General features: G+C 40.1%; 2 protein-coding genes across 4 annotated transcripts; both read right to left on the bottom strand.

The window, feature by feature from the left end:
• Window positions 1-2,101: 2,101 nt before the first annotated feature.
• TFAP2B (transcription factor AP-2 beta) lies at window positions 2,102-28,017 on the bottom strand. 2 transcript variants are annotated; one of them, XM_081039003.1, is made up of 8 exons: window positions 27,672-27,858; window positions 24,522-24,548; window positions 22,828-23,286; window positions 18,015-18,075; window positions 10,262-10,481; window positions 8,486-8,604; window positions 6,188-6,329; window positions 2,102-3,308 (listed from the first exon to the last, which is right to left on the bottom strand). In XM_081039003.1, the coding sequence occupies exons 1-8, from the start codon at window positions 27,750-27,752 to the stop codon at window positions 3,008-3,010; spliced, it is 1,410 nt and encodes a 469-aa protein (XP_080895129.1). In that variant the 5' UTR covers window positions 27,753-27,858; the 3' UTR covers window positions 2,102-3,007. The 2 variants fall into 2 exon arrangements, with proteins under 2 accessions (XP_080895129.1, XP_080895130.1); XM_081039004.1 differs by lacking the exon at window positions 24,522-24,548 and having other exon boundaries at window positions 27,672-28,017.
• Window positions 28,018-68,880: 40,863 nt separating this feature from the next.
• TFAP2D (transcription factor AP-2 delta) lies at window positions 68,881-121,651 on the bottom strand (the record flags this gene model as incomplete). 2 transcript variants are annotated; one of them, XM_081043145.1, is made up of 8 exons in its annotated part: window positions 68,881-69,240; window positions 87,505-87,618; window positions 93,340-93,481; window positions 105,602-105,720; window positions 105,898-106,063; window positions 116,202-116,262; window positions 119,881-120,378; window positions 121,361-121,651. In XM_081043145.1, the coding sequence occupies 8 exons, from the start codon at window positions 121,397-121,399 to the stop codon at window positions 69,021-69,023; spliced, it is 1,359 nt and encodes a 452-aa protein (XP_080899271.1). In that variant the 3' UTR covers window positions 68,881-69,020. The 2 variants fall into 2 exon arrangements, with proteins under 2 accessions (XP_080899271.1, XP_080899270.1); XM_081043144.1 differs by lacking the exon at window positions 121,361-121,651 and having other exon boundaries at window positions 68,890-69,240; window positions 119,881-120,429.
• Between the last annotated feature and the right edge of the window lie 14,595 nt (window positions 121,652-136,246).

The following is a 136,246-nucleotide window of genomic DNA, read 5'->3' on the forward strand; positions in this document are numbered from 1 at the left end:
CTCCAAAAGGCTTGCTTTAAACGTTTCCCTTGACTTAAAAGGCAAACTCTTGCGTTAATCCTACTGTTTATTGATTTATGGGTCCAAGGAAACCAAATCTTTTAATAACTCAATTATCAGGTAAATGTAGCGGGCCTGGCTAACGAAAGCAAGAGGGCGGGGGGTCGTACATTAAAGGAGAAGTGAGGGAGGGAGGGAGGGGACAGCGGGTCTCTCCACACGGGGAGGGTGGTGGGAGGGAGGAGACGCGCGCCAGGGCTCTACTTAGCTGGGGCGTGGGAGGGAGGCACGAATGAGGGCGAAGGGCCACAGAGGTAACCTGCTTAGCCAAGTAGGAATTCCTATCCCATCACCCGTCTTTAGGAGCCTGAGGATGGAGAAAGTTTTCGTCTTGGCAAAGGCGGGCAAAGCTGCCGATTCCCCGGATATTTCTAGGCCACTCGCCCTCCGGGAGCAGGCCCGGGAGTGGCCGCTGGTAGCAAAGGGCCTAGGCAGGGCTGAGACCCCTCCCCGCCTGCAGCCCTCCGGGCGCCGCCCCATTACCTACTGGAGAATGGGGCTTTCTCGGTCCCTTTAGCCCTTAAGATGAGACCGAGAGCGGGAAGGGCCCACGCGGCCCGCGGCCCCTCCAGCGGCTGATTCTATGTCCTCAACACGACTGGGCGCGATTGGCCCACACGCTCTCAGGCCCTGCACAGTAAGAGCAAGGCGCGTCCATCGCGTCTCTCGCACGTCACACGCGTGGGGCGCGTTGCCCTGCAAGGAAAGGAGACGACGGTGTTCAGTGTGGTTTCTCCCGGTCTTTTGCAATCAGAACAGATCTAATGCAAGCGGCCAAGCGCTTGGACAAAGGCGCAGGCTTCTGAGCCGGGGAGAGGTGGAGTGTCTACACTCTTCATAAGGTTTAATTCCCGGCCTTGGTACTCCTTCAACTGGTCTAGGGCTGAGCCCCACACACCCAGAGGCCCCCAGAGGCACTGGCGGTAGATGGGCTGGGTGTGACTTGAACCGTTGCTTTGGCCCTGCTAGTGATGAAACCAGCACTCTAACTCCCTCCCGCATAAGAATGTCAGCGCAAACCTCACAGCAGGTTCCTAAATCCTTCCCTCCAAACTTCCCCCAAGACCAAGACCCATCCAGGCGGCAGAACTGAGAGTCCTAGGGGGTCTTAACTGTCAATCCTGCAAAGACATCTGGATCTTTATCTCCAAGGGATGTTGCAAAGGGTCCTAACGTCTACTTTGTATAAAGAGGTGCTGGGTATCGATACTAAATTTAGAGACCTAGCTCACCACCCCCCCAGGGGATTTCCCACTGCTTTTGAGAGGGTGGAGACAATGGGTTCCAGATCTTATTTCCTGATAATGCTCAGATGAAGCCCGAGGAAGGAGCGGGGCTGCCAGAAGTGAGAGATAGTAAACGCATAAAACTTTATCCACTGGGAAGAGTCCCAATGTATCCAGACAGTAAAATTCAAAGCTGAAATACATCTCCTTTCACTTTGCATTATTTTACCATTATATGCCCAAACAAGTGCACGTCTGGGAGGGGAAAACAATGCCTCATTCATAAAGCATCTTGTAAGCAAGCAAATTGTTGCTGAAACATGGGCGCTTGCACCACACTCCTTCCCACGACCACTCCCAAAGCTGCTTCTTTCCCCGCTAAAACAGCTGTCACCAGGGCCCAAGAAATCCATTTTAAAGGCAGGGCAATGCTGTTATAATACTGGGCTCCAAGAACCCTTACTCTTCTCCCCTAAAATTCAGTTTGCAGCTCCACCGTCCCCCAGAATTCCGTGTTATTTGTTAGCAACTAGACTCAAAGCTGCTTCAGTCTCTTATTGGCCACTTTCTAAACCATTCCCTTTGAGCTTCTTTAAAGAAGTGCACCTGCAGAATTCTGACACACAGGCTTTGATTAAAAAGGGATCGGATTTTTTTTTTCTCTGTACCTTATAGATTGTGTAGGAAGCCCCAGTCCTCTTTGAAGAAGCTCATAAACCATGCGGGCAAAGCTTTGGAAAACAGAAGAGAATGAAATGGTACATACCCCTCCGAAGGAATTACATACTAATCAACGTATTCATATTTTTTTTTTTACTATTCTTAAAATTGGTAGATGACACAATTATAACAAATGCAAGATTTTCTGTATGCAGATGCTGGCAAGGCTGAGCACTAGTAACATTTCTTAAAGGAACTGATGATGAGTCTGAATCAACGTATTGGTCCGGATTTTCCTCTGCTCGGCCGGCCCACGCCAAAAGCTGCAAGTTGCAGCCACCGCCCGCACCTCCGCGGCCCTCCCGCCCCGCCCGCCCTCGCCCTCCCTAAGTACGCAAACCGCCCGGGAGCTGGCCACCGGTGAGTCTAAAACGCAGGGCCGGACTGGGCGGGGCGGGGGGGGGCGGTGACTGAGGGGATCGAAACACAACGCAAAAGGGCTAACCACACTCGTGTTCATCCCGGATGATTCCCGTGACAGCTGGAGGAAGGGAGGGCAACGTAGAAAAGGGTGGTTGGGAGAGAGATGAGTTGAGGGGGAAGGGCGGGGACTGCGAGGCAGTTTCCTAAAAAAATATTAAAAATTAAGAAGTTCGTGCGTCTCAGTCAACCAGCTGTCAAAGCACTGACAGCAACAGTTTCTCCGATTTTCTTCCAATAAGTTAGCGTTTTTTCATGTTTAGTCTTATGTTTTATTTTCCAAATGAGGGGGGAAAACAATGGTTTTCTTTTATTATCAGTATTACTAAGCTCGAAAGAACCGAAGTGGAAAATCCGGACGGTTGTCTCCAAGTGTATCTTGAAATAGACACTGAGAACCGATATTGTTGCTCCGTTGTATGCCTCAGTTTTTAAGTTACTTAGCTTTTTTTGTTTTAATTTTGATTGTATGTGTATTCTACCTAATATAATTCTTCCAAAGCCAATCCAATATTTTAAAGCTAAAATTATTTTTTTTCTGTTTTCCTTTTGTATTTAAAACTTTTTTTTGTTTTAATTTTTCATTTCCTGTGTTTCTCCTCCTTGTCGCCAGTTTTACTACCTGGGCCTTCCCCAGACGTGTGCCTGTTAGTGGTGGTGTTGTTCAAGAACATCTTGTCCATGCCTTTGAGCGCTTCGGTGAGATAGTTCTGCAGGGCCGTGAGCGCGGCGCAAATGGCCGGGGCGCCGAAGCCGTGCGTGATGAGGCTGAAGTGCGTGAGGCAGCTCTGGATTCCGGGCTCCAGGATGGGGCTGGGCCGGCTGTTCCCGATCGGCGTCCTGTCCTGGGCCAACAGATCCGTAAATTCTTTACAGAGTTGCCTGCAAAGGGGTGTGAGAGGAACAATAAAATCATCCTTAGTGGCATTGGCATTGGCATTAGAAAGAAGACGCTCACACAAGCCCAGAGGCACCCAGTCGCCGTAGAGCCGGAGAGCCAGGATAATGTGAGCGATTCCGCTCTGTTTCCTTTCTCAGCGCTCGCCCTTCTAGAGCAGCTGGGACTGGAAAAAAAGCAGGGGTGGGGAGGTTATGCATCCCTTTCATCCCAAAGCCTGGCTTTTTCCCCCCCTTCCAGTCTTTCCTCCTTCATTCTGACCGCTTAAAATCTGCTTTGGGAAATCCACTAGGCTTTAACGTTTGATTTTTGAATATTCAGTAATGTTTAGCTCTCACCTGGCAGTTCTTTTAAAAGCCCTTTTCCCCTCCTCCCTCCTGCCTCTCCAACCTCTTGGTGATCAAGCTCAAAAAGCCCTGAAAGATTTAGGCCCCTCGGCCACAAGCCTGTCCCTGGTACAGGAGCAGATTGCTGGAGCCTTGCATGGCCCAGGGCAAGCAACTGTTTATTACAGAAGAGAATGCTGATTTCATTCAAGGCAAAAATCTGTTTACCTGCAGTATTTCGGAAGGGAGGTTTTTCTCCACCCCACCCCACCCCTTATTTTTTTCTTTCCATTGTAGGCGACTGAAAAATCTTTGTACAACAGGATTTTGTCAATATAAAAGGATTCCTACATTGTTTAAATAAAATCTAAGGTAGATGGTTAAGACACTGGGGAGGGTAGATTTTTATTTGTTGAAGGTTTTTTTATTATTATTATTTCCTCAAGGCACCTACAATTTAGAGAAATCTCCCAGCCTTAGGAATCCTGTGGGCCTAACTATGGATTGAGCTTATTTGAGAAATTTTTAATATAGAGGTGGACAGGAGGGTTTTAGCCCGGAAGGGCCAATGGCTTGGCTCTGCAGGCAGTCAGAGGCCATCCCAGACTTTCAGACTAGCAGACTTACCCACTCAACCTGCCTCTACTCTGTCTGTGGTGGGTGGTGAGAAATGAAAACTATGAAATTCCAGTCCCGGGCCATTTGGGGATGGTCTGACATTTGTAGACATCTGGTCTGGCCAACAGGTAAACAGGGCAGGTATCTGGAGGCCAATGTGTGTGACCCTCGGGCATCCTTTCCCAGGGGATTACTCCCAGGAGTAATGGCTAACCTAGATAGTAAATACCTCCTCCCCCCACATGCAGCAGCTAACAGGTTTTTGTTTTTAAGGCTGGTGGGTAGAGAACACAAACAGGCATCCTCTCTCTACCTACTCTACTGGTTTCTCCATTCGAAATGCATACATATCTCCTCACACCCACGAAGAAACAGGTAACAGTTATGACTTCAATAGGCAGTTCTTAAGCCAAAGGTTCCTCAGAATCATCTGTGGGGTTCAAATGCACACATCCTGGCCTCCACCCTCACTGATTCCAATTCCTTGAGGATAGGTCCAGGAATAAATATCTGTAAAGCTCCCCATATGATTCTGATACTCACAACCAAGTTAAGAAGTGCTGGCCTAAGAGAAATCACAAGGCTTCAAGGGGGGAAGTTACAAGCATTCCTTTGGGAAATGCCAGAGTCCTTTGCGGAGTCCTGTTATCTAATTTACAGAGTTTGGTTTTATTTTTTTCCCCAAAGTACCTTTATTCTTTTATAAAGCACCAACTGATCTCCTGCCACCAGACACCAGGGCAAGGAGAAGGAGGGCAATTTACTGACAAAGATCTATTATATTGTTAGTTGTTAAGAAAACCTTCTAAAAAGAGGGTAGGTGCCAGGATTTGATTGTTGGAAGAGATGGTTAAAGTCTTTCCTTAAGTTTGTACTCATTACCGAAGTGCCAAAAAGGAAATTCTGAACTAAAGAGAACAAATGCTTAAAAGTCAAACATTTTAAATCTTCAAAGCCCAAACCAAGGTCTGTAAGCAATTAAAGTTCTGGGACATTAATATTTTTTGACCCTGCGGAAAGGGGCAATCAAATTCCAATCACGTCTCAAAAACATCTGGACAAATTTGAGCAAATGATTTTTCAGCCTTCCATATATTTCTTTAAATTACGCTGTCAACGGAACAAACCGCGTCCTCGAGCACTAAATAAATGAGCGCCGCTGTTTGGGCCGCGCCTGCGAGAGAAACGAGCGGGCGCACGCAGCGCCGCCCACTGCAGGCCTGAGACGGCCATAAAACACCAACAATATGACACGGAAGCCAAAGACAGGAGTAAATCAAATAAATAGAAAACCCACTGTAAAAGTTCAAATGAGCTCTAGACCTAAATTTAGCCAGAGATTTACTATTTTCCCCTCTGGAGTTGTAGTAAATTTTACGTCTGTGGACGATGCCAAACAGCAACGTTGGAAAGAAAGTAATTAGGGCTGCGGGTAGAGATGGGCACACGTGGGTGACATACAGACACCCGAAGCAGCACACGTGGCTGTGTGGCTATGACAGGGAGAGGTGACAGTCTGGCAGAAACAGACATTTAGGGATCCAGGGAAGAACTGGAACAAGGAGCCAGCCACCTGGAAAAGATATGCCTGGCATCCCCAGGTTTGGGGAAGAGAACTGTAAAAAGCCTGGATTCAAATTCATAAAGCCATTTTCCACCCCACCCCAGCCCCCCCACGTTCGAAATAGAGAAGAGACAGAGACAAACCCACAACCTATAATCTATTCTGGGGGTAGGTGGGGCGGGTGGGGAGAAGAGGGACAGCTGGCAGAGCAGGGAAGGCTTTCTAGCCAGCAATGAACAGGTTGCAAATGCTACTTCTGCCACGGAAGAAATCTGCATTTTGCTCCGCACCATCTCCTCCCAAGCCAGGTGGGTAGGAGGAATCAGGGATGAAACCCAGGGTTTGGGACACTCACTTGGTGGCCAGCAGCATATTCTTTCGGGAGTGCAGGTCACTGGGGTCCGTGTGCTGCCGGTTCAAATACTCAGAAACAGCTTTGGCAGGAAACTCTGTTTCGCAGATGTATCCAAAGTCCCGAGCTAAGTGAACAGCTTCTCCTGAAAAGACAGCAGCAGAGGTTAATAATCAGCACCGAGTCCCTAATCATCCCAGAGCAGGAGATACACCCTGGTCAACTCTTGTCATTTACAGAAGAGGCCAGCTGTTCAGAGGCAAAAGCAAAGGTGAGACAGATGCCCTAAGTAAAAATGATTTTCAGGCTGTAATTAAAATCGACAAAACAAACTTTGCTCCCGCAGCTCTTTCCAGCCTCTCCCGGATCATTCTTCCAGTCAAATCCTCCTAGACATTCCCTGGATAGCTTCAGGTCTCCCCGAACTCCATGCTTTGTCTTAAAGGAAAACTGGGCCGACATATTCTGGAGACACCTTACAAATGCATCTAGACAGTAGGCTGGATATTCAAGCCAGATTCCCCTCTTCTTAGTAGCATCTGCTGTACTCGCTTTAAATTTAAAAGTTTTCCTGTCTTTTCTGTTATCTTTTGTAATCTTCCTCTAATTAGGAAAAATCTCTTATTAATAACTAATATTTACAAATATAAATAAATCAATATGGGCATATGTCCACATATATTAAAGAATGTGTGTAAAATATGCATGGAATGAATATTTCTATCCAGCAAGGAAATATTTATTCTCCTTGTCAGTTTCCAGCTAGTTAGGTTTCAGGTTTCTCCTCTTCAGAGGTTCCAGTCATCATCCTACCGAAGGACTTTCTGCCGCACAAAGATGACACAGGAGCTGGACATCTGAGAAAGTCCTCAGCGTATGTGGAAGCCTCTCTTGAATAAAGCATTATTACCCTTTAAAGCACAGCCTTAGGGGTTTGAGGGAAGATCCTGAACATGAAGAAGAAATACGGTGAATTATCTCAGAGCTACATTATTTTTTAAGGACCATGTCTTACTTTCGATCAGCATTATTATAGTAACAACAAAAAATTTCAGACACGATGCTTACAACGATTCATAAAACTGGAAAACTGCCAACCAAATATTGGAATTTCAGTGAGTTTTCCAGTTTCCTCCCTTCTCCACCCAAATCCCTGTCTTGGGCTGAGATTACCTTGCCTGCTTTTCAAAATGAGGATTGTGATATTAGCAATTCCCTGAAGGGCAAAAAGTAAAAGCCCCAGGCTAAGAGTCAACCAGTAATAAGTGTGGTCTGGATATTCGGTGACTGCTGCCCCTGGAGGGTAAGTTTGGCCAGGTAACTTGCATTAAAGCTGCAAAAGTGCAATCCCTCTAAATGTGATGACTTTATGGTTGCTGCTTAAATATTCTAAGGTCCCCTCCTCCAAAAACCAACTCCCCACAGGACTGTCATAATATCACACCCATGAAAAACAGAAGAAAAAAGCTACCTGTTAGAATCTAGAGAAAATTCTACACCTTCCTCCATGAGGACCATCTGGCTGTATTTCTTATCCTTTCCCCATCCCACAAATTCAACTGAGATCCTCTTCTTCTAGACTGTAGAAGACCCTCTTTATTACATATCATAAATATCATCCCCAAATGATGAGCAAGTTATAATGTGCATGTTGTAATTATGTCCCTGTAATTCACAACTGATGAATCTTACGTTGAAGATTATACCTGACTCCCCTCCATGTTTCCTCACCCCCACTCCAACCCATTTTCTCTTACGCATCCTTGACCTTACCAAGCTACAGTTCAGTAACAATAAGTCCCATGTAAACAACAGGAGATGGGGCCTTGGGAGGGACATGAGTTTTAAAATAACCGTTAGGGATTTTTAATGTAATAATAGTTTCATAAATAGACAATGTGTTTTCTACTACTGATTCAGAGGTAAAATCTGGGAAGGAGAAAGGATACAGAATGGATTGCTGCTTACAATTACTCTTGCAAGAGTTCATACAGAGGGTGTTTAAGATCCTGTGTCCTACACCTGCTGGCAGAGGTGACCCTTGCACTGACTTGGAGGCTGGATCTGAGCACTTTTCACAGCATAGGGACCCTCATACAGGTCCCCTGGCCTCTCCACAATTGCTAGCTCCCTCTAAGTAAAAAGACCTTTGAACTTCTCTCAGGCAGTCGCTTGACATCCACTCATAAGGGCACAACAATTGCAATGATTTCCAGTTAATCATGAAATGTGTAAAATGTCAGCCTTCAGCCGATAGTTAAGCTCAGCCACTTCGTGAAATGGCCACACCATCTTGCTTACCTTCCACCAGGGAGGTGAGTAACGTGACATTTGCTGCTTTGCGCCTGCCCGCGGGTAAATTCAAACCGATTTTTTCTAGCCTTTCTCGCAAAGATCTCCCCCCATTTTTCGATTTGGCTCTGAAATTGCAAGAATTAACATTCTGATTAACCTCAGAGTGTTCCTGAAACAAAGTTTAGACTTAGCAATCTAAAGCCCAGTGGAGCTTGAAGAAGTTTTAACTTGAGGTTACCACATTCCCGCCCCCCCCCCTTCCTTTTGGTTATTTGCTGATAGTTTGCTGAGGTTTGCTTAATTTCTGCAATACAGAGCATTAAAAAAAGAGTCTTTTTTTTTTAATCTCCTGAGAAAAGAAATCATACCAGATGGGAATAATTAGGGTGTAGGTTGTTTGTCTAGGGAAGGTAGAAGTTGCGTGTACACACACACAAACACACACACACACACACACACACAAGCTCTTTCCTTGTCATGGAGCCAGTTAGATGAGCAGAAACTGGGCAAGCACAACCCTGCAGAAAAGAGGAAAGAACTGCGTGGTTCAGAGAGGAGAAGGCACTAGCTGAAACAGGTGGGCTTTGCAAGGAAGGGGTCAAGAGTCCTTGTAATATGGAGTTGGGTTAAAGGGGAAGGAAGGCTGAAACATGAAACTAATGATGATGGTAATCATAATTACAGTAAAACTAACACTTTAGGGAGTTTAGTTATGTGATAAGCACTTTATATTGATTATCTCACTAAATCTCATAGCAAGTTTTAAACACACTCACACACGCTCAATGCCTGGGGGTGGCTGAAACGTCCACAGGCTGGGGTTCACAGAACTCACTTGAAAACTGAACCAAAGTAGAGCTAAGAGGATTCAAAGGGAGAAAAGTCCCTGGGTTACACCCTCCCAAGGTGCTCCCTGTATGTGCTAAGGTCTGGGCAAAAATACAAGAAAAAACCCAGTTACTCTGACCTCTCTTGCTGTACTTGTTCACACAGACACTTTTAGGAAAGAAGGGGATTTTTCAACCCCCTAAATAGGCTAACTTGGAAAGTTCATTTCATGCAATGTCACCTTCATATCAGGGACACTACCAAAGGGTTCAGGCATTGGCAGGGACTTTGGGGGAGACTTTAAATCTTAAGATAAAAGCCATCCGTACCCCATTTTTCACAAGGAGTCTGTGGATTATCTTTCTCCAATTCTGGGGAGCGTCTGAATGGCTCCGAAAAACTATTAATAATTCTAAAGTGGTATCGTTGTTATTATTGGAGATGGTGTTACTTGAAGAAAAGAGGTCACAGTCTAGAACAGAGTTTTTCAATCTGTGAGGATCAATGCATTAGTGGGTCGTGAACAACTCAGCCGCCAACTGCATTTTCAAACAAAACAGGTATCGGAGTACAGGTCAGGTACGAAGGGAGTTACTTGGTGAAACTTCTGTTTTAGACAAGTGTGTATAGATAGCTTCCAGGTCTCACTCAAGCTACTGAGTACCCTATAACTGTGCTGGGGGTAGGAGGGAGCGGGACGCTGGGCACCGGGAAGGAAAAAGGTAAGGTTCCCAGGATCGAAGCACCGGTGCGAGAGGAGGTGCCAGCCTGCTGCGCGTGGGTCCCACGGGGCGGTGTTTGCACGCGGGCCTGAGCACGTGGCGGCCCCGGCTCCCCGCACGCTCTGCGGGCCAGCCGCCCGGTTGCTAGGCAACCGCGTCAGCTTCCCTTTCGTTTCCACGCGAACCCCTCCCCCACCCCATAAATACTGCTTGGGTGGGGGTAGCGGTTTACCTTCTGAGGACGCCGCCGAGGAGAGACGCGTTGAGGCATTCAGGGGGTGAAAGCCGTCTCTGAACTTCCCCCACAGTTACTTTGTACTTTGAAGTTGAACTGAGCAGAGACAAACGGCCCGGGACCGAGCAAAACACCTCGCCAGTGTTGACGGACATGCCTCCGAGGAAGCCATCTTTATTCATCATCAGAGAAGTTACAGATTTGGGAGGAACCGGAACTAGAGAGAAAAAAATAAATATGCCATAAAGGTGACCGGGTTTCGATCCTGGTGACCGGCTGATAGAATGTGTCGGTGCGTGCGCAGGGGCCAGGCCACAGGACAGGCGCCAAGTGGAAAGCTGGAGGAGGAAGTGTTTGTTCCAGTGGGGCTGCGGTGCGTTCAGAGCACTGTGTACAAACAAATGGAAAAGGCATCACTTCTCTGGAAATTTACCCCATGTGTGTAGACATATGAATGTCGCTGGCCACAGGCCTGCTCACTACAACGAATCAATAAACATGCAACCAAGATTTGGATTGTGTTATATATGAAACCCTGCAACTCCCATTCCATCACATTCTGGCTGTGTAACCTTAGACATTTCATTGAACCTCTCTGAATCTTAGTTTCCTCATGTGTTTCCTGAAGATAATAATCACATTTGGTGCTGAAGTCTGTAGGTGATTATCGCTATGGATGATATAAAATGGAAACATCAATGGTCTTTATGGGAACTCCACCCTCCTCTTGGACTCAGATCATGGTCATCACTGGAGAGGATCAGGAGTGTGGGCCCCATCAGATGCTGTACTCAAAAACAGCCAAGTAATTCTATTAAGCTGGGGAGTTGGACCCAAAAGAGCTGCTCGTTTCTCTAAAGTGGATCCCATTCTTTCTTATATCATAAGGGATTCACTTAGAAATGAACCCAAATGCTCCTTTCCAGTTAAAGCAATTTCTCAGTGACATGAATTTTGTTTACAAATTAACGTAAAGCACCGGCTGGTGATTGTTTGCAGCAGTTATGATTTACAACAGGTGCCCTGATCAATCAACCAATCACTCTAATTCATATGAGCTGCGGTCTTGCCTTGCCCCAGTTGTTTCATTTTGGCAAGTAATTGATAACAAACCGCACTCAAGGTATGTTTTATGCAGAAGTTAATAAGAGCTGACAGCTGGTTGCCACTGCTACCAAGGCGCACTCCTTCTCTCCAGCCTGTATTTTTGTTTAATTGTGTTTCAGTGTCATCTGCACCTCAGGAAGAGGCAGGTCTCAGTAGAACCAGAAGGATGGGAATGAGTAACAGTGAATAGTCAACCTCCCAGTTCCTTGGCAGTCTTGCTTCCTTGGATGTCTACGCTGCTAAAGCCCCCCCCCCCTTTTTTTCCTGCAGGCTCTAAAAGGCACTGGGCAGGCAACTTCTCCTGACTTTCCCTACACCTTAGCATCTTCCATTGGGAAATGAAGCCCCTAAATCTTCAAACAGTATTTGTTGAACACCAGTGCAGGGGATTTATTGAAACGTGTATCTGGCATGAAGAAGGAGGCTTCCATTTCCCCACATTAATAAGGACTCTGTCTCACCTGTAATCCTGGTAGCAGAAAGATATGCTCTTTCTACCATCTGGAGCATAGAACCCTATATTGTCAAACAAGTTGCATAATCTCCCTTGTATAGGACAGGCTAACCAACACTGAGTATTTTTGTAACAGCTTATTCTCTGTACCACAGATTCTAGCATGCAGAGCTCCATGATTCTTCAGAGACTCCTAAAAGCCAGTTAGGTCCCACATCTTTTATTTACTATGAATTGCATTCAGCCCTTTACAAACACCTTGCAGAAAAGGGCTTTCCTAGGGGAGTGGATAGGGAGACTGAAGCATTCCCTTTTGCTACTGCTTAGTAGACATTTTAGGACTTCAGGCTCTGTCCACAGAGTCCAAGACCTTATTCCAGGCAGAGATGAATGATATTAGGTAACAGAGTGGATCTTCTGCACTGACATGGTGGTGGTGAGTTACAGAGGGGACTGCTTCTTTCTTTCTCATTCTCCTCATCATATTCTCATCAGTGAAGCTGCTTCCCATTGGAGAGTGAACCAATAAAAAGTTAGAATGTGGGTATTAATTAAATTTGAGTAAAAGATGAAGTTAAATTCACTCTATAGACAGTAATTGGAGTGGGAACACCTATCATTTAATTCTTATACAATATCCACATCTGTTTTCAACTATCTTATTCCTCACAGCAGTCCTAATTTCCATATTTCAGATTCATATTCAAGCACTATAAACAAATAATTGATGATCATAGAATAGACATTAGATGACCTTGGAAAGTTTTTCCCCAAAATATAAATGGCCCTTTGTAATTTTAACATGGCAGGAACCATAGAAATAAATTGTATAAAAATTTCATCTTTGATACTCAACAACATTTATATATATAAATACTACTTAGGAAATATATTTTAAAAGAAAAAAACCCACTAAGCTGTAAATAGTAAGTTCAGTTCCTATTTCCCATGCTGGATAACTGAGCATGTCCTGAGGACTGGAATTTTACCTGCTTCTCTCAGTCCCAGAGGCCAAATCTCTTAAAAAGCCAGGCCTTTAGAGACACTTTATAACCTGCCCTCTAATTTCACTATTGTTAATTGCCTGATTTACCTGACAAGAGCTATTTCCTTTGGGGAATGTATATTGCTCCCTCCCACGGGCTGTACCTTCCTTTCTGCATACACATTATCACCTAAATATCACCAATCCAGTCAGCTTCTGTCAGCACACTGCTGTGGTGTGTGTGGGGTGGGGGGGGGGCGGGTGTTGTTGTGTGTTTTTTTTCCTCCATAGATGAAGACTATTTGAACAGGCATGCTTCAGATTATATTTTCTTTTCTAAATGTAAGTATCATACTCCTACCCTCTAGTCTTTCATCCTCAGGTTATAAAGCTCTCTTCCATTCTGATCTTAGCATCGGCCCCCTAGACTAGAGCCTACACATTTCTTGTCCCAACTTTCCTTTAAGTCCATAGTATTGGTATAATCTACCTTCTCCATTCTCACACCTGCTTAGCTCAGCTGATTAACCCCATATTTTATTTTTTCGGTCTTTTCCCTTCTGCTTTCCTCCAGTTTATCAATAAACTCAGAGAGCAACAGGGCCTCGGTTGATTTGTTAGTAATTATGAGCACACTGTTCCTGCTCAAGGAAGCCAGAGATGACTAAGATAGGTTTAAAGCGACAGCAGGAAATGGTAAGGAAATGGAGCATAGCAAAACTCAGCGTGAAGCTTTCAGTTCTTTACATGTTTACAATTTTCTGTGCATATATTAAAACTGGATGGTTTTTTTCCTTCAGATCTCAGTTGGATAGCATGGCCAACCTCTGGATATAACACCCACAATACTTGCTTCCCACCTCTCTTTTTCCTTGCATTATTTTAGAGAGAAGAATAAAAGGTTTAAACTCCCCGATCAATATTTCAGTACAGTGACTGGAGTTTTGTTTCAGAAAGAGAAAAGAAAACTGATTACAGAAACTATGATTCATTAGTGAACAATATAGAGCCAAAGTGTCAATAGGCTAGCTCTTAATCTGTATTCTTTAAAGTTAAGTGTGAAATTGTAGCTTTGAGATCTTTGTGTTTGACTGGAAACAGTCCCTCTGTGAATCTGAGCTCCTGGTGGGGGAGAAAGGAAGAAATAGGTTCAAGGGTAAATCCCTCTGAAAGGTACTCGGACTTAAATATGTAAACTATACCGGGAAGCCTCCAGGAAGCTGATCATTGCTTGAAATAATTACTTCTTACCAGTAGAGCACCCTTTTCCTCATACTTGCATTGTTTCTAATCTATCTGAGGGCTAAATTTTATTCCACATGTATATATAACAAGTGCATGAATGTGGGTACTGAAATCCTGGAAAGAAAAATAAAAGTATTCCCACAAAGAAAGCTGGAACATTAAAAAAAACCCTACAAACATCCAGTGTTGGCATCCTTTAGGGTCAAAATCTAAGAGGCTGGAAACTGAGTTGGTCCCACCACTTGACGTGTGGGACCTTGAAAAAGTCATTTATCTTTTGTCTGTCTGAATTTCCATACTGGAGGTAGGGGTGGTGGGGGTGTTGAAAAAGAGTGTCTAACCTTTCCAGCTTTGAAATTCTATGAACTCTGATTACTCCCTGGGTGGCTGGAATGTATGTCAGGATTCCTAGTTGAATAAATACTTATTGGGATCCAAGTCAGCTCTGGAAAGGCGAACCTTTTTGTTTGAGAGGAAACTCATACTGTTTTAGAGGCTCCGACAGACTCTCAGAGCTTTTCACTTCTTAAGTCAGAAGGAAAACTCCCAACAGAACCCATTGTAATTGAAATTGGCAAATTCTTTATTCTCCTCCACCCCAAAGAAAATCCACACCAATCAAAGTGTTTATGTGGGGAAGGGGCCAGAACTAACGGAAAAAAAAGTGAGAGAGAACGGTGGTTGAACTGAAACTAACCAAATAGGATATCCCTAAGACCAATAAAAACGCCCCACAGTCACAACATTTGAACCTTGGACTCCAGCCACGCTAGTCTTTCCAAGAAATCCCAGCATTTTTTTCCTGCTGCCTAAGGTGTCAAACCAATTGCATATTGGCCTCTGATTGCACCAAAAACTTTTTCTTAAAGCCTAGGTGAGCCTTTCTAAAGTTTGGCTGTAGGATGTTGGCAGTGATCCTTTATATTAGCTGGGTACCACCTTGCCCCCTCCCCCAACCCAGATTCCCAATCTTAATGGAACTGAGAGTTAAGAATGATTTTTTAATGTCTCGTTGGATTTTTAGACTGTTAATGTACCGAATCCTTCTCATTATTACTTTATTGATTGCTCATTGACCAGCCCCCTTCAAATCGTATTAACCACCCTCTGCCAGTTTAGATTAGGAGGGTTTAAAAAGCACCTTTCATTACTCCCCCCACTCCTGCCATGGAGTTGAGACTCCGCAGCTTAATGGGAGCTCTAATGGGGCAGCTAAGAGGAGAGGGGCCACGGTCCCTGCCGATTGCATTAATAGCTCAAAGGGGGCCAATACAGAAAATTAGCCGTAAACGAGCTCTGGAGATCTTCAAATGAAAGAGCCATTTATCACGCTGGCTACCTTCACTCCACTCGTTTGCTCTCTCTACTGGGAACAACTCATTTCCTCTTAACTAAATTACTTCAGATATGTCAGCTAAGCCCAGATAGCAAACATAACAAGAGAGTTATCCTATAATCTATGGGGTGATATCAACACGAATGAAAAATTGGACTGGTTAAATTTTAGAAGGGGGTCTTTTCATAATGAGAGAGAGAGAGAGAGAGAGAGAGAAAGAGAGAGAGAGAGAGATCCTCTATGCTTAAATCTTCTAGCTTCATAAACACAGAGTCAGAGACTCCCAAACTTGGGCCAGTTGGGGCACTTTTATTAAGGAGGTAGAATTTTAAATTTTAAAAAATATCTTTAAAAGCCCATTAGAAAATAAATTAAGCAACTGAGTCCCCTGCCAGTTGTTGAAATTTACAATATTTAGTTCAGAAAACTTTCTCACCTCTTTTATGAAATTAATCTCTTGGAGACATGCCTCAGAAAGGTGGGATAAGGGAAAAAGATGGGAGACCAGAGAACAGGGAAGGAGCTAATGAATCCATAACCATATTTTAAGTGGTTCACAACAATTTAGAAAAATAAATCAACCACTTATTCCTATTTTGCCTATGGCTCTCTAAAGATAAAACGATGATATTAGGATCTTTCCTTCATGTAATAAAACAAATACCTGAAATATTAAATAATGGAGTTGACCTAACACATCACATTCATAACACACCCCCTAAAACAAAGTGACTGTGGTACCACTTAGATGTTTTAAGCTGCTCATTAAAGAAAAAAAAAAAAAAAAAGCTTTTGGGGCATAAAAAGTACTCTGTTTCCAAAACGAAACCTGCAACTTTAGTCAAGATTCTCCTATTCCTGGAGAAGAAATAAGATATCCTTATAGATAAATATTCCCATTCTGCTGATAAACCTATACAAGCCCTGAAATGAATGTATCCCACATCTAAGAATATTTTCAGCTCTGTTTTGTTAGGCAAGCTAAGTTTCAAATATTTTTATTGGCCTGGCCATTAATAACATTTCTGATTGGTCCTCTGTTGGGCATGCCCCACTGCCAGCCCAAATACTGTTTCTAGGATATGAAACCCTGAGCTAAGGAGCTCTAGCTTCCCATGAAAAGGGAAGAGGAACTAAAACAAAAAACAAACAAACAAACAAAAAGTCAATGGAGAAGTGCCTCTTGTCCCTCACCCCCCATCAACCAGCAATCAACCAAAATAGAAGACACAAAAGGAAATGGTACAAGTGAGCTGTCAGCACAGTTGAAAATTTAAGCACGGAAGATACTCCAGTAGACCCAAAAGTTAGCATTAAAAACCAAAAGGATTAAAGACCACAAACCTAAAGAGAGGGAAAGACGTTTGAAGCAACACTTAAATAGTTTTGCCCCAAACCTTACTATTCTTCTTCAGGATATTACATCCCAAAGCCAAATGGCATCATTTCAAGTACAGTTTCCCCATCCCACCTCTCAAAGCCACTTTTTCTGCCTTTGTAAAAGAAGAAAATTGAGAATACCTCACCCGTTTTGGAATCCTTACTTCACAACCCTCCTACTATACCAACTTGAATCTGGATTACTTTCCAAGGCATCTTTTCATTGTTTTTGTGAATGTTATGTGGCTCTAATGAATCATAAATGACTGTAGCTAGGGATTGTTGACACCGAATATGAGGACAGGTCTTCTCCAGCATCGATAAGAAAGGGTTACTGTAGTTAAAATTGTATCTCCAAACACCAGTTCTTGCGATAATTACAGATTGTACTGTTTACACATTCAAGCTCCTAAATTTGTAGCATGTGAGTGGCATTTGGGCCTTTCGACAGCCACACTAATCGCCAAGCATTCTCTCAGTGACTGTCAGAGAAGAGGGGGAAAAATTAAGCAGCTGCAATACGCCCGAAATGAGTTATTGTAATTACATTTAATTAGTTTAATTAGTTAATTATTTTGCTTACAGCTGTACAAGAGACTGCAAACATTTGTTAATATCACATGCCCTTTAACAGTATGGGGTGATTCCACAGTCACACTAAATCATGAACGCATGTGTAGGAAGATTTAGTAATGTGCATAGGCTGTCTCAGCTTCTCAGGATGCGCATATTTAGTAACACATTTGGCACAATTAAAAGAAATAAGAAACAACTCATAAAACACACAGACCTGGGAACAAAATTACCACCAAAAAAATCAAATACAATAACAAGGAAAGAAGGAACTGTCTCAATGACATAGGGTCTAGTTAGCAAACTCCAGTTATCAATGAAATAATTATGGCACATTTTTGAAAGCAGTGTTTCCCCGCTAATTCCGTACATGATAGTAGTTAAATTATTTAAGATTGCACCCAGAATTGCTGCCAAATGTACCATGAGAAAAATGGCAATAGTCTCTATCCCTCTCTCTCTCTCTCATCCGGGTTTCTGTCTAGTTTTTCCTTCCCCCTTTTCCTTCTTCCCTATACATGTGCTTTCACCCAGACAGCCGCTGTCCTATAATTGTGAACAAACATTTGTGTCTTATAAAATAATGAATTCCCCCAAAGTGAAAACTCATCATAAGGACATGAATGCACAGGAAAACTTTGTTTACTTTTTTCGGGGGAATAATCCATACCTTTTTTTATGACAGACTGGTCCAATAGATTCATGCCGCTGTTATTGGCATCTTCAACTGACTGTGAATATAAAAACATCACTATTCAAATTGACTGGATATTAAAGAATCGCACACATAAATCATGTCATTCCAAACTGGAGTTTCTGTTATTTCCATTTATATTAATTCACAAAGGGAGGTTTTATTATTATCATTATTACCTCCAAATCGACACAGAGATGAAATTTACCCAAATTATAAATTCTTCCAATGGAAGAAGAGGAAAAAGGAAACTCCGAAAGACATCTGGGATGCAGGATTGGTTTAGTTATTATATTAAACACAGATATTACATAGACATATAAACTTTTATATTATTTGCTTTTATGAATTGTGAAAATTTGGCAACAGCTGAAAGATTTTCACCAATATTAGTAAGAGCAATTTCAGTTTTCTAGTCTGTCCCAGTGCATCTTAACCCCAGAGTCATTGTACAAATACATACGAGTTTACATCATGGGATTTTAATTAAAGTCTGCGCAATTTGGAATGGAATGCACACGTAACCCATAGGAACACGTTTGCAAAGCCAGGCCCGCACAGCCACTGCAGTCCGTACATATCCCAGTGCGCTGTGAACTTCCTGCTGTACCACAATCCCTGCGAGGAACCTGCACGATGTGCTCCCCCTCCCAACCCTGCTGCTGCTGCTGCTTCCCAGCAAGGAGCACACCTGTTAGGAAGGCTGTAACTACAGACACACAGACACACACAGGCCCGGAAGTTCCCAGTCAGAACCTAGGTAATGGCAAAGACCATTCATGTCCTGTGCCCCAGTTTCATCTCTGAGGAGTTTCCACTCTGGGTGTTGGCAACACTTCTGAGGAACTAGCTGTGGGAATGAGTTTCTAACTGTCAGGACGCACGAGCAGAGTTCTGGCTGTGCATCCCAGGGGCTCCAAAAGCCATGGAGTCCTTCCCTTACCCGCCAATGAAAATAAATGCTAGGTCTTTCGAAAACGTACAGACAGCTGTTTCCCTTGATCCACAGAAACCTAAGTTTCGACCAATTTTGTCACTCACTTTACCAAGAAGTAAAAAGCAAAGGGCTCGAGAGGTGGTGTTTCCACAGCACCTTACCACCCACTCATGGCTGCGTCCCCAGACAGGGTGTGTTCATCGCCAGGAAGAGACTCTGTACCCCAAACAAGCAACAGAGTAGAAACGAAATGATCTAATCACGGAGAGGGCCTGTCAATTTGTTTCTTTTCGTGTGTAATAGTCGCTCTTTTGTTCTCAGAAAGGTGACGAAAATTGCGATTCTCAAATAAGAGCCATGTACCAGGTTGCAACATTCTACGCACATCTTCAGAAATCCCAAAACTCTTTTAAAAAATACTTCATTGCACGTATTCGAAACTCCTCAGGAGACCCACCACGCACACGCGCGCGCGCACACTGGGCTCACGCCTTTCTGTGCTCATGTGTCTACCTACAGTGGCAACGGGTCCACACAGCACAGAAATACTCGCGTGCGTCTGTGGGCGGGCCGCCCCGCGCCCTCACCCGCGAGGACCAGGGCGCCCCCCACGCCTCACCCTCACGTCTGTGCGTAAATATGTATAGATGCCTCATCAGCGACGTGGTGTAGTTGTGGTAGTTAATGAGAAGGCTCTTGTCTGATTTTCTATCTAATTACGGCCGCCTGCTGGGTTTTTGTACAGGATATTCACGCAGCATGCTGGCGCTTAATCGTCACAGGGAGGATCGTAAAGATTTAATTAGGACTGCATGCGGAAGCGCAGAAAAACAACTCAGACTCGTAATTACTAGACTTCTTTAGTTAAAAGTGATACCAGGGGTTGCTTTAAGACACTGGGGTGTGTTTGAGTGTGTGTGTGTGTGTGTGTGTGTGCGCACACGCGCGCGCACGCACACGCGCGCGCCGGGGCTTTGGAGTTAACATCCTTAAACGTTTATACTCATGGGTGGTAGAGGTGATGAGAGGTTAGAGAGCAAAGGCTGGAAGAAGAAAAGAGGTGTTCCTGGCAGCTAAGCCAACTCCAAACTAGGTGTCATCTCACTCTTTTTTTCTCGTGCGGTTTTTGAGTTTCTAACACACTGTCCCTCCCCCTGCCCACCCCCCCCCACACACACACAATGGGTGAAATGTAGCATACCCAGAACCCAAACAGCGATTTGCTCGTTTAATAGCTCCTGTGAGTAAATTGAAATAGAAATTGACAGGGTTTTATAGTTTCATTTAAAAAATATTAGAAGCATTTGGTTAATTAGCTCTCCTCTTCTCTCACGGGTGGGGCAGTGGCCGTGTGTGTGTGTGTGTGTGTGTGTGTGTGTGTGTCTGGGTCACATAGCTACCCACAACCCTCGACCAGGTGACTACCCCTCGTTGTGAGGTCCACCGGTCTGGCAGCACCCTTGGGCTCTGTCTGGTCCACGGCTGGGGTGGGGTACAGAAGATCTGGAACACACACTAGGCCCTTGAGCTCCAACAAGTGACTGAGGTCCAGGTCCAGGCATTTTCTGGTCCCTTTTAAAGACCTGGAGCATCCAGCCCATTCCATAACTGCAGGAAACGTTGAAACTCCTATTCCTGTAACTTTAGGCCCCGTGCTACAGATCACGAAGTCGGAAGTGGAACCTCTGGATTCGGGGGGTGTCTGGTCCTAGGTACATCTCCTTCCCTTTCTTTGTCACCTGCCTTGTGTCACGTCAAGCATACCTCGGCCTCAGGATGCCTGTCATCTTGGCGAGAACTGAGCTCATCCTTGTCTGGGACCGGTATGGGGTGTATCCCCCATGACCCTTTGCACTGGGGGTCGCCCAGAGAAAGTCCCGTGGGCCTCCCCACCTCACCAGACTACCGGTTCCTTCCGGGGGAGGAACGGGGAAAAAGATGGGGTGAGGTGGGGAACACATGACGGCCGGCCTGGGCCTGCACCTTCTCTCCACCTCTGCCATCTGTGTTCCCAACCACAACAAGGACGCTTGACAAGGGTGTTCTCCCAAATGCACGCTGACCTGGCCCTGTTTTTCTCTTGTCCTTTGCATTTGGCCAAACACTCAAAACTCCTCACAATTCTGTATTTTTGAAAAACAAAACAAAACCAAAATCTAAAACACACACGCGCGCTGGGGTCCCTCTTTGGGGAGATTTCCTGGGTTCAGTCACCTGAGCCACTTGGCCTGCAGGGTGGGGGTAACACAGCCAGTGTTAGCATTGCCCACAGCAATGGTGATGAGCTGATCCACTTTCATTATCTAGCATGTTGAACAGTACTCAGAAAGGTTAATTTAAAAACTTTTCCCCCAGACACATTATCTCAATGCATTAAAAAAAAAGCAACTATTAAATATTTCCTTTTTCATATGATATTCTGAAATGAGCCATATCTCCAGACAGGGAAAGTCAAGCTCAGTTAAATTAACAAAACTGTCGTTCTTATTACTATGGGTAAATCCAGCCACAGATCAGGTGATGCCGTCATTTTTGGAAATAATAACTGCATTTCCTTTAAAACAATAAACCATCATAGGCCACGCAAGGCACCATTTGATGCTGTTACCACATTTTAACTGTTCAAAATACATTTTTTTCCAAAAAGGTAAAGAAGAAGGAATTGTACACCTTCTTCCTTTTCCCACTTCATTTTCCTTCGCTTCAGAGGTTATGTCTAAAATGAAGCATAATATATACAACTATGCCAATGAGACTGAAGTGTCAATTAAATACCTTTCAACCATATTTATCTTTTCGGGAGACTATTTAAACTAAGGAGCAAAAGGAGACCTGCTCAGAATCACCCAGACAGTTTTTAGAAATCATTTCTTTGATGTTTCATTGTTTAGTTTAACCAAGTATTCTCAACCAAATCAGGCTCCATTGTGTAGGCTGCAGATGGGATAGTGGGTGGATAGGGGGAGTGTTTTGAGCCTTTTGTTTTAAGAAATAAACACGTGATGCCTCTTTCATTGGGATGGTAGCACTGGGGAGAAGAGAGTATTAATGGAGGACTGAAGAGGGATGTAGAGAATATGGCTCCACAGTCATTTAATGGACCAAAAGGTGAAAAGAATCTCTAAAATGGTATGTGTCCTCATGGACTCCCAAATAGACGTATGGCTTGCTAGGTATCTGCCCACACGTATTCCTTTTCTCAGGTGATGAGTCTGGAACTCAATTATCTTGGAAAAGGGCTCTGCAGCTTATGGGACATTCAAAGTAATACCTGGCTTGGACAAACATAGCGGCGTGTTTTTCTTCCAATGTGCACTGTCATGCTTAACCAAGTCTTTTCAAATCCAGCAGGAACCTCTGGAACTTACAGAGGACACTGTGCCTCTAGGCTGCAGTCCCAGCCCTTAGGCTTCTGGGGCTTCACCTGCCCTGTCATCCTGCCAGGCCCACTAAGGGACGTGCATGGGGGGAGTGCATTGGGGAGGGTACCCAGCTTGCCCACACAAAGCGCAAGAGAATAGGAAGGCGTGGGTAGCTGAAGCAAGACAAACACAGCTAGCCTTGATTCTGATGATCTTAAATTATCAAACTACACTACATTTTTCTCCTTCACGATTTCATTTCTAGTGGTTCTACCGTTTATAATTGCACCTCTAGAAACCGCCACTTAGAGCCATACACGTACACGCATAAACAGTTATATAGTACCATGTCGTGTCCCGCTGGTCCTGTCCTACGGATGGATGGAAACTACCGCCCCCAAAGGAGACAGCTGCCCCACCCCCCCAGCTCGCCCCCAGCATTCGTTATGTATTTATGTATTGTCTTTTTCGTTTGTTTGTTTGTGGTTACCTGGACGTCTTCCATTCCGGGATGGCCCAGGCCGTGCAGCGAGAGACTGTCACCCATGCCTGCATCCAGGCCGTGATGTGCTGAATGCAGCAGCACGTCGGGCCGTCGGACCGAATGGTAGTCCCTCCGGGGGTCGAGGCCCGAGAGCTGGGGCAAGGCGGCCCGGGGCTGGGGCAGGAGAGAGCCGGCTTCGGAACCCACTTCTTGCCGCTGACGTTGCCCCCAGGGGTGCTGCTGGGGCTGGTGCAGTGGGTTCAGGGAGTAGGGGTCGTTGACGTGGGAGTAGGGGTCCTGGCTCTGGTGGTAGGGGAGCGGCTGGTAGGGGGGCGGGAAGTAGGGCGGCTGGAAGTCTGACGACGGAGTGTGGGACAGCGGCGGGGCGCTTGAGTAAGGTCCTTGGGACACCGAGCCCAGCTGGGAGAGCCGCGAGCTATGGCTCGGGACGCCATCGTGCCGGTCCTGGGAGCAGAGAGAGGGAGAGCGAGAGAGAACGAGAGCAAAAGAGAACGAGAGAGAGAGAGAGAGAGAGAGAGAGAGAGAGAGAGAGAGAGAGAGAGAGAGAGAGAGAGAAGAAAAAAATACAAACGACAAATGGAGAAGCCTGGCTTCCGTATGTTCTTCCCGGGACAGGGGAAGCAAGAATCCGAAACTTATACTGCCAAGTTGACTCAGAGGGCACGGGGATTCAGCAATTCCACACGCAAGGCTTTGGGGGGGGGGGGGAATCACCCACTTAACCAACATCTGAGATGCCTTCAGTTGGGAGTGCAAAGCCAGCAAAAGGAGTGAAGGTAAAATAACTGCGTGTGGAGGGAGATTCTAAATTCTTTAATTAAAAATACAGGAAGGAGTCTTACATATAATTTTTGCTCTCCTGGGTATTTTAAACTATTTTTTTGTGTAACTCTTCCAGAGGTCCAAAGCATAACAAATAAAACTTCATACTACTTGCTATTCTGCTCCTCCAGTTGAAAACCAACTTCTGCCTTGACTGGCAACCCAGCCAGCTGCCCAGGAGCGCCCCACACAACCTGATAATTCCAGGAGCTCTGAAGAGTCTGCCTGATCTGAGTTCCTAGTCACCACTCCCTCCCCAAGAGGAATTAATTTAAATAGTGTTTGATTGAAATGGATCTCATTGGAAATCATATCCTGAGCCCCTGTAAAATTGAGTTGTGGTTCACAGGAGTTATTTCTAAGGTTGCTTTTCTATATCTAAGGCTGTTCTACTCCAGGGTGTGAAAATGAAGGACCTGGGGTTGGAAGGGAGAGGAAAAAAAAAGCCCAAACAACTTATTTTTGGTCCTATCTGGAGTGGTACACTAAGTTGAAGAAGGAGGCATGTGTGAGAGGGGTGTTTAAGTTTCTCCCTCTCCTCTGTGGAAGTGCTAGGGAAAATCACCATGGTTTTTTTGAGAAATAGTCACCTAAATTTCTAAACTGCAAAGGCGAATAAAAAGTTTTTCTTTTCGGTCTCCCCCCTCCCGAGCTGACTCTTGGAGCTCAGACAGAGAACACACAATGCAGAGAGAAGCAGCTGCAGCCTCGTCCAATTATGGTGCTAAATTACCAAGCCAAAGGCGCTCAAAGGAAGACAGAGACAGAGAGAGTGAGACACGCACACAGACGGAGAGACAGAGAGACAGTGAGAGGAGGGAGCATGCAATTCTGGTACAACGTGAATCCAAACTCACCATGGATGAATAGGTGTGGACTAACATCTGGAAAAAAAAGCCTGGTTACTGCTCAAAATCAAACAATGATTTCAAAAAAAAAAAAAATCAAGGAGTCCAGCAGAGAAACGAGCTGGACACAGGAGCTGAGCTTGAGGTGTTTCCAGGACAAGCCATCAAAAAAACAACAACAAAAAAATACCCCCCCCCACCCCCAAACAAGATTGGTGCTGCCTGTCACACACAGACAGAGCTGTTCCTCGGTCTGTTGCTGTCTTTTGGGCCTTTTTTCTTCTGCCGGTCCTCGGGGCTCCAGATGCAGTCCTCTTCCACCCGAAGCTGGGCTCAGACTGCTCCGGCGCCCCTTCCTCCCTCCGCTTGCCTACACCGCCTCATAATAATTGATATTCATGACTATTAATATTACACGAGTACTTTAAAGGGAGAATGGAGGACAAATGGAGCGTGAAGCAGCAGCGAGCGCAGAGCTCCCCTACTATTGTAAATGACGTTCATTCAGTGGAGAATTACTAGATGTAATCAGACGAGGGGGCTGGCAAAGGCAGACTGGGGAAAAAGTTTAGCAGGAAAGAGGCAGAACTTCAATTAACTGAGCCGGGGACACGCGTAAAGCAGCCTCTGCTCTCTTGGACAAGGTGGTGAGGGAGAGCATCGCTGGGGGGCTGGTACAGAAAGTAGGTGTCCTTGTTCCTGGAGAGGGGCTTTCCTAATGGGAAGAATTAATCACCTTAGGTGCTTTGTGTGCAGATTTAAAAACAAAATAAAAAGGCGTTGCCTTACTTCTTGGAGGGGAGAGAAGTAAACCGGTGTGCCTGGTTGTTTACAGTGACGTTTGCAGATCTTCACTGAATATTGGAGATTATGATTATTTGTTAAAAGACATAGGTAGATGGGGGGCTTTTCGTCCCTTATGCAGCCTTCCCCTCTTTCATGCTCATAGTCTGTGATTTTTTTTTAACCACAATTTAAAATATATGCAATCAATCCTCAAGTACACTAAACTTATCCTTTCCAGGCAAAGCCAGGGGCAACAGAAAACCTTTTCGGATGTTTCAGGAACCCGTTCAACTGGCTTGACTGCCATTTCTGTTAAAGTTCAACCTTCCTCCCGACTTAAATAGGCTTCTTCTACCAGGCTGTGGGTTCTCCTATATTGTTGAGCAGAAAATTTAGGCACCTAGGAATACTTGCAATATTCTGTCTCTGTCTCTCTGTCTCTCTCCTCTCTCCCTCCCACTTTATTCTCTCCCCCTCTTCCACTCCACCCCTTCCTCTTCCTGCCTCCCTTCTTCCTTCTCTCCCTCCCTCCATTCTCATTCAGCCACTTTACTTTTCTTAATCAAAGAACGAGTTGTAGCCTGCTTACTATTTAGAACCCACTGAAACCCTCCCTGTGTATACCCCGACTTATTTACACCCTGGCCCCATCCCCTCCAGTGTCATGCCCACTTCGGCCGCTCACATTCTTTAAGGTAGTTCTAGCGCCTTCCACTTTACCATGATCCTGCTTGTTAAAGAAAGAAAGGAAGCCGAATCGAAACAAACCCCAGAAGGCGGAGTCGCGGCTCTCGGTTACAGTCAATACACAACCACAAAGAGGAAAGGAAAACCCCAGTCATTTGCAGAAAGACAAATCTATTCTCTCTCTCTCTCTCTCTCTCTCTCTCTCTCTCTCTCTCTCTCTCTCTCTCTCTCTCTCTCACACACACACACACACACACACACAACACCCCCCCCCCAAAAAAAAAAACTTAGGATTCAGGGCTGGCCAGAGCTGGGGGGCACTGGGTGCGGGCGAGCGCTGCCTGCGGGACGCAGCGGGCGAGCCCCTCCGCCCGGTAGGTCTGGGCTGGCGGCCTCGGTTGGAGCTCGCAGCCGCTCCTGTGAGCGGCTGGTTCCTAGTATCTGCAGGGCGGCTCGGGGCCGAGCTTTCCGGAGTCTTTCCGGCGCGGCAGGGTAGCGTTTACCCCACTGGCTGGGGAGCCTCTGTGCGTCCCACTGCGAGCGCTTCGTCCCACCGAGCACTGCCCGCGCTTGCCGCTCGGGACTTGGTTTCCCTTCCTCTGTCCTCTCTCCAACTTTTCCTCTTTGCCAATCTCCACTGCCCCGTCTCCAACTTCAACTTTCCCCTTCCCTAAATCCCCTTCGCCTTTCCTTTCCACTTTTCCCAAGCTTTTCTTTCTTCCCTCCCTCGACGTCTCCTCGGAGTCTTCGCTTTCCCCTCTTCCCTTTGAACCCAAGTCCGGGTCTCCGAGACCATCCCGCTCGAGGGCTGGGATCCGCGGGCCGCTGCCGGCCGTCCCTCGCTGCCCCGCCGCACACCCCTCGCCCCGCCCGGCCGCCGCTTCGCTCCGCGCCGGAGCTCAAGAGGGCATCGCGGGCGCGGCCCAGCTCCGCCGGCTGCGGGCGCCGGGGCTGCGGGCAACTTCGCCAGCGGAGGGAGACTTGCGCTAGCTCGTCTCTAGAGAACCGTGCGCAGTGAACACTGGCCGAACCTTTCGTTAAAGATGCCCAAACGTTGGGGTGTCGGAGGGTAGGTTTGGGCGCACTGACCCTCAAAAAAGCAAACCGCAAGAAAAGAGAAAATTAAAAAAAAACTTGTCTGCTACGGCTCTTTGGCTTATGCTCTGTCGACATCCATCTATCCATTTATCTACCTCCTTCTTTCTAATTTACCGTCCTCTACTTGGATCCGTTTGTTACCGATTTCAGAAATTTTACTGAAAACAAAAAAAAAATTTAAAGCCCGAATCTGTTACGAATGAGGCTTGAAAACCTAATTCTGTCCCACACTCAAAACGAGGGGAGTCTCTGCCTTTATAGCAGTCTGTTTTCTTTGCTCCCATTCAGTAGCTCTGCATTCCCCATCAGAGTCTAACGGGAGGGGGGGGGGTGTGGGGAGAAAGAGAGAAAGAAAATAAAAGAAAAAGAGAAATCTTCTAAGTTAAAGTAGTCAGATTTCAACCTTAAAGTCCTTTTTCAGAATAGCGAAGTCTCCCCAAGCCAGCTTTTCTAAAAGTTAGAGAAAGCTGAGAAAACCGACCGGAAATCTACGAGTAAATAGCTTAAAAATATATATCAGTTGGGGTGTCAAGAAGTTCAAATTCTCTATCTGCAAAGCTCTAAGATGCATCTGGGGGTGTCGCTCACCTCATAGATATCTTCGTACTTGACATTCTCCACGAGCTTCCAGAGCATGATGGCAGCCTGGTCTCTAGGAGGTGAGTGCATTCATGTGAGGAGCAGATGTCTGGCTTCTCAGGACTCCGCTGTCTGTAATGATCCATCTATAATTGGAAATGGGGGATACACACCAAATCCGACGCTCCTCTCCCATCGCAACTTATATCTGTTGTCTCAAACAATAGGCTGGAGAAGTAAGCCTCAGCAGAGAGAAAAACATTACACAGACAGGAGTTAGATGCAATCCACAGACATATATATTATAAAAATCATAAACACGTATTTACACCCAGACACCCACATTTAGTTATATAAGCACCCCTGGGTCACTGCAGAGTCTACAGACTGTAAACACGCATTTAAAGGAAAGATGGTTGTTCGGTGTGATTAATATAAATATACATTTTAAAAACCTCTATATTGAAAAGGATGAATCATTGTAGCCACTAACTAAAGTCTTTAAAATTCATAATGAGAAACCAGGGGGCCAACAGCCTCCCCCCCCCCGTTTCTATTTGGATTTTAAAAGGGGGACTATTACTGAGATTTTTCAATACAAAAACTCCTGTTCATGTTTATTCTGCAGGAGGGTATTTTGAAGCTGGATTTGGGGATTTTAAGGGTGATCTCTCTGTGTTGATGACTACACAACTTTTTTTTTTTTTTTTAAACTGTACCTCTGTCACTGTAGAACAAATAAACCAGTACACCACCGGCACCATTCTAATATTTTCTGGTCATTTTGCCCAATAGATTTGGTAACTTAAATACTGTATGAACACCTCATTCTGTACCGTTTGTCGTTTTAGGGGTTGTTTGTATGTATTTTCAACAGATTCCATGTGCCATTCTTTTCTTGGCTGGAGTCTCCATTTTATGAAGTTTTTTTTTGTTTTTCAGATGTTGGGAGCAACATACACACGCACACAATTACACCATGAGTGGATTTAGAGCCTTCTTTGCAAAGACACAGGACATTTTATATTTGCCTCTGTTGTCTATAACGTTTAAGTAGTTTTAATCATGGAGAGCCAAGAAGTGGTCCCCTAAACCTTTGGAAGGTTTAAGCAGAATGTTCTTCAAAGACAGAGTGAAAAATATTTTGGGATTGGTGGGGTTTTGTTTGTTTTGAGTGCATTTTTTCGTAGTAAGGTGATTTGTATAGTGTTTTTTTTCTTTTAAAGGACAACATAAACAACAACAAGAACAAAGTTAACCAAACCTCGAAAATGAGCGCCTTTTAAGGCACAGGGTTTTCGAATTTTATCACGAAGTGAACATTCGCCTCGTTCCTTTTTTTTTCACCCCTTGTATTTTTCTACTCTTTTTCAGGGTGCGGAAGGATCCCCACAGCCATAAGGGAAGTCCTGTGGGCGATCTCTACCCCTGGGGCAGAAAATAAATGACGGGAGGGAATGAGGAGGGACCAGGGCAATTTGGGTGGAAGTTATAAAACCTGATAAGAGTGAATCTGCAAACGGCGATTGTCTATAAATCTGAGGACTGCTTGGCGCTGCCGAGTGCGAGCAGGGACAGATACTCTTTGAGGAGAGGGCACCGGACAACGGCGGTGGACATCGACTCTACAAAAACCAAGGAGACACTTCATACGATGCAGAATGTACAATTCGTCAGATTTCTAATTTATTTATTTATTTATTTCACGATAGGTGAAATGAAAGGAACACAAAGAAGGTGCTTCAGAAGGAACTTCAGAAATAAAGGCTGTCTTCATTGCCAGTTCTAATTTTCATGTTTTGCCTTTCCCTTCATCCCTCCCTTCTTTCTTCTCTCCATCCTGTTTCCCTGCCTCCCTCTCTCTCTCTCCTTCCCTCCCTTCCTCCCTCTCTCTCTCCCTCCCTCCTTTCTTTCCTTCCTCCTTTCCTTCTCTTTAAATATTGACACCTTAAATTATACAAAATCTACACAGATTTTCCATTGGGAGCCTGAGCAAAGATTTTCTTCTTTACCCCTAGAGCTGGTTTGTACATGGGAAGGCATTCTTTCTAATTTTATTGTGTGTGGGACTTGAAACGGCTTTTACCCTCTCTTTTCTCCCTTTCCAGAACTAAAATCAGTCCAAATCAATATTTTGCAAGAGAAATACTACAGACTTGAAATTCAGATTCTCTAGACACAAATTTATTAATGGGAATAATTGTCTTCTCCCTTTTCAAATCAATAACTCTATTATCTTTTTTTATCTAAAGATCATTCCAACCAAATAAAAAGCATTTGTAAAAATCTTAATGTTTTTTTCTAAATGCTTTTAACAGATTTTCCATCTCTGTTTGGTATATCATTGATTAGTCTAAAATAAATAAACTAAAGCTTAAACAAAAAACCCTGAGAGTTTTATATAGAAAACGATTTTAAAACTACATTGTTAGTTTAACTACTTTATAGCTTTATATATGTATAATTTCAAACTTTGCACATGTAATTTTATTTGATGCTAATGTGAGGTATTGTTCAAATTAGAAACGTTTTGAAATATTTGGTTAAAATATATATAAATTCTGTAGGAAAACTGAAAAATAACCAGTCTGGTTTTATTAAGAATCAAACATAAATTTAAAAATATATACAAATATATAAAGAGATACCCAAGGAAATACATAACGATAATTAAAACCCGAGTCAATTTTTCAACATGGGCATTATTCAAAAAATCCTAGAAATTGCAAAGGAAGTATTTCTTAGCGAGCCTTCCCAGTCATTGGACAGGCAACAGCGCCCTCTGTCGGGCTTTTGTATAAGCAAATCATGCAAAGCCGCTCGATTCCTTTTTCAGCGAATTCTTTTGGTTCTTAAAAACGTGTCATTGCTAAGAGCATTTTAAAAGTTCAATTCCTATTAGATCTACTAAGTTTAGAAACGATTGTTTCAGCATCTAAAAAGTTCAAACGCCTGAAAAACTGTACAAATAAAAGCTCAATCTCTACTGAGAAAATTTTCCCAAACCGGCTTTTTCTTGCCCTTAACTTTCCATTATTTGGCTTTACCGTAATTCCAATAACGTTAAGAAAAGATTCCAGCAAGGACTCAATAAATGCAAACGCATAGCCAAAACAAACTCTGGTTTCGAAGAGAAGTAAAGCGAGTAAAATGTGCATTTTCACCATCATTTCGTTTTTCATTTCGTCTTTTAATCTTTTTCAGGGCACACATAAGCTCAGCTAGGTAGAAGCGCACTGGAGACATCCCAGATAGTTATATTCGTATTCTCCCCCTTTCACTTACATTTATTTCCGTTTATAACAGCAGAGAGGAGAGTTAATGATACCCTCCTTTTCTCAGCCTCATTCAGAGCGATTATTTCCCAGTAAATGGAGCCACTAATGGAAAGAGAATGTACCTAGCATGGAGCCCTCTGCTGGCAATTTTTGGCGTAGGTTTATAACTTTTTTTTTTTAATGTTACTGAAAAATATTACATCCAACCAAAGTCAACTATTAGGACCGTCATGTCTCATTTCTTCTTTTTTCTAAAGATCTAATTATGAATTATCTAAATTTCTCAGACTTCCTCTATTCCTCACCTTGGCAACTAATGATTTAAGGCTTCATAAACTGTCTTCCTTTAGGGCCGCCTAATGCACTCACTTTTTATTTTACACATTACATGCCTGGGTCTCTCTTTTTCACCATCCCCAAATACAAAAATAATAAACTGGGAAAAGGCAAGACTTCGAATTAGGATTATTGTGTCAAGTCAGGACCCTGACCCTTCTCATTCTGAGGGAGGGGGCAAGCTATTTAATAGCCTGAACTTCAGTGCATCTAACTGTGAAGTGGGAAGGATTGTGCCAATTCAGTAAAATAACACTGTGAAGGAATATATTTGATACTGTCACTTTGTAAAGCAATGTAATTTCTCAACGTTGACTCAAGACGCGGAACTGGGTGCCAGCAAAGTGAAGGTTTCCATCAGCCATGGACTTGCTAAGCTCCTGGTTAGAAAGTGGAGGTGGGAATCCCAGTGTAGTTTTTCCCACTATGTGCTCAGCAATTACCCCCAGCACAACGATGCCGATGCCGTCTGCCTTCCTTCCTTCCTTCCTTCTGAAATTAAGAAGTATTTAGGGTGGCAGATTAGCTCAGTTGATTAGGGCGCGGTGCTGGTAGCACCAAGGCTGCCGGTTTGATCCCCGTATGGGCCACTGTGAGCTGCGCCCTCCTTAAGAAAAAAACACACATATATTTGGAAATAATTTTTTACAGAGTGATTTTTGTCTTGGATTTACAAACAGGCAAAGAAAGAGAGAAAAGGGAGCACTGACTTTCTTTGACATACCCAGATACTTCCCCCACCTCTTATTCATCAGAAGCATTATTGTCCACTGAATTATTTAATATGTCACGACAGCTGCACTTTTTATTGTGGCCAGTCTAACTCAATTTTTTCTACCACGTTTCAATCTTCAAGCTTACTCATGATCATATTTTGGAGGAATCTTGATGATGTATTTTTAACATCCATTTGGAAAATTTACTGTTCAGTTTGTGAAATTACAATTCAAGTACCTGCCCTTGGATTTATAGGGTTTTGCTACCACATGGGTATCAGTGATCTGAGTACGAGGAAACATAATACCAGGGACTGATGCTTACATGAGAGTGTTTTAAAAAATTAAACTAGGGTGAAGTTATCACTAGATTGACTCTTCATGGTTATACAGACTGAAGCAAACATTGCAAAGGAAATAGCATTTCTTACATTAACAATAGTAAGTAAGCAATGGTACGTTTTCGACTCTGTAAAGTAAAATTTAGTTGAAATGGCCTGTGAGAATGAAAATCGTTATGACTGTGGAAACACCTATAGTCTCTTGGAGTTGTGAGGAGTGGCAGTAATTTTATTACATATTTTAGATGTTCTGAAGTCCTAGCATTTTCTAATTGTGGGAGTAAAAGTTGCCAAGAGGACAGTTTTCAAATTTCTGTCTTCTGGAGATAAAGTGGTTAAGAAATGGAATACAGAGGGTTTGGAGTAAATGATGCAAACAGCCATAGAACAGTTGCTTCCAATACCAATGGATATTTCACATACAAAATGTGAAAGGTGCACCTCTTCCCTGGCGTGACTAATGCGGGAAGACAGGTATTTCCATCACTGTGTACATTTTCCATGTTATTGCTTTAAGAAGGAGCAATCTCAAGGGGTGAAAACACTAAACAATCTGGTTTCAAAATGCAACCAATAGACCAATACATTTCTGTGAGGAAAAATTTGCAAATAAAGACGTGGAAAGATGTAGAGCAGAAATATAACCTTTAAAGCATGAATAAACACACACAATGTACATCAGAGATGAAGAGTCTCTTAAGTACAGGGGACATTTGGTAGAAATTAGCATTACATTGGAACTATTTCCTAAAACTCACATTTACGCATTTTATTGATAAAAATAGAGAATGCCATTCATTTTATGACCCTTTTTATTTCTTTAACATAAGATGATTCTTTCACTTACCAGCCATGTTATCTTCGGCAAGTCCTTTGACCTTTCTAGGCCTCAGCTTTTTCATCTATAAAAATAAGGCTAATTTACTGGGTGATATCCAAGTTTTTCCCTTAGAAATGGACTTTATGAGATTTATGAGAGCATCAAATAGTAATTAATGAAAAATTTAAAATGAAAGTGTTCCTTCCTGAACATGTTGCTGCAAAATCTCAGCTCTCTGGGACCCTCTGGGAGACAGTTTATGAAAACTGACCCCAATCTTTTCATAAATGCTCATCACACACACACACACACACACACACACACACACACACACACACACACACTTTTTAGGAATACCATCTTAGAAGAAAGCAAACAAAGAAAGGACAAGAATACAGCTTGAGGGAAGAGGATATCATTTTTTTAATTTTTAGAAATTTATTTTTCAATCGTCGACACACAATATTATATTAATTTCAGGTGTCCAAAACAACATAGTGATTAGACATGTACATAAATCACAAAGTGATAACCCCAGTAAGTCTAGAATTCATCGGACACTGTACATAGTTATTGCAATATCATTGGCTATATTCCCGATGCTGTACTTTACAGAGGATATCATTTTAATAGTACCTAACAGGCATTTTGAAAGAGGTCAAGCATCTAAATCTAGAAGAATGACATCTGAATGTAGTGAAAGAGTTTGCAGCTTTGATCTTGACATTATGGTCAGTAACCTTTGATAAACTATGCAAAAGGGAAGCAATGTGTAATATCAGAGGTTGGAAAATACTTCAAAAATGGGTATTAGAAACAATAAGTGAGAAATCATGCTAGTGTTTCACTTGTCAAAGTGGTTGGTCATGCACACTGAAGGGGAAAGAGATCCCTAGGAACAAGTATGGATTCAGAAAGAATAGGTCATTCCATGTTCTCATTTCCTTTTGTTATGGATTTACTAGACTGGGGATGTAATATATCAGCAGGCCCTGGAGACATTTCAAAATTTCTTGTTGGCTCCACAGTCTGAGTTGAGTGACACCTTGGTATTTGAAGGCAGTCTGCCTTTTGACTAAGGAGATGAGCTTTGGAGTGGGACACATGTGAGTGAGTTCCATGTCTGCCACTTACTTACTCCCTTGGATATTAGACTTTCTTAACCTCCCCGAAGCTCAGTTTCCTTATATGAAACATTTGAAACATATTTCCATATGAGACATACTCATGAAATGAAACATGTACGATGAGGTATGATAAAAAAAAATACAGTGAACGTTTAAATAAAAAAAAGTTTTGCCACGTCTTTTGTTGTGCTGGCTTGATGTCCTGAATAGATTCAAAATGTTTACCTTTCATGGTCATTTTGACTTTGGGGAAGAGCCAGAAGTTGCACGGTACTAGATCCAGTGAATAAGGTGGATGAGGACACACTGTAATGTTTTTATTTGACAGAAATTGCCATACCAGAAGTGATGTGTGACATGGAGTGTGGTAACGATGGAGGATGAAGTGAAGACACTCACGAAAGAGGATTTCTAGAACTGCTTCAGAAAGTAGCAAGAACAATGGGGTACGTGTGTTTGAAATGAGGGGGAATATTCTGAGGGGGATTAATGCAATGTGTCTTTTTTTTTAATAAAGGGAAAGAGGAATGAGACTTTATTAGGGAACAGTGTGTATCTCCAGGACTTTATTGGGGAACAGTGTGTTTTTTCCCAGGACCTATCAGCTCCAACTCAAGTTGTTGCCCTTTCAATCTTAGTTGCGGAGGGCACAGCTCAGCTCCAAGTCCAGTTGCCATTTTGGTTTTTTTTCAATCTAGTTGGGGAGGGGGACTAGGGCGTGGTGCAGCCCACCATCTCATGTGGGAGTCAAACGGGCACCCTTGTTGTTGAGAGCACGCGCTCCAACCAACTGAGCCAGTTGGCCGCCCAGGAGATCAGTGGCAGCTCAACCGCAGCTCTGTGGCAGGTTGTTGTCTTCACTCTAGTTGTGGAGAGCGCAGCTCACTGGCCCATGTGGGAATCAAACCGACAACCCTGTTGCTCAGAGCTGACACTCTAACCAACTGAGCCATCCGGCTGCCCCTGGCAATGTGTCTTTTATTGTAATAATGTTTTTTATTTAAACATTCACTGTATCTTTTGATCACACCTCTTACATAGCAATAACCATTGCACGGGGGCGGTCATTATAATGAGATAATACATACAAAATGCTTATCATTGCCTCCAGCATAAGAACACCACTCAGTATGTTGAATCTATTGTTACCGTCACAGATTTGCACCTATTTGAATAATTCTCTCCCAAAGAAGATGACTGATTAATAAGAACACATTTGAGGAAAGTGCTTCAATAGTCTGCCATGGGACTTTGTTCTTAATCTCATTTTTTTCTAATATAAAAAAAAAAAAATTGGTGATGCAGGAGAAGAATTAGAAGACTCCCTATTAAAACAAAAGGTCTCTAGAAGAAAGCAATCAGAATACAGAAAGTCCTGGAAGCCATGTCAGGGGAGAAAGAGTTGAGAAAACTGGGATAATCATCCTAATACAGAGAAAGCTTGGGGATGTAAACTCTGTCTTCCAGTATTTGTGGATGGTCTTGGGAAAGAAGGAGCAGAAGGAAAAAACTGGCATTTATCTTGTTCACTGCTATATTGCCAGTATATAGCAAAGTGACTAGCCCAAAATGGCTCAAAATATTTTGGTGAAATAATTATTTTCCCCTCTAAAGATACAGCATAAAGATCAACAGAAAGAAGCTACTAGGAGGCCAACTTAACTCAGTGTGAGAACAAGTTTTTCTAAAAACCTGAAGTACTGGAAAAGGTGGCCTTGATTGTGGTGAACTGCCAGTCTCTGCAAGCGGCAAGCAGAGCCCGAAAGGCCTCTGTCAGGAGTAGGGTAACCCTGGGCAGGAGGTCCTTTGCAACCCCAAGATACTGTGATTCTACTCCACAGGCTTAGCTTGATATTGCATTGTAGTTTAGCAGATTAATAATTGTAAATGACTGACATTGAGAGATGCATGTGGACGATCCCATTATTTCTGCCTCTGTATAAGTATTATCTGATTGGGGACTTGTTCGTTTACTGAGCCCATGTTTCCATGTACTGCATATGTTATCTGATTTCTATTAGTAGAAATAACATCACACAGTAATTATACTCAATAGCCTTATTGGTCTTTCAGTCTCTGATTGTTTTGCTTCTGTCATTATCACTTCTTTCCCCATATTTAATAGGATTTCTGTGGGTGGCTTTATAGAATAAAAAAAGGACATTTATTTATTTAGGGTAGGGATGAAGGGCCTTTTAGGCTTTCATTTGCAATCATTTTTGAGGGGCATTTGTTTGATCCCTAAAAGAAATAAATCCTTTGCAAAAGATGTATCTAGTGATTACACTTAAAGTTGGACTCCCTCTGAGCAAGTTTCAAAAATCTTTAAGCTATCAGAGTGTTGTTGCTCTAAACAATGAACAGTTACTTTAATTTCTGGATTCCTGTGTATAAACAAATCTTTTTGCTCTTTATACTACAGTAATACTGTGTCAGTGTAACTCACAGAAAGGTACAGTAAATAAATAAATAATTTTAAAACAACAATAACCAAATCTTTAGGCGATTTAATAAACACAACTAACAGAAAAGCCATTCTTTCTAAATCTTTCCTTAATTTCAGAGGAATGTAAAGATGATTTATAAAACCTTCACTATTATTCATAAAGAAATTATGAAGTATGTTCTTTTCCTGCTATAGTGTAAAATATTTTTTATTAACTCCACCATACAACCTAAACCAAGTAAAAAAAATCTTTAAGACCCAACTAAGCATGAGTAGTCAGTTTTTAATCCTCTTTCTTTCCCTAATTTCCTTCAGAATTTTGATCAATACATAAAATGTAGAGTTTTCGCCATGAAAACTATGTAAAAGCTTCCAGTGAATTGAAATGGGAACTTGAGTTAGGTCATATTTGCAGCTTCTGAAGCCATCTGATGCTTTTGTGGGCTTCATTCTTTCAATAAATATTTATTAAGGGTCTAGTTTTTTGTAATGCATTATGCAGATACAAAGATAAATCAGAGAAGAAAATTACTTTGAAGGATTTTACTGTCTTAGTAGAGGAAATGAAATAAAGGATAAGTTTGTGATCTTGATTATGAAACTACGTTAAGTGGTATTTTAGTTTCTAAGTTATCACATCCTATCTATGTTCAGATACCCTAGTCTGACAAATTTTACTTTGTTGCTTAGAAATATTGTTTCCTTTTAAATAAAAGTCATGAATTGTGATTAGCAAATGAAATGCCTAAGTGTGTGTTTGTGTGTGGGGGAGGGTCTATTTGTTCCCTATCAGGCTCTAAATCCCAGACTGTCCATTTATTATTAGGAGAAGCCATTCCATATTCTGCCAGTGGTGACTTTGTCCCATAGTCTCACTCCGAGTGTTCCCAGGTCTTGATCCCAAGTCACCAGTGAAAGCCTATCTTTAGGGCCATATTTCTTATCACCTCCGCAGCTTTTGGCTTTTGGCGCAAGGAAAGTAAAAAACATTCAGCTGTGAACGGTTGAGGAGACCAGTCTTGGCCTGGACATCAGTGTACTCTCTCGCTTTGGCTGGTCTTTTTACTTCCCTGGGTCTCAGAATCCAGGATTGGGATTCTGTGACTGAGCATGCCTGCATGTAGAATGACAGCTTGTGGAGAGAGCTGAATAAAACAGCAAGTGGTCAGTTACTTGGCAATGCTAAAAAGGATCTGTTCCAGGGCTTACAGCTTTACCTGGCAGAAACTTTTCTGATTTTTACAAATCTGCAATGCAAGCCTGACCATGGTTTATTCTTAACCTGGTATCTTGGGGGAATGACTCTTTTTGAAAAATCAGTGACCTTGATGTTAATTTTGCAAATACTTTTTATTTCAGTTCTCGTGATGGGGACAGTACTAAAAAATAAGGAACATAATTTTAGGCTATGTGATGATGTCAGCTGCAAAATGAACTTTTGTCCAAGTGACGCCAAAGGAAAAAACGACGTTCGCTACAAAGAGAGACCAGAGATCTAAGGTCTTCCAAGTCATATTAGATTTAAAGGGAAGCAGCATATCAACTCTAGCCTTTTGAAATCAGGGTGTTTCAAAAATTTTCTCCAAATATTATTTGGTGAGCTAAACTATTATTTCCAGCTAGCTCTTTTTTCTTAAATAAAAGAAGGGAGCCATTATTTTTGTAATGATTATTATATTAACATATTCTAGTACCACTGACTTACAATTGAGAAAAATGCAGTTATTCCTATGTAAAAGGTCGTATTATAGACACTTTGATTAAATTAGCAATTTTTGGTTTTATCTGGGCAGAAAGGCTCAAAGGATAACCATAATCAATGTTGCCATTTATTCAACATTTATTTTCTTTAGACTGATTAGAGTCTACTTGTTTTGACAACTAACAATAGTAATGCTTTAATTTCTTTTTTTTATTTAAAGTTTTTGGGGTGACAATTGTTAGTAAAGTTACATAGATTTTAGGTGTACAATTCTGTATTACATCATCTATAAATCCCATTGGGTGTTCACCACCCAGAGTCAGTTCTCTTTCCATCACCATGTGTTTGATCCCCTTTACTCTCATCTCCCACCCCCTCACCCCCTTACCCTCTGGTAACCACTAAACTATTGTCTGTGTCTATGAGTTTTTGTTTTAATTTCTATTATGAGCTCTTTTACTCTTAAAATCTTTTCACTGTGATTAAAGTATAGCTTTCTCTTTTTTAGTAACCTAGTGTTATTAAATACTAGCTTCCACCTATTGAGACCTTACCATGTCCCATGCCCTAAGCTAAGCATACTAAATATTTTAGCTTACTTAGTCTTTACAAGGTCTATGAAGACGGCATCATTCCTCCAGATTTTTCAGATGAGAAAAACCAAGGCCCAAGGAGATTAAGCAACTTTTCCGATTTGTCATAGGACCAATAAATGACACAAATAGGATTTGAGCCTGACTTCAATTTCACAGCTGTCCCCTTAGCCTTATAGCCATTCTATGGGTGTTCATCAGGGCCCACAGTCAGCTGTTCTCTGACTTCCAGGGGGCTATGGTTTGGATGATAGTGAAACTAAATCACATGTGGTAGAGACAGAAAGAAGAAACAAAGAATAATAGGATGAAAAAGAAATCAAATAGAGGAAGGAAAGATGAATGGGGAAGGAAAATAAGAAAATGGGCAAAAAGGAAAGAAAACAGCTATAGCATGTGGTGAGCTATTGACTTTCTATCTAGGCAGTGGTCCTAAACATGGGGGTGATCTTCATCCCCAAAGGACATTTGGAAATTTCTGGAGACATTTTTTAATTGTCACAATTTGGGGTATGGGGTGATACTGGTATCTAAGTGGGTAGAGACTAGGAATGCTACTAAACATTAAACAATGTGTGGGACAGCTTCCACAACAAAGAATAATCAAAATATCCTGAGGTTGAGAAACCCTTATCTAGGATTTGCTGGTCCATGAAGATGGGACATTTTAGAGTTCTGGTCAAGATGTCAAAGTAGGTAAATGCTGTGCTTACCTTCTCTCATGACCGCATCAAAATTACAACTGAACTACAAAACAACCATCGTTGAGAATCGCCTGAAATTTTGCTGAACTGAAGCTCTACACTAAGTACATACAGAAGAAGCCATCTCAAGACTGGTAGGAGGGACAGAGACACATGTGATCATTAAAAATTGGGAGGGATACCTCAGCTGTGGATGTCTCCAGCAAAGGAACAAGGGGTCTCAATGCCACACCAGGCTCCCCAGCCCAGGGTTCCAGTGCCACAAAGAAAAATACCCATAATTTCTGATTTTGAAAACTGGCGGAGATTGTGGCTGAGTAAGATGAGGGTGGCTGGAGTCCCAGGTACTTCCCTTATAAGGGTTCACACACAGACTTCCTTACCAACAGATCACTGGTTCTCAGCTCCAGTGCTGGGGCAGCAGCTGGTGAGGCAACAGGGACATACGGGGAGGAGCTGAGTTTTCTGGCTTTAGGACAAGGGCTGGAGGGACAGCTTTCTCCTGGAAAAAGGAGCTGATGGAAGCCATCGTTTCTTTATTGAGCCCTCGCCCTTCCTGAAGTGCAGATGCAGGCAACCGCCATATCTGAGTCTCCAACAAGTGAGAAAACACCATTCGTTCACCATGCCCTGGTGATTCTAAGACCATGCCCCATCCAATTTTCAGGCCACTTCCAGTGGCTTTTTCATACAAACTGCCTGCCTTGGCTCATGCTGTAGTTTTCTAGGTGATCTCAAAGGTTTGTGGAACACAGACAAGCAGCATCTGGCTTCAGCATGCCTCATACCACTGGCTGAGCAGCCCTAAGCCTGGCAGTAGTGGCAGCTGGCCTTGGTTCGCAGCTTGGCCTCTCAACACACTTCCAAACATGGTGCAGGAAGCAGCCACCACAAAGCAGTCACAGCTTTGTGACTCCTGCTGGGTGACCCTAGGTGGGGCATGGGCTGCAGCTTGGCTGTGGATGTCCCCAGCAAAGGAACAAGCAACTTGTCCTGCTATGGGTCCCCTCCCAGGTGGTCCTGGGGTTGATGTGCCCAGTGGCTGACTTCGAAATGAGCGGAAGCATCACCAGCTGCCTCCAAGTACGACACACCCAAGGGGTGGATTGGGCGTGAACCAGAGCCTTGCTGAGGCAGATCCTGCTCTGTAGGGTCAGCTCCTGCACCACAACTCCTCCACTGTAGTCACAGCCAGTTCTCATAGAAGTGAGCCTGAGGATCAATCCCTCCCACTGATGTGCAAAGAACAACCAAGGCTCAACTACAAGAGGAGAGCACACACAACCCATGTAGGGACACTCCTGAAGTGCATGGCCCAGGTGACCAGGAAGGGTGTGCCACTGAGCCCCACAGCACATCTGTAAGGCCACCCTATTAAGACCAGGAGACATAGCAGCCCTACTTAATACATAGACACAAACACAGGGAGGCAGCCAAAATGGGAAGACAAAAAAAACATGTTCCAAATGAAAGAACAGAACAAAGCTTCAGCAAAAGAACTTAAATAAAATGGAGACAAGCAATCTACCAGATGCAGAGTTCCAAACACTGGTTATAAGCATGCTCAATGATCTCAAGGAGAACTTCAACAAAGAGATAGGAAGCATAAAAATGGAGATAGAAAACATAAAAAAGAACCAGTCAGAAATAAAGAATACAATAAAGGAAATGAAGAATATAGTACCGGGAATCAACAGTAGATTACATGAAGCAGAGGACTGAACCAGCAATTTAGAAGATAAGGTAGCAGAATACACCCAATCAGAACAACAAAAGAAAAAAGAATCCAAAAAAAGAGGAAAGGTTAAGGGTCTTCTGGGATAACATCAAGCATACCAACATTCACATTTTAGGGGTACCAGAAGGAGAAGAGGGAGAGCAGGGAACTGAAAACCAATTTGAAGAAATAATGAAAGAAAACTTTCCTAACCTGTTGAAGCAAACAGACATACAAGCCCAGGAAGCACAGAGTCCCAAACAAGATGAACCCAAAGAGTTCAACACCAAGACACATCATATTTAAAATGCCAAAGCTTAAAGACAAGAGAGAATCTTAAAAGTAGCAAGAGAAAATCAGTTAGTTACCTTAGGAGGGAGCTCCCATAATACCGTCAGCTGATTTCTTAACAGAAACTTTGCATGCCAGAAGGGAATGGCAGGAAATACTCAAAGTGATGAAAAGCAAGAACCTACAATGAAGATTACTCCCAGCAAATTTATCACTTAGATTTGAAGTACAGATAAAAAGCTTTCCAAACAAGAAAAAGCTAAAGGAGTTCATCACCACAAAACTAGTATTATAAGGAATCTTAGATGGATTTCTTTAAGATGAATATATATATATATATATATATATATATATATATATATATATATATGTATATATATATATATATATGAATAATAATATGGCAATAACTACATTTCTATCAACAATGCCTTTAAATGTAAATGGATTAAATGCTCCTATCAAAAGATAGGGGAGCTGAATGGATAAGAAAACAAAATCCTTACATATCATGTCTAAAAGAGACTCACTTTGGATCGAAAGACACACACAGACTGAAAGCAAAAAGATGGAAAAAGACATCTCATGAAAACAAACAAAGAAGCAAAAAAGCTGTGGTAGCAATACTTATACCAGACAAAATAGATTTTAAAACAAAGAGTATAACAAGAGACAGAGAAGGACCTAGTAATCCCACCTCTGGGTATTTATCTGAAGAAACCTAAAATGCTACTTTGAGGGGACATGCTCATCCATATGTTCACTGAAGCATTATTTCATAATAGCCAAGACATGAAGGCAACCTGGGTGTCCCCAAATAGATAAATGAATAAAGATGAAGTGGTACAATTAAGTTCGCGAACTCATCCTAGAAAAAGTGCTACAATACCTCATTGCTGAATATCATTATGGTCACCTTCAATGTACTCCCCTTGGCAAGCTATGCACCGATGCCAATGTCTAGTCCAGCCTTCAATGCAATATTGGAACTCTCTTTCTAGAATGGTCATCAGAGCTGTCGTCGTATACCCTTGATTTCATGAATGTTATCAAAATGTCTTCCTTTCAATATTTCCTTATGTTTAGGTAAAGAAAGAAGTCATTGGCGGCCAGATCAGGTGAGTAGGGAGGGTGTTCCAATGCAGTTATTTATTTACTGGCTAAAAACTCCCTCACAGACAGTGCCTTGTGAGCTGATGCACTGTCGTGATGCAAGAGCCATGAATTGGCGAAAAATTCAGGTCGTTTTTGTCTAACTTTTTCACATAGCCTTTTTAGCACTTCCAAATAGTAAACTTGGTTAACTGTTTGTCCAGTTGGTAAAAATTAATAATGAATAATCCCTCTGATATCAAAAAAGGTTAGCACCATCATTGCAACAAGTTGACAAACTTAATTGGCAGACCTCCTATACAATGCCATACTATTCAGCCATAAAAATGAATGAAATCTTGCCATCTGCGACAATATGGGTGGACCTAGAGGGTACTGTGCTGAGTGGAGAATGTCAGACAGCAAAAGACAAATGTCATATGATTTCACTTATATACGGAATCTAAAGAACAAAATAAACAAACAAATAACACAGAAATAAACTCATAGATATAGAGAACATTTTGATAGTTGTCAAATGGGAGGGGGATTGGGGGTGAGTGAATAAGGATAAGGGATTAAGAAGTGCAAGTTGGTTGTTACACAGTAGTCATGGGCATATAGGGTATAGCATAAGGAATATAATCAATAATATTATAATAACTATGTATGGTGTCAGATGGGTACTAGATCTATCAGAGTGATAGATGGGAGGGGGGCTGGGGCAGGGTGAAAAGGGTGAAGGGATTAAGAAATACAAATTGATAGTTATAAAATAGTCATGGGCATGTAAAGTATATGGAATATAATCTATAATATGGTAATAACTATGTATAGTGCCAGGTGGGTACTAGACTAGTCAGGGAGATCACTTCGTAAATTATATAGATGTCTAACCACTATGCTGTACACCTGAAATTAATATCAACTGTAATTGAAAAATTAAAAAGGGGGTAAGATAAAGTGGAATAAGAGATCCTAAAGTCCAGGTATAAAACAAATAAGTCTTGAGAATGTAGTATACAGCATAAGAAATATAGTCAATAATATTGTGATAGCGTGGTATGGTGTCAGACAGTTGCTGGACTTAGCATGGTGATCACTTCTTTAGCAGAAGAAATAGAATCAATAATATGGTAATAACTATGTATAGTGCCAGGTAGGTACTGTTGAATAATTATGATGTACACCTGAAACTAATATAATATTGTATATTAGCTACATTTTAATAAAAATATTTTAAAAAAGGATGGGACATTTTAGAATCTAATTTTCTAAGTGATTTTAAATCATAATCTCAAACACGTCTAGGGTACACAAAAGAGAGAACCCTTAGTTCTAGTAATCTCGTTTTTCAAGCAATATTTGGGAGATAAAATTTATAATGTAGTTTTAGGGTTATACATTTTATATTTTTAATACAAATTTCAAAAATATATTATTCCATATAAATTTCAATTCAACTAAATTCAGTCAACAATAAGGAAGCAGAACTGGGTTGAACAATCACTTCTAACTGTTCTGTGTGAGGACATTAGAAAGCCAGTGTTAGAAGTGGGAGGAACATAAGGAACCATTTTACCTGGCCCATGATTTTACAGAGGAAGTTAGGGCTCAGAAAAGTGAAGTCACTTGCCTAAGGTCATACATAGCTGGGTCAAGACATAACTCCAGTTCTTCTATCTTCTAATTCTTTTTTTTTTCCTCCACAAAGTTTGCTTCTGCAATTCACTGCTACCTCTCACTATGGAAATGACGTAGGCATCTTTCTCCTTAATTCCTGAGGCCTGTTGGTTAAAAGCACCCAGGAACATAAGCACATACCCTAATACACACACATTAACATTTGCAGTCTCTCTTAAGAGTTTTGTGATGAATGATAAAATATTTACTCTTTCCTCTGAGAAGAGAAATGGAATAATAATGACAGACTGAATTTGGTTGATCCAGATTATAGTTGTGCTATGTCGGTAGTTTGTGAACTTTTATATCTTATAGTAACTGAGGAGAACACTACTAATTCACTGTTTCTCTTCCTTTAATGTAGTTTTCAAATGTGCCGAACTTCTTTATCAGCATAACTTAACCGTGAGAGAGTGGAGCTCAGCAATTAAAATCAAATACATGAATGATCTATGTATTAACGTACAAAAGTTTGTTAGAGGCCTATTACTCGTCTTCAGCGCCTTCGGTAGTGACAATGATGACTGACACTTATTAGGTGCTTCTCTGAGCCAGGCAAAGTTCTAAATATATTTGTTGGATGTGTTATCTCATGTAATGCACTAGCTACTGTATGATCTGGAGATGAGAAGAAAGCGAAATAAGATTCCTTTGTCCTGTGGGGCTATGTATTATTTAATTAAGGAAGCAATGCATATAAAGCTAAAATCCACTTACATATAAAAATGCCTGACCTAGTCTAAAGGAGAAACAGTTAAGAGGGAAAGCCAATACTAGTCAGAACATGATTCTAATCAGAGAGGGTTTCTGGAAGAAGGTGAGTGTACAGCTAAAACTTAAGAAAGTAGAAGAGAAGGAAAAACACAAAGAGATACACAGTTGGAAAGAGTGCCATTAAAATCAGACATTCCAGATTAATTCCTGATACAAAATAAAACAAATAAAATGAATGAAATATGGTGACAGAAGATAAATAACAAATACTGAAAAAGAAAACATGTTTTTTTTTTCATTACCATGGAGCTTGGATTTAATGATAAATGAAACTTCATACGGCTCTCAAAATGTGAATTTTGTCATTGTTTGCTTAGACAATGGGAAAAACACAGCTTTCATTCTCTATGCAAATAATAGCAACATTATACCTTGGGTATTCATGGGAAAAGAGACAGAACATTCATTTTAACAAATACTTTAAAATTCTTTTTTAGTATGTTGATCAGAATGAAGAAGCTTAAACCAACTTTAGGAATCAGTTGAAAAAATAACACAATGAGCAATATTTTCCTCTCTTTCAAATTCTGGAACATGAGATGGGAACTAAATTTTCCCTTTAATTTTCCAAATATTAGGTCTACATATTTATATACAAAGAAATAGTGAGAATATAATCAGTTAGATACAAAAGGTGGAGGAAATTATGGAAGCCTAGAAATCCAGATGTGATCATGAGTGAAGAAAATATGCTTGGCATTCTCTTTATGTAGCACTTATGCTTCCCTTTGGAAACTATCTAGATCTTGAAGGAAATAAGACAGTTGACCTTAGTACTTGTGATATAAATGCACATGGTTCATCATGCAATTAGATGAGGAAAGCATGGAAGTCATTTTTCTCGAATGGTTTTATCATATTGCAAGAAATAAAATACTTAAATTAGACTCGTGAAGTTTTGGTGGGAATAGCACAGAAATTATGTTTTCTCATTTTATTATGTCAGAAGGCAAATGATATCTATCATGGCTGTGATATTAATATTGATTGCTTGGCTCACATGGTGTCTGCCAGGTGTCTCCATCGTAGTCACTCTTTTCCCCTTATGAGGAGGAAACACTGGAGAAATACAATTTGGGATATACTACAAAATAACTGCTAATATCATGAAAGAAAGACTGAGAAACTGTTTTATATTAAAGGAGATTAAAGAGATATGCCAACTGAATGCAATGAATGATCTGATATTTTCTTTTGCTATAAAAGACATTAATAGTAAAATTGTGAAATCTATATAAGGTTGTAGGTTATAAATAGTATTCTATCAATACTAAGTTCCTGATTTTTAAATTTTTATTGTGGCTATATGAGAGAATGTCTTTGCATTTAAAACACACGCATTGAAGTATTTCAGGATAAAGCAGTATTATGCCCGCAATTTATTCCCAAATGGGTGTATATAATGCAAATGAGGTAAAATATTAATATTTGGAGAATCTGAGTGAAATGTATATTAACACACACTTTGGCAATCTATAAGGCAGAAGAAAAGGCTCAGGTCTGGCAGCTGGTCCTTGTTTTGACTTCTTGTCTAATCCTGGGAAAAATACTTAGACATTTTGCTCTTTACCTACCTCAACTATCACTGTCACTGTTTTTCAGTTTGTTCTGTTCCCATTTGTAAAGAATTTATATTCAGACTTTGAAATGCGGTTATTTTATAGCCTTAGCGAGTTCAGTTTTACTAAGAATAAACCTTGCCGAAAGGCTGTCTTTCCCAGCCTCTGATGGTCATATAGTCATACGGCCAGTGAACTGTAAGTTCAGGGTGCTGTGAGACTTCAGGAAGGTGCTCAAAGAGAGCAAACTCAGATGGCAAGGGTGTATTTAGACGTTGCTAATGTCTGTTCCCCATTCTTCTTGCCTTCACTGTGGGTATGATGGCAGTCACCGTGGACCGTGAATTAAGTCTTAAAGATGGCAGCCAAGGCTTGGATAATGGAGCTGAGGGAAAGAAAGAGCCTGGGCCACTGACAACTGGAGTCGCTACATCAAGCCTGAGATGCCTACCTCTGGGTTTCTTTTAGATAAGAGAGAAATAAACTTTTATCTCATTTAAGCCATCAATACTTTGGATTGTCTGTTTCTTTGGATTTTCTTTTCCTAACTGTCCACATTACTTTGAGAGGCTCACCAAGACAGTTTCTCTAGGCACTTACTATAATAAGGAATCAAACCTATATTAATCATATTTTCCCTAGTCTTTCAAGTTTGGCATGCCTTATGGAATGAGGATATGATTGAAGACTCAGGTATTCTTCTTTACCTTAATAGAGGACAGGTGAGTCAAAACTTTCACTTCATCATTTGGCTCTTCCCAAACAGGTACAGGTGGAGGACTAGAGGTGTAGTGATGACAGTTTTCTTCCAGGATACAGGGGGTACATATATTTCTCCCCTTCCTCCAATACTTCAGAAGTTCACTAGGTCTGGAAAGTGAAGGATTCCAATCATTGGGAGAGGCTGACAACGTCAGGGCATGACTTTTCTTAGGAGAAACTTACAGTAGAATCAGCATCCAGCACAGACCCTCCCACGGCAGCATCTATCCTTCATGTTTGAGGATTCTACTGACCTTCTATTGCAGCACACCATCTTCTGGATTCAGAGACCTCCAAAATGTTTTCCACTCCCTTTATTTGTCTGATTATTTGTCTCAATCCTATCAAGCAATTTTCATCACTGTACATCAGTTTCATCATTCCAATGTCCATCTCTGGACTTTTCTTACTTTCTGCCTAATTTTAATATTATCTAGGAACCAGTCCAAGTTCCGCCTCCTCCTGGAATCATGCCCCAGTTAGTTGAGTGCTCACTGATTTATCCAATTGCAGTTAGAGTCAGCAGCACATATTTAGCAATTAATCATCATTACATCTTTCATGGCACAGCCATCTCCTTGGGAAGTGTAACACTTTCTTGAGGGTAAGTAACACGGTTTATCTCTCGGTATATCCTGTATGTACTTCTTATATTCTCTTGTGTGCATGGCTTTCTGTATCCATGCTATTTTATTAAATTTCCCAAAACCTGAATGAGGTAGGTAGAAGGTATGTTAAAAAACAATCATTTAATAGGAAGGAAAGATATGAAGCGAGGAGAAGTGAAATGTTTAATAGAGAATAAGTTGGAAAATAAGAATTAGAACCCAAATCTTATTTCCTAGCTCTTTCTCTTCCATAACATAAAACAAGTTAGAATGCAAGCTCTATGAGGGCAGGGGCATTAGTGTTTTGTTTTTTAGTGTCTATATCCCCAGTATCTAGAAGGGTGTCTGGAACACAGTAGGTCCTCAATACACATTTATTGATTCAATACATGGGGGCTTCAGAAGAAGTTTAGTCTATTTGACTGCAGGAAGCAAATACTAGTTTGGTACAACAGTAATTGCAGTTTAAAAGGTTAAAAATAATTGCAAAAACCACAATTAATTTTGCACCAACCTAATAAAAATATAAGGTATATTTGTAACAAAAAACTGCTTAAAATAAATATATATGAAGCACCTATTTCTTTCATGTTGTTAATTCTCTGATAAAATGAGCCTTAAGTAAACAGGTTAGTAAATTGCTATTTTGGGCGGGGGGGGGTGTTGTGAAACAAAGCCTATTTTAAAAATACTTAAGAGATCACTTTATAAAAAAGGAAACTCATAATTTATTTTGAGAAGTAAAGAAATCTGTATAAAAAATAATAAAAAATAATAAAAATTAAAAAATAAAAAAAAAGTGAAAAAAAAGAAAAAAATCTGTATAAATGTCATTTTATTAGTATATAAATTTGCATATCCACACGACAGGTTTGCTTGAAGTATGGCAGACTGATAATGAGGGAATGGGGACCAGATTCTTTCACTTATCAACCTTCTACCAACACTATACCTATATGGATAATTCTTTTTTATTGATACATGGTGAGTCTCCTAGATAGAAACATTTACAGGAGTAGTAATTTGTTACATATTTTTTTTAGAAAATAGAGATATCACATGCAACTGAAATGTGCTAATTAGTACCTTGGAAACTAACCTGATATCAAACGGAAATCCCCTCAAATTTTCCAACTTAGAATCGTAAAAGCCTATTTCACCAGAGGGTGTATAGATGAACCATATAATTTGGGGCTCACAAGTAGGTGTAGTAATGACAGCTTCCCATTTGATATTTACTTATACAGGTTGGAGCAATAGACATATGAGGAAACATCTGCAGAATAACATTTCGGCCCTTTGGAAAAACCACTTCAAATGGTCGAGGCAACCAAGGAGTGTAAACATTGTATACAGGAGGAGACATTATGGAACGGTTCATGGTGCAATCAGAGCTAAAGACATGCTGCACGGAAACAAAAGACATCTCTCTAAAACCATTAAAACTGCAGGGAGGACACTTGCATTGTCTAATATCGTTGTATGAATCAGGAACAACTCTAAGATATCTCTATTGTGGTCTCTGTGTCTTATATTGCTTCTAAATAATGACTCATCCTATTCTATGCATTTGGGACACGTAGATTCTTCTAATAACCAGTAAGTTCAAATAAGGTGGGCTGGTCCAGATGTGGTAAATCATGGGATTGCAATATTAGTTAAGGTGTGAGTATTGGAGGTAGAAAACCTTCACCTCGTAGACTTTCTGGCTGTGAACAGCAATCAATTAGGTAGGGGAAGGGGAAACCATTTTAGGGCTGCATCCAACCAACCTGGTCATGGATAGATAAAGGGAAAAGAAAAGCTGGGGAAGCCATAGCACATGTGAAAAGAAGGATATTTCCTTCTCCCTTTGCAGTGCTCCGTGGGCCCTCCATTTCCTCACAGCTGGTTACATTCTCATAGGTCTCTACCTCTCAGTTAGCTTTTCCATCTCCTGACTCACATTGTTTGTTTAGTCTGGACTCTCTGGTGGTGCTTGAGCCACTTGAGGGAGATAGATGTGCTTTCCTAAGCTTCTTTTTCCCCCCTCTGATTCATTTTCTCAGTACACTGGCCAGAGAGGAGTCCTTGGAACCCACTCACCCTACAGAGTCCTTAGATGACCTTATTCTGTGTGGTTAACTCACCGCAAACTGCCTAGTGATTTCCATGGAGATTTTGCCAGTCTCAGAAAGGAATTATGATTTTGAATCTACATATGTTGCAATAAATTAAGAAATGTGATTAAAACCAACAATCCTTAGCATATACTTATACACATCCATAAATACTGCTCTGAAATTCATAGGCATCTTCTAGCCTACACAGATCCCATTTTTTACCACGAAGGGAAAAGGAGAGAGAGAGAGAGAGAGAGAGAGAGAGATTGCGATAACGGGGTGGAGGGGTAGTAGGAGCAGACAAGAAAGTCAGGGAAAGTCAGGGAATCCAGACTCCTCAGTCCAGGGAATGAGGCTTCAGAGGTGTACTGTGTTGCCCTCTGTGTTTGACCTTCGTTCTCTGCTCTCAGATGGTAGTTTTCAAACTTTAAGGTGCTTTAATGGGGAGTGCGCAGTTAATATAAATTCTCAGGCTCCATTCCTAAAATATTGATTCAGTAAATCGGGAGTAGGGCCTAGGACTTTTCCTTTTAACAAAGACTTCAGAAAATTCAGATTCATGTGGTCCTCCTATGAAACTTTGTAGGGGGTGGTGTAAGGTGTATGTGTGTGTGTGTGTGTGTGTGTGTGTGTTTGATACTTCCTTTTGAATAAATGTGACCATATTGGAAATTCAGGGTTGTTATTTTGACAAAGGAGAATGAAAGGATGTCTGAATCAAGAAAGGAAAGGGGAAACCTTTATCTATGAGAAGCCACAAGGTCTAATAATCTAAAAGGAGAGTTGTAATTATTTTTTTGTTGTGCTTTTTCGGCAGACATATATGATTTGATTAGGTTTAAGATCTGACAGAAAAGGCAGTCTAGACTTCATCACAAAACTTTCAGGAGGTGGGGCTATTCAGACAACAAGCTATATCAGGAGAAAACACAAAATAATGAAAATCACAAACCAATCTGACAATGAGGAGTTCTTGGTCCAATTTTGGTGCTTCTTGGGACAAACCTTTTACATTCTCTAGGCATCATTATTCTTACCTCTAAAATGAAGGCTCTGGGAAAGATGGTCTTTGGTTCTCTTCTAATGCTGCATTTGGCAGGACGACTGTAGTGACCTTATTGAGTGATTCATCACTGTCAAAAAGTGGATAAATGTCAGATAGTCTATAAGCACCAAGTTGTGAAGGGACCAAATACTAGCCACAATTTTATTCAGTACCTACTAGGGACCCGGATCTATGCTTCATACTTTACATGTATTTTCCCCAATCTTCCCTCAAACCCAACAAGCTGGGTTTCTTTACTATTATTTTATAAATGAGGAAAATATGATTCAGGGAAGAGAGGTGGCATAATGTTACAGCTTCAGAGAAAGGATTCTAGAACCTTGAGCCCTGGGCTTGAATTCTGACTCCACCACTTACTAACTTTGTGCCTTCCATATGTGAAAGTTACTTAACTCTCTCTGTGCCTTAGTTTCCTTACTGATAAATGAGGATTATGAATGGTACCTTCCTATTGGGGCTCTTATACTGGTACATATTATGCAAGTCTTTGCTATAACGGTTATTACATGTTTTTGTTGGAGCAGAAATTCAAACCCAAGTTTGAATCTGAAGCCTATGCTAGTTCCTTGCCCAATGATTGAAATAATATTGCTGAACTGGTGTTCAAGCCCAAACACAACCCCAGTGAGTCAAGATGCATCATTCAGACATAAAAGTGAATGTCAACAGTACCTGGTAAGGGAGGTTACAACATGTTCCTAAACTAGAACCAATTAAAATTTTAAGCCATTATATTTCATGTAAACCTTTTGAAAACTTTGAATTAAATCTATGGTTCAAATAATATTATGAGATTAAATATGACAACCATATTTTAAGAAAATTCAGACAAAACACACACACACACTGTTTATTTGTCATGCGCAGTAGGTTTGTAATGTTGAAGTAAAAACGTTTACTTTAAAGGTGGATGAACAAAGGTACGGAGAGATACAATTATTTACTGAATGTTGTTAGTAAGGGCTCTCATGAATTTTATAGTCCAGTAGGGCTCATAGGTAAGTAGAGAAAGATAACAAAGAATTATATTGTTGTGATAAGGTCTTCTTTACCCATCCACTTATTCTTTGTTTATTTATTTGACACCAGTTTTCCTGTTTTAATCTAGATATTTTCCCTCTTCTGAGCAGCTTCAGTTAATCAATTATCTGCACATTGGTTAGAATCAGCTCTTTCCATGCTTCCTACTCATCAAATGTTTATGATTTTTAAGGGAGCATACAAGTTTTATTTTGCAGGTTTGTAGAAATTTAACTTAGTTCCGTAATTAATCTAATTGCAGTCTTGTCTCTGAATAATATTCTAACTGTTATATCTATCTATCTATCTATCTATCTATCTATCTATCTATCTATCATCATCATAATCATATATCTATTTGTCATCTATATCACGTGGTACGTTGACTAGCAGGTAATAAATAACTAGTCATGGAATGAACCAAGGAGAGATTTCTCCCGCTTCATCTAACAATCTAGTTGATGGGTGATAACTCTCTCCGTCTTCCAGCAGAGGGCAGTAGAATACGCTCTCTTGCTTACCAGGGCCTTGGGAGCTACTGCTTATATTTTGAAAGAAAGTACTATGTTCAGATATGTTTGAAGAAAGAGTAATGTGAGTTTTTGGTAAAAAATAAAATAGAGGGAAAATGGAGGTTACATTGATTGCTGTTATAAATCATAATAAAAATTATTTCTCATTGTAACTGTTTTCTTCTTCAGAGAATTGGTAATTAGTGATTGGTGATGAATGCTCAAAAACATTCGTCACCACATAATCCTGTACTTTTCTAGTATAGTCATTAATTATCTTCTGTATTTAAATAGTGTTTCATCCATATTGTATTTCCTTGTGAAATGGATGAAAGGGCATAAAATCTGCCCCTATGGTTACTAGTTTATTTAGAAAGGTAAATCTGAAAGTAGCCTCATAGAAAGTAGAAAGTAGCCTGTAGAAAGTAGCCTCATAGCTACTAAAATATTTAGTCGTCAGATAAATATGTGCTCTATAATTTTAGTTTATTTATTAGTTATTCAAGGAACATTTAAAAAGTAAGTTTAAATCATTTTTTTTCGGGCAAAGATTCTTTTCCAGAGCCTTTTCCAGAGCCTCAATACGGCAGATAATATGTTTCCAAACCTTGTTTGTTCGTGCCATACCTATAAACGTGTTACGATACGCAGAAAGTTCCTTCAGCCCTCATCCTTTGATCTCAATACCTGTTTGATCATATTTTCATACCCTGTCACTCAAGTTTGCATATCTCTAACATCCACAAACATCCACACTGCCCGTGTTCCTCCTGCCACGGTGGTTATGTCTGTGCCAATTTTCAATTAGGAAGATAGAAAGTCAAGGAAGTGATAAAATCTAAGTGTTCCCCCAGATCACAACTCCTTGAGGTATTCTGGTGCTGGAGATACTCAGCTGCTTCTTAGCCTTGATGAAACTGGAATTTGGGGAAACAATGGGTAGGGGAGAAGCATGGGCCACAATAGAAGAGATAGGAAGAGTTTACTGAGCAATCACATACACAGCATTTTAAAATTGCTGTCTTGGATAAGATTTAAAGTCTATATCCTCTCAAATATTATATTCATTCTTATTTTTAGACCTAAGAGACAGGATTGTATTACACCAATAGTTCATTCCACATCCATATTCTCTAAATAGTTCCACTTACCTGTGTGTGTGTCTGAATGATTTGATGTAACAATCTCCATCAACAACTTTTCCTGCTGTCCCAGGCACTATAGGAATAAGATAGATGAGGTCCCTTCTCTCTTGTGAACTTTTAGAGTCCAGTAGACCTCATAAATGAAAGGAGAAATGTAATGAAGAATTATAATATTGTTCTTCCATTTAACCTTTGTTTATTTATTTAACTAACATTTATTGATGAGCTACTCAGTTAGGTATCCCACTCTCATGGAGACAGGAAATAAATCACTAAACAAATGAACAAGATAATTTCAGATAGTGCTAGAGCTATGAAAAAAATAAAAACAGTAATACAATACGGAGTAAATGGGAGATGTGATCTGATTGCATTTAACCTTGATTTAGATGGTAGTTTGGGTAGTTGTGAGGGACACTACCAAAGGCTGTGTTATATAAACTAAGACCCAAACGATTTGTAGGTGTGAGAGGTAAAGGAGAAGGTGGTAGGTGGACAGCATTCCAGTATGTGCCAGGTCTAGATGGTATGACTTGCCCTCTGAGGTTGTTGAAAATATTCAGAATCTTGCCAGGGGCTCTGAGAGAATGTGGTAGGTGGTGGGGCTGGAGAGAGGCTGACAGGGGGGGAAATGTATTAAACATGTCTTGTCTAAAGAATACTTTTAATTTCATTCATTTATTCATTAATATTTAAGTGAGTACTTCAAGTCAGGCCCTGTTTGGGTGATGGGGATACACCAGTGAACAAAACAGATGAAATTTCCCCACACATGGAGGTTCATTTGAAGGCATAAATTAGAAGAGAATTCCTTAGGGACTTGTTTTGTCCCAAGAATTGTGAAGAATCTGAGATTTTACCTTACTTGCAAGCTACCACGTTAGTCTCCCACAGTTTCACTGAAGCTGGCAGAAGACATGAGATTCCTAGGTCAGAGACAAAATACTTTATTACTCTTGATAAAAGCAGTAGCTAGAGTGTAAGAATTTGTACCAGTTCCCAGTTCCCACAGGGCACTGTGAAGAGGGGCAGATGATACCTAGGTGTGCAGTGGATCGTGTTATGAGAAAGGAAATCAAACCTGAGCTTATGGAACATGAATTTCTTACAAAGGGCAGTAAACAAAAACATGACCATCCCCTGCTCCAGAGGTAGATATCATCTCTACCTTCCACAACTGTTCGCATTATAAACATTCTTGAAGACATCATTTATACCAAAGTAGTTGGTTCAAAAGACATAGAAACACAAGAGACCCATGGGGAATTGTCTCCCAACAGGTTTATCTTTACTTCAGTCAACTTAAAACATGGGCCGGATGGAAGGGGAGTTGTGGGGGGGGAGTTGGTGGTGAAAAATGTGAAAGGATTAAGAAGTACAGATTGGTAGTCACAATATAGTCACTAGGATGTAAAGAACAGCATAGGGAATGGCACCAATAATATTGTAATAACTATGAATAGTGCCAAGTGGGTACTAGACTTATCAGGGGGAATCACTTCGTATTTTATATATATATATTATATATAATATATAATATTTAATATATTATATATTATATATGTTACATATATATTATATACATATATATGTATATATCCATTATGCTGTATACCTGAAGCTAATATAAAATCATATTGAGTGTCAACTCTAATTGAGAAAAAAAACACATGGGCCACAACATTATTACATGGCCAAAATAAGACTGAAAGGTCATCCACTTCTTTTATTAGGAACACTATATCTAGATATATCCTTAGTGGGTCTGCACAGGTGAGCTTTTGTGAATAGCTGGCCTCAATGCATCAGATCTGTAAGTTTGTTCCTGTCTACAGACATGTTTTCACAGTGGCTGGGAGGTGTAACGGTTCTATATACTCCTCTTATTGACTGCTTGAAGTTTGTTACACCTTTTAGCACACTTCAAGGCTGCTTTTTCTGTTTATGTTTAACTTATGTGCATATGTAAACAGGTGAGAACTAGGTATGATCAAATATAGACAGAGACAAATTTTTCCTCAAAAATTAATCAATTTGTAAACCTGTCAAAATGGTAGCTCTTAAGAAATTGTCATAGAGAATTTCTGGCCAAAATTGGGGATCCTTTTCGATGACTACTTGTCAGTGTCTTTGAGGGATTTTCAATCATATAAATTATATTTTAATTATTACTTCTTATTTTGAACTCTAGAAGTCTATGTAATTTGAAATTTAATGTTAAAATATTTTGTAGAATATACACTTAGTTACTTAATCAATAATTATATGAATTTTAAAAATGAGAAATGCTACACTTGTCAAGCATATAAAAACATTCTATTTTGGAGGTTTTATGGATAGAAATGTTTTCAAAATACTAGAGGAGACAAGACCAACGATTTACTTAGGTAAACACAGGATTTTTTTAGAAAAAAATTACACTTGAAAGATTCTTTTCATTTAAAACCATCGATAATCCAAAAGAACATTCAACTTTTTTATTCTTACTTTCCCTAAAATTCCTTGGATAAAGGAATTTATCTTTTTTTTTTTTGATAAACAACATTGCATGGTAAATATAGGTGCTTTTACCGCAAGGATTTAAATGGGAGTAGCTTTTTCTTTTCTTTTTTTCTAAAAGATGATAGTGTTGGCATTTTTATAGTGAAGTCATCAATGTTTATAGTTTTTGATATCACAGGAATATTCATAGTTCTAAATAATGAACACACCATGACCTGGAGTTCCTTAGGTGAGTATGAGAGTTTTCCTGCTTACTTTGTGCATCTCTTTTGTTAATAATCTCATTCATGTGACATTAAACTTTACCTAAGCCCTGTGTTCTTGGAAAATAGCAACAGTTAAGAAATCCTCCCGCTCTTTTGTGTTCAGGAACTGGCTTCCACACAAAGAACCTGCCCTGCCCCATATCACTTAGATAAGACCCAGATGCCCCCTCCTGACCTATGATAATGCCAGATACACACTCTCCAATTTCCCCTTCCTTGTCTCATAAACGATTAGTTGAATTGTTTGTACCCACTGACTAATCTGAACAAACAAGCTGACTTGACCAAAGTGCAGTGAAACTGCCCACCTTCCCCAGGCCCTCCAAACTTTGACTCACTCTCATCCTGAGCCTGTACAACCCCTCCTTAACAGCCCCTCTGAATCAGCTAACCAAAACGAAAGACATTCTTGGGTTGACTGTCCTATCATTCCACCCACTCTCCCACACCAGATTCTTTCCAGCTTTGTTTACCCCTCTAGGTATATTAAAGAATATGAAATATTCTTTTCTGCTTGATCTTTGAGACCCTGCAGGTCTTACACTTAGAATGTTCTCCCTATTGCAATAGGCCCCTGTTCCCTTCTTGTAATCCCCTTGAATGAAGCTTCTCCTTAACTGAGCGCTGATTAGTTTCTACTTAACACATGTTAACAATATATTAACATACTGTTCTTTTCACCACTCTGCAAGAAAATTGTGAACCTGGTCTATATGGAATATTTAGGAGGGGAAGGGATGGTAGATAAAGGCAAATGGGATCAAATATATGGATGGAAAGGAAGGAGAACTGACTCTGGGTGGTGAACACACAATGTGCTATATAGATGATGTACGACAGAACTGTACATTTGAAACCTGTGTAACTTTACTAACCATTGTCACCCTAATAAATTTTAATTAAAAAAAATAAAGAATGATTAAACATCAAGTTTGTTACGTTACCATTGTCTAAGGAAAGCCACATGGTTAAGCTCAGATTTGGTATGGGAAGCCACCACCAAAAGTTGTGGGTGCTCAAAATCAATCAATGCGCTCAAAACACACAACATGGAATGATATTTACCTAGAAGGCCAATCTTGAAGTCACTGCAATCCAATATCTACCAGAAGTTCAGCTGAGAGGAACAGTCTTCTTAAAGTCCTGACTGATGGATATCAGTTACGTAGTTACACTAAACATAACCCAGGATTAAGTTAGGCCACTGGAGAGCTGAGTAGCTAGACTATTGTTCTGACCAAAAAGAGCCTTGTTTATACTAAGCAGTATCGCATATGTATAATGCCTTTTGTTTAAGCAGCAGTGTTTCTCCTCAATGGATCTACTACAGTGGTTCTTAAGGGAGAGGGCTTAGAGGGGGTGGGAGGGCAGTGTGGGATTTTAGTCTCCGGGGACATGTAGCAATGTCTGGAGGCATTTTTGGTTTTCATAGCTAGAGTAGGGGTGCTCCCATCATTTTGTGGAGAGAGTCCAGGAATTGCTGCTAAGTATGTTACAATGCACAGGACATCTCCCTAGAACAAAGAATCACCCAGCCACTAGGGTCAAAGGTGCTGAGGTCGAGAAACTCTAATCTGCTGAAAAAATGTTGTTCATGGTTCTTTTTCCAAACATTCTTTTGAAAACCTTAATTTTTTTCCTAATCTAAGTGTCAGAAATAAGTGTATTTATGATAAGCAATGGTTTTGGCTTAGTCTTAGACTCAAACTTAGTGAATTGAATAAAATGATCAACTTTTCCATTTTGCAATGGCTATTAGCCCAAAGTTAAACTTGTTACCCACCTGTATGTGGCAAATACAACTCTGTTTTTCATTAGCCTCTGATCTAGTTTATAATTTTACCATTAATTTGCCTTTTTATTTCTCATCTATGGCTAATTTATAGTATTTTATTATTTGTATAAGTTCCTGAAAGCTGTGTTAAATCTTATTTTTGGAGAATCTAGAAACATAAATAAATAAATGTATAAAATAAAGTATATATAGTTTATGATGAAGGACTTACTCAGGAAAAAAAAAAATACCTAATGAGAATTGCTATTTGTAGCCACTGGAAAGGAGCATGAGCTCCCAGATCTAGAACTTGAAATTAATATGAATCTTAAAGAAACAAGACCAATGACAACAAATAATTGAATAAGATTGAAAGTTCTAATTCTGAACTTATTCAGTATCTTCTATTATAGTGACTGGCATACACTAAATTCTAAAGAAGTGTAGAGTAAATGAATGAATGGTTGGATTTCATTGGTCTTTATTTTTATAAAGACTGTGAGAAGATTTTATTAACAAAATTTCTGGGTTCAAGAAAGTCTTTGTTGATTAAATATGATTTGTTGCTGACAGTTAGCATTTTAGCTTGATCAATTTACATAGAAGTCTGGAATTTCCGAAGTTACCGTTGCATGTTCTCGAACTTACATATTCATATTAACAATTAAATACACGCTTTCATACAGGGTAAGTTTAGCCAGACAATAGGGGGAAACTTATAAGCAGTATGCTCTGCATGAAGCGCTGCTTTTTCCTCTATGTTCTAAGGTAGTCATAGGCAATCTTCTCCAAAATCTTTTCAATAAAACCATTACAACACTCTTCTGTCTCAAAGTCATTATAATAGCTTTATAACCTCTAGGATAAATGACTATAATTTCCAGTGGAATTCTGTCATTCATTAAGAAAACAAAAACTTACCGACTATAAAATGAAAGTTAACTAATTAGAGAAAACATTTATGAAGCCAGAAAAGAAATGCATCTTTTCCATACCCTCTCAACTACCGTCAGGGAAAAAAAAAATCTTGACTGCGCTAGTAAATAGGCTTCAAATAGATAATTAGAAGCAATAAACATTTATACCCATATCAGTGCTATGTGAGGATATAATAATTTGTACAAAGAATGCTTTGCTATAGATGAGACAGTAAGTTGTCAGTTTTATTTTCCATTACTGTTTTATTTAAAATCTTAGTTTCAACGATGTATAATACTTACAGGATTTATGCATAGAAGACAGAGCATGATAATGACTTTCTGTGTTAATGCATGAGATATTTTGTGCCTGTCACTTATCACTCCGGCACTATGAATCTGAAAACACTTCCAAGGGCTTCCAGTAATTTATGATTGTCTCCATTTCTTCTAGAGAATATTACATATTTTCTCTATAGACCTTAGGTTAGTCCTTGAATTCCATTCATTCATTTGCCCATCATTCATTCCTGCCAGGTAGGAATATGCCAGGTAGGCACTGGGCTAGCTGCTGGGAATACAATGATAGGCAAGATACATGGATTCTCTCTTCAAAACCTCATGATATTAATATTAACAATTCTGATAATATTAACAGCTAACATCATTTGTGTCCATACTATGTCTCAGACTCTGTTATTATTGTTTTACCTGGAAAATTTCATTTAATCCTTCTAACAACGTAATGATGCAAATGCCATAATTATCCTCACTTTACTATTGTGGAAACTGAGAATCATCTTTCTGTTTTTTTAATTTATTGGGGTGACAATTGTTAGTAAAATTACATAGATTTCAGGTATACAATTCTGTATTATATCATCTATAAATCCCATTGTGTGTTCAATACCCAGAATCAGTTCTCCTTCCATCACCATATATTTGATCCCCCTTACCCTCATTTCCCACCCCCCTCCTCCCTTAACCTCTGGTAACCACTAAATTATTGTCTGTGTCTATGAGTTTTTGTTTCTCATTTGTTTGTCTTGTTCTTTTGTTGTTTTTGGTTTATATACCACATATCAGTGAAATCATAGGGTTCTCTGCTTTTTCTGTCTGACTTATTTTGCTTAGCATTATACTCTCAAGATCCATCCATGTTGTCACAACATGGATCATCTTTTCTTACCGCCGAATAGTATTCCATTGTGTATATATACCACAACTTCTTTATCCATTCTTCTATCGGAGGACATTTTTGTTGTTTCCATGTCTTGGCCACCGTAAACAAAGCTGCAATGAACAGTGTCTTTATGTATAAATGTTTTCAATTTTGGGAGTAGATAACCAGGAGAGGGATTGCTGGGTCATATGGTAATTCTATTCGTAACTTTTTGAGGAACCTCCACACTGCCTTCCATAACGGCTGCACCGGTCTGCTGGAATTATCTTTCTATTAGGAAAGATAATTAAGCAAGTGGTTTAAAAAAAGTCTTTACTAAGTGACATGACCAGGATAAATGATGGTAGGGCAGCACGAAGGAGAGAGAAAAGTGTCCTGGTTTAGAGAATCAGAGAAGGTCTCTGGTCAGTAGAACTCTAAAGATGAACTCCCAAGGTTTCTGGCCCTAATCACTGGGACTTTGAATATAATGTGATATCACATTCATAACTATGTTACCTTAGGTGGTAAAGAAATTTTGCATATTTAATTACTGCTGTTAATCTATTGACTTTGAATTAAGCAAAAGTGAGATCATCCAGTGGACACAATCTAATCATATGAACCCTTTAAAAGCAGAGTGTTTTCTCCACGCTCTGGAGAAAGGGAAAGTCAGAGAGACACTTGTTGATTTGCTGAACTGTCGCTGGCTTTGAACATGGAGAGGACCAGGTGATAAACACCTGAGAGCAGACTCTGGAAGCCCTGAGTGACCTCTGGTTGATAGTCAATAAGAAAACAGGGACCTTAGTTCTACAACCACAAGGAAATGAATTTTGCCAAGCACCTCAATGAGCTTGAAAATGGATTCTTCCTTAGAGGCTCTTGATAAGAGGTCAGCCTGGTTTTTATCTTGAGTTCAGCCTTATGAGAGGCTAAACAGTTGAGCCAGGCTAGACTTGTGACCTATAGAAATGTGCACTAACAAATGAATGTTGAGTTAAGCCACGATGTTTGTGGTAATATGTTACACAGCCATAGAACACTTACAGAGTTGCACTGAATTAGTCACTTTGAAGCCGATGCCTGACAGATGAGCAGAAGTTGGCTTAGTATAAAGGAGGGTAGGTAGAACATCATGTTCTAAGCTAAGAGGACTATACAGGCAAAGTCTTAGCTCTCGGAGAGTTTTAGGGATTCAAAGAGGCTTAAAGTGACTGGACCATGGAGTGTGTATATGGTGGGGGGAGAAGGGAACATGATAGGGGAAGCAAGGATACAAAGCTGGAGAAGGCTGGAGGAGAGAGCAAAAGCTAGGCCAGAAGCAAACTGTTAATCCTCCAGAAGAGTTACTTTACGGGCAACAGCAAGCCATAAAGAGTTTTATTTGGGCTGTGCAGATCAGATTTACTTTTTAGAATGATTCTCTGCAGTGTGGAGAATGGAATAAAGAAGAGCAGGACTGGAGGCAGGCAAATTAGTTAGGTAGCTATGGCAATAATGCAATCATGAGTTGGTGACGCCTTAAACTAGCAGACAATCAGTAGGCCCTGACAAATTAATTTATTATAGTATTATGATATTAATTTGTCAGAACCTAGTAATTTACTCTAAACAGGGGTAGAGAGAGGGAAACATTTAAGATGATTCACAGATTTCTTTCTTGGGCAACTATATGAGGGCATCACTAACAGAAGTAGAAAACTCAGGAAGAAGAGTTGGTTGAGGAAGGAGATAGATTATGAATCCATATTTTGATATATGCTGAGTTTGAAGATATGCTGTTTTTCATAAGATGTCCATAGGAAGTTGATTACATGTCTCTGGAGTGCAGGAAGATAGTTTGGAATGAAGATATGGATTTGTAATTTATCAGCTTTGGATTAGACTAGGCTAACAAATAGTACCAAATAGAACCTCCTGTACCCCCACAATTTCAGCAGTTTAACGTAATAGAAGTTTAGGTCAGAGTAATGTGCACATCTCTTCCAGGTGGTCATTTAGGGATCTAGGTACTTTTTATCTTGTGTTTCTGGCATCTCGGAGGCAGTGGTTCTTAACTAGGAGTGATTTTTGTCCCCCAGGAGACATTTAGCAATGTCTGCAGATAATGTTGGTTGTCACAAGTAAGAGAGATGCGACTGGCATCTGTCACATGGAAGCCAAGGATCTACATCACACAGAAGAGCCCCTCACTACAAGGAATTAACTTGCCCAGAATGTCAGTAGTGCCAAGGTTGAGAATCCTTGCCCTCAGGCCTCATGCATCTAGTAGAAGAGAACAGAAAATGGAGGCAAGAACATGGCTGGTTTTAACTAGTAAAATCTGGAAATGGCAAATATCACTTCCATTTCCCCACTGGAGAAAACTTAGTCACATAGCTCCAAACAGCAAGAAATACTGAGAAATTTAATCTAGGTCAGGGGTGAGCAAACTGTAGCCCTCAGGACCAATCCTGCTCAATGCCTATTTTTGTAAAGATTTATTGGAATAGTCATGTCCATTTGTTTACGTATTGTCTATGTTCACATTTACTTATGTTTATCCTTTCCTGCTTTTCATGGGTTGTTGTTATTTCAGATTTTCTTATGTGTCTTGGCCTTTTTGAATTCTCTTTGATGCAGCTGAGAAGTAGCAAAAATATTGTTTTTAAGTGTAGTTAAGTATGTCTGTCTGCCAATTTAAATATATGGCAAATACCACTGTATTTGCTAAAACGTGATATCATTTCTATTTTTGAGCCTTCATTTTCAATGTGGCAGAAATTTGATCTCAGTCCCTTTAGGGTCTCTTGAGTTGCATTTATATCCCAGAGTTGGGTGGGGAGAGCTTATGTAGAACAAAGTTTTGTGTTGGAAACTGTGGCATTGATTTTCACCTACTGACGCTGGCATCTGCAGAGACGACCACTCTTCTGTATTGTATCATACTGGGGCTGGAAGTCTGAAAACTATCTTTCTCATAACCTTTTGCCAGTAGGCTTCTAATTGGGTTCCAACAATGGAAGACTCTGGTGAGAACTCGATAAACGAAGGAGGGAGAAACGATGCTCCACTTACTTCCAGTTCCTATCAGCACTCCTCCAGCAGAAGAGGAAGGATATGGTTCCAGCCTCGAGCTTCTTTGGCATTCCCAGCATTATCCATGCTCTACCCACTCACAGCACCAGTCTCAGAGGTTCCAGCAACAATTGTAGGGAGGAGGATGTCCTCCTCCAAGCTCCCAGCTGCAGGTAACCTCACCTCTTTCCTTTTGCTCTCCCATCTATAGGGGTGGTCACTACTTTTTCAATTTATTAATACTTGCATGATTCAGTGTCTCGTTTTTGCTCTTTCAGCCTTCTAACACCTGTTTAACCTATTCTTTATTAAATCATTTCTCTTTGAAATCCCTAGGAGGGTTTCTGTTCTCCTGACTGGACTCTTAACTGACACACCTGAATTCCCACCTGGTCTTTGGCACATGTCTCAGGTTTCTCCTGTGTGTACTTGTGTCTAACCTCAGCTACCTGGGTTGGTCCTGGGTGTGCCTGAAATATTCTTTTGCAACTGCATCCCTCTGGGTTGCAGGAATTGCTGCCTCTTTCTTTTCTTCCTGCACCCACATCATCCTGGTCTCTCCAAGCCATGTTGAGAGAGACTCCCTGGGAGAAACCCCGTGAGGCTGTCTGGGGACCTTCTGCCTAGACACACACCACATAGACAGCTCTTCTGCTATTGCACTATGCTGGGTGATCATCCTCCCTGGGTTTTGCTTGGGGATGAGGACATAGTTCTCACTGTCCCCAACCTCACCCCCAGGACATGACCCCTCCTCAGAGAGCTACAATGACAGCTAAGCTTTCTATAATTAATCTGTTATTTTCTCCTTCTTTCCCCAATCTAGGGACTATTTTCTGGTCTCCAGTGTGTGTGTGTGTGTGTGTGTGTGTGTGTGTGTGTGTGTGTGTGTGTGTATCTGTGAGGAGGAAGGAAAAACGTCCTGACAGATATGTTTTTAGACCTCAAGTCCTTCTTAGGGTCTAGCATTTTGAAACTGAAAACTAGTACAGAAGTTCAACTCTTTTGTTGCCTGTATTCTGTTGGGTTTCATTTCTGCCCTAAGGCAGTGCAGACAAAATGTTAGCCACTCCCAAAAGGTAGAAATAACCAGAAATACAAGGTACATCCATTAGTTTACAAAATAGCATCCTGCCCCAAATGTTGTTAATTCATCCAGAACCATAAAATCCCCTTTTCCCTGACCTTTACCTTTTTTTCTCTGATCACAACCCTTTCTTTGATTTGCCATCCTACCTTCTACCCTTCATGCCCTTCTTCCAATTCACTGGATCCTGGTTAGGTTTGTGTTGAGGCAACTTCTGCAGGTTTTCATCATCTCACTCACCATATGCTAATGGCTGGGATCTTCATAGGAGAGTGTGAGAAACTTGAAAGAAAAATGTTCTATTCCATTCTGTATCTTCAGTCTTGAGGAGAGAGCCTGGCATATAGGAAGGGTTCAACAAACTGAGGCGAAACTGGTATCTCGATAAAAAGAATAGTTTGTCCACGTATTAAAGACAATAGCTCACATTAGCACTAACCACATTCCTGTTCTGCTCTTAGCAGTTTAGGTACATTAACTCTTTGATTCTGACAGTAATTCTGTGAGTAGATATCTATTATTATCTTCATCTTACAGAAGGAAAAATGGAGTCACAGAGAGGTTCAACCACTTGCCTAAGGTCACACAGTAGGAAGTGAAAGAGCCGTGATTTGAACCTAGGTAATTTGGCTTTAGAGTCTATGTTCTTAGTCACCTGGCCACACTGCCTCTTATATGATGTCTTGGCTTTTGTCAGGAGAGGGTGTGCTCATTGGGTAGAGGATCCTGATACCATACATTTAAAAAATTGCACTGGTCTAAAATGCCTCCAAAGCGGCATAAAAGGAAGAAAATACTGGGAAATGGAATTATACTGTTTTATTCATTATTAACAAGAATAACTTATCGACACATTTACCTTTAAAGCACCAGGTGACAGAAAGTCAAATTCTTATCACTGTCACACTAGGGTCAGAACGCTCATAGGAGATAAAAGGTCATGTTATGTTCCAGACATTGAAGAGAATATATATATCCTCAAAAAATGGAACTGCAAAGACAGAAAGAATAATTGCTGTTATTAAAACATCTCAAAAAAAAAAAGGAGCAGGAGAATAGATGAGGCATCTTCCCAGTATTCTGATCTTTCCAAGGGGAAAAAAAAAGATGAATTCAGAGTTTTCATTTTTTTCCTAGAACCATCAAACTTAAGTCAAATTGTAACTCTAATGAAATAGCCATGGAGGTGGCATTTAGATTGATTATTGAAACAGCCTTAAAACAAACACTTCTTTTTCTAGGAATTTGACCTAATCTTCCACAAGGTTAAATATAAAAATCTTACATTAATTGTCATTATTAAATTTGGGTAAATATGAGAGGTTTGGACAGTTTTTCTGGGCAAGTAATAGTTAATCTGAAAAGCTTTTTCATTGTTTTACTTATTATAACCTACTTATTATAACACTAAAAATCAGGTAGATTTTTGTGACCTACCTTCCTTTACAATAAACTATGATACTAATGATTATAACTTTACTGTTGTTGAAATTCTGATACCTATCTTATTTTATTTATTGTTTTATATTAACTATATCTACTTGCAACTAATGTGATATAGTGGAAATATTTGTTACTCAAATAAAAAGAATTATCCATAAATTACCATGGAAGAAGCAAGCCAGATTAAAGGACTGAGTATAAAAAAAAAATCAAAAGTAGAAAGTCCTTTGGCCCATTTTGGACGAAGAACACACACACATTCATTTACTCATTTATTTAAAAAGTGTTGAGTACCTATTATATACAAGGCAAAAGTTGGCATGTTAACAATGTCTATTAGAATATGATAATAAATAATGACTCTAAACATGACCAGTCCATCAATTCATTTATGTCCTAATGGCTGGTTAAGTTAAATGATGGGTGCTGCCCCTTTAAGGCTAAGACACCCAAAATCCTGGTAAATAATATGCACTGTAATTATAGTTATAGTTTTGTTTCCAAGGCTAATATATAATAACACCCAATGAGGTGTTTGGAACCCAACTAGTCACAACTATGGGTGGAGAAGTAAGCTGGTACGATAAGCCAGGTCTAATTTTTCATCTGATTATTGGTGAACATTTGACATGGTATGTAACTACATTAAGTACTTAGCAGATATGCATATCAAAATGCCATATTAAATACATATGTATTGTTAATAATAAAAGGAATAAAAGAAAGTTAATGTGGAAACTTCATTTAGGAAATATTAGTGGCCCACATTATCTGTATATAGCTTTCCTACTACATATGAAACTGAAATATTCATCATTTTTCATGTGTATATTTTACAATATGGGAAATTTCATGTAAAATGAAATAATTTATTTTGTGATGAAACTTAGAACTGCAGCAGAATCTCGGCTTTATTCTACTTTATTTCTAAAAAATGTGAAGCCTTGAATAATGATAAAAGTTTAAAAATGGATCTAGATAAACACATGAAATCACAATTTATTTCTTTAGTTTAAGCTCTTCTACTGTGTAACTATAAAAACCCTTTATTATAGAATTCCTTAGTAGTGTCTTCTGTTAATTGGATTTAATCTAAAAAATTTAGGTTTTCCTTGGTTATGGTTCCTCTTTTCTGTACAAGACTGGAGATAAAAGTCAAATAATTTGAAGAATTATTAGACAAAAATGTTTTTTGTGATCTCTGCATGAAAAATCTTGAGCAATTTCTTCTCAATTAAAAATAATACTAGTATTCCCCATGGGGGTTATAAGGTGGTGGCGACTTTTTGAAAATAATTAAAATATGTTAACAAGAAGACAGTATTTTCATGCTAAACTTAGTGTTGGGAGTCCAAACATTATTAAAATATTGTTTTAATAGATGATGACCTATATCTTTATTTACTTAGAAGTTTGAAAATTGCTAACAGTAGAAAGGTTGGAACAATGCTGTACCAGTCAGATTTCTTGACACTTTCAGGTTTAAATGGACTGAACTGTCATTCAATTAGCCCCTGGCCCTCTTGTTTTCAGTCTTAACTAAAGGACAATAAAGCTGTAAGAACAAGCTATGAAAAAAGGAAGCATCTTAAAAGCAAAAGTCTTCTCTGATCATTCTGGTTTTTGTTGTTTTTATTGAACACAGACCTGAATGCTTCTGTGCTTCTAAAGGTTTAGAGCACAGCTATCAGGCAGGTAGAAGAAGCATAAAGGTAGAAAAAGAAGGGGTCTCATTTTTATCATACAGTCATTGGCCACCAGAACTTCAAGGGGCCTCCACTAATCCCCTGGACTCCACTCCTGTCTTTGAGGGGCAGGGCTTCCTGCAAAGATGACTGCTCCTAGTCCTGTGCTTTTCCAGGAAGTACCATACTACCACTTTCCATCGGGAGCCCAGGAGTGGCAAATCTACCTTTACCTGTACTCATCCTGCCCTAGCCCCATTACATGTAGTCTGTTTCCTTGAAATGTTAGGTTTGGTGTGAGAGAGGAGAATGGATAGAAAAGTTCATCTCTTATCTCTTCAGTGTTATGCTGAGTCTCTTCTTACCTATCAGGGAAAAATAAAAAGGGACCTAGGGTGGGATGGGAATAGTCATACACAGAGGGAACAGAGTTTTCTGGAATTTTTAAATACCACCAAGGCACTGGCAGTTACATGGGCGATGGGTGACCAAAATTTTAGAATTTCTGTCAGTTCTCAAGACAAAGATTCATGACTGCCCTTTTCAGTTCCCAAAGCATTTATTGACAGATTGATTGCCAGATTGGTCTAGTTAATGGAAAGAGGCACTCTTTTGTCACTGGGGAATTAAGTCAAGAAAGACTGGAGCTGTAAGCACTGGTGGTGGATTCCAGGTTGGTCATGCTTTCTGATCCCTAACTATATAGTTGGATAAGAAAGTGCATCAGTTAGATGTGAAAAAGCATGTGCTGCCTCTCCAAAGTCCAGAAGTGCTTAAAAACTGTGATGTATGTAATTCAGAACAATAAATTACGTGCACAAAAGTTTATCATAACATAAAATAAAAAAGTGACAATGTCATCACACGGTTACACTGCTGTTTTTTTTTCCCTTTTTTTTGTGGTTTTGTCCTTTTTTGTTTCATTTTTCAATTCCATTTTTGTTTTTTATGGAGGGTCGGGGGAGGGTAGAGATTCGGTCCACTGAAGATTAATCACCCTCAATGATATATATATTAGAAAAAATATCAGCAGCAAGACTCTCTGGAAATAGATTCTGTTTGATGTAGCTAGTCTGTCTTTTCTGTTTTGCCCTCTTTCACTGCCGCCTCTGAAGTTTTCCGCAGGGGGGCTTTCTCCGAGTTGGCATGTCCTTGGCCAGAATCTGCCGCTCCACCGTTTTTGTGGGTAGTGTGTTTTTCCAAGTAGTTCAGCATTTCACTGAGGACTGTTTGGAAAGTGCTTAGGGCTGCACATATTGCTGGAGTCCCAAAGCCATGAGTGATCAAACTGGAAATGAGAAAGAGATGAACAACTTACAGCATGATACAGGATAATAAATCCCCCATTTTATCCAGATCATTCAATTCAACAGGCACTTATTATGTTCCTAAGTGGTGCCAAGCCTTATGGAAGATAGAATACAAGTCAATCTATTGCTTTTGACCGTAAGAAATTTAGGACACATTTGGAAGAAGACTTGTCATTGATAGGCTTGCAAGTCTGCCTGTTTAACTCATGACTTGACTCTGATTCTCTATCTCATTAAGAAAGTCAGAGCATACAACTTTCTGTGTATGGGAATCATTTCATTTTCGAGGATGGCATCTGCACTTGTATGGGCATAGATCATACAAGAAGAAATCAAAATTGGCTGAGTGTGCCTGATGGCTGTTTCTCTGACTTCGTTCTTCTCTTCTTCATAATAATGTAGTTTTGTCTGGGCATGTGGCCATCCAGCTGGAGACTACATTTCCAAGGTTCCATCGTAGCTAGCTTTGAACATCGGACTAACCCTCTCAGAGTAGAACATGAAGGGGAGTGTTGTATATATGTGATTACCACCTGCTTAAAAGGAAATTGAGTGCCCTTTATTTCCTCTCAAAATAGTTCCACAGCTATGCAGATAAGGATAATCACCTTGGTGGTGGGGACAGAACAAGATGGAAGGAACCCACTCAACTCCAGTCTCCTAAATGAGAGAAAAGTAAAATTCTGTCTTATGTAAACCACTCTATGTTTGGGTTTTAGCAGCTAACTAATTAACTAGTAATCATAACTAATGAGCAAACGTAGGGAGTGTCAGGGCAATCTCAGCATAGGTAGCACTTCCAACCTTGACAAATGTCATTTCTAGTTGAGCAAATACATAATTGCAGATTCTCTCTTCTTGTGAACAGATGTCACCCAGATATTCATTTGATCAACTGTTTCTGAAGTGACAGAGTGCCAGGGTGCTCCCCACAACTCATACTTGTAATAATAAAGAAATACACACTTGACATATTTTATGCATATGTTATAATATATATGGTATATACAGTGTATAACATGGTATATACAGTGTACATAAAAAAACCCAAAAAACTATTAACTGCTTACAAGTCCTAGGTTGCTATAGTTGTTATGACATTAGTAGTTTTTAAATCAGATAGAACGACCCTCCATAATATTTTACCTAGATGGTTAACCATCTTAGGGTATGTAATCTTTAGGAACAAAAGTAATAAGATTTTAAGAACAATGCAAATGAGAGATTTAGGATCTCAGGCAGCTTACTGATATTCTTCAGTGGGGATAACAATAGGATCTACCACAAAAAATTGTTGTTTCTATTAATCCATGCAGAGGGTCAGGATAATGATGCCAGGCCTGTAATAAGTGTTTAATAAATGATACATATCGTTGGCTGTGGGATATTTATGGTAAGGGTAACATTTTCTGCATGCCGCTCATTATACTCTACAGGGTGCTCGCATCTTTCATCTGGACATTTCACAAAACTTTCCCTAGGTCTAGGTCACAGTTAACATACAAAAAAAGGAAAAAAATACCTCAGTCTCCAGTTATTTAGAACACAAGAACAGTCAGTGCTTGGGCAACTATGTACACCAGAATTTGTAATATCAGACATCATCATAGTAAAGCATATGGATATCTTTTCGGCAGTGCCTTGCCCTTGAGCAGGAATACTGATTTTAGCTCCATTTCCACAATGAGATAACTAGAGGAGAATCCATATGCTTTAGGATCGATCTGGGAGTCTGGGCAAGAAATGGAATTGATTTGAGTGGCGGAAGAATCAATCATAGCCGCACCCACAAAAAGAGCTGTGTGAAGCCATCCACTGATGTCCAGGTGGTCCTGGGTACAACCTGCCTCTTTTCTCATCCTTTATTCCTGTGTATGGCTTCTTGTACCATTAGATGAATTTTATTTTCCTCTGTATTACCAAGTGCTCTCGGTTGTGACTGCCCTCTTTATGTGTTGCTGAGTATGCAGAATTTAGTTTCACCATGTTAATAATTAAAGTGAATGCCAATATTTAAGTCTTGACCATATGCCAGGCCCTTCTAAGTGCTTTATTCTGTATCACCTCATACAATCCTGGTATCAGCACTAAGAAGCAGGTATTATTATTTCCATTTTACAGATGAAGAAACTAATTCTCAGAGAAGTGAAAAAAATTTTCCTGAGAAATCTGATATTCTGTATTGCCTTCATGCTTATGTTCTTCTGAGGATGTGTTTTACTCCTTTTCTTTGAGAAATCACATTAGCTTAGTTTCTCTGTGTTCTTTGGGCAGACTTGTAGGCCTGGAAGATGTTAATTATTCCTACTCACTTTCTGGTCTAAGACCAAGATTTTAAAAGTCAAGTACAAAGTGGAGACGTCAATATAAGGGCTTTAATTCTCCATCTTGAGAAGAGTTGCCACCGTAAAGAGAGATTCTTAAGCTGGTATCTCTTCTTGGCTGATGGCCTTTCTTGCTTCTAAAATACGTATCTGATCATTAGCAGGTTGCATTGTCAGCTTTGTTCTGCAGTGAGAACCAAGTATATCAAGTGTTCACAAGGGCTCTGACCATAAGCACTTTGTGATTTGGGGAAGTTATTTAGCCTTGTGAGATGACAATGGTCTGACTAGAACATCTGCAAGATTCTTTCTAGCTCTAAGCTTTAATTCACCTGTACAAATGCTTAGTGTGCTCTTCTTAAAACCCAGGATGTGGACAGAAGATTATGGAAGCTGAAAGACCTCTGAGCTCAACAGAGAAGTCTGAAACTTATTGTGGTATATGCAACATAAGAAAGTAACTACTTGGGGTGGCCAGATGGCTCAGTGGGTTAGAGCATGAGCTCTCAACAACAAGGTTGCCGGTTCAATTCCCACATGGGATGGTGGGCTGAGCCCCTACAACTAAAGATTGAAAACAGCAACTGGACTTGGAGCTGAGCTGCGCCCTCCACAACTAGATTGAAGGACAATGACTTGGAGCTGATGGGCCCTGGAGAAACACACTGTTCCCCAATAAAAAAAAAAATAAAAATTAACAACAACAAAAAAGAAAAGTAACTACTTGAAGTGATATCTTTTGACATGAAAAATATTATGTAAATTTTGTTAGTTTAACATTATCTGTACATCAAAAAATATGCATAGGATAATACTAAATGCAAAGGATAGCCTCTGTTCTAGTAGTTTTCAGTGAGGTTTATGAATCCAAAACAATTAAAATATTCTAATATTATATTAGAATAGCATAGAAAAAATATGAAATCACAGGATGATTCAAAATCTAGGAACATCATGCTATTTTGTTAGGCCCAACCATTCCAGAAGAATAGGCATGTTATATCACTCAGAGTGACATACAAAAAAGAGAAAAGGAATAATGTAGAATATATAGAAAAAGAAAAGGAAAACAGAAGTAAGGCTGATTTTCAGTCCTAGACAGAAAATAAACTAAGGCCATCTGTAAGGCAATCCACTTTAGTCAAATCTCTAAAATCTTTGATAATGAAGATTGTTTTTGTCTTTCGAAAATAAATACTATTTTTCAAACACAATATTTAAGTTATTCTTGACATTTGCATATGTTTCCATCAGATTAACATCAGAGAACATTTCATAAGCAAATATTACCCGAGTTAAATAGTAACCATGATGGTGTGAAGTATATAATCAAAATCTAGAAGTTCTTCTAAATTCAAATTCATCTAAAAGTTTATTCTCAACAAGACAAATGAAAGAGACAACTAGCATTCTGCTAGATGTGTCATCTTCATGCCACATTAAAAAAAAATATTGCTGAACACTGGCAGAGGATACAGATGTTATATCAGATTTCTTAATGTACTTGCATTTCCCAGGCCTCGGTCCTTCACCCTTTGTACTCTTATGTCCTATTGCTTTATGTTTTGAAAAGCTTATCTCAGGGGTATTTCCTCTCCATTCCCAAACCTATGATGGCTATTCCTATTTGTGCACCTTTGTCCTACCTCTTCTTGTCAGCCAATCAAGTCTACTCACCTTTCAAAACTCCTTGAACAATATTGAAAAAAAGGAGTTAATTTTCCTGATCCCTTGATTAAGATATTGAAAAAGATGCACTCCTGCCAAAGGATAAACATTTGTCAATGTGACAGAGGACTTAATTGAATTCTGAATAGAAAGGAACAACATCGCCTCCAAAAATGTAAAATGAGAACCCAGAGAAGACAATGGGAAGAAAACATACAGGTGAGGGTAAGATCTCAGTCATCGATATGAGGATGAGGAGTGGGTGGCCTTAGAGCATAAATGAATGACAGGCAAGGATATCAGATTTTAATGCAAGTGGCAAATAAGATGCTATATGTATCTTTAAAAATTTGTGGTTTGGGTTCTTTCTATAAATAGGTAATCACAATGATACTCTAATCTTAAAAAAAAATACAAACAGTGTTAAAACAAAGTGGAAACAAATCACAAACCAAACAAGGCTGAGATGGGGCACAACTGACATCCACCTACACTCTACTAGACAAAGACTGCTGCCAGCATTTGGGTATTAGTCACCTGCAGGAGGCAGCAGCCTCGGGGGAGAACTGGTGGGGACTCCAGGTACGAAATCACTGAGTTTAAAAAAGGCTAAAGTTTCCTTGGTTTCATTTGGGAATCTCTGATGCCCAGGCTAGGATTTAGTTTAAAGTTGTATTTCAAGAATGAGGAAGAGGAACAATGCAGAGACAGGCGCAAGGCTGGGGGAGATAGTGCTGTGTTAGCATATGAAAGATTCAATGGTAATTAAGATACTTTGCTTTCTTTTTAAAGCATTTAATCTTTAAAACTGGCAATAGCATAATTAATGGAGTTGAGACTATTTAAGTATAGGAAACTCCTATTTCAGGATAAAGAAAACACAGGCATGTGTTTCTGAGGCACGGAGTTGTTAGGTAATCTTTGAAAAGTCATAGAAGATGAGAAAGTAGTGAGATGGAACAGAGAAACATGCTTTAATAATCAAAGCAGAGGAAACCATACAGATTTGAGAAACTCTAGACTTTTAAATTACATTGAATTAGTCCCTAAACAAACTTCTTGTGATGAGGTTTCTTTTTTTAAATCAGGTATTGAGTTTGAATTTACATTTGGTAATCTTTACCCTTTTTAGTATATAGTTAACTGAATTTTGACAAATACATAGTCATGTAATGGTGGTGACCATTAGCCAAAGACTATTCTTGTGCTCTTGTTTTAGTTAATTCCCTCTCCCCACCCCAGCTACTAGGAATCAGTGCTAAAATTTCTGTCCTATCTATAATTTTTACTTTTCCCCCTGAATGTCATCTGAATCATAAAGTCTGTAGATTTCTGTGACTGCCTCTTTTCACGTCACATAATTCTGAGATTCATCCACGTTTTCGTGTTTATCAATAGATAACTTCTTTTGATTGCTGGTAAGTATTCCAATGAAATTGTGATTCATCACAATTTGTTCATGTAATGGGTTATTGCAAATCTGAGATGGTAACATCAAAAAAAAAATAGAGGTGATCACTGAAGTGCTGCATGGATTGAGTAAGGAACCCAACAAGGTAAATGTACTATTTCCTTTGATAAAAATGTTATTAGAGCAGTAACAATGCAGTTTACTGTAGGAGTTTAGCAATGAGTCTGAGATATTCTCCAAAGATACCATATGATAAGTTGGGGGTGGGGGAGGGCCGTGAGCTCGATGACAGCAGAGTCAGGTAGAGTCACAGATGGTTGGAAAATGATGGCCAAAGTGTAGACTTGAAGGCAGTTGTCAACCTTGAAGGACCTCTCTAGTGAGTGCTGCAAGGCTCTCTCATTAATTCCACTCTGCTCAACATGTTAATTGACAATGTGGTTGAAGGCATCGTGGATTTGTAACTTAATGGCTGGCATTAAAATAGAGAGGAAAATTCCTGCACTGGATAGCAGAACCAACGTTCAGAAATACCTTCCTGTGGTAAAAAGCTTAGTTGGTGGGCCAAAATCAATGAGGTGAAATTTAGGGGAGATTAAGGAAGCCGTATCCATTTGCAGTATACTGAGAAAGGGATCTAATTCAAGAGTAATTCTTAGGGAAATGCCTTACCAAATCAGTTAAGTCTAAACTAAACAAGCAAGGGTCAAAATGTGGCGTTTGGATCATAGCTGGTCAGGCTTAGAAGGTATATTTACCTTCAACTATTTGATAGCTCTCTCTCTCTCTCTCTCTCTCTCTCTCTCTCTCTCTCTCTCGATTGCAGCTCATTGATTTCATTTTCCTATTACTAATTTCACACTGAGGGACAAGAAGATTCTGACAACTGACTGTGAGCAATATAGTCACCTGCTGAGAAAATACTCACCAGACTGCTATAGTTTATGGCACCTGATGTTAGAGAAAATGTAACTTGTATTTAACAATCATCTCCTTAATTTTATTCATGGTTTTAAAAACTCCTACTTTGCTGGACCTCTCAATTAACATTCTTTAGAGCATCTTTCTGCAGCATAAACCATTTCTTCAAACCGGCCGAATTCAGGAAGGTACTAACTATTTGCTGGACCCAGAGGTAAAGCTCTCCTTTTTTACTTTTCCTCTAAGTATTAGGGCATGTTCACATTTCAAGAAATGAAGGGACACCACAGCCTTTTATCAGGAGGTGTGTGTGTGTGCGCGCACCTGTGGACTTACACTGTTTATAAGGTGGTTTCCTAACCTCTTCTTGATTAATGGACGTGATCTAAATACATTCTATCGATACAGACTTTAATGTTTTAAAGGAAAATATATTGCAACAATTCAAACTGTATTCCCTATCAGTGGGATTAAAAATGAAGAAATTGAGACTCAGAAATGAAAAAGGTATAATAGAGGATGGAAGAGAAGAGATTGCTATCTGAAAGAGAATGAATTACAATCCTTTTTTTTCACTGTGGTTTTGCTAATAAGAGGTTAGTGACCCCCCATCTTTAACTCAAACAGTGTTTATACTTATAAACTACAGCCATAGGCTGCATAACAATGTTTTGGTCAATGACAGACTGTATACACAACGGTGGTACAACATACAGCCTGCGTGTGTAACAGGCTACACCATCTAGCATGCTCTGTGATATTCACACAACAATGAAATAGCGTAATGACATATTTCTCAGAACGTATTCTCCGACACTGTATGACGGTATGACTTGACATTAATAAGGAGGACTGTCAAGAAACTTCCATACAACAGGAATTTCACAAAATTCTCTTCAACCTTCTGATCCGTGGTTAAGAACATTTTTTCTTGGGACCAAGACTTTGTGTTTATCTTTAAAATCTCCAAAGCTTCAAGGTTTATTTGAAATGGAAGTCCATATAGGATTCTGAATGCATCTCTACCAGAGGAACAAGAACTATTTTACTTTCCTGAATCTAAGTAAATATGCTTTACAGTTCATTAGCTTTGTTGGATGCTAGAGAAATTTTACAAAGCTGTTTCCATATTGCTGTCATTGTCCTTCAGAAATGCTTTATCATTAATTGATTTGTCTAAACTAATTTAAATTAAACCACGAAAGCAATTTTCTAAAGTAAAGCCTAAAGCAAACTCCTATGAAATCTTTCCCTGAATTCTTCCTATCTTAGCAAGATCTGGGCCCGGGTTCCAGCACATTCTTTCCACCTACTAAGAAAACACTAATTTAATATGTGTTGAAAACAAAATGAAAGCCTCATTAGATTTTTTCCAGTGAAGACGGGGTCACTCAGTTGTGTCTGCCAACCATGGATGGATTTTTTTTAACTTCCTTTTGAGATACAAAAAGCTGGAAGTAACTTATATTACTATGCCACAAACCAAAAGACTGAAAACCAAGAGAAAATAGCCTGCTGCTGTCATCACCTAGGTAATTAGAGTAAAAAAAAATTTCATTTTGTCAAATTTCAACTTTCTACATAGAAAATGTTTGACAAGCAAACTTCTTCCATTTCTTTTGGTGTGTGTAAAGGTTGAAATAGTTTGGGCTATTATTTCTATTATTTTGTTATGCTGCATCATTCCTGTGGGTGTTTGCGATCACGTTTCTTTGATTTCCCAACTTTCATACAGATGCCACTGACACCAACTTCAGTTCTGGTTTTTGGCCTGCAGGAGGCATGCAGGCAGCAAGATTTTAAAGTGAACTCAAGCCTCTTTTTCCTTCCCTCCTGGATTATTCAGCAACTGCAGGGTTAGGTCCAAATGTAGCCTGAGGCTCAGGCTGAACTCCCCACTACAGTTTTTGGTGGTGGCCGGAAAAGTGCCTTCTTGCACTCATGAGAACAGCTGTGAGGTCAGGAGGATAGGAAACAGGCACTGGAGAACACCAGCAAAGGATTGTGGGGCTTCTTTGCTACACCCTACTTCTTTTCAGAGCTATAAGGGCTAGCCCCTTCATCTCTCTGAAGCAGCACAACCCCTGAATCTAGGCCACCCGAGGAAAGCAGCTTGGGCTTATCCTCCCAGAACTTGATGGCATGTATCCTTTGCAGCCTGACTGGTTGAGGACAGAGGAAAAGGGAAACCGGCTGATTGTACTTATTTTCTACATAGCTTATATTATCCCACGGTCCCAAGTACTTTTAAAATGGAGTTTAATGAAGGTGCATAATTAAGGTATATAGTTCTCTGGTGGCTAGAAATCATTGAAATGTACTCATTATAAGGCCTTGACAGCACTCATGAATGTTCTGTGTTATTTCAGCTGGTGGTTCTCAATCCTAGAAACATACAAGAGTCATCCGGAAAGCTTATTTAAAAAAATACCAATGTGTGATACCACCCCAGAGTTTCTGATTTAATTGGTTTGGGATGGGTCGAAAGCATTAGTATTTTTTTAGACAGCTTAAATGCAGCCAGAGAGTTGGACGTGTTCCCTTAGGGCCAAGAAATAACACCTAACTACCATGTCTGCTATCCTTCCTAGGAAAAGGCAGATGATGGATTTCTTCAGCATTTCTATAGTTCCATGGAATGTTAATAAGTAGTTGGAGAAAAAAGAAATGTTTCTGTGATCAAGTTTTGAAAATATGGGACTAAGAATTCCTTCCATTCAAAAATGGTTCCATTCAAATGGTTCTGGGAGCCTTTGACACACTAATGTGTGTTAGCCATACTTCAAGAGGAGTGTAATAGTCAGGAATGATCATGAGACACTTTCGTGGTGCATCTCATGGGATGTGTGCTCTATGAAACTCAACTTTGGAGAAATGTGTTTATGACTGCCCTAAATTGCTGCCGGGTTGGGAGAAGTGCTGCCTGTCCATCACCTAAGGATAACGTTCCTCTCGCTCTTCTCAGCCACTTACTTTGAGGTCCCAACGAGAAATGGGTCCTGGTGATCCCATTTCACTTCAATCCAACTCACTAGAAAAGGAGGCTAAGGATATAATCATCATACACTCAATAGGAGAGACCCAAGTCAATCACATCCAAGTAGATGTTTTGAAGGTAAACATATTTTTTCTTTACCTCTACACTCTAATTTTTACATATAGGAATAGAGCTTCTGGAGATAAATGAACTGTTTCCTTATATTTCTCCCTGTGGGACAATTCATATTGTTCTACTTAGTATGGGGAATGGAGTCTCTAAGCTTAGGAATCTTGTGCTTTTAAAGATGCATTGTATTCAACTGTTGACTTTTAAAAACGAATGAGTTGCTAAAACATAAAGAGAAGAAATGAGATCATATGGAAGTACAACATAAATAATGATTTCAAATGGCACGGTAAATGGACAATGGGGTAAAATATCATTATTCTAGGAGGAGCCTTAGAAAGCATCCAGCTTAACTCTTATCAATCTATAGACGAATATGCAGAGGCTGGACCCCAGAAATGCCTGCTCTAAATCCACACTTCCAGCTGGTAACCAAGAGAAGACTGAGCGAGGCTCCCCGACATCCATCCTGAGTGTTTCCCATGATTTCATGCTGTCTCCCTACAGATATCCCTCAATCCACAACTCAAGAAAACCAGAAATTACTGAAATAAAAATTTACCAAATTTCTTCCCAGACGTTTGCATGTTTCCTAATTAATTATTCACACATAGTTACTGCAGCTCATATTTGCAACTTGTTATTAGAAACAGTTGCCTCTGGTTTCTGTTATTTGAATTACTAATCTATGTGCTGAACGTAAAAATTCATAAAAATGTCGTCAAACGACTGCAATGAATGCTTTGATGTTCGTATCTCCTGCAGCCTTTGGTTTAGTGCCATTGCAACTTGTGAAACACAATACATAAATATTGACAACTGATTTGATTCTTTAATTTCCTACTTAATGTTAAATGAATGTAAGAATTTAATGTAGACTCACAAGAAGCGCATCATGCATGGTTTCATTTGTTTGCTAAGGAAGTGAACACTTGCCTGTTTTTTTTGTTTGTTTGTTTGTTTGTTTTTAGTCTACATGGTTGCTAGTGAAAGTTTTACTTCAAGGGAGACTCTTTTTAACTTTTGTGTAAATACAGACTGTTCTTACTTACTTAACTGGTGAATAAGACCTGACAAGTATGTTCTTTTTCTTTGAGCCTGGGAATGGCACTCCTTTATAGTGTTTAAGCTTTAAAGTTTAATTTCAACCTTACATAAAGGAGCTTAAGTTTGGGATACATAGGATTTTTTTTTTCCTTCACAATTCAGGCCCACTATCTCCAATATTTTTAAATAAAAAGGGCTTAGGTGTCCCCTGGAGTTGGCCAGAATATCCTGAAGATGTCTTAATATTTTTATTTCTTAAGTGCTAAGCTTAGTTGTGAGTTGTATAATTTATTTTATGATGTTTTCTTTTGGGATTAGAGATTTAATTGACATTTCTTCATTTCTCTTCTGGCACTAAAAAAATAGTTTCACAAGATTAAGAAAATCATCCACTGCTGATTACCTTTCCTGTCACTTTCTCATCCCAAGAAAATAAAAACAAACAAACAAACAAAAAAACCCCACCAAAAAAAAAAAAACAACTCACCACAAAACCACAAAACAACTATACACACTTCAGGCTCCTTGAAGAAAGCTAAACATGCTTACTTTTAAGTAGAGTCAAACATCCTTTCTTCAGCATGTTGCCAAGCACATAGCTAGCTGAGCTGACTGGAACACATGACATATGTGTAACACTAAAGAAAATGGTGATGTCCTGAGATGACTGGCTCAGGAAGAGAAAACTCTGAGAGACATGAGAGCTGTCTTTAGAAATTGGTAGGGAAACAAGATCAAATTGACTCTGTAAGGCCCCCTAGGAGGGGGATGTTAGGGAGACAAATGTCTCATTGGAAAAAAAGCCTTTCTAATAGAGCTGTCAGAGATAGAAGGGATGTCTCGTCAAGAAAAGAACAGTCTACCATTGAAAGTTTTCAAGCCTGGAATGGGTGACAACTTGACAGGGATGTTGAACAGAAGATCCAAATATTGAAGAAGAATGAGAAATGCAAGGGGCTTTCATCAGTGAGAATCAATGAAAAAAATTAATCACCACCACACACACAGATGTCTGGTAATGCCTATACATTTCTTATTTCGAAAGCATTATGGGAGTAGCAGGAGGATCTATTTGTTAAGAAGATGTGATGTCAGCATACTTTTTGACTCGAATAGGAGAATTAAGCAAATTGATCATTTCACGTCTCCAGCCCATGGCTCTGGGAATGAACCAGTAGAGGATATATCCAAGACCTAATAGAGATATCATCATAATCTACGTTTATTAACATATATTTATTGAGCACATACTATGTGCTAAGTACTGTGAGTAGAAAGATGAAAGCCTTTCCTGGTTGCTTCGGTAATTACCTGTACTCTGCTTAATTCTTTATTATAAAATCTGTCTCATGTAAATCTTTGCATGTAACTGTCTTTTACATTAGAAGTTCCTAAAGAATGGGACAACCTTTTAGTCTTCATTACACCACCTGCCATTCGCACAGTAAAATATTAGAAACAATAAAATTTCCAGCTCCCAAAGTGGGTGCTAAGAAAACGTCCTCATTTTTTTTCTAATGGTCTGTTTTCTCTGAACTGTGCATTAGTCTAAATTGCTCCCTTATTTATGTTATCAAAAGAGCTTTTGCTTGACTTCAGCTTCAAAGAGGTTATGTGAATATAAGAGACAAAGAAGGGGAAAGTTGTTAAGATTTCCCGAGATGTCAAAGAGGAGAATTCCCAACATTTTAGAAAACGAGATTTCAGTATAAGCTGAATCTGTTCTGTCCATGAAACTCCATGCTCCTGTGGTCTAATTGCAACCACCATTCCTGGGAATTGTGTCTGTGGGGTCTTCCACAGAATTTTTTTATTCTTTTTATTTTGTGTTTTTTTTAAGGAGGGTGCAGCTCACAGTGGCCCATGCAGGGATCGAACCAGCAATCTTGGTTTTATTAGCACAATGCTCTAACCACCCCTCCACACACACAGATTTCAACTAATTCTCTTTCCCCTTCCAGTAGGAGTTGTCTGCTGTGTTCTCTACAGCAATACACATTTTTTTATGGTACTCACTAAATTATAAATAAAGAATAAACTTGCCTCCTGTCTTTTTGTTGGAAACAAGCAGCTTTCCAGGCTGTGAATCATGAGGAGGGTCACTGCATGCAGGTTTCCAGAGCACCCTGATATGTCTACTACCCTGATATGTCAACTAAAAAAATGGAGGTAGTTATCTGTGCTTTACAAGGCCAGGTCATTCCCTAGCTTACTGGATATATTCAATCTGCTGAAAGTAAGCCACAGTGCTTAAGGTACCAACCACTGGATATATTCAATCTGCTAAAAGTAAGCCACAGTGCTTAAGGTACCAAATCAGCCACGCTATAAGGTGTAATTCAAGTGCTCTGTGCTGGAAAGGAGATTTTGACTAAATAAAATAGTAGCACAAGGTGATATATAGATGATGTATTATAGAAATGCACAATTGAAATCTATGTAATTTTACTAACCATTGTCACCCCAATAAATTTAATTAGAAAAATAGCACAAGTTGATGTTATTAATTTGAGTATCTTCTATACCTATCCAATCATGCTCTCTCCTTACTTCTTTCCCAGCCAGCACTCAACAAAACCAGTAGAAAATCAGACTCTGCCGATGGATTGTTTTTAGAGTCAGATGAGACATGCTTCTTTCTAACTAATTTTTCTCCTGAGCTTATGTTTCTATCAAAATTAAAGTTACCACTGTCAGTAGGCAACTACAAAAAAGACAGACTTTATGCTAACACATTGTTACCCAGATTATTAGCTGAATAATAGCTGTAGAATCTTTTTAATATGTTAGTATCCAAGACAGAATTTTTACATAATTCTCAGTGTCACTATAAAAATGAGTTAGAATTGTTTTTCTTCCAAAAAGAAAAAAAAGCGCTGATAGTCTAAGAATATCCTAGGACCGAGGTGCCTAAAACTGCCTAATTATCGCAATGAACTTCAGATCTTCAAATAACGCAGATGCCTGAGTGCAATCCTAGACCTACTGAATCAGATCTTTAAAAGGGTACTTCAGTTCTTAAGATTTTAAAAAAATCTCCAAGAAAGACTCTACTGTGAAACCAGTTTAAGGGCTACACTTGTAGCCCTTAAAAAGTGTGGAGTCTTTTTTAAGATCAGGCAACAAGCTGATGTTTACAATCCTATTAAGATAGTCTACTGAGGCTACTTGTAATAAATACACAATAAAAACAAAAATACACACATTTAAATTTGTCCTACTGTAGGAGACTTCCTTTTGGGTTTTAATGGGAAATATCCACCATGTTTAAACCTTTTGCTTAAAAGAATATACAGTAGGTTCTTGAATAATGTCATTTCATCATAACAGTGATGAGATGCACAGGAATTTAACTCTTGTTTATATAAATGAGCCTGTGGTAAACTTGGTTTCATTATATGTTGTTTTGCTTAAAGTTGCAGCACCTATTGATGACGTTAAGTGAGGACTTACTATAGTTTAAGACAGACAAAAGAAGGAAGTTGGACACACACCTTACACTATATACAAAAATTAACTCAAAATGGGTCAAAGACCTAAACATAATACTTAAAACTATAACACTCTTACAAGAAAATATAGTAGGCCAAAAGCTTTGTGACATTGGATTTGGCAAGGATTTCCTGGATATGATGCTAAAAGCAGAGGCAATGAAAGAAAAATTGGCAAATTGAACTACATCAGAAACATCCATGCATTGGAGCAGCCGGATGGCTCAGTTGGTTAGAGCGCGAATTTTCAACAAGGTTGTTGGTTCAATTCCCGCATGGGATGGTGGGCTGCGCCCCCTGCAACTAAAGATTGAAAATGGCGAGTGGACTTGGAGCTGAACTGTGCCCTCCACAATTAGATTGAAGGACAATGACTTGGAGCTGATGAGCCTTGGAGAAACACACTGTTCCCCAATAGTCCCCAATAAAATAAAATAAAATAAAAAAAAACAAGAAATAAATTTCAAACACAGATACATTAAAAAAAAAAAAAACCCATGCATCAAAGGACACAATAAACAGAATAAAAAGGCAACCTACAGAATGGGAGAAAATATTTACAAATTATATGTCTAATAGAAGGTTAATATCCAGAATACATAAAGAACTCCTAAAACTCAACAACAAAAAAGCAAATCAGCAAATTTAAAAAATGGGCAAAGGATGTGAATAGCTATTTCTCCAAAGATGACACAGAAATGGACAACAAGCATATGAAAAGATGCTTACCATCACTAATCATTAGGAAACTGCAAATCAAAACCATAATGAGATATTACCTCATACTCATTAGGATAGCTACTACCAAAAAAAAAAAAAAAAAAAAAAAGAAAAGAAAATGAGTGATGGCAAGGATGTGGAGGAATTATATAAAATCCTTGTGCACTGCTGGTGAGAATGTAAAATGGTGCAGCCACTGTGGAAAACAGCATGGTATTTTCTCAAAAAATTAAAAATAGAATTACTATATGACATAGAAATTCTACTTCTGGGTATAGAACCAAAAGAATTGAAAGCAAGAGCTCAGCTGGTAACCACAAGATGGCCTCAGGGTTTTTTGAAAATTAATTTGGGGAACGTATTCAATAATGTTGTAAAGATTTTGTTGGGTATCCGATGGACATGCGTCCTATTTGGGAGACCACCTCAGGGATACTGTGGATGCCTGATCATGGCATTGTACACCAGAAGCTAAACAATAACGAATGCCAACTATAATTTTATATATATAATGTGATGGCTCGGTGTGAGGTCGGAGGGATAGTGGATGGGGGGAGAGGGGTTCACAGTGTGAGGGACATAAATGATGAATGTCTTAAGTATTACCTTGTCTTGTACACCTGAAACTAATAAATTAAAAAAAATGAAAAAAAAAAGAAAGCAAAAGCTCAAAGAGATATTTGCACCCCCATGTTCATAGCAGCATGATTCATGATCACAAGAGGTGCAAGCTTATCTACTGATGGATGAATGGATAAGCAAAATATCTCCTATATATACCATGGAATATTATTCAGTCTTAGAAGGAAGGACATTTAACATGTGCAACAACACAGATGAGCCTTGAGGACATTAAGCTAAATGAAATAAGCCAGTCCCCAAAGGACAAATACTGTAGGATTCTACTTATGTGAGGTATCTAAAAAGTAGCCAAATTCATCGGGACAGAAAGTAAAATGGTAGGTGCCAGGGGTATGGGGGAGGGTGCAATGGGAGTTGTTATTTAAGGGTCATAGAGTTTCTGATTTGCAAAATGAAAAGTCCTGAAGACTGGTTGAAAAATAATGTGAATGTACTTAACACTACTGAAACTGCACACTTAAAAATGGTTAAGATGGTAAATTTTATGCTGTGTGTTTTTACAATCCAAAAAAGGTATAATTTAGGAAATATACTATAAGTGCCTTTTATCACCATACTACCTTCCATTAGGAAATCAAAAGATTTCATCTAAATACATAATCTAGAATGTAGTTAAAGAAAAATAAATGAAAAATCTGGCAAACATTAAAAAAGCATAATAAATGGGAATCATAACTTTCTGATAGCAAAATACTCAACATATAAATAATCACACCAAAATTTTATAGATAATACTTTTATAAGTATATATACCACGAAGAGTTAAATATTTTAAGGTGTGGTTATATATTTTAAATTTTTGTGATTAAAAATCTTCAGCCATGTATAATCTTCAGAGTTTTACACCCAAAATAAAATCTCTCTCTCTCTCTCTTTCTCTCTCTCTCTCTCTGTCCCTCTCTGTCTCTCTCTCTGTCTCTCTGTCTCTGTCTCTCTGTCTCTCTCTGTCTCTGTCTCTCTGTTTCTCTCTGTCTCTCTGTCTCTGTCTCTCTGTCCCTCTCCCTCTCCCTCTCCCTCTCCCTCTCCCTCTCCCTCTCCCTCTCCCTCTCCCTCTCTCTCTCTCTCTCTCTCTTTCAGCTCTGGGTAATACCAAATTGTGTCTTACCATATTTTGCATGGGGAGGTAAATAATAGCATATAAAACCCACATAGGAAACATTCAGCTCAAGTTTAGAAGGAAACTTTTTTTTTAGGGAAAATTTTCCCTAAAGAGTTCTGTGGCCTTAAGGTGGCAAAATGACTCAAGTATCAGCACATTAGCAGATTGTGCCTATGCTGAGCAAACAAATGATTTGGCTATTTATTTTACACTGTAACTCATATTCAGTTTACACAATGATGCTGTATTTTGTTTGAGCCTGAAAAGGGACGGCTCACTGTAGGATGAAGGCTGCGGTGTCTCTAGTTAGAAATAAAGTAGGTAGTCGACAAGACATGGAGTCTTAATCCTCTGTATTTGAACAGTAAGTTCCTCCTTACAGTAAATTTGTAATTTAACAAACTTCCTTAAATTCAGAATTGACTTTGCATGAAAATTATTAAGTTCTGACTTAAACTTCTGAAAAAATTATAAACATTTTTAGTATGTACGCAAATAAAAATGTGGAAAGTATTTGTGCAGATATGATAGTGGAACAATCTATACCTTTGGAAGTTGGATCAGTGGTGGAGTAAATAATACATCATTTATCAGAATATTTACTTTATATTCATTTTCTCAGTTTAGCTCATCACCACCATATAACAGAAGGCTTCTTATTCCACTTGAAGCTAGGGAAAAGAGGCTTGGAAAAAGTGTCTAAGTTACTCCTAACAACCCAGCTCAAATGTGTAAGGGTCTGGATTTGAAAATGCTTCTACTGACTCCAAAGTCTTTTGCTCTAAACTTCTGGGCATTACATTTTCTTCCAGTTTTAGTACACTCACCTTCACTAACCCAATTGAATCACAGGAGAAAAATCTTGTGAAATAGATCCTACGTTTAGCACATTTTTAGAAGATAAATCCTAAGTTTAGTCTTCAGAGATGTGTCCATTACATCTTGAGGAGACTTGTGACATTACGGAAAATAAAAGATTCTATTTAAATGTCTGTGATGTTGCAGATAAAATTTATTTTATTATAATAGTATATCCTCCTCAACAGCATAATAATTGAGAAGTACTAAAAACATTTTAAAGTTTAATGTATATTAGTCTTTCCTTAGCATTGTTATTTAAACCAAAAGATAATAATGAAAAGGGGATAAATATTTTTATGTTGATGAGAAATATCATATAGGCATAGAATTCTAAAGTTTTAAATTGGAAGGCACCTGAATAGTTATCATGTTCTTTTTCACATTGTATCCAGGACGTAAGTTAACCAGAAAAAACTCTATTCTCTTCCAAAGCATCTCAGAAAATGAAATTTAAAATGTTTTTAATAATACCTTCCAAGCTTTTTAATATATGTTTGTGTGGACTAACTTCAGAACCATTTGCAGTTTCTAGTTGTGAATGAATTATACTCCTGGAAAATCAGTCTCTGCTACCTCATTAATTTCTGTCATATCATCTGTTCATTCAACAATTTACCTAATCAAGAAAAAGAACTGTTTAAAGGATTTCAGACTCCTGATCGAAAGTGCTACTATTTGAAATAACAGTGTCCAGTTTCCACGTCACAATTTCTTATAATCACATAAATATGTTAAATTTTCTTATCCAAAATGCTTCATGCATTAGTTTTACAATTTTATCTTGGATGCTTGGAATTTTAAAAATTTCAGTCAGTCACCAGATAAATATATAAGTAATATCTCTAAATGGATCTGTGACAGGAATACAAAAATGTCTAGGTTAGTTGGGTTAAATAAAGGCAGTTTTAACAATTTAAAAGAGCATCTGAGCAAATTGGAAAACCAATCTTACCTGAAATGTGTTAAGTGTCTCTGGATGTCCAGGTCTAGAATTGGAGTGGGTCTGGATGATCCCAGTGGTGATCTATCTTGGCTTAGGAGGTCTTGGAATTCTTTACAAATTTGCCTAAAATACAAGGTTCAAAGTTGAAACTAAACTCTTGAAATAGGGCTTTAATTTAACCCCATGATATTTTATCAATGGTTTGTTTTCTTTTTTACAAGAGGACTAGATAAATTTTATAAAGCCACCTATGAAGTTCCATCTACCACATACAGATGAGGCTCCCAGGGGCAGCTTTGCTCTCTAGTTCGATGGGGTAATCGTAAACTTTTCAAGGGAGTAACAGTCCACTGGCATTGATAAAACCAATGTTAATTTTAAGGTGAATGAATATTCATAAATTAACCTTAGAATAAGAAAAAAATCTATATGAAAGGATCACAATTAATAATTGTTCTTTTAAATTAAAATGTGATTTTGGGGGGATATTATATCAGTAAACAAGTTTAAATCAACGTATAGGCTTATTTCGGAGCCACGATGCAAGGAGACTTTGGAAAATCTTTTTTCCCAATATTATAATTCAGACGCTTGTGGACTAAATTTGTATTTTAATATTTGACGTATATTTGATGTATTTTAATGTTTAATATTGATAATCACTTACAATCTAGTCCACTAGCCTCACAAAAATGATTTTGTTATACTCCACAAAAGAGGATTTTCCTGCTGCTTTTCTTATTTTAAATGATTATGATTTCTGATCATTGATTTCAGTTTTAATTACTACATGACTACATACGATGGATTGCAGTGAAACCCTTGTGATACATAGTCCAAAGAATATAATTCTAAAGAAACAAAACATATTAAAAAAAACAGTTTTGGGATTAAAAACAACAACAACAAAACACTAGATTAATGCAGTAGCCGAAGAGTAAAGTAAAAGACTCCCAAGAAATTGTTCAAAAGAATATATATTCTAAAGTGAGATCACTCCATACTGAAGGAGTAATACGATAGTGGTTAGGTTTTATTGTCTGGATTTACAATGGGCAGTCACAAAATATAGTCATGTAGCTCAACTATAATTATCACTATAGACAAAGACAAGTACAGAGGGGTCAGACTATTCCAAGAGAACGTCGCTCCATGGACCCAGCCACTGATTCTTCTCCAAAGCATTGGTGTCATTAACAAATAACTACTGAAAAATGACAAAATGTCTTGAAGCACAAATCATTTATCACTGAGTTAACAATCAGTGGAGCCTTGTTTATTATTAGGTACCTTTAGCAACTTCTTCCAAAGATCATTTGTGATTTTTTTTCTAATGAACAACGAGTCTCAGGTTTATTGCTTCATTTCACAGAATTTCCCTTATTCATTTTGAACACAGGTAAAAGTAAAGAGGATCATGGGGAGAGGCAAAACCAAGAAACAAACAGAGATAAGTCCTTATCTGCTCTAAATCGAACAGGATCCTCCATTTCTCTAGCTAATGTTTGGTTGAATCTCTGAGACTCATCTAAATGCATGCTTTTAACAATGGCAGGTGTGTACTTTCACTGACAATATGTGATTTTGAACTTCTCACTTTTTCTGTCCGAAGTTAGACTCAGTTGGCTGACTTTCAGTTATACAACCTATTTTTATAGATGAATAATAGTAAGTTAAGCTAAGTGATGGCATTAAATGATGACATCTGGTGGGACATCATTATCTGTTGTGCTTTGTGTTATTAATAGTTAATTATATTGTTATTAGGAAATTTCTAACTAACATTTTAAATACAAACTCATGCTATCATTTAATAGACTAGCAAAATGGATTACTATCTGCTAGGCTATCAATATGATCCATTAACTACAAAGGAATGCTGGAGTTGTTTAAAAACTAGTCTCAATTTTCTATCAGATTAAAATAGAACACATTAAAAACCTAAAATGAACATTGAAACATTGCTTTAGTTCTTGTTATGATATGGGAATTATTTGGATAATTGAATAAACTAATTTATAAATTGGCAAATCAACTTCCTTACTGTAAAAACAATATAGCAAGTTACAATTAACTTAAAGTTCATGAAGAAATGAAGAAAATGCAAAGTGTGGAAAAAATTAACTATACTAAGCAATTCAGCTAACTACACCATACATAAAGCTGTATCAGGAGAAGGTTCAGAATTCTCAAGCTTTGATATGTGATTCTGCTGCTTAACTCACTGACTTATGAAAATTTCTAGACTTAGAAACAGATGACAATTTTGTAGATAATCCTGAGGCAAATCATCATCATCATTTCATTATGACAGTTATTTTTTTATGTTTAGTTTCATTTTTATTTAACATTTTATCTATGAAGCTACAGTAAGAGTACTCTTATTTCTCGAAACAAAATGTCACATTATGAATTATGTAACATAAGGTGATCTTTGATGAATCATAAATTCTAACTTTATCCCTTATGTCATTGTCCTTCAGGACATAACATTTTAGCTGATGTCTGAATTTAAAGTTCTATGTTTCTCCTTTTGATGATTAATGGTATGGTAACACTCAATTAAAACTTGCTAACTATTCTGCTTTACCTTTATGCAAATCAAATGTTGATCATATTTAGTTCTAAATTTAATGAAGAGGTTTAAATGTGTTTTCCATAAGTCACATAAATGTTTTGTCTGGTACATGTTAGATTTCAAAAATTATCTAACTCTGTTTCTATCTCTCCTCATAAATAACTATTTAATTACACCAAAGTATTTGGTTAATCAAAAAAGCACTAGAAACAAAGAGGAATTAGGAGGCTAACAGCACTTAATCAATGGGCTCGTCATATAATTATATACTTGGCAATACAATGATATACAACTGAATCTGTTATTCATAAAGGTAAAAAAGAAATATGTAAGCCAGTCTGCAGATCAGCAACTGGATCTCTCATACAAAGAATTTAAAATTTTGTAAACATTTTTGAAACAACTGCCAGTCTTGTGAACAAAGGTGAGCTATGAGAATGTGATGAATATCATGGAGGCTACTTAATTTCAACTTTGAGTATTTTAATTGAAAATAGCTAATGCTTTACCACTAAAAAAATTAGAAACCACATGTTGGATCCATTGATAAGTTGCAGAAAAGGCATGTTATTCTTACACGTCCCTTACCTGATCTACTTATATTGATGATTACTTGTAGTGTGTATGTTCGCTATGACTCTATAGTCTCTGATTCTTAATTCTTGTTTCACATTGTCTAATAAGAAGATGGGATGGGTATAAATAACCAAAAAGACCAAATAAATAAATAAATAAAGGCTCTCCTAATTTCTAGATGTTTGTGGCTTATTTACTTTCACGTAAAATAAGGTCATAGAATTAGTGAACTCAATTTTTGCTTGACACTTAATGGTCCGCAAAAGTCTAGCTATGAACAGAGGAATCAAAGAAAATTACATGTTTTCACAATATTTTATGAAATCAAAGGTCAAAATATCACCTAAGATAATATAACATGACTTGGATCCCAGGTGAAAGGAAAATAGGACTCCTTGGTTGAATCTACTACTCTAAAATAGATGTCTCTGCATAACTTTGACAAATATGGAAGTACTTCTCTTATTTCCTTCAAGGTCTTCGAACATTTACTCCTGTGAAAACAAAACCTCACCATCAGTTTGAATGTACTCAGTCCCAAACACACGGAGTGATGGGAGCTGGCAAGAAAAGAGGCTTGTATTTTGAATATTAATGTGGCACTGCTGTGTGGGGGAGCGGTGAACAGTTATGGAACCATTCCTGGGGGAAGGATGGTGAGAAGAAGGATTTCTCTGATTTAGGGGGTGAAGTCTTAGAATATGCACAAAGAAACCATAACTGAGTGATTTTGAGGTAGAAAATATGAAGGTGTTTTCTCTTGAATAATGTGTATTTTGGGATAACTATCATTCAGAGGTATCACATGGGTACGTATATTGGGAAATCCACATGATCCTGCCCGCTAGTACAAAATGATGCTTTGAGAACACCTGGGGGATACCATCTAACTTCCAGCACTGTATATTTCTCTTGATCTATAATAAGACTTTATATTCTCCTGAGATTATATTAAAGATTCAAACTAACAAACTACACGTACTTTCAGTTCCATCTGGAGGATGTGATTTTGGGGGGATATTATTCAGTTCCATCTGGAGGATGTGATTTTGGGGGGAAATATGACTGATGAACAAGAACACTCTGGGTCAAGAAATTGTTTGAAAAAGGAAAAGAGTTAAAACCAAAATAGAAGTGGAGACCCCACCCCACCCCCAGAAAATAAACCATGCAAAAAGTCCAGGTTTAGGTCTTTCCACTAGCAAGTGTTCAGGAGCTTTTACAACCTGAAGTTTATCCCCCAATTTTAAATCCAAATGCCACACCTGCCTTATAGTTTTCTTTCTCTAACTCTTGGAGGGTCTCTCTCTCTCTCTCTGTCTCTCTGTCTCTCTCTCTCTCTGTCTCTCTCTCTCTCTCTCTCCTTCATTCTTGGTTTTCATTCTCTTTCTGCTATTCCTTTCCCCAGTTATCTCCTTGATTTGCTCTTTCTCTTCTCCTTTTGCTACAACCTTTTGTTTTCCTTCTCTCTGGGGCAATATAAGAGAATGTCTAGTACGCTCAGAAGAGCAATGCATAAATACATCCTAAGCCCAAACACTGACAGCCACAAGCAGCACAAATCCCCAAAAAAGGACTTAGGTCTCTTGGGCAAGCCTGTTAGGCAGTAGCTGTCCCATGTAAAACCTTAAATTTGTAAAAAGACCTATGTCACATTAGAAGTTGGTAGGAATGGAAGGAATATTTACTTCTGGTTTTATACATTTTGAGCCAACTTAAATTTTGAACAACATATTATAGTCATTTTATTCATCATTTTATCAAAAGCAATGTTTTTAACACGATCTACCTTATGTTTTCTCTTTAAAATATTTTCCCAAATAAGAAACTAATTTATAAATGATAATTTAGCTACCTAGCACTAACAGTTCTAAAATCTGAGCATAGAGTTTTGAAATTAGATAAGATTATTAATGGTCTATAGGTAGCAATAATTTATTTTAATAAAGAGAAGAGAGCAAGAATTAACTACCTGAAAGATTTTTCTGTAAAAATGTGAACATGACTTGCAGCAGTACTTATAGTTCTGTTGGTTTTTCACACAACAAAGGGCAGTTCTTTTATTAATTATCAAAGAACTTTTAAGTTTGAGGGAATTTGAAATTATCTTATGCAAGCTTCCTCCTTCCTACATCATTTCCCTCATTATTTTAATTCACATTTTAATTGGATTATTTTCCAAGTCTCAGAAGCTTTCTCATACATTATACCTTTTCTTTTCCATAATATCACCACAGGGGGTGAGACAATTTGCTTAATTATACACAAGAGAAGATGGGGGCACTGATGGCTATCCTTGGTCCCAGAGGTCTCCCTGTTACCTTTCATGCGTGCACCTAGGTCCTCAACTTTTGTCACATTCTGCAAACCCTCATAGTGTTTTAAGACCTTTATCCACATTTTTAAGGTACAATGAGTGGCTTAAAGGCATATTTGCATGGAATTGACATCTCTTAAACAAGTTTTTCTCCTAGGAATTCCTGCATAATCTGGAGAAGTTTTCTAGGAACTTCCATCACCGTTAACGATAGCACGATCAGTAACCAAGGGTAGTTTGTAAATCTTGCTACAGGCCAAGGGGTGTCTGGAGGGTCCTTCTGGAATCTAGTGGTGTTTTCTGTTTCTCTCCTTCCAAGATAACGGAAACAACTGAGGATAAAGGCACATAGAGGCTTCTTCATTCGGCTTACTTGGTCGCTAAGATCATCTTTTTTCTTGCTGTCTGTTCTTTCTGTTCCATATGTTGTCTGGCAAGATGTTCTCCTACAGCTTTGGCTGGAAACTCTGTTTCACAAGTGTAGCCAAAATCCCGAGCCAAGTGTAAAGCCTCTCCTGTTGGCAGACAATAAAAGTCAGTTTCTCGGGAATGTCCAAACTCAATAAAAGTAACACCTTAAATTTTTTTCAAGCCTCATTCCTGGCTGTGGACAGATGGATTATTTTTTCCTATTCATTCTAAACAACCCAAGAGAAAGGACTTTATGGGGGGATGGGGTAGGGTTGGGTAGGACGAGGAGACACTGAGAAACAGAAGCTACTTACCAGACAGGCAGTTGTGGAATATCGAGGGGAGAAATCAGAACCACAGTTTAGGAGTTTTGACTCCCCTTGAGGCTCCGGCCATTAGACCAGACTTGACATATGAGATCCTACCAGTGAATGTCCTCAGGGTAAAACCTTCAAGGGTATGTCATTTTGTTGCTGCTCAATCTACAGCCTGTTCTGAGCATATCTGAAATATTCAGCTATCTTTTCCAAGAACCCATCATAATATCGGCAGAGGGTCCAAATAATTAAAAAAAAAAAGGAACACTTTGGAAAGGGAGACAAATAAATTGTATCAATTTCATATCATTATGTTGCTAAGAGGCTGTATTACATAACTATAGTACTACCATTATCAGGCTTTCTGGTCCACGTTAGTACCCTTTAGCACTATGGACAACGCTTCTTAAGTACATTATAAAATATGCAATGCTTTTAAAGTACAATAACATCATCAACAGCTGTTGTTCTTTTACAAAATCTTAAACCCAAGTAAATTTTTGAGAAATGGGGTAAAAATGGTTTATCAGCAAAGTAAGATTTGGGGATGGGTTTCTGTCTGGAAAACAAAACAAAACAGTGCTTTTAAAGCTCAATCAAGCCAACTCTTACTTGACCATTACAAATTTTTAAAAGTAAGGTTTCACTACATGTATATTGAGCACCTACTTTGTTCAAGGTGTAGTGCTAGGCAGGAGTAACGGGGGAAATAAAAGGGCACCAAAGATCCTCCCTGTTTCTCGGAAGATGACAATCATACCAATTCTAGTAGTAGCAACATCTTAGTAGTACTTTATCATTTATATTGTACCTATATAAGCATTATCTATAATCCATACATGTTTATTGACACTATTTTGACATTCTATATAAACTATTGTATTATAAGTATCAAACGAGTGTTAGAGATAAAATGTTTACATAAGTTCAAAGGAGGAGAAGGTGGTGATCAAGGAGAGGTGATCCAACAGCCAGAAGGTCGACCAAATTTAGCCATTAAAAAAAAAAAAAAAAAAAGTCAGGCTTGTTGACCATATCATATGATGCTTGTGTGGTGATTGGCCAAAGTAACCATCTAAGAAGTAATGGATTTGATCCTGCCTTATACTCATAGAATAACAGAGTAGTGGATGAATCAATACCAGGAACAAATAAAAATGGTTAATATTACTATAGAGAAGGAGGAAACGTTTATAGACACACAAAATAAATATATAAAATGGGCTAGTTAATATTAATGCATGAAGACAAGAACCCAGTCACCTCTGCTCTGGGTTGAGTTCTCTCTTGGACATCCGGTGAGCCTCTGATGACACAAGTAACACAATAACACCAGTGATAGTGTCATCTTCGTACAGCAAGTCAAGTTATATACATTGATCGAGCTGCATACTGCAATATTACAGAAATAGATATTTAAATAACAATTTAACAGACTATATATATTATACATTACAGATACACATAATATATAATATATTATATACAATATATATTGATGATATGTAACATATATTATATATATTATACATTAATAATATATAATATATAATGTGTATAATATATAACATATTATATATTTTATATATATATATATATATATATAATATTATATATATATATATTTCCCCCTGCCCCTCTACTACATATGCTATAGTGGGAAAAATGAAACAGTGCCAACAGGAGGATGGCAGCATGTCTCTTAAATTCTGTGCTAAAACCTGATTCTTGAGGATCTGGTCCATTTTATGCAAAACTCGCACCGTGTGGTCGTGGCCCGTTTTAAAAACAGTTTGAATGGAACAGCTGCTATTTACATTTATACTGACAGCCAGATCCTTCCTTGCCTTAGTTCTGTTTACTGCTTTCTCCTGCTTGCGAGTAACATTGTTACTGGATGTATAGCAATGCTACATCAAAAGAAGTGGCAAGTGAAGACACTTTGATATGTAGTTAAAATGCGTATTATCATGCTACAAAAGCTTTGTGTGTGAGGACACAAGAATGAATGAATAAATGGATCCATGATTTAAAACACACATGATATTCCGTAACGATGGCACATCTATCGTTAAATCCTGTACAGCAGATATTTTAGAATCAACAGGTTTAAGAAAAATAGAAATTTTAGGATCAGCAAAGCATATGAAAACAAACTGTAGGGAATATGACTGATTTGTGAAAATAAAGTTCTAGGAGCCTCTGTCTCTGTGGTGGGACAAAATGCCCATGTGCACAACAAGCAGGCGCTATAACCCGTAGTGAAAAGAGTGATCTGTGAAGGACTGGAAATATTTTCCCTTCTATTTCCATCCAGCAAATATGGCTGCCTCCATCTCATTTCTGTACAAATGAGGCAGGATGCCCTAGTTCTTTCTTTTTTTTCCCCTTCAGAATAGATTTGAACTATTTCTTCATGTCAGTGCATTGTGCCACTTGACAAACCAGTCCCCCACCCACTCTTGTTTCTACAGAACTGAAGCAATATACTAACTTTGGTAAGTACATCACTGTATTTCATGTCATTTCAAGAATTACTACTTCAGCACAGGGATACATGGATGTTTTGGGGTGTAGTGTTAGTGCTTAGTCAGGAATATTCTAAGTATGAAGCTTTAGGCCCTATATGCCAAGTAGTGCCACCTCCCTACTTCCAAAATATAGGAAACCACTAAAGGATATTCAATTTTTCAATAGAAACAGCAGCAGTTGATGACTCATATTGAGTAACTCTCTTAAAAAGTCAGCACACGTAAAATTACAGAATATGGGAAGAACATAAAAAGAGAATTTGCTGCCTGGTTTCAGGGCATTCATTTTTTACACTCAAACGCAAAATGGGAAAACATTAGAAAAAAATTAAATGGCAATTACTGATGCATCCCAGAAATAGAAAGTTAATGGAAAAAATGTTTTCTGAGAAAAGTTGATTGCTCATTTCACTGAGATTCTAGGTTCCCACACTATTTTACCATAAGTAGGTCTAAATGTATTTTTGAATAGAAATAAGTATAACTGATTTTCAACCTTTTATATGGTCATTAAGTATTTTTCCTTCCTTTAAAATTATTGTATTTTAGGGGATAGTGTACTTTAGACAACTAAATATTAATATCTAAAACTAATTTGTTCTAAAGGATATTCTATATTATTATTAGATAAGTTTTACCAATTGTTACTGTAACAATACTGCCTTACAAACAATTTAGGTTGAACTTAGTGTTGCAATACCAAAAGTCATTAAATAAAAGCAACAATACATATGTGTTAAATTCCAGTCACATACCTATGATTTCAATCTTATTTACATGTCTAGGGAAATAGCACATTCAAGTCTATCTCTGGGATTATTCTAAGGAGTACCTATTAGAAAGCAATTTCAAGAATATTTTCAAACCCGGATTAGATATAACGTAAATTAAATAATGATGTCAAACTATAGTAAACCCTAGAGCTGCAGGACAAAGTTAATACATCTGGTACAGGTTCCAAAATTATTCTGAAAGAAATGTACTCTACAACACTATATGTCATGCAATCTATGATATAGATAGGTGCCTTATAATGGGGTAGTTTCCGTAGCTCAGTGACAATTTTGTTTAAACACCAACACTGTTTTTCAAAGTGGTAGTTTTATTCCCCATTCCATACTCTGCACTCAGCACAGCACCTAGTTCATAATAAGTACTCAGTAAACATTTGTTAAATGAAAAAGCTTTCAAATATTTTATTGGTTAATTATAACAATGATCTTGTAAGCCACCCTTCCTAAAGAATATAGTGAAAAACTGGAGCAAAAAAGAATTGCTAGAAAGAATAAAACATTAAGTAGAGCCACTTCACAAAATAGATTACAGCTGAAGGTAGTATTTTTCTGCTTCCATAACCTGGGAGTTTTGTGGGTTTCTTTTGTTTTGTTTTTTTGTTTGTTTGTTTTAAATCTGGGTTCCATCCCATATCAATTAATCTCTGGAGCCAAGGCCTCTGCATTTTTTGAAAGCCCCTGCAGTAATCTGAAGCCTGGGTTGAGAACCACTGCCCTAAGGTGAAGGAAAAGTATTATATAGGGATTAACTACATCTTCCCCAAATATAAAGATTCCGTGGAGTATACAAAGGGAAGGCAGTCATTACAGAGTTAATATTAAACTGTAAAGGCCTCTATCTGGGCTCTTGCATGATGAGTTCTGCCAGATGATATCATGTTTCCCTGAAAATAAGACCTAATCGGAAAATAAGTCGTAGGATGATTTTTCAGGACAACATCCCCTGAACATAATAAGCCCTAACGTGTCTTTTGGAACAAAAATTAATATAAGACCTGGTCTTATTTTCAGGGAAACACAGTATAGTATAAACTCTAGAAACAAACAAACAAACAAACAATAAAAGGAAATGTGGTGGTAGAAGTAGAGAAAGCATTATCAGGGAAACAAAGTCATCAGTCTATTGAAAAAGTGTATCTGTATAGGGAGATTTAATGCAAGGTGAGTTTTGCTTTTCATACTAGTTGGGAAAAGATGGATTATCAATGAAAGGTGTTAGGACAACTGGGTGACCATCTGGAAAAAAACAAAACAAATAAAATTGGATCTATACCATATATCTGACAACAAAAAAAGAGTCCACCTGGATCCAAGATTTAAATATAAAAAAATAGAACCACAAGATAATTAGAAGATGGGAGAATTTTAATCTTGGAAATAAAAAAAAAGCCTTTTAAAGTATTTTAATAAAAACTAGAAGCCATGGAATAAAATAATGAGAAATATGATTATATTAATATCAAAAAGTTCTGCAGGACATAGACCTAAACAAATAAGCAAATACACACACAGAAAAAACTCATAACCACAAAGAAACAAACCAAAGCCAGGGGTGGGGTGCTTTGCAACTCGTATCAGGAACATATAACCAATTTTCCTGATATATAATAAATACTTACAAATCAATGAGAAAAATATAAAATTAACCCCATAAGGACAAGTTAAATGAACAGACAGAAAAGCTCATAACATTTTCCTAAGAATACACATAATTCAACCTCATTCATTATAAAAGTAACCTTTTTTTTTTTTAACCTATCAAATTAGCAAAGATCAAAAAATTGATAGCACCCGGGGCCAGCCGGTGGCTCAGGCGGTTAGAGCTCCATGCTCCTAACTCCCAAGGCTGCCGGTTCAATTCCCACATGGACCAATGGGCTCTCAACCACAAGGTTGCCAGTTCAAGTTCTCGACTCCCGCAAGGGATGGTGGGCTGTGCCCCCTACAACTAAGATTGAACACAGCACCTTGAGATGAGCTGTCGCTGAGCTGCGGGATGGCTCAGTTGGTTGGAGCGTGTCCTCTCAACCACAAGGTTGCCGGTTGGACTCCTGCAAGGGATGGTGGGCTGCACCCCCTGCAACTAGCAATGGCAACTGGAGCTGAGCTGCGCCCTCCACAACTAAGACTGAAAGGACAACAACTTGACTTGGAAAAAAAAAAGTTCTGGAAGTACACACTGTTCCCCAATAAAGTCCTATTCCCCTTCCCCAATTAAAAAAAAAATAAAATTGAGGTTTAAAAGGTTAAAAATAATTGCAAAAACCGCAATTACTTTAAAAAAAAATGGTAGCACCCTATTCGGCTAGAGGACAAGGAAGTACTATCATACACCCACTGCTGATGGGATTAAAAATTTACAACCTCTATTAGTAGCAGAAATTTGAGAATTTGTCTATGTACCGCAAATACATAGGCACAAAGGCATATGTGTAGTAACCTATTTCCTCTGCCTCTACATGTCAACACCTTTTCCCCCTGAAAGTGAATGAAATAATAGATGCAGACCAGGGAAATAACATGAGGAAGTAAGCAAATGATTTAAGATGTTGTCTTCTAAGATGGTGTCTATTTTTCTATAACATTGTATGATACAATCTCTGTTTCACTGCGACCAATTACTGAAAATTCTGATAAATACTAGTTCTTAGATATTAGAGTACAATATCTAATTGTTACCTAATTACCAATTATCAAATATAGTCTCTCAGATAGAAACTATTCCATGGCTTAGAATAAGAAATTTACAGATAAGACGATACCTATTCATCTGGGAAAAAAAAGGGCTCTACTAGCATTTACTTCAGTGAATCAATTCCACAAACAGCTCTGAAATGCAGAACTCACTGCCAGAGTGTTTGTGTGCAAAAGGGAACACCAGGGTCCCCAAATGATTAGGCTTTTCCAGGTGACTGTCTGACTAAAGCCATCACCAATTAGTTATAATGACAAAGAGCAATGTATTATCCTTTTTATATCATGGGCAGTTTTAGAAGAAACCTGAAAACCTATATATCCCAAAGGAGGAATAATGTGGGAATGTGATGTCTGTAATGGCCAGTGGAGGAGTTATTTGGAGATGATAGTCCTTTGAGACCTACAAACGCCATGTGTCCCTGGAGGCTAGCCTTAAGATGCACACATCTATAAAAATCCATTGTGGTACCCATGTAAAGGCAACAAGACTATCAGCTTTGTCCTCAATCCTATGAGAAGAGCAAACACTGCTGAGTGTATCCTGCATGTGTATTATTACTACCATGTTTCCCAGAAAATAAGACCTAGCCAGACAATCAGCTCTAATGCGTCTTTTGGAGCAAAAATTAACATAAGACCCAGTTTGATATGATATGATATGATATGATATGATATGATATGATATGATATGATATGAACCCAGTCTTATATTGAAATAAGATGGGGTCATATACTAATTTTTGCCCAAAAGACGTATTAGAGCTGATTGTCCGGCTAGGTCTTATTTTTATTTTCGGGGAAACACAGTAATACTTGGCAAAAGAATTTCGGTGTTTCACTCCTACAAACCTCAAGCAGTGAACAATCCCTCTATGTAAAGTAAAAAGCCATGGACTAATCACATATCTAGCAAACTTGATACATCTACACTCTCTTTACCTGATCTATAGGAAAGAATTTATTGACAAGTCAGTTGCTCTTTTCCCTCGTTTCCTGGAAAATGCAATTGCATGCGCTCAGTATTAAAGAAAAGGGGGAAATAGCACCAAGTGATAACATTCCTTTCTCCATTTGGTTGGCTTGGCTGGATTGAAAAGAATGGGTTTCACAAATTGGCTCACAAATAGATAACATCTTTCTAACCCTCCGCTATACTTTAGTTAAATTTAGAGTAGTTCGGCAATGTAACTGTTCATAATCCAGGCCAAAAATACAAATTCAAGCAGAATATACATGGTGGTGTTGCAAACCAGAAGACCTGGGTTCTTATCCTTTCTGCTCCCAATTTTATGATCCTGTGCAAAACAGTTAATCTCACTGCACCTTAGTTTTTCCATTTAAGAATAATGATAACTAAAATTCCTCAAGCACCAAGTTTGTGCTGGGAACCATATTAAGTGCTTTACAGACATTCTGATTTAACTCTCACAACAACCTTAGGAGGAAGGTACTATTATTAACACCGCTTTATAGATAAAGACACTGATGCTCAGAGAGGTTACGTGTATTTCCCTATAGCACATAGCTAACAAGTATTAGAAGTGAGTTCAAACAAGCTTATTTGATTCACGAAGCACACTCTTAACTGCTGTGACTTAGTAGTGTCTTAGACTACTCAATCTTCCATTTTCCCCCAGTGCTAAAGTTTTATGATACTGAGTAAATTTTGCTACTAAATAGTGCTGTTGTTTAGAAAGAAAGAAGGTACTAGAGGACAGGTACTAGTCTGTATTAAGCGCCTCTGTGCCACATGGTACAAAGTATTTATGTGAATGTATCTATTCCTAACAAAAGACACGCAAGACAGAAATGGGTGCTCGACAGTCAAAGATTTGTCTTTTCTTTACATACTCTAGAGTTGTTACATACTCTAGAGTTGCTTCTTGGCATGCTCTAGAGACCACATTTTTTAGTATACCCCACGGCCATCTCTGGAATTAGTTCTTAAGTAATGTGGATCACTTCCTAGCCACGTGGGTAAGAAGCTGTGTAATTTCATCGTGCTATCTTTCCTTTATGTGAGCTAATGAATAGAACTCCTAGGACTTAAAGGAGGGCATAGCTACAGGTGGAAGGACTCTGAATGCCTGAATGAGACTGTGAAAGGAAGGAAGGCCCCTGATGAGTAACACCCACATCAGAGTGAGAAATAAGCTTCTATTGTGTGAAGCGACTAAACACTTAGGAATTAACAGTTATAACAGTTTCTATTGTAGTACAGATATTATGATCCTTATTTGTAAATTAAGGAAATGAAGCTCAGTCAGGATAAGCAAGGAGCCCAAAGTCAAGACAAAATTTCAGAAGTGATAATATTGGGGGTGGTGGTGGTGGTGGTATTAGGCCAAGGGTAATAAATTTTGCAAGTGGTACCACTAGCTCCCATGAGGTAAGACGTGCAGAGTATGGTCTGGGAGCTTACATTTTTTTGAAACTAAAGAAGGGAACAACAGTGACAAAGGGTTTAAACTTGAAAAGAGTGAATTGAGATCTTACACAGCATTTGTCAATGGTCCCTTTTCTTTGGCTGATGCATGTTTTCACATTTTGCTGTCCACACTGTTCTTTAAAAACATATGTAAACAGAATGTGACTACCTGTCACTACAAACTGCAGGGCAAGGCAATTGTGTTTAAGGATGTAAACTGTGTTTACAGAACTCCTAGTGTTACCTGAGAATGTTATGTGAGCTTTTGCAAATTTAGCAGAACTATGCCAGGAAAGCACCCCACTCAAAGTGAACAAAACTTCCCTTCAGCAACATTCTTTTCAAGTGAGGTGGGAGTGATGGGTGGGGATGACTACATAATTAACTCCTCATATTTGTTTTTAAAACTACCAACTTTGCAAAGCATATTCTAAAATAAAACATAGGGAGGAAGTGACGGAAGCTGCTGAAGTGCTGAAGAGAAGCATCAACTATTTCAATCTGACAAGAGGCTGATAACTCTGAGTTGTGTCACCATTATTTTGCATACAACTGGCATCATCTACAGGATTCCAAGGACAATGAGCCTAATGCAGAACATGGCATCTTGCTGGCTGGAAAGAAGTCATCAGTTGTCACCATGAACCCAACTGAAATGTGGGAATATAAATAAATAGGAGAGTCCTCAACAATGTAACTACCCATCTTGTCACCAAGAGTTAAAATGAAACCTATTTTCATTTAAATAGAATGTCTTTGTTCTTCCAATATTGAGTTCTCCTCATGTCCTAAGACAACTTGTAATTTTTTTTAAATTAAATTTATTGGGTGACAATGGTTAGTAAAATTACATAGGTTTCAAATGTACAATTCTGTAACACATTATCTAGATAACACATTGTGTGCTCACCACCCAGAGTCAGTTCTCCTTCCATCACCATATATTTGACTCCCTTTACCCTCATCTACCATCCTCCCTCCCCCCTTCCCCTCTGGTAACTGTTAAACTGTTGTCTGTGTCTATGAGTTTTTGTGTCTTTGTTTGTCTTGTTCCTTGGTTGCTTTCAGCTTTATATACCACATGTGAGTGAAGCCATATACACAATAGAATACTACTCTGACATAAGAAAAGATGAAATACTGCTATTTGTGATAACATAGATGGATCTTAAGATTATTATAGTAAGCGAAATAAGTCAGACAGAAAAAGTCGAGAACCAACTTGTAAGTTTTTAAACTGTGGGTCATGACCTGTGACTCAGCAGAGTCTTGAAATAAATTTAGTGGGTTTACAATCAGCATGTAAAAGAATGCCAAAATATGGCATAGGAAAAAGAATCAGAGAACATAGCACGTAGAAACGAAACTTAGAACGTGTGTGTATGTAAGACAGTGCGTTTGAGCATCATAATGTAATAAGTGGATAGTTCAGGGATGGAAAAGGTCCCTTTGCCCCTACATCTCTTTTCCTTAGTTCCATCAAAGTGCCTGAAATTCAACAATGATGTATTTCTCTATATCATAAATATTTGGGGGACTTCAAAAGCATCTAATAAAAGTAAGAGGCATTTGGGAAGAATAAAACCTCAAGTTTCATCAGCCAAGGCTGATGTGGTTGCTCTGTGAGCAGAGGCCAAGTGAACAGAACACAAGTTAGGTACTTTTGTGATGGGAGAGGTAGGCTGGAAGAGTAGATGGCAAGACCACGAGATCATCCTAGGATTTCACATATTTAAATTGCATCCACCCTGCTAGCCTCCATCCATGATTCCCCCACAGGATACTCTAGTGCTTTTGACCACTATAAAAAATCAATGAGAAGAATTGTGAATATACCCGTTTATGGCTCCTCAGTTTGTACTGGCCAGCACATTCACAGACATCACAGAGAAAGGTCTTCATTTGGGCCTTTACTTTTCACGTCGGTTACAAATTCCATGAGAATTCATAGCCAGTCCATCCAAGGATCTCAAGGAACACTTAGATCAAAAATCTTTAAACCTCACTATACATCAGAATCACTGGGGTGTTTTAAAAGAATATAGATGCCTGGGCCATGTCTCCAGGCATTTTAAATAAACCTCCTTGATTCTACTGTGGAGTTGGGTTTAAGAACCAATCAAATCCTACCACCTATATGATTCTTGAATCCACTCCATTACATCCTGAACAAGGGTTTTGTTCTATTGTTAAATAGCTATAATTTTACTTATATTCTTCCTTAAATTGAGCAGAAATCTGTCTCCTTTTAGAATCAACCCATTAGCCATTTCTTCTCCTTTGCACTTTCCCCTAGTAACCCCCAACTCATATGGGTCGATGACAAGTCAACTCCCTCTACCATATGTCAGCTCTCAGTACCAGCACACACTAGCAAACACAGCACTGCCATAGAACACAGTAACAGTAGCACATGTTAAATGTTAGTGGCCAAAAATATAATTGTTGTGGCTGTTATCATTATTACAATTTAGGGGACAGAGTAAAGATAACTGTAAATGGCAAAATCACCAAAGCAATTTTGCCAAGACAAACATCAAGAACATACTACCTCACAAAGTTGTACAGCAAATGGTATGTATTGATAATATGGAAAAATGCACGATGTTTATTTTTGTGTTTCACTTATCTCTCACCACCTATAGTGCCTTATAGACAAGTAAGCAACCAATGCAAGAAAGTGTCATAAGTGTGTTCAGGTGAGTCTTGGCAAACAATAGCATTCTGGGTAATGGAAGAGTTCTCCTTTGACATTCAAAAGCTCCCTACAAAGTTAAAATTGAATCTTTAAAAACACCTCTTCTTAAAAGAAGATTGAATGAGAATATGTAAAGTTTAGTTCTTACAGAAGAAACAAAAGGAAATTGGAAAAAAAATAACTTCCGGGAATGTCTTTATACCTGTCTCTACCCCACTGGTTAGCTTTAACCTTTCTGTGCCTCAGGTTATCCACACATAATGACACAGAACACCACAGCACTCTACGAGATGTCTTCTAGAATTAAAACAACGTGCTATCAGGCTTGGTATCATGCCTAGACTCCATGAAACCTTTATAAAGGATTATTATTTATCCTGCAGATCATGTTGTACTGAATTACAATGAGTTAAACAGATTTATCTGAATTCTAAAATAAACAATAATAAAAAATGACAATAGCACAGGCAGTCTTTTGTTGCTGTTATTTAGGGTATACGTGTTGAAGTACCTAAATCTTCCATTGTTGTCTTCTTCCCTATTACTGCCGAGATTAGTAAATTAAATATGTTATGAATTATCTAAGCCTTATACTAAGTCTAATTGAATCATTGTCAAGATTAATTGGGAAATTCATTTGCAACTGTTAACTGTCTTGCTTAATAGTACAGACAAAAATGAAATAGCATAATCTAACAAACCTGGGTTTCAAAGAATTACTAACTTTCCATCATTACTTTAAGAGCTGAAAAGCCATACCTTCAACTAAGGAAGTGAGGAGGGTTACATTCGCTGCTTTCCGTCTTCCTGCTGGCAAGTTCAGGCCAAGCCTATCCAGTTTCTCCCTTAGGCAGCGGCCCCCATTCTTGGATTTTGCTCTGTCCAAAAACAAATAAAAACTAGGTTTTTGAAAGTTCACATTCTGAGGAAAATGATGAGAAGACTTGACCACTTGGGGAATGCAACATCGGACAAAAGATGTAAGGGCTGAGGGTTGAGGAATATAATCAGGACAGTTAGAAGACCCACAGTGCCAGGAAACAACTTGGGCTTACCTTCGCAAAATGCCTCCCAAGAGTGAAGCATTGAGGCATTCTGGTGGTGAGAGGCGTCTCTTCACCTCAGCAATGGTCACCTTGTATTTGGAAGTAGAACTGAGAAGGGACAAACGGCCAGGGACAGAACAAAACAAATCTGTGGGGTTGACCACACAGGTGCCACCTTTGGAGGAAAAAGTATATTATATGTTAATGACAGTGACAAAAGAACTGTATGAAAGAGTTAATATCAAGACACTACTCAGGATTTGGGAATAGGTGGCATAATTTTTCATATATATTATATTATATATATGTATATACATATATAATATATATATATGACTTGGGTCATCTCAAAAAGCTGCTCTGATGATGTCTTTTCAAATAACACTCATGGTTTTGTCTTTCAAAGATCATACAAGAAATGTTTATGATGGTATGATTTCAATTTTAGTGAAAATTAGGATCTTATAGCATGTGGGCCCATCAGTATTGACTTTGACATCATCCATACCAAGAAACACTTCAATTAATTAAAACCCCCAGACTCCATTAGTTAACCTTGCAAAGGGTAGGTATTATTTATCCAAGGCTGTCTGTGAGTGTGTATGTGTGTTTGTGCACGCTCATGCACACACACACCCACACACATATAATGGATGGATTATTTTATCCATGACTTACTATATACATAAACATTTTGAAAGATCTTTTCCAAAATGTTTGAGAACTATTACCTCCTTTCCCACATCCATCTACCAACTACAGGCACTGGATACACTCATCTCCCAGGCACTGCTTAAAATCATTTGCCCACTGCCAGAAACATCCAACCCATGAGGGTGGATATTAAATCAAATGCCTCTACCATATGTTAACCCTCAGCATCAGCACACAGTCAAACCCAGCACAAGACTTGGAATACAGTTAACAGTAACATTAAATGTTAGTTGCCAATAATATTATTGTGGTGATGGTTATTCTCATCATTATTATTAGGGAGCAAAGATAACTGCTAATAGCAAAGTCACTGAAGCAGTTTTGTCATGCTGGAGCTCCTGGAAAAGAAGCCTCCTGTCTCCAAGGTCCAGAAAGCTCCTTGAGCCAATTTGCTCTCCTCCAGGAACAACAGAGTACATTCTCTAACCTCAGGCAGCTGAAGGAGACGTGAGGACCCACGATGATCACCGTTAGGGAGAGTTTCCTGCTGCCCAATCCTCCCTTACTGCAAAATTCCTGAGCCAATATCCACACTGCTAAGATGGCGGCTGTGTAGCCCCAGGATCCAAGGCTGCCTCCCTCCCCCACGCACTGAGCAATCTGGGGGCGGAGCGTTTGAGATTTAGTGGAAAGGTCAAATTCAAAGTTTGATTTTCCGAGCATACATTTGAGTTCTTCAGTTAAGGACGATCTTAAGACACATCTCCAGAAAAGGGTCAAGTTCTATGAGGGAAAAGAGTTTTATGCGGAGGAAGAAAAACGGGCAGGAGAGTGTTGTCCAAAATCTTTTTACTCAAAGGGCAGTCCTCAACTGGCAGCATTGGCATCTCCTAGGAGCTTGTGAGAAATGCAGACTCTCAGGCCCAACCCCATACCTTCTGAGTCAGAATCTGCATTTTAAGAAGACCTTCAGATGATTCATGTGTGCATCAAAGTTTGAGAAGCACTGGTCCAGGACTCACCTCCCACTTCCCATATAGCTCCTGCCCTCTTTTATTAAGTAGCTCAGATGAAATGTAGAGTCTCTGGTATTCAGATTCTGGGCATGGTGGCTAAGGAACCAGGGAGGATGTTTAAACCAGCAAAGGGGTTCTTGACCTGAGTGGAGAGAACAAGCTAACCTTGCCCTACTCTTAAAGTGTTTCTACCCCTGTAGTTTCTGAAATTCCTGGCTATGGTCATCTGAATTTCCCCTGCAAGTGCTGGGACCACCGTCTTTCTCCCTAAACATTCTGATGCTGCTGATCACTGTGCATGGCCCTCAAAGACAGAAGAGAGGATGTTAAGAACTGCAGAGCAGCCAACCCTCTCCAGGCTAGAAGGGGGTCTTGTACATTTGGCTAAATTGTTGGTGCTAATGCCTGGAAAACTGACTTAGTTTGCAATCTGAGAGACCATAATCTCAATTGTCAAATTGAAATCCTTTTCTAGGCATTAATTTTGTGGCCAACACTATGGAAAACGATGCAAACGCTTGCCTCAGGAGCTAGAAACACAAATTTGCCTGTACTTCCCCACCCAACATTCTCAGACAATTTTAAAACAAACAATCATACAATAGTCCCCTTTTTCCATAAGGGATATCTTTCAAGACCCTCAGTGGATGCCCCAAACCGTGGATAATACCAAACCCTACATGTACTATGTTTTTTCCTATACATACACACACTTAACAGCTTCTCTTTGGCATATCTGAATTGTCAGCATCACTGCTCTTGCATTTTGGGGCCACTATTAAGTAAAGTAAGGGTTACTTGAACACAAGCACTGCAATACTGTGATGCGATGTTGTGACAGTCGATCTGATCACCTAGAAGGCTACTAAGTGTCTAAAGAGTGGGTCACTTTTACAGCTTATAGGATATGCTGGATGAAGGGAGGATTTATGTCTAGGGCAGGACCGAGTGGGACAGCACAAGATTTCCTCACACTACTCAGAATGGCATGCAATTTAAAACTTATGAATTGTTTATTTCTGGAATTTTTCATTTAATATTTTCAGACTGCAGTTGAACACGGGGAACTGAAACCGTGCAAAGTGACACTGCAGGTAAGAGGGTACTACTCTCATAATAATAATAATAATAATAATAATAATAATAATATAATAATAATAATAATAATAATAATAATGAAGTTTTCCCAGATTTCTGGGATCAAAAATACCATACTTTTGTTTATGCTCTCACTGTGTACCTATAGATTCAAAATGCATGTTAAAAATAAACTCTTAAGTGACTTCTCAAAAGTTGAGATGAACAGGATAGTAAGTTAGATGATCAATGAATCTGGGTTGCAGTGTCATATTGTGAGAATCATGAACTTAAAAACTTTAGAATTTAGGTCATTGTGAGGGCATTTGAAGCAAAAATATATTAAGAAATAATAATGTCTATATTCAAAATTCACACAGCCCTCTCCTGAAAATGGGACTCCACCCACGGTTGCTATGAATCATAAGTAAATTTATATTCTTACATAAACCCCTTTCTCTTGCACACTAGTCAGACAACACTGAGGTTACCAGGAATCTCACACAATGGGTCTCAAGTTTAGTATGAGTAAGAGAAAAAGGTTTGCACATCAGGTCGTTTTCCTGGTTGCTAAGGGAAAGAAGGACACAATTTTAGATCTTTTCTATCTTTACTAATCTACCGTGGGTTAAAAACCTAACTTAGGGAAAAGCAGAATATTATAGTGTTTGTAAAATGAGTTAAATCAGGGAAGTCACTGGGTCTGCTCCCTAGCTAAGTGCTAACTCTCCAGGCCCTGGGTCTTTCTCACATCTAGGTTGGGCTTCTGGCTTATGCGCAAATAAGCATTTATTAGGTAAATTACACAGGCTGCATAGTAAGAGTATGCTTTATGCACACACAAATTGCCTAGAGGATTTATTTTGTATTCAGATTAGCTATCAACTCTAGAGTCTTTTATTTTTTATGTCACAGCATCTTTAAAGGGAATTTCTGTTGCTTTGATACCTGGCATTGCTGCAGCCTTGGGGAACTCTCTTGTCCTGGCTAAAGATTTGGCAACTTGTAGAGTTTACAGCAGCATGTGGAACCTGATATTTTTCTTCCCAGTGGTTTATTTTTTAGGGAGGAAGAAAAGAGAAATAGGTCAACAGAACCAGAGTTTTGCATTCTGAATGACGGTGAGGAGGGGTTGGGACTTCTTTAAGGGGAACCAGACTACAGGTGGCAATGGTGAGGTTTCAAAGAAAGTCAGCAAAGAGTCCAACAGGCCCCGCCATTTACAGTATTCATCCGCACTGTTGCTAGTTGACATTCCTCGTGGTGCCTCGCCTGTGTTGCCTGTCAGCTCTTATTGAAATCATGTAATATTCATTCGAGATCCAGCGCTCCAGGTAGGGGTGTCTCTGGGGCCACAGCCAGGGTATTCTAGAGTACAAAACTTCTCTAGAGTACATCTTTTCCATTCGTAGTGCACAGAAGCAATACTTCCATGAGGGTCCCTATTTTTAAAATTGAAACTTGGAGACAGGGTTTCCTATTTCCAGCGACGCTGCAAACTGAAATGGGTAGCTACAGTAACAGCATAAGAAATCAGAGACTATCTGTTCAAGGTCCCTTGTCTAGGACGTGGCTATCATAAAAAGGATAATAACTTTGCCATCGCTATAGGAAAAACTCAGCCTAAGACGTACTACTGTGTGGGGGACAAAACCGTGCACAAAATACACAGATGCAGATTCTCTAGCCGCCATACCTTGTTAGATCCCATGCGGCTAGAAGCATGGGGTTGGCTGGGGCTCTGCCCTTCTTGTCTTAGGTAGTTAGAAAAGCCTGGCCTTCTGTCTGCGGGCACCGTTCTGGGGAGTGGAAAGAGTACTGGGCTGCAAGTAAGAAGCTGGCCAACTAGCCATCCAACCGACCTTAAGCGCATAACTCTGGAACACAGTCTGTCCATCTGAAAAATGGGGGTGCTCACACTTGTTCTACTTATTTTCCCAGCTTGTGAGGAGGTGCAACAGGAAATGGATGTGCGCTCGCTACTCAGCAACCTGAGTAAAGGCCACCCAATCCCACTATTGTGTTGACCAACTACCACGTCACGTCACGGGGTGCGAGCTGTGCAGCGCGACAAGACACCTCCCCCCCCCCCCGCCCCCGCCCCTCCCCCCACACACCACCACCATCACCACCACCTTTTGTGCTGCTACCTGATGGAAAGCTAAGCGCCGAAGCCTGGGCGGCGCTTTTCCTCTTCTCATTCCAGGCAATTAGGACAGAGGAAACAGCCAAGGTCTTCTCCAAGGAACCGAGGCTCCCCTGGCGCCCCTAAAGCTGCCTCTACGCTCCACGCGTCCCCTCTGGGTGCCTCCCCCCTCTAAGAACAGAGCGCGTTTTGGCTACAGGCCCCCTGCCCACTCCAGGTGCGATCAGTACTTCCCGGCGGGCTTCCCGGCGCCGGCTGATGCGCGCAGCCTCTCCAAAGCCCTAACACCGCCCCTCTTGCCGCCGCTTCGGTGTTGACATAATTAGACCAAATCTTGAGAGCAAAATAAATGTTCTGTTCGCCTTACAGCCAAACAGATGTTTACAATTCAAATGAAAGAAATACAAACGGCAGGGATTTTTTTTCCTCCCCTTCTTCATCTCCAGTGATCGCTCGTTTTTTTTTTCTGACACATTAAAAACATGTAAGCGATTACAGGAGTTTCCTGCCCCAGTTTGTTCTGCGGGTGCGTTTCTACGAAGTACGCGTTTAAACTGGGTGGGGTAAGCTAAGAGCCCGGCGGTTTCCCTCTAGCCTCTTGCCCTTCTCAATCCCAATTCCCCCTTGTAAACCCTTCCCCCGTGGCAGCACATACTAATTGTAATCATATAACAAAGGGATAGGGGCTTAATTGTAATCAAACAGGCCTCAGATGAAGTACGAGCAGCGAATTGCGCTGTTTGGTGGAAGGATATACCAGGTATAACTGGATTACCAAGTCTGAAAGCGCTCCTCCTGGTGCAGAATTTAGGCAGAACAAAAGAAACGGAGGTCTTGAAGGGGAGACCCATTGGTTTAATGTGGCGGTGGGTGTGTAATAGTGTGTGTGGCGGGATTAATCCCTATTTCCCAATGCAGAGAGCACTTGGACTTCTTTTGGTGATTTTCAAAGCAATAAAGAAATCGGAGAGAAGGCAGTAGGTTATGGAAAAGCAGCTCCCCCACCCCGCCAGAAAAGATTTCCAACAAACCATGCGTCTAGGTTTTTTGGCATATGGATTTCATACTTCATATAAAGGAAGTTGAATTCCGAATCTGCAGCATCAGTATTTGTGGACTAACAAGGCAGGAGAGGCTTCAGGTGCATTTCTGGCTCTACTTTAATAAGGAATGAGCCACAGAAATGAGTTTGGGCGATTCGAGTAAAGAGAAATTCCAAGGGTTTTGAAAAAAGAAGAGGTATAAGGCCTCCCAACCCTCTCCAGTTTTACTCCTTCCAGGAACTGCTGAAAGAGCCAAAGCCTCTCTCTAACTCGCCTTACAAAGCTCACCGGTCTCGAGAAAATGGAAGAAGCTGAGGAAAGCGTATTCTACCTAAGCAGCCTGTGGGCAGGCCTGAGAGTCCATCCACCCTGTTATTGGCAGACTGGGCGATTGATGCTAAGCTCCACTTCACCGAAGCGTTTTTTGTTTTGTTTTGTTTTTGAATTAAATCAGACCTGACAATGTTTGTACCGCAGCGTAAATGCCTCCGCCTTGGCGTGCCAGTCACCTCTAAGCGATCTGACAAACTCCAGCTCTCTTAAAACGTGCAGAGTTCAGATCACATTAATTCCCCAAAAAATGTTTTGATTCAAAGTAGTTTGTATTTTGTGTAGCCACGGGCAATCCGGAAAGCGCTCCAGCCAGCGGATGGCCGGGTCCGCTCCCTCTCCGCGTGGCCCAGAGGCGATGGCGGTATTTAAGCTTCTGAAATTAGCCTGGGGCTGCAAGGCAGAGTGATCACAAAGCGAAACAAGGCCGCTTCCCCTCTTCACTTTTTTTCATTTTTTTCTTTCTTCCTTTTTTTTTTTTTTTTTTTTTTTTCTGAGTTTGCCATCCCGATTTCACACACACAAAAAGACCAGGGCCAAAATGTCACCATCCACCCAAATATGGAAAAGCTAGGTTTCTCATTTCACCTCCATCCTGTTCTGAAGGCCACAGCCCCTCGACTGGATTGAACCCCGACTCCTGCGATTTCAATCTGGGTCCACTCCTTATTAGCTTCCTCCCCCTCCTCATCGTCGTCGTCATCAACATTGTTTCCTACTATTAAATTCTCACAAAGAGAAATGAAAGGGACAAGCGCCCGACAACGGGGAGGGGGCCATAAGGCAGTCTCGGAAGATTCATGGGGAAAAGAAGAGTGGGTTTTCCTTTCTTTTTTTTTAATGATTAAAAACACAGACGACTCCTGTAAATAGAAGCCTCATTTCTTCAAGAGATGCCTTTTGAAACCAAGTATCTGAATATTCAACGAAGGCAAAGCTCCACTCTGTATGTACAACATTAATATGATCTCTGCAGAATTTGCTACTCAGAAATATTAACATATCAAAGCCGACGCCGGAGGCGAGAGAAGCTATCGATACCCGAGCACTGGGTAAAGTAAAGATTATTGGTTCTGATGGTTGGAGTGGCGGAGCTGCGGGCAAAATCGCGCACACCATTAACCGAGAGTGAGCGCGCGGGGAACTGCACCTCCGAGGCGGCGGCAAATATTTTATCTAGGTGGTAATTACCTCGCTGCTGCCCCCTCTTCTGCGCCTTCTTCGGCTGTTGGGCCTTCATCATAGGCAAATATACTGTAACTGCCACTTACCAAAGTGAGTCGGGGAAATGATATTTTGTTCTTTACAAAGTGAAGTGGCCAAATTTAAAGAACTGACACTCCCCCCAACCCATACACACACCACGACAAACAAGGACAGCCTGTCTCTGGGAAACTCACAGAGGGCACGGAGGGATCTGTCTTTCTTCCGCAGTCTTTGGAAGTGAAATGATAGTAAATTTTGGATATCATTAGAAATGTAAGTTCATCCGAGCGCTTAGCAAAAGAAAAATGGCAAAAAAGTTGTGCTTTTCAAGAAATGATGTTTCATGTGGAGCGTCACCTGTAAAGCGTGGATTAGAAGAGAAACAGACATTCCCATCTAAGCTATTACGCAATGTGACGATATGGCGGAGTGCTTGAGTCAATATCCTCAACATTATTGAACCACAAAGGTGACTTGAGTTATTGATATTGGGAATCCTGTGCACTCCAATGACAATAGAGAGAAGGGGCTTCCTTGGCGTTTCTTTAAAAACCGGGCATCCTGAGATGAGGGGCTGGGCGCGCTCAGGCACGACATTACAACGCCTTTTAATGCGAGACTTCCTTGAAATCCTTGCTATCCATTTGGAAATTGTCACGAACGTTGATCGGTTCAGAGTAAACAGACACATACCCTGGCCTCTAAGGCTATCCCAAGTTAATTGGCCTTTCTCTAAGAAACAGAAATGGAATGAACGCGGCAGTTAAATTCTGAATTCCTTCGCAGCGTGGGGGAGGGTATTAGGATTTAGTCATACAATACCGATCTGAACCCCATGTTACCCACTTTCCTCTTTGGAGCCACCCTGTTCTCCTAACAGATCACTATTTGGTTTACAACAGCAGATTTGGGGCTGATTTCGAGGTGACACGAATTGGCATCGAATCCTCCAAGAATAATAAAATATCACCTAAAGAAGACTATTTCTGTAGCTCCGACAGAATAGAACCTCACCTGTCATCTCCTAGTTCTCCAAGAGCTTTGGCCTTTTTGCAGGGAGAATGGTGTGGGGGCTGTCCCTTAAGGCTCTCTTCGAAAATTCAACTTAGTACACAGCCGTTTCCCATTCAGCTCCCACCCTCGGCCTCGAATAATTCCCATTCTCTGTCAGCTAGTGTACAATCTGATGCAATTTCCTAGCAATTGAGAAGGTGATCAAGGTCGGAACTAAACGCAAAAGACGCAGTAGCGCGTGCCGGGCGCTGGGAGGAGCCGGCTCCGGGCGCTAATTAGTGGCGCTGTCCTTCAGCACCACCGATGTCTTCGTGCGCCCTGAGTGCTCGGCTTCACCTTTAGTCTGACCGCCCAACAGACCCAGAGCAGCACAGCTCACCTGGCCCCTCTTTCTCTGTGCGTTTTTAACCTATCCTCCCCAACAGTATGTATCTTTTATTTTGATTTTCATTAGTCTTGGCTTATGTCATGCCATTTCAATATTGGCTGAGTATTGGCCTGGTTGACATTGCTCGTTTAAAAAAATCTTTGTGGAGCAGCAATAGTAGTTTTCAAAACATAGTCTTCAAATCTCCGTGGAGTGAAACAACAAAGTTGAATAGCTATTTCACATTTCGTGCAAGTTTCCAGTATCCACTATGACAATAGTCAAGTTCCAAAGGAAAGCATTTCTTTCTTTTCTTCCTCCCTCAACCTCAATGGCGTTTCACACTGGACCTCGGGTTGGAAAACCTACCGTTTAAACATGAATGAAGCCACTACTTTCTATCAATGCACCTCTTTCTTGGAAAACACACTGGAATCTTTAAATGAGCTTTGAAAGAGGGAGAAGGACTGAAGGACATTTATTTGGTGCCATCAGAATTGACTTAGTCTTTAGTGGTTCAGTTACTAAAGACAACTGAGGCCCTGGAGCTGGAATTAGTCCTGGTGAATAGGCCACATCTTATTAATTCATATGAAGTTGGGATAACAGCTGGTCCCCCTAGCCTTGTGTGCTCCACGGGTTACTGAGCTTGCTAGGAAAATAAGCTTCATAGACTTTGGGTAGGTTAAGTGGGAAGCCAGCAAAATCTGTATTGCCTTGAGGCCCTTAAAATGTCATAGTTGAAAACCTTTTGTCAAAATGGAAAGTTTGAGATGCAGCCCCTTCAATGTCTGAGCCAAAATCAACAGCTCTCTACTCTTGCCTGCGCGCCTCCCCCCCACCTTCCAATTCCATGGGTAACTCTGGATTCAGATGTTTTCCTCAACAGATGGGAACAAGAAAGCTTTATCTGGTACAGTTAACACCACCTCCTCCTCCCGCCCTCCCTTAAAGAAAGAAATGTTCTGGACACTTAGAAAAATAAGGGCAGCTACAATATTGGTGTTTCATTAGCCTTCCCTGGAGCCTCAATGAATCTAGCCTTTCACAGAATCCTTCAAAGCCTCAAGCTAACACCATCACCTCAAACACCCAGGCTGTGGCTGGCACATTTAGGGCTAAAAGAGACCAGAAATTCTGCTCGAGGATGTGGTGATGAGGGAAAGGGGTGTGAGAGGATTTTTTTTTTTTTGTCTCGAACTTTCATTCTGCCACAATTCTGTGAGAAACAGCAAATCTCTTCTATCAAGGTCTTTTGGGCCCAGGCTAGGTTCAAGCCTTGGTGGAGGAAGGGAAGCTTCTTAATGTGAGTACACCTGTGTGGACAAGAACAATTGACCACGACTAATTGTTTTCTTAATCATCAGACAAGGAATCTGATGTTTAAAAGTGCCACCAGGTCTTTGAAACAAAGTAATAGATGAGAGAAGAATGTTTAGTTTTAACCTGTTGTTACTTACCTCTTCTTATCACTCCCCCTTGGCCATTGAGAACAAGCCCACACTGCGCTTCCACAGAACCCTTAATAAAAAAAAAAGAAACAAAATCACTCAAATAGCTACCAATAGGTATGCCCACAGGGGTTAAGTCTTTCAATCTGCCCCATCCCTGAACCCCACCATAGTAGACATTTAAAAGCAACCATTGAGCTGGGGCAAATTTGGTAGTATGCATGAGGTTAAAACAAAAATTGGAAGAAAACCACAATCTGAAAGCTGTATAAATCTTAAGGTATGCATTTTACAGCGCCCTACAATATTACACTTCAAAGAGCCTGAGTGTCTTTCATGTTAGCATGAGAGAATGAGCAACGCTTTGAGTCTCCATCAAGGCACATAGCACATATAGAGACAGTTTCCACAGCACTTTATGCGTGAAGCAAATTATACCAAAAGTGTCAAGTCTGGCACTGTGGATTTCATGGGAGCTCAGAGGAGTCATTTCAAGTGGAGGATTCAAGTTATCTCATGAGAGTTCTGCTTTACCCCCAGATGTAGGAGTGTCTATCTTATAATGCTACCCCAAATGGGTCTTACAGAGGAAACACCTTCAGGTTCACTCACTGTAGACCTTCAGGCTCCTAATGGATTGAGAGATCATTGGAAGGGGGATGGAGGAAATGGTTTCTTGAGTTTTGATTAAGAAAAATAAAAATTTCTCTCTGTGTGTCTTTTTCTGTCTTTCTTTTTTTTCCTGAGTCGAAATGTGTTAAAGGCTCATTTTCCTTTACAAACAAACGAGGTATTGGACATGAAAGAGGACTTGAAGGGTGTTAACCTACCCAACAGCCCGTGAAGAGTTAAGTAAATGCGGAGAGAGTCGGTGCATAATAAAAACCCACTTTACAAAACAACCTTTACAGCCCTGGCTCCTTTTTGCTTCCCCATTTTCACCATATTGAAGCAGGCCTGTAAGAGCCCCCTTTTCAGCCTACTCACGAGCTCTTTCTTATTTTAACTGTTCTGCCTTAAAGTGATTATCAAATCAATATGAAAAAAAAAACTTAGAGACTGAGCATAAATTAAAGCGGTGATGGGAAAAGGTGTGACAGTTTTCTTTGTTGGCCATAGCAAATCTTTTTAGGGGACTCAAAGATGGAACTGAAGCCACAAGACTGTTTGCATCTGTTAGGCAGACTTAGACCGCCCTCCAAACCATTGGACTTTCACTTAAAATTCTGTGCAGGGAAAAGTATATTTACATTTGTTGCATTTGAAATGAGGCATATGCTGGTGAATGTTTTAAAAAGGAAGAAATAAAAGGAGAGAGACGGGTTTCTCCCACACATCCCCTCCCCATTTCTTGTTTTAAAAGTAACTATGTCTCTCTCTCTCTCTCTCTCTCTCTCTCTCTCTCTCTCTCTCTCTCTCTCCTTTCTCTTTCATTCTGCCTACTAAGTCCAAGAGGAGTGGAAGAAAATAACTTGCCAGATTTACAACTTGCTTCACATATACACATATATAAAATTATAAACACGTATATAGATATGTCCATGGACATCAATACATGAATATATCATATACCATACTCCTCAATTTCTTCTAGCATCTTGGAGTGTCTCTCTCAGTATGAATATTTCCTCAGTATGAGTAATAATCAGAAAAAAAGGAGATTAAGAATATAAAAAAGACATAGGCTGAAAAAATGTTTCAAAATATCTGAAATATAAATGGTAAAAGGCCTGGAAGCTCTTCAAAGGAGCGACCGCTTTCCCTCCCATTCTCTGGCGCACCGTTAAGATGTTTATTTTCTTAGCAGAAACGAATCTTAGTTTCTTCACTTAACAAACTTTTCCCCCTCATAAGTAAAACATGTTGTTTGGTCGGATGACATTGCATAAATGACCAGTTGAATGGCACTAAGTCGAAAATTGGATAAACTACGGTGTTCTTTTGCACGGGATTCGCTCTTTGTCTGGTGCTACAAATGTTCTAATCCCCTCTTTTGAAAAATGCCCGGCTTTGTGCCTAGCACAGAAAAAAAATTTGTACAGATACAAAAAAATCAGCAGCAGACGCCGCTATTAAAAGGAGTAAATAGGTTTTAGTTGAGCTAAGCGTTGAATGGCAGATTTTTCCCCCCTTGAGACATAAGTGGATCCTTGTGAAAAACGTAAAAATGCCCTGAGCGTATAAAATTATTTCGTGAATATAAATGTAGAAAGTCAAGGTTTATGAAGCCAAATCTTTTTTCTTGTGTGCCGATCTTGCGGTTGTGGCTCTTTGTTGGGACTCTAAGGGCTTTCATTTTAATTTTAAAATGATCCCTTGCTTGGAGGTAAATGAGGGGGAAAGATTTTCTGTGCGTAACAAGGGATCTCTTTCCTCTCCAACTTGTGCTCTTCAAATATCTCGCCTTTCGTTGTGGAACGGTGGAGAAGGTGGCCAGCTTTGTGCGGATTGAAAAAGTAGTACTCACAGGTAGAGCTGCCCTTTCAGGCAAAAGAAGTTACAAATTCTTGTCTTCTGGTTTCTTTTCTTGGACATTTGTGGGCTTATTTGTTTGAAATGAGGCTGTGATAATATGCATGCATAATTATAAATTCAATTGTTTCAAAGAATGCACAAAAATGAATTAAAAAAGAAAGTAGGAGAGAGCTATCTAATTGAGTGATGGCCTCCACAGTATCTGAATCCCTTCCTTCCTTCCTTCCTTCCTTTAATTTTTCCTTTCTCCCTCCTCTCTCTCTTCCTTTTCTCCTTTCTTCCTTCCTATTTCTTTTTCTCTCCCTCTCCCCCCTCCTTTATTTCTTTATTTCCTTCTTAAGGAGTTGCGTCTTACTTAAAAGTTAATGACTTGGAGAGGAAAAATAAAGTTGTAAGTTAACTGGGTGGTGGGATTGGGTGCACCTCAGGCAGAGAGAATTAGGCTCAACTACACACCTGGAGAAGTGCAGGTCCTTTCGCTGGGGTACATTTTTCAGGCTTTCACTTGTGATTCTTTGCTCTCCACAGCAATCTAGTATCTTTGGTGAAACTTCTGCTAGAGCTCAGGGTCTCAACAATGTCCCCAGAACAAACCAGCCTGCCAATTCATGGTTAGCTCCCTACAGTTCAGTCTGGGACAAACGCCTGGGACACATGGGTTGACCCAGCAAAGCGCCGAGACTGAGGGTGCGATTGGTCATCAGCTTATCTGGTCTTACTCTGAGTCCAGTAGACTCAGACTCAGCCTCCTTGATCTCCCCCACTGTATCCCCTCCGGGACACAAATACGGATTCACAAAAGACATCCGCGCAGGCCAGCCGAAAGTGGAAGCCCGCAGGTAGCCGGACTCCCCAGCGTCCAGGTGAAATGCCTTGATCCAATGAGAAGAACCGAATAGCACACACCTCCTCTAATTGTTTTTATAACTTTCTAGAAGTAGTGGTGGTGGTGGTGGTGGTGGTGGTGGTGGTGTGTGTGTGTGTGTGTGTGTGTGTGTGTGAGAGAGAGAGAGAGAGAGAGAGAGAGAGAGAGAGAGAGAGAGAGAGAGAGACAGAGAGACAGAGAGAGAGAGAGAGAGAGAGAGAGAGAGAGAGAGAGAGAGAGAGAAAGAGAGAGAGAGAGAGAGAGAGGGCTTAGTCAGAGCTTTAACCAAGCGGGAGGGGGTGGACGAAGAGGGGAGGGAGCCTACAAATTCAGTGCATGCTTATTTACCTGCAAGTCGTCTGCTCCCGCGGCGGCCAGCCCCAGGCTGGGCCCTGGCAGGAGTCTTTGATCTGGGTGCATTCCATACTGAGAGCCATGGCTCATGAGGGACAGGTCGTGGCGGCGGTAGGCATCCAGGCAGCCCAGCTCCCGCCTCTGCTCGTCCAGGCAGGACGACTTGAGCGCCCGCGCATTGTGCAGGTTAATAAAGTCTGTGGGCTCCCCGTGGTGGATCTGCTGGTAGTACTGTTGCGAGTGGTGCAGCGAGTTCAGAGAGTAGGCGTCGGGGGTGACGGCCGGGTGGCTGTGCTGAAACTCGTAATGGAAGGACTGGTGGTGGAGCGGGGTGTACTGGTGGTTAGTGGAGAAGTAGGGGGACGCAAACTCGGTGCCGGTGGTGGAGTAAGTTAAAGGAGAGGAGGAGGAATAGGCGACAGTGGAATTGGCTACGGACTCCAGACAGCCAAGCTGCATCAAACGGTAGCTGTTTGATCCGTCGTGACGTATCTGGAAGGAAGAGGGGGAAAAGGGAGAGCAGAAAAACTTGAGGTTTGTCATTTTGCAACCAAAGCGCCGCTCTCCCTAAGCCCGGAGTCTGGCTCTCCAAGGAGAGCGAGAGCCCAGGGCTTGGGCCGAGCCGCAGCCGGGGCTCAGCGCCTTTGACAGACAGCGTTTGCGAACTGGAGCACTGGGGGTGGGCGGCCTCGTCCTTACAGTTGAGAGCGGGGGGAGAAAAAAAATCCCCCACCCTATATAGGTGCGGGTGACACACACACACACACACACACACACACACACACACACGCACACACACCCTGCCCCACTTGTGCAGGGAGCTGGGAGCCAGGTTTACGACTGACTCCGGGGCCGCGGGGAGCAGGTCGAGAGAGTCGGTACACAACACAGGCACTCCAGCCAGGTCCCAACCCCGAGATTCCGCCAGTGTCCAGGCCAAAACGTTTCGTCATAGATGTTCAGAATCACTGTCTATGTATTAAAAAATTCCAGCCTGTGCAAAATCGTTCAACTTTCTCATTTCCTTAACCGTTTGGGGCAAGGAACACGACCCCCTTTCCCGCTTCACTTTTCTAGAATCAGCCCACTCCAAAAAGGGGTGCGTTGTTCCCCACCCCCCCTTGTCCATCTACCCCCCCCCCATCAACCTCTTTACTTTGCCTTTCTGAGTATCTTTTTTCCCATCTCTATCTCTTTCTCCTCACTACCTCCTCCCTTTCTTTATTATTAGGATTATGGTTTCCCCCCTCATTATGGCAAATGTTTCTTAACGTGGCAGAGAGTTGCCCTTCCTGGCGACAGATGTCATAACGAACTTTCTCCCCTTTCCTTCCTTAACTTCTCCTGAAAGCCAGATTATAATTAAACGTAACGGTCCAATATAGATTAGAGACAGGGGAAGCTGCCACCGCCGCCGCCACTGCCGCCGCCGCCACACACACGCGCGCTCAAAAAAAAAAAAAAGTAATAATACCTCGGCATCGTGGACTAGTCCGGGAAAGGTAGTTGACATGTTGGGTTTCTCCGAAAGCTTACGATGCAATTTCCCCCTCCAAAAAAAGAATCGGGAAAAAAATCCAAACTTCTTGTATTTTCCAATTTTTTTTTAAGGGAAAAAATGTTCTATAGATAGAGATCTAAATTGTATGGCTTTGCCCGGATCAGATAGCTCCTTGCCTCTTACCCACTTAAAAACCTGTAGGAACAAAATTTTCCCTCTGCACAAAAGCAGCTCCCTGGAACAGATTTTGTACTTGCTGAGTATTTCTTTGGCTGATGTCGTAGGTCCCTTGGTAATATAGAAGTTTTGAAAATTAAGCATCAGCACTGAGAACTGGGAGGACAATAGGCAGAAGAGATTTATCCCAGGAGACAAGGAATAAATATTGTATCTTCGCCTAATAAGGAACTGGAGGTTCTTTCAACATTTTTATCCATTTTTTCCAACCTTTATCATGCTTTTCTATACCGACTGAGGTGGGGACTCATCTTTACAGAGAGTATTTGCACACATTTTATCGTGAAGATAAAGATCTAGCCCCGATATGTGTATATTAGAGATAGAAATATATATTAATTAAAGCTACCTTTTACATGAGTAAGTGTTCATTCCTATTGGTTCCACTCCCTGGATGCTGAAAGCTGCTTTTTTCCAAAAGCACCCAAATCAATTTCACCCAGATTGGGGTGTCTGCCTTTATCTAAGTGGAAACAATACTGCTCTTTCCATATTTACATTGAATTTGGGTTCTTTTCCCTCTTTTGAAAGACAACACCCGGCGGTAGCATAGACTTTCTGCAGCTTTTAAAATAAATAGCCATGACGGGCAGTCCCAAGTTTCCATCATAAAGAAATGGTGTAACTGGCAATACATTTAAGAAAAATACAAGAGAATAAAGATGTGTGACACGATTCCACATTTAGGTACAACGTCTTTCAATCCCCAACTCATTCCATTTTCCCCTCTTTTGTGTTTCCTTTCTTCCCTTTAGGGAAACAGTGCTAGATGGGGCGTGGGGGTGTAGTCCATTTAACAGTGGCACCAGGTGTTTGAACACCAGTACCCCCAAATAAACCTTAAATTTTTAAAAGTTGTATTTTACAAAGAGAAGGCAGGAAGGAGGGAGCTCACACCTATCTCTAGCTCTTCTGTGGATTTCTCGACTTTCAAGCAGTATTTGAGCTTTACTTCGTTCAAAATTTGGCTTCGGGCACCAAGTGGTCTAGCGCCTGGAGGGGGTAGCGTGGCTACATGCCCGCAATACTGAGGTTCTACGAGGTCCTCTCTCCAGCCCTGTCTATCTCATAAGAATTGGCTGGCTCCACATACTCATCTCAGAGATAGAAGGGGTAATTTGGTCTTAATTGCCATTTCATTTGGTTAGCTTTTAAGTATTTAAGCTGAGAAGGTGTCTTAATAATAAGCCGCAGGCAAACAGGCATGTGGCTTTTTTTTTTTTTTATGTCAGGGTTTGGGAGGGTTTATTAGGACCTGCTCATGCAGGCTAACTGGGGCTGTCACTCAGAGCTCTTTGCTTTATATAAATGGACAAAGGCACACGACAAGAATTGAAATGCACTGTCTGAAATGGAGATCTGTGATGCTTCAGCCCTGCATAGGGGTCAGCAACCAACACTTGCTCCCCTTTTCAAGGTGCGCAAGCGTCTTTTCCCCCCACCCCACAACTTCTTGAAATTCCTTGTTTTGGTCTAATGAAGTCAGGAGACTGAGAGCCCAATGAAGATGAAAAGGAAGAATGCCCAACTTGATCTTTAAGTAGGAGGGGTAAGATGAGTGCGGTTGCCACTACGGGGCTGAATCCCAAAATGCTTGCAGCGGAATCTTTTGTTTGCCAGGACTGAGTGAGGCCTCTACATTCTACCCACAGACGAAATAAATAAGTCCGTGGGGGCTGGGGTTTGTCCCCACAACCCTACCCCCGGAAACTCCCACCCCCCTGCCAAGTACAAACCTCCCCCCAGAAGAACGTGTGGGGCCCGCAGATTTGTTTTGGGAATTGCCAGACTCGGTTTTTTTTTTTTTTTTTTTGTGGATGATGTTGGTTTCCCAGTTAGTCCAACTCAAATGGAAAAGGAAGGCCCCTTCTCAGACAAGGTGCAAACCCCTCCCCCAAGGCCCCTACTGTCAGATACATCTTCATTGAAGGTGAAGGGACCTTCTTTCCCGGCTTAGGTCCAGGCAGCAGACGCAAAATCCTCTCCCCCGGGAACAACTAGGAGGCTCAGGACGTGATGGCCGCCTGCTCTGCCTGCTGTCCCAGCGCATTTGGCCCATGTGTTTGTGCTTGTCCGGGAGAAAGACCTACACGCAGCCCCCCGCACTTCTGATATTCTCGGTAATGAGCTCTGGCCTGGAGCTGAGGATCGCTACGGAATGACCTCTAGTTGTCTCATCAGTCTGAATACTTCAGGACATCACCAAAGAACTGGCGATCGTATCTTTCCATTCCACTCCCTAGACTCACCCCGTTTTCCCGAGTGACTTCTAGGTACCAAGATAAAGGCGTCTAGGGCTTCATTTACTGTGCTTCTTGAACCCCCGTGGAATTAGAGGTAACTAAAGATCATGCCGAATGAGAAAAAAACTTGCATTAGTATTTAGAGGAGATGAAGAGAGGAAGGTAAACTGCCTCTCTTTTAACTTTAGGGATCTACTTTGTCAGGGCACCACGTCTCCTTCTGGAAAGCTCTTCTCTCACACTGGTGTCCCGGCTTCCCATGCCAGCGTCTGAACTGCAAGGAAACTCCATTTGGCCAACTGCTCCCTCTCACCTCATCCCAACTTTGAAAACAAAAACAAAAACAACAAAAACCATGCTGTTTGTCCCTGAAAGAAAAGTTGGGGAAATCATCCGCACCATATGCACATACTGGTCAGCGCTCCCTTCCATCTGCTCTAGGGTTGCTCAGAGCGCCCCTTTTCTAAAGAAACTCGTCGAGGCAGGTGTGCGTTGCGCTTGGTGTCTCTCTGTGTGTGATGTGCTCGCAAGCGGGATTTGTTTCTGACAGACAGTCCCCTCCCACTGTCTCCCCTTCCCATCCAATTAATAGTCTTGAGCAATTAATAGGTGTCATCCTGCTTGACCCAAAGGCTGGGCTTTTCAGCAAAGCTAATTCCTCTTTTTCTGCTTTGCCCCTTTTCGGGAGAGCGAATGGCCCACACATTCTCCAATGGGCGGCGTAATTGAATTAACTGGCCAAGGCGAGTTGGAGACTGGTGACAATCGCCTGAGGCTCCCTCCCTCGGGAAACCGGTAGTGAGCAACCCGGCCTGAGCTCCAGGCGGAGCTGGCTCCCGCTCACTTGAGATGGTTCTTACAAGCAAGGGAGCAACCCTGCCAAGTTCGCACCCTAGAACGTGGAGAGGGTCTCCCTCAGCACCCAGTGCTTCTGTTCTGCCTTCTGACTCCATGCTCCATAGTCCAGGAGGGATGGTTCTACCACAGTCACTTTAGGAATCTGCAGAGAAATCTTTGTATCTATTACTATTGTTTTGGTTAGGATTCAGAGCTAGACAAGAGAGTTTCTGAACTGTGTCCTACAGCTTCCTATAGCTCAGATGCTGATGTGGGAAGTTCAAGTCACTTCTTGAGCTCCTAGGCTGATACCATACAAGTCACCCCAGTTTTTATCCAATCTCAAACGTCTCCACTGAAAGAGTCTGACACCCATTGCATGTTTGAGGTTGGCGGACAATTACCAGCAAACAAGTGCCTATCCCTTGTTTTATTAAACATGTATTTTTCTTCCTCCTCCTTATTCCTACTTGGAATTTCCTTTGTTTCTCCAAATGAATTTTGTTTGTTTTTCTGTTGCCTGAATAGACTTTCCTCACAAAATTGCCTGCTTAATCTTAAGTGAAGTGGAGTAGTTTAGAATTTTACTTATTTGGGCACTTTCAACCAAAAATATTTTCTTGGATATATTTGCACACATGAATCAACCAGAGTATCTTCCTCCTTCCCTCTTTCCTTCCTTCCTTCCTTCCTTCCTTCCTTCCTTCCTTCCTTCCTTCCTTCCTTCCTTCCTTCCATTTTCCTTCATCTTTAGAGGAAGGTAGAGATGAGATTGAATCCATGAAATCTATACCTCAAGACAGCAGGGGTGAACTTTGTCTGAGAGTGAAATGTAGTGTGCTCTGCTCCAGTGGGGCATGCAGTTCCCTAACCCAGACATGCGTTTGCACAATAGGAGACAATCTCCATGATTACAAAGACCCTGGCTTTGGAAGGGCACTTGTACAGGAGAACAGCGGAGCACTAAAGATCCAAGATAGTACGCAGATGTTCTTTCCACAAAGCAGAACAAGAGGTCTAGATCTAAACATCAGTATCTCTCCTAAGGCTTCCATGCCTCTGTCCTCCCACTTCTTATTTTGGATGCACATAAAGATAAAAGGTGCCGGTAGAGAATTCAAAGAAAGCGAATGGCTGTTGTGTCCTATCTTAGTGGTATTCTGGTTTTATCTGTCCTCAGGCACCCTTCCATCTCTGTGAATCTCCTGCCCTCTGAGGCCTCCACCTTGGATAGGCTTCTAAGACAGGCTGAGGTCTCCAAGTGCCAACCACACAGAGCTATCAGGTACCACTTTCAAGGGGCCTAAGTTTCACAGTCATTCAGAATTCTAATGACCTGGAAAGGTCTTATCCAAGGATCCACTGTGCTGTGCTCCTCCTAACCTCTACCAGTTACTGCTACTGCTGGAGGGTGGGTGCCATTCTTCATGTGGTGGAAAGGCAAATATGTTGGATTCCCCACAGTATCCTGGTCCCCGATTCATTCATTTTTCCTCATTAGGCAAGGTGGAGAGAGAAGAGCTTGCCAAATACCAAGAAAATTCTGGGCAGGAGCCAGACATCTAAAACTTGACCCAGTTACAAGGACCAGGATATTGAAGAGAAAATGCATGGAAGCATAGGGGTTCATGAGCAGGCACTGGAGGTCAGACTCTGCCCTCCCTATCCCCCCCCCCCCACCCACCCAATGAATTGCTTGCCTTTCTTACTCCTATTAGCCTGAGCTGATTGATGCTGACTTTAGGTGTCTTTCCAAAGGTCCCTCCCCTCTCCTTCCCAGTTAAGATTTGGTAACTCTTCTATCTCTTCTCTTCTCGGTTATCCATCCCTCACCCTCATTTCGCCTTCAGTAACAGAAGGGACATTTTGCTTAAAACTCACGCGCGGGCCTGTGTGAAACATCCTCCTGCACGACCCTACCCCCTGCCCTCTGGGCTGTTTGTCAAAAACCTAATGCGGGTCCGTCTTAGTCTTGTGTGTGTTGGGTCTTAGCCTTACTGCCCACAGGCAACACGGATTCCATAATCGTGCAGAGAAAATGCATTTGCAAGCAATTAAAAAGCCTTGCCAACGTACTAGTCGAAAACTAAATGGAAGAACTCTCTCGTCGGAAGTCTTGATTTTGGTAACAGTGAAACTTGGAGCTCAGGCCCTCCTTCAGAGGGCGGACTCCTCGCTGGTCTGCAACAGCTGCTGAGTGGGACGCAGGCAGGCCGCGGACTCGCTCACCCTCTCCCTGCAGCGGGGGCGCGGGCAGAGCCTCCTCGCCAGCCCGGTGGCGTCGGAGGGCGCTCACCCCCCGCAGCTGGGGGAGCCCGGAGGGCGCGGCGACCTGGAGGCCTCCTGGCTGGCTGCGCCTGCTGAGGCAGGGAGCAGCGTCTTCCGCTAAGGCCTTGCTGTCTCACGGGAAACTTGCCCCATTTAGCCAAGAAGTGTGTCTGTGTGTGTTCCGAAAGGGCTGTGCTCTGTGCTCTCTCTCTCCCCTCCCGCGGTTGTTTGACCTTGTAACGCACTAGAGGTTTTTCAAAGTTCGCTTGTCTGCATTCCGGTCGTATATTGAGCGTTGGTTTACTAAGCACTTTTACAAGTATTGACTCATTTGCTCCTGACAACACAACTCAAGGGGGGGCGGGGGACATGTATAACGACTACTCTTTTTTATAGAGCCCAAACAACGAAGTGACAGCGCCAGCTAACATGTATTGAATACGTATTGGCGTCAGGCCCTGCTCCGAACTCTTAACAAGCATTATCTCATTGTATCCGTACAACACCCTATGAGGTATGCATTATGAGGTACTATGGAGTACGTATTAGTACTAGTACGAGGTAGGTGTTAGTGTAAACGAGGACCCTGAAGCTCTTGTGAAAGTGACACACAAAGAAGTATGGGTAATCGCCAAGGTCACACGGGGCTTTGAATTCAGTGATTTTAGCTTCAAATTAAAAGAAAAAAAAATTTCCTACTACATCCCCTGGCCTCTGCTGTTGCATGTAACTTTTCCATGTTTTAAATTTCCTCCTTTAATCCCACATCTCCATTCCTTTTCAGACGACTAACAGAAAATACCCACATTGGAGGCCCATTCAAGTTTTCTTTTGCAGCAAGGGACTTGTCATCTTGACGCTTTCCAGCCGAAATCTTTCAGACTCCCGCTGCCAGCAAATCCAGCCTCCATGATCTTACCTCCCCCCCCCCCCGCCCCCTTTTTTTTATTCTGATGACGGACTGTGTGCGGGGCTTCCAGAGGCTGTCCCCTCCCCTGGAGGGTCGGTCTCCCACTGTGTCCCAGGGAGTCAGTGGCTCCAGCTGCCCTGCATGGATCCTCTGAGGCTGCAGCACGCGCCTAGAGCCAGGCCTCAGGGGCCACCAGCGGTGCCCGCCGGTCTCCTGCACCCGCGCCCCAGCGGCCAGAGCTGCCGCTCTGTGGATTCTGCGCTGGCCTCCGGGAACCTCTCCTAACCGAGTTTGCTAACTGTGCGCAAACAGGAACGCAGGATCTAAAACCACAGGGCCTGGGGACATCAATCCGTACTCTACATGAGCAAGTTACTTATAACTGTTAGCTCTTTCGGCTGTGGTGACATGTAAGAGATTATATATTCATCAGCCTGGAGCGAGGGAAGCGGATAGTAAATGCTGAGTGTTTTTATTTAGAAGGAGGGGATTGTTAAAGGGGCATCTGTAGAGAGGCGTTGGTAGTAGGGCATTCTTGCTTCCCTAGGGTCCATTTTTGCGGCCCGTGAACAGATGGCACCCAAGTAAATCCTGCTAGGAGAGTTCAGAGACCATATGAGAGCCTACCGGTCCTTACCTGAAGTATAGGTATAAAGTCACACCACTATGCAAGCGACAAGGTAGAACTCAGGTGCTTGCACTGACTCAGTCCAAAGCTCTCAGTCAGAATCCAGGAAATGGACAGCTCAGTCTTCCTTCCCCAACCCCAATGCCATTTCTTGTGAGACTGATTAGTATTTCCTCCTGGCTTAATTAACTTTGTGGCCTTTTACAATTTTGAATTTCATTTCTTCTCTTCATTTCTTCTCAATTTTTCTCTTCACCTCCCTCTCTCCCTCCCTCTTTCCCTTTGTCTCTCTCCATCTTTCTCTCCCCCTACTTTTGTCCCAGGGTCCTCCGGGATTCTGCTCTGATTTAGTTCCCTACCTTTTAATCTACAAAGGTTTGATTTACTTTTGCCTCAATATCCTGGGCATCTACTCAGTGGATGGGGGTGGAAGGGTGGGGAAGGTGTGTCTCTATCCGGAGCACTTCAAGTTCCCACAACCTAGTACATACCTCATCCCTTACCTTCTAACCAACCCATGGTGACCCCACTGGTTGTCAACCCCAAACATCTGCCTCTTCTCCCTTCTAGTAGCCTTGTGGAGCTTTCAGGCAACCAAGCCCTCCAGTTACTTTTTTTGGGGGGGGGGTTCTTTTGTTTTATTCTTTTTTTTAATTAAAGTTTATTGGGGTGACATTTGTTAGTACCTCCAATTACTTTTATTTATTTATTTTTTAAACTAAAAGAGGTTTTTCTCCCTCTCTGTCAATTACCCCAGAAGCCTCTCAGAGGTCCCGTTTATTTTTCCATTGACCTTTTTTCCTCATGTATTAGAACAATGCCTTATAATTTTATTTATCTTAATCTCTGGTGCAATAGCCCTTTTATTCTTCAACTTTGCTGTGCTAGTGTTTGACTTCACACTTTCTTGAGTTCATTATGTAATCTTGCTGAATCTCCTTGCTCTGTGCATGCTGTGTAGACCTCACGTATGTCTTTTACTTATCCTTGAGCAGTTTTGTTTTGAAACTCCTGATCCATCCATATTTACCTTATTCCTTTGTTTCCTTCGATGTGTCTGCTGCCTGGAATGCCCAAGGATGTTGTCTAGAAATTTGTACCAGTTCTGTTTTATTACTCAACGTACACAACAGGACAGTCCATTAAATATTTTTTTGCTACTTTGGGCCTGCCATTTTTGGCAGCCTGTGGTTTTGCCTCTTCTTCCCAAGTCAGTTCTGGTTATAGGCACAGTATGAGCATTACATAATTGCTAGGATGAATTTCTCTTTTTCGATTTCCCTTTGAGAAAGTGAAAGATAGTGAGGAATACACATATTCTGCCACCGATTGGCTTTGTGACTTAGACAAGTCACTTAAGCACTGTTCTCTCTCACAGCCAGGTTGGATTACATGGGGGAAAGTATATATATGAAACAACTTGTAATTGATAATGTGTTTTAAAATGACTAGGTATGATTTATTTTTGTAAGTTACCTTCCTGCCAGTAGGCCAAGCTTCATTGGATTTGTATGAACCTTAATGGTGATGAAGAGAAACTTTCCCTTTTGTAAGCTATCCTTTCTAACACTAAATTTTGGTTTATCTGTCTCCATTGTAGATGTTTCTATGGATTTCCAAGTCAGGGGACCACGTTCTAGAAGTCTAGATTCAGAAGGGGGCACGTTTTGCTCAGGCCTCTTTTTCATTCTGGTATCATGAAAACTTTGAAAACTATGGGTACCCTCCTGAATCCCTCTGAATTTCAATGATCTCTGTAAAAGATGGAGGTTGCAATCCCAGAAACAGCCTATCATCACTGCTGCCCTTTGGTAATCGTCTCTCCATCAATTGTTTCCAACGCTCTCAACCACTCATCCCCTTCTCTCACTGTCTTCAGATAGTCTTTACTGAAGAAAGTACGACAAAAAAGAAGACAAACCCCTCTATTGATTCTTGGAGTCTCTTCCCTTTAGGGGTGTCCTGCTGAGACTAAGTCATGTCACAGAATGTCCAGTTTAAGAAGTTACATGAAGTGGGGCAGTACGGGTTATGCTTCAGATGTGAAAATGATACTTCTTAAGCCCTCTTTTAGAGACTAAACTTGGCATTGAGACTTCTTTCTAGTATAAGACATTGAAAGCACATATAGACTGTGATGTATTAAATATGTACTATCTATTAGATATATCAGTAATGAATGTAGACATTCTGATAAATAATGTAGTGTAAGATTCTTTGTATGATTGAACACTATGCACTTTTCATATATTTATGTGCCAGCAGTTAAAGAGGACAGGTTTCTTTAGCTAGTTAAATACATTGAAACAGCATTAGTCTTTTAGGAGTGTGTTCTAATCTGAATGCTGAAATTTAGATGGTGACAAAACTAAGCACATGTAGGTGTTCTGCCCTGGTACATTCAATTTTGACTTAGAGGAGGAAGCTCTTCCATTAATTATCTGGGTTCCGGTGGTGGAGGAGGAATAGTAATGCAGAATTTTAGAGAGGCATCACTTAAATGCACTTTTCATTGACAAAGTCAAATGTGTCTCAGATATAGTTGACAGTAGAATTCAAAATCCTTGAGATGTAGAAATTGTATGCCTTGACAATGTGCTTGCTTGCCATCGTTGTATAGATTATGGTAGCCAAAATAACCCAAACTTTAATGAGGTCTAGGATTTCAAATTGTTCACTCTAATTTTTTTCTCCCTTTTCAAAATCAGCAAAGCAAAGATCACTCCAAAATCTGTGTTTTTTTCCAGAGAACATGGAATATACTCATGCATGCTTCCACAGTAAGATAATACCACTGGCCTATTAGGATATAAGTATGGAAAGTTCATCCTGTTCCTCCAAAGATGGTATATCTAACGTGAGACAGAGGACAGCTATGTCATGAAGAGTGCCAGTTGGATGGCTTGGAATGACAGAGTTAGAATTCTTTTTTTTTTTTTACATGGATACTTTTCACTTTATTTTACTTTTTCTTAGCCATTGCAGAGTATATTGAATTGAGAATCCCAGTTGTACAAAATCCCTGTGTGAGAAATGCAATGTGTCAATCTGGCTAGTGAGGGCTGGCCAGTTTGAAGCGAGCAGGCCAGAAGGGGCTGGGAAATTCAAATGATGATTAGCATAGCAAGTATTCAAAAAACCCTTGTTCCCAAACCAGCTCCTTGGATGCTTTTCTTGAACAGGGAAGGTAGAATTCTTATGACACAAAAAACACCATAAAATCTATTCTTAAGAAGTGATTCATTGACTGGACATTAAGAAATGCTAAAGGCAGGGATTAGTAGTCGGCTATGCCTAAGTAATCACTTTAGTTAAAGCACCTGAAATTAATATAAAATAATAATAAATTTCAACTGCAATTGAAAAATTTAAAAAGAGGGAAAACAGGTGAAGGGAAATAAGAGGTTCAAATTTCCAGGTATATAAAACAAATAAGTCATAGGGATGTAATGTATAACATAGGGAATATAGTCAATAATATTGTGACAGTGTAGTATGGTGCCAGATGGTTGCTGGACTTATCATGGTGATAACTTCTTTAGGTATATAAATGTTGAATAACTGTCATGTACACCTGAAACAAATATAATATTGTATGTTAGCTATATTTTAATAGAAATCTTAAAAAAAAGAGTAAATGATAAAGGGCAGGGAGATGTTTCACTTACTTTATTTAACTGCTTATGCAACTCCACCCTGCTGCAGAAAACTGGGCCATCTTAGCACCTAATTACAGAACTCTTTACCATGAAATCAGTGCATTACATTATAGGGAAAGGACATATAGAAAAAAGAGACCAAAGACATTCCAGAGCTCCTTTACCTGCAGTGAAACTTGCAAAATATTTTTGATTATACTAAGAAATGTCTCCAATCAATGTGAGTCTCTAGCAAATAGCCACAGTCAATTTCAGATTGTCTATAACTGTGCTGTCTTATGCAGTAATGACTAGAAATATGTGGGTATTGAGCACATTGTGGACTGAATTGTGTCTCGCCAAAATTCATATGTTGAAGCCCTAACCTTCAATGTAACTCTGTTTGGAGATGGGGTCTGTAAGGAGGTAATTAAGGCTAAATGAGGTCATAAAGATGGGGCCCTAATCCAACACGATGGGTGTCCTGATAAGAAGAGGGAGAGGCACCAGGAATGTGTATCCACAGAGGAAAGGCCATGTGCGGACATGACAGGAAGATGGCCACCTAAAAGCCAAGGAGAGAGGCCTCTAGAGAAACCAAACCTGCTGACACCTCGATCTTCGCCTTCCGGCTTCCACAACTGCAAGAAAATAAATTTCTGTTGCACAAGCCATCCAGTCTGTGATATTTTGTTATGGCAGCCCTAGCAGACTAATACAAGCACTTTGAGAAAAAAAACAAACACAAAAACCAAAAACCAAAAAAACCAAAATGGCCCCTGACATCCTATCAGCTAGACCATGGTGTTGTTACAGGCTGGCCTGACAGTCAGGTTTTGGTGTTCTGTTGAACACAGACCATCTCACAGAAAATCAACATCAGACAGGGCCACTCTGACCGTGATGGATCAAGATGAAAATAAGACTACACTGTAATAATGTCTGAACATAGACAAACATGAACATTGTCCAAGCCCCAAAACACCAAAACATACTTCTCTTCTGGCTAATATGAGTGACTGCTGCCTCTTTAGCAATTACAACTTTATCTTTAATCTTTCCTGTCTAAAAAAGTTCATTGAGATACCCAACCATAAAGTTCTCCTCTATTTCTGAGAGCACTCAGTCCAGTGTGAACCCCTAATTATTGGCTCATCCCTGAAATCACCCAGCTAAAGTCCAAATCCCATACTAAGTCCTTTCTAACATTCCTCTATTGAAATGTTCCATGGCTCCCCATGATGGGGGTCCTTCTTTGCTGCAAGTTATGAACCAACTTCCTCAACTATAGAGGTGTGTTCAGTGCTCTTTAGCTGGAAGACATTGGCAATTTGAAATGAAGCTAGTCCAAACTGAGATATGTTGTAAGTATGAAATACACATCTGATTTTCAAATACTTACCATGAAAAATGTAAATTATATTATATTTTTGATTTTATATCATATTTTTGAGTTTATTAGTCAAATTAGGACGTGCAGTACCGTGGTAACAACTCCAAAATCTCTGTGGCTTAACACAAAAAAAGTTTACTTTTATCAAGCACACAGTCCATTGCGGGTTTGGACAACTTCCCAGGGTCGCTATCCTCCATTTGGAGGCTTGGGGATTTAGTGAGATCTTTATCTCTGCATTACCACAAGATGGAAGTTGGGGAGGGGGCTGGAGGGTCTTGCACAAGTAAATAAGTACTTTATTCCAGAAACGCATCAGCCAGCCATGTCTAGGGCAGGGAGAGTGTGTAATCTTCCCCTGTGCCCAGAAGAAGGGGGAGAACTGAAAATGAGGAACGATGGTAATATTTACCATAAGGGGAGAAATGTAAATAAAATGCATGTTCTAGGTCTTAGTTTAACAAATTTGTGACATATTTTGATACATTCCTAATGTATTTTATTTAGGAGACCTAGATTCAGAGGATACCAGCACTGATGTTGAATATACAGACAAAAAAAATCCTCAAATTTTCAAACTCATTTCTATAATATTTTCAAATGCATGCAATGTGTGGTTACCAATACCTTGCAGGTTCTTACATCTTTTTCTCCTATTGAGATGAACTTTAAGACAAAGTTCAAACTTCGTTTGAAATCAACATGTAATTGGATTAAATAAAAAAGAAGCAGCTTTTCAAGATCTTGATATTTTTAAGTTGGTTGATCAGGCTCTATATGTCTCTCTCTCTCCACACACACACACACACACACACACACGTATGCACACATGCATTTGTTACTTTAGTCAACAAGGTTTTGTAACATTAAGTACAAATGTGATCCTAGAGATTTCATTAGTTAGAGTCTTCCCATCTGCAGGAAGTGTTCCTAAAATGCAAGCGAACTTGCCTTTCTTATTATCTTCAAAGGTCTCTTCTTAGCAACAGTAAAGTTGTTTGTAGTAAGCCCAGGGGAGGGAGGAGGGTCTGACAAGCTTTCTCCTCCCCTTTTGTGGCTGAACTGAGAAAGCTTCTAGTATGACTAATTTTACCAATATAGATCAGTAGGTTAATTTCTGGAAGAGGCAAGCCTGTGACTGTGTGGGGTATAAGAACGAGGGTAGAGTCAGAACTTGATCCCACTCTCTTTCTTTCCTCTATCTCCAGAGTCTGCCACTGGCTCATAGACTGCTAGCCCCTAGCGCACATCTTAAGAGAAAGGAGCTGTCCGTTCAGTACCAGGGCCACGTGCAACCTGCCCGCCAAAACACAAAGAACTGAAATATTAATTAAAAAAAGCCAATCTGCTCAATCCTCCGCCCGCAGGCAGGCTCTAACGGAAAACCGCATATGCTTTCCCTTTCTCCTCAATAAATCTTCATGTGGGCATTAAAATACCTAAAAGGATTAGTCATTAAATGCTTGTACATTTGGCTTTAATTCGCAAGAAACTGTATGTCACAGGGTTACATCAGAACTGCAGTTTAATCTAATTTGCAGTATTTGCGTAAATGCTTTATTTCTTTTGCTGATTGTTACAGAGGATAATATTAATATCCCAAGTGTCCAGAGGGAGAAGGTTAACACACTAGCACGGAAATGAGCTGGATGCTGACTGATGTATAAAAATATCAAAGCTTCTTTTAAGGTAAAACACAAAAAAGAATAAATGGGAGTGTGGCTTTTCCTTCTCAAGCTGCATTTATTATTATTATTTATTATTTGATCTTAAGGTAATAAGGAAAACGCGTTTTTTGAAAAGGATTTTTGCACTTCAGTTGGGTATGCTGTCCTACATATTGCATTCAAAAGCTGTCTATATGGAAACAGTGAAACAACCCTTCAAAAGATTTAATTGCAGAATCATTTTTATTTGCTTTTGAGGAGTGTCTGTTTTAGCAACAATATCCAGTCCAGGATGAGCCATCCTTTCCCTCTTCCCCTTGCCAAGCATTCTGCTTTCCACTGAACTACTGGACCATGTATTGTCTGTGTCATGCATTTACATCTAGCCCTAATAATTTACTTTTTGGTATGCCTACTTATTTTTGTACATGGTTTTTATGACTTTACTGGACAGCAAGTCCCTGGGCAAAAAATAGATCAAAGCCCCAGTGCTGTATAGAGAAATGATTTTATTAATTAAACACATATTTGTTGATTACCCATGTTGTGAAAGCACTCTGCTGATTTTTACTCACAGCATATTTTCTAAAATTATTTTTTGACTACATGTTTTGGACACATCCTAAATTAATGAAAGAAGACCTTAATCTGAGTTAGTTCTTGTTTTATTTTTGCCAGAATACAAACTAATGTATTTATTTAAAATAATCAAAGTTTGCCTTAATTTTAGTGAACTTAGTTTTTAAGAGTACAATGACATATTTGAATATGAAGTCAACTTGATTGCCCAAATTTTATCTATTTGTGAAAAGTAGCGTTGGACTTGTCCAAAGAGTCCATTTCAATCCAGGCTTTTCCTTTGTTCATGACATATTGTATGACACAGACAATAATGTTTTCTGTACCAACTGGGAAGATTAACTTAAGTTAATGCTCTTGACATATTGTGCAGATGGTGATAAAAGATGATGAATGGACAGTTTGAGGCATCCCTTAGAAGAAAAGTTTTTTAGGGTATTCGATATAACAGCATTTACA

This window comes from Rhinolophus hipposideros, assembly GCF_964194185.1.
Source record: "Rhinolophus hipposideros genome assembly, chromosome: 3".
NCBI classification, from domain to species: Eukaryota; Metazoa; Chordata; class Mammalia; order Chiroptera; family Rhinolophidae; genus Rhinolophus; species Rhinolophus hipposideros.

Excerpts from the sequence above, each read along its gene's own strand:
- TFAP2B (XM_081039003.1), bottom strand. The coding sequence starts at position 27,752 with ATGCACTCACCTCCTAGAGACCAGGCTGCCATCATGCTCTGGAAGCTC. Across the intron at positions 10,482-18,014 it reads CCAGTCTGTCATAAAAAAAG|TTCCGGTTCCTCCCAAATCT; the intron begins GTATGGATTATT and ends TTTTCTCTCTAG. Across the intron at positions 8,605-10,261 it reads CTCGGCGGCGTCCTCAGAAG|AGCCAAATCGAAAAATGGGG; the intron begins GTAAACCGCTAC and ends TTGCAATTTCAG.